Below are 144,179 nucleotides of genomic sequence, written 5' to 3' on the forward strand. Positions count from 1 at the left end.
CTAGCTCTTGGAAGAGTGGAAGAGGGAAGAATATAAAACTGTATTAGATACAACGTAATATTACACAAAAGCATGAGTTTAAAATTTAAAATCTATAGCCATTTCGATCTTATCATCCTAGGCTTATAATTTTGACTTTCTCCATCTCATGACTGGGTTCCATGGTTTATTTGTAAATTGATAGTCCAGATCACATGGGGAGAGAAATTATGTGTGAATCAAAGTGTGTTTCTTCTTTTCTTTTTAAGTATTTATGTCCCTTCTGGCATTCTCCTTTCTAGTCGTAGGCACTGCATTAGCAAGCCTAGATTTGTTTTCCAGTCAAGGACTACATACCAAAACACAAATACCTTTGAGAATCTGCATCTTGGAAATTGACCGGTACTTAATTCTGGAGTAAGCACTTTCAATAGATCACAAATTAATCACAGCCATTAGTGCTCTTTACAGAGGAGACTGTGTGGTTGCTCCTGCGAAATGTTCTGTTCCGCAGGATGATAGTTAATTCATCTGGAACAATGTTAGTTCATCAAGGTTTGTGGTTTATATAAAGATCAAATTCCTGTAATTTTGTATGCCATCTGATTTAATGTCCACTTAGTTTAGCAGTTAGACAGCCATTGGCAGGCACAACACAGGAATCCAATATCAAAAACTGGAGAAAAGGCCAGTTTAATTCTTAAATGTTTAATTCAGGCTTTGGTAGACTAAGATTAAATGACTGCTTTTCTTTCTCCTGGGGAAATATATATCTAGATAATGCCAAATCTTATTAAGAAGAGCCTAAATAGTATAAAACATTGTATGTAAATATGCCCATGGTAAAATCTGTGCTTTAGAAGGGCTTATAATGGAAGAGGATAGGAAGGTGTGGGTTGATTTTGAAAGGAAATTATACACGTTTCTTTGGAAGGTTCTCATACCAGATACTCAAGTAAAATTACAACAGTTCACAGGCAAAGGATCAGTTGGAGAGAGTTTACTGATAACCTCCTTTCTCTGTGAGTTTGATAGACCTTCCAAATGCTTTCAAGCTGAATGAAAAGCTGAGGCTTGATTTTGTCTCTCTTTATCCAGCACTATTTTTGAGTAACGTTTTTGGTTAAGACTGAAAACAATTAATAGAAAAATATTTGGGGAATACTTAGCAGTTTTTACTAGTATCAGCTTTGCTGAAACAGATGCAACATAATAAAAAGCTTTATTTCCAAAATTGTTCCCCTTAGGTGTTCAGTGGAAGGGAAAAGGGGCTTTCATACATGTTTAACTATCTTTATTGATGCTCTATTAAACAAGCCAAAATAGGTTTCTTCACTGAAGGACTTCTTAGACTTCTAGAGTCTTAGAGCATTTACCACATTAATGTTTATTGTGAAGCTCCAAGATGGAGCTATCTTTACCTCATTTGACCATGGAACACATTTTCAGAGAATACCTGGTAACAAGTCACTGATGAGAAAATGGCGGTGTAAAGTGCATTTCTTGCCATCAAACAACTTATAGGTAGATCAGCAGATGACAGAAACATCCCCAATGACCCTAAATATGATGACTGACAAGTGAATGTTTTTAATAATGAGCACTGTAAGAATTTCAAGGAAAGGAGCCTGGAGAGCTGTGTATGAGCTTGATAGATAGAACTCTGACTTCTCCTCCTTGAGCTTTTGTTTCATCTCCTGAATGCGCTGAGTATCAGAGATAAGTAAAGCAAAGGGCCTGCTTGAACACAGTTAAAGGGCCAAGAGCTTCTACTCATCTCCCTAGTTAACCAGAACTTAGATTTGTTTAGAGGGAAGAATCAGACCATGGGCGTGGAAAGATAAATTTGACATCCACTTATAGAGAAGATTGCATTTTGAATTAGGAGCTTTATTTTCTAGCAAATTAGGGACAATTAGGGTTTTTATTAGTGTGGTTTTTCTTTTTTAGCTTTTGTTTTCAAGTAAAGCAAAACATTGTCATAACTTTGTTACTCAGGAAGACTAATTTTTCGTGTAAAGATGCCACAGAATTCAGGCCTAAAATGACAAGGGCCTGCATCAGGCCAGTGCCAGTGGGAAGGTGAGGGCCCTAAAGAAACAATGTAACAGCCAATGACTGCTCACTGGGCATAAGGAAAAGGGAGGCATCCCAGATATTGTCTTGGGTTGGTACCCAGGTAAAGGGCCAACTCAGATAGTTGGTATAGAAACACAAGTATGGGTGCATGGGGGGGAGCAATAAAGTGCTACTCCTGGGAAGCAGCAGTGGTAGAAATTTCTATCTCTAGATTCCCTAAAAGAGAATTACCAGTGCATCAATTGATTCCCATGGGGGAACAGTGGTAAACAGTCCAGTTTCCTTAGATATTAAATATAACAATTCCTGATACAGTTGGCCATAATTAATTGATTCTTGCAGCGCAGTTCAAAGGTAGTTTAGCCTATTCTGAAAAGATGCTATTCAAGATGTGAATATGAATCAAACTTGATTCCATCCTTAAGAATTTTACAACAACCCTTTAAGGAGGACCACTGACAATTTTAATAATGCATACTGAAGAGCATTACAGATACAACTGTAACGTAAGGTAGAACTGACTATCAACCAGGAGATGATTTGGGATAAAAGATGAAAAGGTCAAACCTGGTAGTTAGGGACCAGTGGTCATAGAAAAAGAGGTGGCTTTGAAGGATAGATAAGATTTCATCCAAGATAATGAAGGCAAAATAAATTATAGGCTGAGGAACAATAATGATTAAAATTATAATTATATTAGCAATACCAATAATAATAATAGCTATTTTTTCATTGACCATATGCTAGGTGTCATGCATGAGTCTAAGTAATTTACATACATTACCTCATTTCATTTTCAAAAACTACAATGAGTTTATACTGAATTGTTAGGCAACTGGAACCCACTGAAGAATTTTGACCAGGGGAGTGAGTAACAACAGCTGATGCTTGGGAAGATGAACAGTGTTGAGCATAAACTAGTGGGTGGGTGAGTGATGGTCAGAATAGGAAGTCATTGTGATAATTCAGACTAGAGGTAACAAGCGTCCAAGCTAAGCATCCAAACTACATAGGAATGAAAATCAAGGAAGGACCCAATACATTTTTTTCAACAAACCCCTACTGAATACCTATTCCATGTCTGACGTTATGTTAGGATCTGGGCAATAGAGGCAAATGAGAGAAACCCAGTTCCTAACGTACTGACACTTCAAGTCCACCAGAGGACGTTGCAGAGAATACATTTCTGGACCCTGATAATGAATATTGACCGAAAACTAGTCTGGATGTGTGTGTGTGTGTGTGTGTGTGTGTGTGTGTGTACATGGCCTCCTACCCTGGTTTTTAGGGCTCTTGGATCTCAGTGGTATTTCACCTCTGTCTCCGAATTCTCCCACTTACTGATTGGCAGAGAACACAGTGGGTGGGACAGAGCAAACTCAGCTGCAAGCCAGGCAAAGACGGACATCTTCGGGGATAGCACAGCTTGAGAGAAAAAAAACATTTTTCTTAAAATTCTTCTCTTCTATAGGTCAGGGTAAGGATTAGGGCAACTGACACTGGAATGGAAGAAAGAGGATAGAAAAATACTTATACTTTGCTGTTCCCTAAAGTACAACCCAGACTATCTTCCTCATTGTGTGTGTATGTAAGTCTAGTCTAACCCATTATACAAACACAAAAACTGTGAAACTTGGTGTTTTGACCTGTTCCCACGAACTCAGAGCAGTTCACACTCATATTACCCAATTTATTTTCCCAACACTCCTATTAGGCTGATATTGTGAAACTTTCATAGAAAGCGACTCAAAGGTTAAGTGACTTACCCAAAGGCAAACAGGTAGGAGAAGAGATGGGAGCAGAGAAAGGTCTTCCAACTCACTTCTTCCACAAGATTACACATCTAAAAGCACTCTGAAATGGTGTTCCTAAAGCCTCAGGAAAGAAGCTGACTGTGGATTTATTACATAATGTGCTAAATGCTGTCTTGAAAAATTGACTTAATTTAAATTGATAAAATAATAAAAAATTAATTCCTAGCAGTTGAGGTTAATTCCTAAAGCCTTAATTTAGGACCTTAATTCTTTGATCTAAAGTTAGGAAGAATGAGAGATTTGGCTTTTTGGGACAACTTATAATCAAGATCCAAGTTATCTTTTATAAAATAAAAAAGATTATAGTAATTTTTGTTCAGTGATCTGAAAATGCTTACTGTCTGAACAACCAGGTTGATGTGTTATGTGTTTTTTTATGAATATTTATCTCAGTTTTGTGGATATTTATTTCCTCATCATTTTTTTCTTGAATGTATCTTTTAAGGCATATGCATCATTGTATTAAACATCTATACTTTTGAGGGATAAGGAAGAGAAAAATAATGATATTTTGACTCTTTTTTCTACCAAATTTTACTACGACATATTTTATTAAAGTTTTTATTTTATCACAGTGTATTCATTTAAACTTGGTATAAATTTGTTTTGTTGTTGTGCTTTAGCCACAAAATAACCACTCAGCATAATGGCTTAGGACTGAAATACATCAAAATAGCCCAACAAAAAATATTTTAAATATGGCAGCCTTAATTGGAGCTTTGGAAATAAATCTTTGAGTATAATAATTTATTCACTAGAGCTGTTGTCTCAACAAAGTATTTCATCTTAGTTTCCAAAGAGCTGCTATCATTACTAAATATATTTAAAGTCGAAGCAAAAAAAAAAAGGATCACGTTTATTCTGGGCAAATATACTATAAAATACTCATCTGTTAAGAAAGTCATCTGCATTTTTTAAAAAAGATCAGATAGGTGATTATGTTCGCATAGTTAATTAATAAAAAGGGAAGTAGGTAATGATTCACTAGGGAAACTTTTCTATCACAGTATCTGTTAGGAGGGATCCCATGCTGGAGGGACAATAACGGGGTGCTAATTCTGAACGCACACAAGGCTGTCCTACAAAGACATCAAGATTTGTAGGAAATCAACCCTCCAGCAGTCCTGGCAAGCCAGACTGACCCCAGCAAATGAAAATAATCAAAAGTAATTAGAAGCGTGCTGGACTACTCCTCGGAGAGCCAGGCGGGAGAGTAAACATGCCTGAATCCTCGAGCCACTGCGAAGGCCCATGTCTGAGCTGTTAGGTGCCCTGACCTTGTCCACATAAAGATGTGATTTATGAAGTGCAGGGCACAGCAGCAGGGCTTCTGTCTTCTCCTGGAGAACCAAATTACTGAGGTGGAGATTAACATGCTTTCAGTCGGGCCCATTTCCAGACCAAGGGAAATTTTTTATTTACATTTTTTTTTACCTTTAATTTCCTCTTTTCTTTCTTTCTTTTTTTTAACAGTTCCCCCACCCCCATAGAGTTAAAAAAAAAAAAAAAAGACAAAGTCCATCAAAAGAGACCAGAAATATCTCTCCTGAGCAGTGGTAATAATGTATGTTGGTGACCGGACATCCAAAGCACTTTTTATTTGTAAACTCTTATTGTGCATGACCGGTTTTTTTTGCTGGGTCTACCTACCCAACATGACAGGATTCATCTTTAAGTTTAGGGAGCCAAGCTTGTGGAATACTCCCCTGACTAAAACATATAAATTAAACAAAATATTACCTTTGATTCCGTGGCTTCCCAATCTAGTTTATCTTGCCTAAATGTGATTCTTCATTACAAGGCTTACCTATTAAGTAAAAAGATTTGACAGAAGGAATTGTAGGTGGTCAAGAATTTGGAGGGAAGGAAAGAGGAGAGACAAATTGGAGTTTCTGTATTGGGAGAAATATTTATATGCGAATCAGTGGGAAATCTCTTGAGTCCTAAAGATGTACTTATATTTTTTTCTTAGCTTTGTATCTGTTAAGTTAGGTAAGATTTTACAAAATCCGATTCTGATGTGGAAAAGGAAGCATTGATTTTCTTTTTAAACACACATCAATATCCATACATGAAGCTAATTTAATTAGCAAGCAGTTATTGTTCAGCCAAATGTCAATTTCTCAGATTATTTCATGCTTCTTGACGTGAGCTGTATGCAACAGGATTTAACAGGATCTCTGTGAATGAAACTGAACTTGAGAAATGTAAAAATGCACTTGTATGTTCTTGAAAAGCTACAAAAAACAAAACAAACAAACAAGTTAAAAAAACCCCACCAAAACCCCCAAAAAAACCCCAAAACAAAACAGTGTTAAAACAAAAATGTCAGGCTTGGAGCTCAGTGTATATTTAGCGTCCTCAAGAAACCCAAATCTACAGAATTAAGGGAACTCTACTTAGGCTGAGGTTATAAAGTGCCTTCCTCTATAAACTAAAAACATAATGTCAGGGTGAATGGGAACATACTTTATTAACCTTATGGTATTGAAAACTGCCAGCAAGTTGTCTTGTTTTTAAATATTGTCCTCTGTAGAGTGTTACAGGGTTGTTTGTCCACAGGAAGCCTATTAAAAGTGGACAGTGCAGTCATTTCATCTGGCTTTGGCTGGACTGCTTTTCTTTCCTTTAATGATGTGCTGGAATGTACCATGCCCATAGGGTCTCCATTAGCAGAACTTTTACTTCTGGGACAACCATGAAGTTTAAGGCTTAAAAGAGGCATCAGCTTACAGTCTTGTGGGAATCACTTGAATACTGGAGTACTAACTTCTTACTGCTTTAACTAATATATTGACTTATTTTAAATAAACAGTTACACAATGAAGGCAGAGCCAGTGGCCTTATTGGAAATCTTTGAGCCTTTTAAAGATTCTGCAATCCACGCAGATGGGGGAGGAAGGAAGGGGCCTGAGGAGGGTTTATGCCCTTTTCAGACCAGGAAGAAAACACATTAACCTCTCCCACCCCAGCCCTGCCATCAGCCAAAGGGGGATCTTTACAGCTCCCAGAAAATCTATCAAGTCACACTCAAACCTCATATTTTCCAATGCCTTTTTCCTGGTAAACAACAATTAACAGAACAGGGCAGAAAAAACAATCATTCCTTCTGGAAAAATGTTTTTAAAGTATGATTCTTTTTAAAAAACATTGCCACCAAATCACTCTATGTTCTGCTTTTAAACTGTACATTTGTTGTTGTACGTTCTCCTATTCCGTTCCCTTAATACTTAGATCATCTGTGCTGATACATGTTTGCAAATTAAAGCTGGTTTGAGATTATAGTAAAACCATTATTTTTAATAGCCCATTTCAAGGGCAGCGCTAAACACTGCAGAACACGCATGTTACTGATTACTGCTGAGCAGACAGCAGCTTTTGCAGACTAATTTGTAACTGGGAACTACTGTAAACAGATTTCACCAGAAATCCCAAGGAATAAAGGGAATTGGTGGTGGTATTTGTCTCCTTGTATTTGTTTATTGTTTTAGAGACCTCCTGATGTTGAGCCAGTTAACCGGGGAGCAAAGCAAGCCCCCCACTGCAAAAACCTTTTCCTCCAGCCCTCCGGCTCCTCTTTCGTGTCACTTTTGATCAGGGGAGGCAGGTTAGGGTCTTGTCCTAAAGGGTTATTATTGAAATAGCCAGAGGCTCCTTTCATGAGAATCAAGGCCCTTCTAGCTACTCTGGGATTACAGGACCCCATTTTTAAACTTCAAGTTGCGTCGTCAGGAAAAAGCGAGGTCCGTGAAGTTATCACAGTGTAGTCAAAGAGGGGAGGGGGCGGGGGTGGGGGAACGAGAGGGAGAGGAGAGAGGGAGAGGAGAGAGAGAGGAGAAATACTGAGATCTGATGTTTGCCGAGGTCCTTTAGTCTTTCTCACAAGTTATTCAGTGGAGAACCAGACTGAGGATGATGACATTAATAAAATAATAATGATAAGGCTAAATAATCCCCTGTCTCTCTAGATCAGTCTTCCAAGGACTTAGAAAGAAAGTGTTAACTCTTGGCTCTATCTGAGGAAGAGAATTTCATGCGTAGCAATAGCCTTAGCTCAGGTCCGTGTCTGCGGATCTGGACTGCAGGGTGCACCCATCGGTCTTGAGGCTCCGGAAGGCGCAGGATGGCGCGGGAGGCGGAGGGCAGAGCTCGGCTGCCGGCACCCGGCGGGCGGCAGCGGGTTCACCTGGGTGGCTGGAGCCGCCAGCGCCGCTACTTAATTCGGGGCGCAACGCCATCTACCGGCCTCCTGACGCACCTGCAAATGCCCAGACCTTGAAAGTCGCCCCGCCTCCCCCACCCGAACCCAATATAAGGGAAAAAACTCCGAGGCCCTTTCCACGATTCCTAATTTAGCCAGGACCTGCCACTGATTCCATACGAACTTTTGTTTATCCACCGACGTTTCCTCCTTTTCAGAGCAGCTTTGTAAAGGGCAAGGAGGTGGGGGCCAGAGACTAGGGCGGGGAATTGGGGCGTTGAGCTCTCAGACCCGCTGATCAGGCCGCACTGTCTGAAGCAATCGGTTCCCCAGATTACTTGTATTTAACACACAATGCATCATAAAACAAATCCCTCATCCTGACAGGAAGAAAATAGAACAGCTCATAGCTCGAACCGGTCTAATTTATGGCTAAATTAAAAAAAAAAAAAAAGGGTTGGGGGAGCTCCTACAATGGGCAAGTTGAGGAAGGGCAGGAAATCAATGGCAGCAGCAAGCCCGGAGCTGGTAAAGGTTCTCAAGCGCCGAACTCTATGGGAATATCTGACCGGGTTTTAGGTTATTTACAAAGGATTTTTCCTGTCCTACCTACCATTGCTGTGCGATTTTCCCGCAAACAATGGCCATTATCTGAAATAACAGTTCAATGTCACAGATAACAGGCCACCAAAACGAATTAGTCACCACCTCTTGTCATTTTCTTCCCCCCATCCCTCCCTTTTGTTACTATTTTTGTTTTTAAATCAGCATTTTGGGGAAATACAGATCTACTAGATTTACACGTCTATTTGCACTTGGAGAAAACAAAAAGGGACTTGTACCGTCTCCGTTTGCAGATGAAGTTTAACATAAACGCGCTTTCCCTCCCGTCTCTCTTCACCCCTCCCCCTCAAGTGTCCCTTGACTCGCTTACTTTGCTTAACTTTCCATTGTTGAGCTGAGAAGTTGGATTTTGTCCATTTGCTTTTATGAATGGAGTTTTGTGATAAAAAGCGTTTATTTCCATTTAACCGATGGATTTTACTAAAATTTCCAAGCTTGGCTGGAGTAAATCCGTAGACAATTTTATTTTGCCACGCATTCCCTATATTCTTTATTCCAATGTTGTTTCTGGAATGTGTTGATAAAAGCTGACCATATATATTAGAAAATTATTAATCACCATATAGTACTGATTCCCCCAAAACAACACTTATGATGTTAAAAGTTTAAAAATAATCTGAGTTATCAATTCCACTTTGGGGCATACATGATGTTTTAGTTAATGTATCAGAGAATATAGCAAAAACTCACCAGACAATCGTCTACCTCTCTAAGCCCCTAATACGCTATTTGGGCAGGTTATATGCAAATAATGTTTCAGATTTTTAAATTCCTTCTTCTAAGAAAAATATGATTTAAAAAGCATGCTCTTCTGCTGACCTAACTATGATAATGGAGGGAAAAATCAAAGTACGAATTTCAATAATAATAATAAATACTTAACAGAAAACTGGAAATGTCCTTTTCAACTTTTTAGGCTACTGTTTTCGGAGAATTTCTAAAGTAATTATGGTTAGCGTGAGCCAGCGTCTCTTCACCCTAAACCTCCTCCTCGCCCCCTCCAGCGCCTCACCCCCAGCCTCGTGCACACACCCTCACACCCCGAAAGCCCTTCTCCACCCCATTACTCCCATCCCCCAACACATACACACACACACACACACACACACACACACACACACACACACACACACACTTGTGCTTTCAGGACACCGAAACAGAGGATATTTCCCTGGGGAAAGAAATCCTGCCTGGCGAGATCTCCCCATTGGTTGTTTACCCAGAGAAATCTACATGTTTAAGGGGGATGGTGCATCCGTAATCAGTCTGTCCCTATAGGACTGAGTCTTGGCGACCTTTTTGTGACCTCTCTCGCCAGAGGAGGCTGCTGTCACTTTAAAAATTTACTGAAAGAGGAGCCTGTCTGGCTTCCGATCACTCTGGGCGGCGGGAGATAGCTCCCTTTCTCCCTCGCCCCGGGTTCTTTCTGGATGGCCGAGCAGATCCTCTTTAAAGAGACAGTTCATGAAATAGAAACCCAGCGTCTGAGCTACGAGTTGCGAAAGGGGACGATCCCGTGAGGGTCTAGGACCGGGGAAGGCGCAGCGGAGGATCAGAAAGGGGGCTAGAGCTCCCCTCGCCTCCCCAGGCCCCCCACCTTTTCAAACTCTCCTCCTCCTGCTTGTATCTCCCCCCCCCCCCGCACCACCACCACCACCTTGGAACTGGGAGAGAGAAGTGGAAGAAGTTTTAGTGGGTTTCAGATAACTTTCATTACACATCGGGCTGATAAGAGCAAGAGAAAGTGAGAAAAGAGGGAGGTGATGTGAACCAGAAGGAATAGCTCGGAACTCATTTAGGAAGGGGGAAAAAAGCCAAAACACACCAAACTCGGGTCACCCAGACGAGAGGAGACTTCATTTCTGGTCTTAAAAATACACTGTTGGCGGACAATAAATCTGAAACGCGTGGTCCTGGCGAGCAGATCCTAGAGACGGACAAAGTTATCAGAGACCATTCGGAAATCGAGACGCGAGGCTTTTTTTTTTTAACATCTCGAAATGTGGCTCGGGATCGTATGAAAGGATTTTCGTGCAGGAAACCTGGGGGCGGCTGATTATTTTATTTTGTTTGTTTTAATTCTTCTGTGATTGCCTTTTATTGCTGAGTTGAGGCCATAGAAATCTTAAGGTAAGAGAACTCACTTTAAAAAAAGAAGTCCTGGCGATGTGCACAGTTTGTTACTTGGGACAGTTTCCTGCCTTGGCACCCCTTCTCCGGGGCGCCCCCCGCCCCCCAGCCTTCTTTTCCTACTTGCCCGCAGTCTCGCGGAGCCCTGTGCTTATCTACGTTGCCGGGACTGGCGATTTCCTTGTTCCTCCTGTGCAACGGTGTGGTCTGGACGCGTCTCCGGGGTGGGTCGTCCGGCCTTCGGTGGGTCTCTCTCCCGGCTGTCGGCCTCCTTTCCTCGCGCTCTTCTCCTCCTTCCCCTCCCTCCGTGTGTCTGTCCGTCGGTATCAGGGACTCAGAAGGTGGGGTTGCCAAAATCTGAATTCCTGGCACCGGCCACGCGACTTTGGAGCCGCTTTCGGCCGAGTTCCACCTTGCCAAGTAACAGCTTTGCTGTCCAACATCGTGTGCTGTTCGCGAGAAAGTCAAATTCGTACCCTTTGGCTAGATTGTGGGGATTTTTTTTTTTTCCTTTCGCTGTTGGATTTTTGAAAGGGCCTTTCTCTAAAGTCCACCTAAAGGGAATTTTTTTTTTAAACTATCTTTGGAACTTGACAGCTTTTAAAAACACAGGAGTGTGTTCGATGAAATGACAGAAGATGTGTTGTTACTTTATTTTATTCGAGATTTCCGAGACGATTAAGACATTTGGGAGACAAATGCAGTTGTGTTAGCAAATCAGAAGCGAATAATTCACCCGGGGGGAAAGGTTTCTGGAGAAAGTTAAGCTTTTGTCTTGGGGCAAGAATACGGAGAGTAAGAAAGTTAATACTTTGGTGAAATATTTGAATAATCATATTACATGTATGTAAAAAGACATTCTTTGGAAATGAACCTGTTTTTAAATTAATTTCACTGTTGACAGTGGCAATGGCAATAATGTTAACACGGAGTAAACTTACACCTAGAATTTTTATGTGCATATGCAGTACTTACCCTCGCAAAAAGGGAATGCTAGAAAGCTAAGGGGATAAATGATTTTTGATTTGAAATTAATAAGTTTCCCACGTCTTTCTGCAAATATGAAATGGAATTGGTGTTGCATTTCACTGCCTTCACCCTGTTTCCTTCATTAAATATTTCTCTAGTGTGTTAGTAGAACTACCTTTTTTGGGGGGGGAGGGGGGCTAGTCAAGAAAACAAACAGCAAATATCAACCAGAAATCAAACAAACCAAAAAATAAAACAACAATCCCAACCTTTTACTGTTTTAAAGTTGTATTGCAGATGTTATTTATGTTTCCAGACGTGAGGAGGGGGGTAATCTCAAGTTGCCATTTAAGCTGCTCAGCATTGAAAGTTGAAGAAAACAACTTAAAGTTTGTAATTTTATAAATGAGAAATTGTTAAAATCTGTTCTTCTCACTAGAGAGGATATTTAAAATAGACTTTTTGTTGGTGGTGGTGCGAACAGGCCTCCTTGAAAAAGACTTGATTGTGTGTGTGTGTGTGTGTGTGTGTGTGTGGTGTGTGTCAATTATTATTCCTATCTTATGTTTCAATTTTTCTTTTTAAAATTGTGGGACTACTTATTGCCCTTTAATTGCCTCATGGCCAAAGGCTTATTCATAATGCCTCTTGACTAGAGCCCTCAGAGTCCTGGGCTTCTTCTTGAAGTTTGTGGTGAGTTAATGACTTGAATCTGCAACTGGGTGATTACCTGAATTCTGTGCAAAATTACTTTTGGTCTATGCACCCGAGTGTTTAGTTTTAACTTTTATAGGTATAGATACAGCAGAGTTCTGGGGGGAGGGCGGGGAGGGGGTTATTTAATTCATCAATTAATGTTCTAGACTATATTGTTTAGTCTTTGATAGGAAACTTCCTCAAGTTTGCGCTAACTGATTGACATTAACATTACCAGACTTTCTAGTTATTTACCATCAGGTCAACAACTATGCAGCTTTTAATATTGATGTATAAAACATTATTGCTACTATTGAATCCGAATAGCCTCCTTTCGATAGACAAGACCTTAAAAATGGACACTTCCCATCTTAATTTTTGTTTAATAGGTATCCTGAGTAGTGATTAATATTTAGCATAGGCCAAACATAAAATCTCATGAAAAATAACAACACTAACATACACAACCATATATAATGATGGCAATTTATGTCAATATTCTTACATATTTTTTACTTGTTCACAAGCCAGTTTTGGTATTTTACTTATGAAACATAAAATTGAAATGTGCATTGGCATGTGTTACCTAAAACTTTAGGTTGACATATTTTGCACAAGTGTTTACCAATTCTTTATTTTCATTTGTTTTTCCTCAGTTTGGTGGGAAGCATCAGTGAGACAAATCTTATTATCTTCTCCAATTACGGGTGTGATTTGTTTCACGGTAGTGCAGTGCAAACTGAAAAGGAATTTGACAATATTTAGATTAAAGTTTTTAAACTGCACTAATATAAAGTGCAAAAAATGTGAAAGTATACACTTACAAGGGAAGATTATCTGAACCTAAAATATTGACTTGTATAGTTTAGAAATATTATGTTAATGTATGCTGTTCAATATTATTTTTCATAAAAATCACATTGGATAAAATTAAGGCAATAGCACTCATTCATTCATAACAAGGAATCGAGCATTTTTAAAACCAACTAATCATTTTTTGTAATAATTTACAATTGCTTTGTTCCTTTAAAGGCAGTACATTGCCACTTCTAAGATAACTTATTATTATTCCTTCTTTATTAATATGCATGCTGTCTGACTTTTTTTCTCTTAAGGATTCAAAGGAGGAAACATACATTTGAATAAAATATTTTCAAGCAATTAACCATTCTAATGAATGAACTGATAATGGAAATTGATTGTTCTCGTCTTCTTCCTTCTAGATCTTAGATGAGTTTTGCAATGTGAAGTTCTGCATAGATGCTAGTCAACCAGATGTAGGAAGCTGGCTCAAGTACATCAGGTTCGCTGGCTGTTATGATCAGCACAACCTCGTTGCATGCCAGATAAATGATCAGGTATGTTGTAAAGATTTTCTTGTCTTTCTTGGAGAGCACTAAAGTATCAGTGAAGCCTGAAGAATAAAAATAACAGTGAGCTTCAGTAGACCCTTGTGGCCTGTTTGTCGATATGGTGAAAGGTAATGCCCAAATATAAGATGCAGAGTAAAGTCATTTTCAGTACTCCTTTTTTGGGTAGTTTTTTCATTTTGTGCTAGTAAACTTCATAAATGCTCTAGTTTTCTGGGAATGACTGAATGACTTAAAAACTGAATACTACTTATTAGTAGCTGTTCTTTACCTTTTTTTTCCTTTGCTATCATAATAAGGAGACATTCATAGAAAGTACTGAACTAATCAAGAACATTGAATTTCTGCAGAAATTGGAAGTGATACACTTGAAATATTATATAGATTTTATTTTAAATAATAGGTAGTGGTATATGTATGATCTACGTGTGAACTTGTCTGATTATGCATTTGATTTGCCTAATTATAAACGAGAAACCCTTTTAGATTAATCAAATAACATTTTTTGTTGTTGTTTATGTGAAATGTTTAAAAGTATCACTGCTGGAAATTGCTTTATGGAGGCTCATGCAGTGAGGTTAACTTTAATAACAATAACTATGAAACAAGATCATGAAAATATCAAGAAACATATTTTGCGCCCAATAAAGTGAGGTTATGAATCTTGTAACTTAGTATGACAATACTTAAAACAACAAGAACTTCAACCTGCTAAGTTTTGTTTTATAAACATCGTTGAGTTAGAATATAGTTATGTTATCATCATTTATTTCTTTTAAACCGATGGTTGTGTAAATCAAATATGTTTCAAAGACCATATTAAAATGGTTACTTGGCAAATCTACTATGAAAATCACCACCAAGAAAAAGAAAAGTTTAAATTAGATGTTTCCATTTGAAAGTTGGTAAGTAATGCTAGCGTCATATGGTCTAAGACTTTGTTTCAATCATTGTTATGAGATTATTCTTTGGCATTTTACCAGCTACTAGATAATTTTTACTGACTAAACTGTATAAGAGGTAGTAAATTATAAAATTAGGTTTAAATGGGAATCATTTAAAAATCTTCAACATATATCAAAAATAATAAACCAATCAACTGTTTTTTCCCTTTGTTGTAAGAAAACAAGAGACATTATTGACAAAGGAAAACATTATTAAATTAGCTATTGATCGTAAGCAGAAAATATCCCAAGTCTGTCATATGAGTTACTGTCACCATCAACAACAAACATTTCTGAGCACTGACTATATGTAGGTGTGGGAATTACATAGGTGTTGTAAATGAGTGAATTGTGCGTGTGATGCTTCCTAAAAAAGGAACTGGAAGACCTCAAAAGGCAGCTGTAAGATGAAATAATGTAATTATATCATAATAATTATTTGCTATCCATATTTACTGACAACAGGAGCTATTTCCTTAGACAGATAAAACTGTTGTAGGATCAGTGAAAAGATGGTTGAAGAATGAGACTTGTGGCCAATACATTTTTTCATTTAATAGTTATGGGTCTCATATTTTTTAATAAATATACTCTTGTCCTTGGGAATTGTGATCTCATTAAAAAAGGAAACTATTTTGCTGTTCTTAAGTATGAATTAGATTGCTTATTAGAGTAGGCATTTATAATTTTCACATGGTTACTTTTGAGATACACATTGTAAAATGCATTGCTTTCGAAAGAAAATATTATGGTTTTGTATCTTAATGAAGAGCATGTTTACATATTTTAACTGAAGAATCAGGGAAAATAGTTAATCAGGAAAACCATAAAAGGCCAATATTAGACATACACTATTATTTCTGTAAGTTCTCATTTTCAACTTATGTATTATGCTGGCAGAACTCAAAGATGGTAAGAGAGTACATATCAAATAACATAGTTGTGAAATTGACATTAGATGGTCAAGTAAGTTCACCCATAAACGACGAGAGGAAAGTCAGAGGTAAAAGTCAGATTTGTGTGATAGACATATATGCATACAATCACACTCAACCCAGTTGACAAGACAAACGAGAGCAGACATCAAAATCGTGTATGCATATATTGTAAACACACTCATCTATAAGCATGTGTGCATCTTTTCTAAAAGCCAATTAAGACTAGCAATTCCAGGCAGCTTTGAAATGTGAATGTTGGACTAGGTGCAATGATAAAGGAGCTGACTAAAGAGATTCTCTAGGTCTATTTTTTCACTCTGTTTTCTGTGAGGAATATAGGAGCTGCCAAATGGTGAATAAGCACAACTCATCTCATAATGAACGCTCCCACTGTGTGACATATTATTTAATACCCAGATATAAAGAGACACCCTGGATCAGGAGTAATTATTAAACATTAACAACATCAACTCACCTGCACACACAAAAGCAAATTAAGCATGCGACAAAAAACTGTAAAAAATGTTCCTCTTTGCTCTGATTCTCAGATAGAGCTCAAGTTTATAAAATGAATTTTAAATAAGTCCTGGGCTTTAAAAATGAAGAATTTCAGGGGAATCTTTCAACTGCAAGCTAGTCATTGTAATAATTAGGGCATCCAACAAAGAAGGGAAAAGATGACCTAAAACAAAAAGGAGGGTATAAATTATAGTTTACTTTTGCAAAGATATGTATTTTTAAAAATTCTAATATTAAAGATCAAGTTTAGTCAATTTGGATCAGTTTTATAATGATGTGAAGGAGTTCTACAAAAGAGAATTAATGTGTCTGCTAAAGGTGATAATACAGTTTGATCATAGTGGGACGGTCAAAACACGTTGTCTTGGGTAAAACTTGTATTTGATTTGTTTGGGGTGATGAGGTACTTAGAAACAGCCTAGGTTTAGATTTTCAGGTAAAGCTGATAAAGCGTGCAATCTGTTTTGTATCATAAAGGCAAAGGCTATTCACGAACATTTTCCTAATACCTCTCTACAAGCATTTTATCTGAGGGGATTTTTCAGAGTTTAAATCTTCCAATAGATTTCTGCAAGTTATTTTATTGCAGATTTCTTTTTTTCAGGCCAGAGTGAGCTTTGTGGCAGCTTTTTTCTTGACAGTGCTGCCTAGAAGACTCGAGTTTATTGTTTTTAGATGTCTTTTTCATTTCATGTTTTCAAAATTATTGCAGGGATGTTTTTGGAGATAGAAATCCTGAAAACACTGGCATACTTGCTAAACCATAATTTCTAAGCGGCTGCAGCTTCTGACTGATATCCTTATCCCCCCCTGAAAATATTGTATTAACTACAGTAATTTATCTTTGTAAAAGAAGGCCGCACCAAAGACACTAGTAAATTAAGTCACACTCCAGTCATAAAATAGTAGATCCACTAAAAACACCCAAGGCTCTTTATCCTTGAAGTCCTAATTATTTTTCCCCTTATTCCTTAAAGTTTTTGTACAGTGTTACATAGCTATACTGCTGCGGCACAGCCTTTAGCTGGAAATTTTTACTGAGACAGACAATGCGTCAATATCTTTACATTTTAATGGTGAGAATTATGCCTGGTTGAGGATCCAGAACTGGCACTGGGAGGTAGATCAGAGCAGAAGCAAAATTAGAGAATTGGATAATGAAAGTTCTTTCCAGAATAGGGCCTCAAGAGGACCAAATATGTAGAGGAAGCATGAAAATGGTTTATTAATTATTCAGAGATTTCATTACATCTGGAAGCACCCATGTGTTTAACGTCAAGTGGGCCAAACACCTAGATGATTTACTGAGTGTTTGTTTCTAAATCTGGATATTTTGATGTCCTTTTCTTTGTTGTCTTGTAGATATCTTACTTTTACACCCGTTTTGATGGGTGGATGGAGCATGTTGCATTAGATTTGCTCTCACCCTGCTCCCGCCTTTCCCTCCATCCTTTGATGAGTTTCCTCAGACCTCCACATTGCTATACCCTTCACCTAGATCAAAGGCAAGTGGACCCACAGACCCCTAGGTACCTCACATCAGGCCAGTTCTTATCTAGGATATGTTCACAAGTTTAGTGTACTTACGAAGTAGCTCTCTGGACACAAGTTTTCCTCTAATACTTCTTCATGGTGAAACCATTTTGGTTGTAATCAGACAGGTCACTATGGCCCAATTCGTGTAAGTGAACTTTTTCGACTTACACAAGACCTACCTTTCCACTCATGATAATAAGAAAGATCTGGGCATGTGATTTGGGATAACATTTTATAGGTGTGCATCACAGAAAGGAACGCAATTTCATTCAAGCTCTTGGCCTGCCCTAACATGGTCTACAAGTGGAATAAAGTTCTCAGAAACCCAAGACATTATTAATCTTGTCATTTACACAAGGTGATAAGTCCTTTCATTTTTAAACAGGCCCTTGACAGCTGGTATTTAGTAAGTAGACTAAGAGAAGTCTGCTGTTCCCTCTGAAGAAAACAAAATGTGTCGATAAGAGATTATCTAATGCCTGATGTATAGTTTGAAGAAATAAGATCACTCCTTCTTAGAAGAAGGAGTGCCCTTCAGAGAATACAAGGTCAGAATCCACTTAGGGGATTCTGCCAGCTCCCTTGTCGTTGAGGAACAGCAGCAAGATTCTACAGTGTTTTCAGTTGGATCAGGCATTGTTCTCGTTTGTGCTTTACCTTATAAAGTTTTAACTGCTTCCAGGACCATCATGGCTGAACTGGCACACCCACTTTCCCTCTCCCTGGGTCCACGTCAGCGGTGCTATCAGGCTGCTGTGACACTATAACAGTATTATTATTGCAGGCTTATTATGGACTCAGTTATCAAGTTATTTTCTTTGGCTTTTTACTGAAAAAAAAATGTATGCCTACATCATTCAATTAATGCAATTTGTGCAAAAAAGCAAAATGTAGTATCTTAGCCTCTCTCTACTTTTTCAACATGTTTGCGTCAACTGTCAGGTAATTTGTTAATTTGCTCTTCCTTTACAAGGATTTCTGTCCACATTTTCTATGACCTCTTTTGATGTTAAAATTATTATTGGCTTTGGCCATTTTCTTTGCTTTGCTTTTAAGTCAAGTTCCACTTTTATACCAAAGTTATGCTCTGCTGTTTTAAGATGAATGCCAGCTGGCAATACCCAGAGACTGGCTTTGTGAACGGTGCCTAAGCTGACTTTGGGGGGATGCTGTCTGGCTGATAAGTTACTTCCTTCACCAGAAGATGAAACTGTCTCAGACATAGTCTGTCATTTGATATTTACATGATAAAACAAATAGCATCCCCTCCCCACAGAAAAGTTTCCCTCATGTAATTATGCCCAGCACACAGCCCTTCCATAGCACTACACAGACTAGGAATTTTTACCAAGACCCACAAACCACGTAAATTGAAAAAAGATGATCTGCACATTCTAAGTAATTAATATTTGCATGTACACAACACTTTTCATTCAGGAAGATCTAAAAGCATCACAACCATACCAGACTCCAGCTATTTCTGGAATGGTACCAAAAAGATAGTTGTCAGAATTCATTACAAGCCAGTCGTCAAGGAGGAAAACATGTTGGTCAAGAACACAAGAAACACCTCCAGTCTAGTAAAAAACCCAAAGAGGATCTTTAGCTTCCTGACTTTCCAAGCATTCTGAAACCATTCAGAATGATCAATTTTCATAGAGTCAGACAAAATGGCCACATTAAAGACAGGTGGCTAATGAATATTTCTTGTGGGGTCTGTAGAGAGATCCTTAGAGGTTATTTAACAGGACAACTTGCAAGGCTTCCAGGCTGGGTACCCTGTAGGCTCCAGGTGTAATAATGTGTATCTTTATCACTTGCCCTGTTCTTGCAAACTAGAGTCAACAGTCAATCCTTTCTGTTTTGTTTCATCCAATAAATTACACTTGGCTTTCTCTTCATGTTCTTAATGAAGAGATAAAAATGTGTGGGGCAGAACTTCTCCTTCATTAGTAGTTTTGTTCTGAAAATAGCCAGTGGATACATATAATTTTGTTTTGGAAGCAGATACAGCAAGACAGTACCTGACATTTCTCAGTTAATATTTTATAGTCTTTAGACTGTTACCTTAAAGACAAATTCGGGATACTATGTCTTTGGAGGAACTAAGGAAACTAAGGATGGTTTGCTTTAGCGAAGCTTGGCCACGATAATGCTTACATTCTGTTGGACAAATATCTTTACATTCTGTCATCATTCTCTGCCTGCTGAAGACACTTTTAGTTATCTCTTACTAATCAGGATTAGAATGTGTAATAGGGTCCTTCTTTCAGAGGTTAAAAACTTGTCACTCCTGCCCTCCTGAGTAGGGGTTTCCCATGTTGCTATGGAAAGATCAGGGGTCCAGAGCAAGTTTCCTAAAGCCAGCACATATGCACACGTTGTCTCTGTGGACTTGATGTTACCTCTGCAGCACCAAGACTGACAGATGTGTTCATATCAAATATTGACTTTGTTCAGACATGCAAATGGTCACTTATCTCCCCTTCTATACACACTCTAAACATTAAAGTTCCATTCAGCTTTTCCTAGCCTTCGGACTGGTAAATTGAATGAAGCTATAGAAAATAAAGCATTCAGGCTGATTGTTGGGAGGTGGGAAGGAAGAAATCAACTGTCTACTTCAAAGTGAAAAGACGGCAATAGTCTGAAAAAGTTGTCTCTCGGTACAGGTTTTGCAGGGAGTACATTTCTCTATTATTTCAATTATTACAACTTCCTGAATAGGTTGAAGGTCACTCATAATTCACACTTCTGCCATTTTCAGACATGCCAAATGCAGTCTATTAAGCATAAATAAAACTTCCAGTGCTTGACCAGGAAAAATAAATGGGAATTCATAACAATGAGTCCTTATTCATCTTTTTAAAAGTAAATGATGTTTCTTTCTTTCTTGTTTTCCCTCTGTGCACTGAATTTTTCTTCTGTCTCAGTAATACAAGCATAATACTTTGAATCGATCCAAGCATAGCAAACTAGACAGCAAGTCTGGTCTGACAGATTCTAGATTTTTCTACTTTATAGGATAATAAACAAGAACCCACAGTATTGCCATCTATAAATACAAATGGTAGTATCATCAATTTGATGGAGGAATCGGTTGAACACAGGCTGTGACAGTACAAAACAGAATTAATCTGAAAGTCTTTTATAGCCTATTACTTTTGCTATCAGAATGCTTATAACTGTCCATACTCTCTTTAGTGGCTGTCCTCTTGGGCTTAAATGACAAAAGAAAATGAATATTTAATAAAGTGTGATTAATTTCAGTTCCAACTGTATATAATAAATAGTTATCTATAACATATATTACATATAATATGCAATTTATAAAATATATAATTGTATATAACTTATATGATATATAATAGAATTAATCATATGCCATTAAATATTAATTTATATTAATATGTAAAATATGAGATTACTAATATCTTGTGCAGATTTAAAAATGTCCCTAAAATGTATACTTTGCCACATTTATAAATCATATATAAAATATATAATGTATCCAAGCACCTATATACTTATATATAATGTTGTATGAAAATATACATTTTGGCAGTCTAAAATTTGCTAAATCAAATCCACATCACCACTGCCTTTTACCTTTAGCTTAGCCTTATGAATATTAACTGAACAGATATCCTTTTGACATTTGGAACCATTTCAAGGTTTGATTAAAATAAATTAAGAATAATAATTATTTTTTAGAGTAATTCCTATATACATGCATAATATATACTTATGCCTTAAATTGTGAATTTCACTAGTAGTAAAAGTGAACAATTTGAGGGATTTCTAGTTTTATCTTCAAATATCTGAGTGCTTTAGAATTTTTTTTAAAATATTAAGAAATTTCACTAGCGTGATATTTTGGCAAATTTTAAAATAAAAGAATATAGAAAGATCTATTAAACCATTTACTATAATATTTATTCTTATAAATTAAAGTATTCAGGGATTTAGATATAATATCCATACTTACAAGGACAGAGATAAAGTTTTCTGGAAAAATTAAAAAGAGTCCAGCAAGATATTGGAAAAATTAAACTTTTCTATGATAAAATGAAAAGACCACCTCAACTTTCAAAAGTTTCCGATATATGGAGAGTTAGGTCATGTTCATAACATGTTGTGTTTCTGGAATTTGGTATTAGCTACCAAATAGAAAACTCTAAAGGAGTTAACACAGTTTTTAAATATTTATCATGACTTTTAAAAAATGGAATTCTCATATAATCCTATTTTCTTATACTAAAAGGCCCCATTCCTCTAATTTTTCACCTTATATTGGGAGAGATTGTCTTCTCCCTTCTAGTAGAGCATTCTGAGAGACACACAGCAAAATAATAAATCAACAACCCTTTTGTATCCATTCTAACTTTTTCTAAGTGAGATTTTGAGGCCCTCTTTAAATACTTGAGTTGAATTCATCACAAAATCCCAGATCCAGGACATTTTTATTTTGGTTCCAGATAACTTTTTCCATAAAACTCCCTGATGGAAGAGACCTGTTAACTCTTTTATGGAATTTAACAGAGGAATTGATTCCCTTCCATTTTTATCTAACACAAAACCCGGAGAGGTTAGATTAGTCATGTCGCTGCTTTGGGTACATAACTCAGATGACATGTAATTCATAGGACTGCAATATGTAGCCGAAATTTTGAGAATACACTGATTTTAAAGATGTTATGATTACATTTTTATAATCATGGTCAAGCATACTTAATAGACAAACCTGTGGGAGAAGCTACATAAATCACTTCCGTTCTTTATTATATTTTTATTTGCTGAAAGACCCATTTTCTAACATAAAAGCATAGATGTGATAACTTTTCTGAAAGGCTTGATTTCTCCAACATTACATTCCATCTTTCCCCCACATAATTGTTTTGAGGCAACAAATTGTCATTATGTTTTCATTTAAACTACTTCTCTCACTTCTCAAACGCCTGCTGGTGTATTGTTATTGCTATAACATAAACCAGCTTTGTATGTAGACATCTCTGGATTCAAGCATTCAAATTACACTTTGGGACCATTGTAATTATAAGAGCAAAGACATAATTTTGCTTAAGTCTCTGTAAAATCCAAAGAGTTGAGATATAATGAAATGGCAAGTGGTAACAACACCTTGAAAAAAGCACTGGATTTCTAAGGGCGGTAGATGGGGCTTCAAGGCACATTCTTACCGCGATATGAGGAAGCATGCCCAGAATCTGCCCTCATTACTTCGGGCTCTTGCCAGTTCTTTTCAAACCTCAGTTTCATGAGCACCATAAAAATTCACTTAAAATCGAAAAGAACACCCTGAAGTTAAAACCCACTCTGCTTTGCCTTGCCTTTCGTGGCCTGGAATGTCACCTTTTACCTCCAGTAAATAAAGCCAACATCAATGCTCTTCCGTGTCTTTTATTTTTTATGCACTCAGTATTCTTCACATGACAATCTGGACACTTAAAGGGAAATTACAGTAGTGATCTATGTCCCAGCAAAGAGAATTATCTTTCTAATGTATAGTTACAGTGTATCTATCACTTTCTTTTGTTTCTTGGACTGTTCACACTGGATTGAGTAAATCTAAAATGGAATTAAAAAAGACATGATTAATAGTGAACTCTATTATTCAAAAGAAAATAATGATATCATAATACTTTCTTCCAGTGATCTGGCATGTGTGTCTCTGCAGCATTCCCCAAAAGCGACAATTGTACTGTTTTACGGTCTTTCGGGATATTGTCTCTTTAACATCACTGTTTCCGAGAAGCCACTGAAAAGTTCTAATATGTCACAATTCAAATATCAACATGTTGTTGGAAAGGAAGCTAATAAGTTAAACCTTTGAGAGATGCCAAAAGAAGAGGTGATTCAAACTGTTGAGAGAAGTCTATTGTTTTCTAAGGGGAAATAGAACTCTAGAATGAAACAGGGCACTAATAAGCATTTAACTGCAAAGTTTAGGGGGAAAAAGCAAACGCACACTTTTTTTTTTTTTTTTAATCTGGTAACTTTTTGAGCAGAATTATTCCTCTGAGTGTACTTCCAGAGAAGGGAAGATGTGAATGTTAGGGTTAATAAGATACAAACTGTAAATTCTCTGGTTTTTATACAATCAGCACATAACAAAGAGTAATTTTCCTAAGATAGTCTGGATTTTATCTAAGGATAGAGATAAAGAATCTTAGGTTATATTATATTAGGGCAACATTTTATGTTTGGCATTATTTTTTATAAAGCAACTTCATGTGGTTAAATTACTGTTGCATGAAAAAAATGATTTTATTTTGACAGGAAAGAAACTAAGCAGAAAATACTCCTCATTGAGTTATTTTTTGAATTTAGCACAGTTTTGTGCTCTGGTCTTTTTAAAGAAAAATAAACAATTGGAGTTTAGAGCCACCTACTGGAATGAAGAGGCACGTACTTATGTTTAATGTCCTGCTTTTCAAGAGATAAACAGATAAATATAATTAAAGTTATACACATTTCTGTTGATCTTATAAAACGTTAAATTACTCAACTTTTCTCAGTTTGAAATAAGTGGTCCTGTAAGAAACCACAGGTAGAGCAATGTCTTCTCAAAATAGATCCTTCCCATTTCTTAGTAGGGTGTGCCAATTTGTGTTATGTGGTTTTTCTCCCCATTGCATCGAGACTGAGCAGAATTGAATCCCTAGTTTTATTGTTGTCATTGTTGCTTTTGGTGGTATTTGTGTGTGTGTGTGTGTGTGAGTGTGTGTGAATGTAATTGTTCTCATTTTCACCAGTTAACTGCATAACTTTATTCTTTCTTTCGTAACCCCTATCTGGTTACGGAATCGTTGTTTAATAAATAATCCTAGAATAGAATTAAAAACTAAGAACATATTATGTTAAAAAGAAAAGCCACCTTAAATATTTTCATGATTAAATCCTTTTTATATTGAGATATAATTGACATATAACATTATATTAGTTTCAGGTGTACAACATAATGATTCGATGTTTGTATATGTTGCAAATCAGAATTAAATGCTTTTATAAATGAAGAAACCCGGAATCCTAGACAAGGTGATTGGGCAATGACCTACCTAGGGTAACCACGCTGGTCGGGGAAAGGTAGGCAGCTCTTGGAAATTATAAGTCAGGGTTTTTTCCACACTTGCCCCACTGCTTTTTAGTCAGTTATTAATGGATTTCTTAAATCCTTCCTCTCATCAGCATTTTGCTAGAAAGTAAGAGGAATAAGCACCACCCCCAAACCCTGGTAAAGGAATCAATTGAAGGCATAATGCCTGCTTTCAAAGAGTGGGATCAGTATCTGGGTCATGATGGCAGGTCCTGGACCTGTGAGTCGCACTTTTTTTTTGCGGTACGTGGGCCTCTCACTGTTGTGGCCTCTTCCGTTGCGGAGCACAGGCTCCGGACGCGCATGCTCAGCGGCCATGGCTCACGGGCCCAGCCGCTCCGCGGCATGTGGGATCTTCCCAGACCGGGGCACGAACCCGTGTCCCCTGCATCGGCAGGCAGACTCTCAACCACTGCGCCACCAGGGAAGCCCGTGAGTGGCACTTTTGATTGGTAAAAGAGGGATTCAGTTTTTAAAAAACCAAATGCTCTCCTTTGACTATGTTCTCCACAGATCTTGTTGTCATGATTCTTTATGTTGTGTCCCTCCAGCCTATTACCTTCAAAGCTCCTTGCTGAGAAGGTGCTACTTTTGAGAACATGCTCGAGGGGAGTAATTGTGCCCCTGCCAGTCTTCGCTAGGCCACTGCTGGATAACGCAAGACACATTCAACCCTCTGAGTATGTGTGTGGCTCCCTAGAGTAAGGAATTCAGAGAAGGGATTGTTCTTTGTTAAACAGTACACAGGGTGTATGTGACACAGCAAGGCTCGCATTAAGAAAATTTGATTTGTGAAGTGGGAGCTGGAAAAGATTTATGAATTGGCATGAGAGTCACAGCTTTCCATTTGTCATCAGAGGGCTAGTTCTCAGTGTATAAAACAGGAAAGCTAGTTCTTTTGATGAAAATAAAAAGGAATATTTTTGTTAAGGTGCGGGAAAATGTACAGTTATCTTAGTGTATATCTTGCCCTTTCTTAATATTCACTTCTCTTTCTCTCCCCCCCACCCCTTCATTGTCTCTTGAAGATATTTTATAGAGTAGTTGCAGACATTGCACCAGGAGAGGAGCTCCTGCTGTTCATGAAGAGTGAAGACTATCCCCATGACACTATGGCACCGGATATCCACGGTTAGTACCACTCATGCCACCATCTGCGCCACCCTCATTTGCAGATTGTGATGGAGCATGCCAAAGGGTCCGTCACACTTGGTACTTGTTAGTTTCCCTGGGTAGTCAATGTCAGGTTTAAGAAATTCCTTCTCATAGAGTAGCTATTTTCTTGGTATAACATCTGGCTAATATTACGGTGAAGCTAAAGGAAGCAGAGGTCTTCTCTGAAATGGAGGTCAGAGGAATTTTGAATATTTGGACTGAGACATCACATAGGTCAACCTTTTGTCAATGCCTTAGACTATAGTGAGAGTCCTTTCACTGTACAAAAGTCATTTCAGGGAGCTTGGTCTTGGGCTTTTGTATATCTAGCAGTTGTTTCTCCCATGTAATGTTCTATTACCGGGAAAAGTATTTCTACTTGAGTAAAATCCTAGCCAGCGTGACCATATGGGAGAGGGCTGGAGGCATGAGGATTGGGAGAAAAGTACAGATGAGGAAATTTTAGAGCCAGAGGAATTTGTATTTGTCAGAGACCTATTCTAAATTAAAGAAGGGGGGATCAAAAAGAATTATAATTTAAAAAAAGAATTATAATTACTAGTGATGTATATTTAGGTAAGAGTGAAAGGAAATTTTATTTGTATTGATTTGTATCATTGGGATGAGCGTTTAAGACTTTTCTTTCTTTTTCCTGTTTCTCTCCCCTCATATAATGTGATTTGATTTAGCATAATCTAGTGGTGTCTCTAGAGTGTTTTTATAGTTGGAAGGACCACTGGGAAGGGTTACCAGTGAGAGGTGAGGATGGCTCCACTTCCCATCTCTCTGGCCTTCCAAACAGGAGAACCTCAGCCTCTGCATCTGTAGCTCCTGCAAAGAAAGCTACCACTGTTGGCTGGCTCTTTACTTGAACATTTTTCTCCTTTGGCTGAGCTGCATTCTGCCTCTTTGTAGATTATACCAGTTGTATTTTGAGGAGCCTTTTGGAACTTGTTTTCTTCTTAGAAACTGTGACAAGTCAATGGCCTCAGAAACCCAGACTTGTTAACTAGCCTGGTAGAATTTGAGCCTGAATGGGGAGCCTGACCCAGTGGGAAAGGGCTCTTTGACAGCAGGGAGTGTTCAGACGATATAAAAAATAATAATAATTTGGGCTGTCTCTGGTACAAGGCATCTTTCATCAGTGAATGTTTGCTCTAAAAAGGTTTTCAAACAATTATTTTTTTTAAATATAAATGGTTACTGTACTATTCTAAAAAGCCTAAATGGAGGTGACTATTTTTCTTTTAGGGCTACCATTCATAAATTACCTGCCTTTACAACACTCTGGAACCCATCGGTTGCTTTTCATTTTCAATGTGTCATACCCATATCCATACATATACCCGATATGTTAAATATAATGTTTATGATGTTTACATGGTGATTTGTATTTCATACTTCTAGGATTTAATGTTTCTTAGAAAAGAGAAAATAAAACACATGCATTGTACACCTACTGTATGCTAGATATTTTATGCTCTCCATTTAGTGTCTCATTTAGTCTTTTAGACATAGATCAAACCTGTAAGAAAGGAATTATTTCCATTATACAGGTAGGAAAATGAGGCCATATAAGGCTAAGTAAATTGGCCAAGACCACATGGCTAGAAAGTGGTAGCATTCAAACCGAGGTCTTGCTGTCTCTAAAGCCTATGCCTTCTCATAGGCCTGGAGGTTGTTTGTTTTCAGACTGCTGGCTGAGATCCTAAATTTAGATCTTAAACATGTGAATAGTGTCACAAACTATAGGAAACGTTTCCATTACCTAGTTTATGTTATTGAGAAACCTGTCTTACAGCTGAGGTGATTTATTTTAAAATAGCTCCCTCTTCTTTAACCAAGTCCAAAGGTGACAAACCCTACTGAATCTACATACTAATTTCTTTACTTTTCTGGCCCCTTTGTTATTGGTTTAGTTTAAACGGAACCAGTATCGTATATGGATCACAGCAACAGCGACCCGTTTGACCTCTCTGCTTGGGTTCTCAAGCTGCAATGGGGCATTCCAACTTTCAGTGGCTTCCTGTACCCTTCTTAGCATGGACCTAAAAAGCCCCTCGTGACCTGCGACCCTCTCTAACTTCATTGCCCACTCCTCCCCTACATGCACCCTATAAACCTGTCACACTTTACTATAGCTTTGCCTTTCCACGAGCCTGCCCTGCTCTATCTTGCCTTCGTCATTGGTCCATGGTATTCCCACCGCCTGCAATGTCTTCCCTCATCCTGCTTCACCTGGCTGATTCTTCCTCATTACAAAATCTTTGCTGAACCCTCTCTTCCTCAGGATAGATGGATTTGGTATATTCCTCTGGGCTCCTAATTTAAGCCTGTGCATGCACCTGTCATAAGATGTATCACACTAGTTGTTCACATGTGTATCCCCTTGGGTTTCTTATGTATCCATTCCCTAGCAAAATGCCTCACATTCAGTAGGTGACTAAAATATTCCCTCAAAAGCATTCGGTCAATGAATAACTGGATATAGGTCCTGGCTGCAGGTCTGTAACACAGGGATGATGTATCGTGTTGCTGTCCTCTGTGACTTTCAGCATTGTGAGCTGTTCGCAGGACTTCTGTGATGATATCTGTGTGATCAGTGCATAGTATGGCCTCATGAGTGGGCTGAAAGCTATTCCAATAAAAAGAATAGAAGCAATGGCGTCACTACCTGACACTCCATAGCATTTTATCTCTGGTCCCCACTATTACCATTTATTTATCTTAGTGATTTAAAGTGCAAATGCATGATATGCTGGCTGTTTAACAAAGCCATGCCAATTAGCACTGGCCCTGAGGGAACATAAATGAGCCTAGAAAAGTGCTAAAATCATGCTGTGTCACATTATAAGTAATGACGAATGTTAAAGCATTTCCAAGTTTACTGATATCAGCCAGGTTTAAGTACGGCTCAGATAGGGACTCTGTCCCATGTCCCGTCTAGGTAACATGGCACAGCGAGAAGGGTATGGAACAGAGGTGTGTGTTCAAAGTCTGACATAACCATTTAGCTCTATGATCCCTGACTGGTTACTGAACTTCTCTGAGCATCCATACCCTCATCTAAAAATTGGGATACAAATCTGACATATAATTCCTCACGGTCAGGTTTTAGGAATATCAATAATCCATGTACAGGGTTGAGGACATAATGATGCTCAGTAAGTGGTCATTATGACTTTTAATATCCTGTGAATATTAAACCCTGGAAGGGTTTCGTCATAAAGTTTTATCTGATAAGAAAGCTATACGGGAGCCACAGCAATCACTTCTGTTATTGTTGTAGACTTTGTCCTGGCTTCTTTACATTTAATTTTTTTTTCTTTTCTTTTTTTTTGCCACACTGCATGGTATTCGGGATCTTAGTTCCCCGACTAGGGATCAAACCCATGCCCTCTGAGGTGGAAGTGCGGAGTCTTAACCACTGGACCGCCAGGGAAGTCCCTACATTTACTATTTCTAATCCATGTTAAAATGGAAGTGGTGGAAAGGACAACCAAATAATTTCTATTATGTCTTCCATAATTCGATAAGAACTGCCAGTGTGTGGTGGCACTTCCTGATCACCTAGTTCTGATAACACCTGAATTATTTTCACAGAAGAACGGCAATACCGCTGTGAGGACTGTGACCAGCTCTTTGAGTCCAAGGCTGAACTAGCGGATCACCAGAAGTTCCCATGCAGCACACCCCACTCGGCATTCTCCATGGTAGAGGAGGACTTTCAACAAAAACTCGAGAGTGAAAATGATCTCCGAGAGATACATGCAATTCAGGAGTGTAAGGAATGTGACCAAGTGTTTCCCGATTTGCAAAGGTTAGACATGGCATGTTGCACTACAAAAACGTGTTTATTTACTCTACAGTAAAATGTTTATGCTGAATTTTCAGAATTGATGCAAATGGGAAATTTGGAACAGCAATGAGCTGGACAAATGTGTTAGTCACACGTTCAGAAATCATTTTCCCCTGGAAATTCTCACCTGTCAAATATTTGCAGTGAAGTTAGAATTAGTTATTTTGATGCCAGATAGAAAACAATACTTTTATTATTTAAGGAGGGTTATTGCCAATTGAAAGTTTAACATTATAGTAAAACGTAACTTAGAAGAGGTATCAAGAGTAGAGGAGGCAACAATGATGCTAATTAATCTAATTATACACCAAACAGAAAAGCGACCCTCTAGAAACATTTAGACGATAAAAAAGAGACTGTGCTGGTACTTACTTAATGAAGATAGGTAGTCTTTTGATAGATCAGTGTAATCTATGGATTTAATTTCAACTATTTATCTAAACCGCACATATATAAGAGAATAAGAGAAGCATGTTCAGTGAAGAAAATATTGAATTTTCAAAAAGGGAAAAAGTAAACATGATCTAAATGAAGTAATTCTATAATACTCATTTTTAACAAAATGAAAACATATTTCAGTGATAATATTAACTTTTCATAGCCCTTTGAATTTAATTCAAGAACATTTTTAAAATTTCTGTTAAAGAAAACAACAACCCTGGAACCTATGTTTTGAAAACTGTATTGATAATTATGCTACAAAATGGTCTTTCAGATCAGAAAGGTGTTTAACCAGCTAATAAGTTTTTTGTTTGTTTGTGTGTTTGTTTTTTCTACCTAATGGTTTTTGCCTTGGTCCACAAACAATTTTAATAATTGTATTCATTACTTTGCTTTTCAATCTGGAACCTATAATCAGAATTTCAACTGAACATAAAAACACTGTTTAAATGGGCATGGGAGTATATCAGCCGGCCTTAGTCAAGGATGTGAATTACTCACAGTTTGTCTTGGACACCTCACCTCTTTTAATTTACCTTTTTGTTTCCTTTCTTTCCTTAGCGCCTCCTCTTCCTCTTTCTCCTTTCACCTCTGTTGATTGCCCCGCATCTCTCTTCTCGTAGGAAAGGGTTTCATTCCATTTTAATGCATAGATGACCAAAAAGGCATCAAGTATAACGCATTCCTTGAGGAGACTGAGTCAAAAGAATGAATCTGTCTAGCTTTGAAAATTCAGGCTTAATCTAGCTATTAGAGAGAAAACATTTTGGGGGCTGAGAGGGTTTTCCCAGTACCCTTTAAACTTATCTTTACTACTTAATAAAAACCCACATAGAGAATAAATCTGTTATGTATGTTTGGTAAAACATGGATTTGTAATCAAAAACCGTCACAGTATGTCTCCTAAATACATTGTGTCCAAATTAAAAACCAAAATGAAAATACTTTCCTTACCTGCTACTAAATACCAGCAGGTAAGAAAAGTACTTATACTGTAAAGCCATATCTCTGATGCCAGAGAGTAAGTATATTTCCTTCTATTTTGTTATAAAAAATAATGGACAGCATATTATAAAACAAAAATGGACAGACTGAACGCTAAAATGTTGTGTATAGCAATACTTCTTAGGTGGAGAAAGCTTCTTACTCTGACTAGGTATAAGATTAAGCCTGAGTCAGTGCTACTTAATGCCAAAACCAACTGTCGATTTAGCTCCTTCAGTCAAACATTCAATAGAAAACAATAAGGAAACCTAATTATCTGGCATTGGATGAACCCTCAAAACTCACTTTTCAGTAGCTCAGCCAGATGGATATATCATGTCACTATGCGACCTGATATCAGTCATCCAGGTGATATTTTGGGTTATATAATTTAGCCAGTGCAGCACCTATGTGCCCTGAATATTTTCCACTTTATTGAAACCGATATTGTTTTATATGTTAAACACATGAGAATTCCTTTCGTGACATGATATATTATTCTGTTCTGTATCTTTTGTGTAAAATATTAAGAAAAGAATACCACCCTCCAAAAAAAAAGGGGGGCGAGAAACAAAGGTTGAACCCAGAAGGCTAAGCAAAGCTCTATAAATTGGGATAAAATCCTATGAAAAGTGAAGTTTCATTAATGACTGACTAGAAACTTCTGTGTTTATGAAAGCAATGAACATTTGCTTTTGCAAGAACCACTTGCCTTTTTATTTTCTATCACTGATTAGCTGACAGCTGATCATTCCATGGAACAATATGGGTTTTATGCTGGATTAGAAGAAGCAAAAAAAGAGAAAGTTTCCTTTACTTTGCTATCTTTTTCCCCCTTTTGTGGTATGTACTATACTCTTAAAACAATATCACACCCTTGGAGTTAGGAGGCAAGAAAAAGTCTCAATGTATAGGACAGTCTTTTACCACTAGGTTTCAGAGTTTATGATTTGAGATGCATATTGGAATATAATATATGTCATAAAATGGCATGCCTTGATAGTTTGCTAAAGACAGTAGTATGAATAGCAATGTGTACAACGATTTTGGAAGATGTCCCTGACTCAGTTCAATGTTAACTGCCATTGTTGATATCTTTCTCTTAACTCTCTGGTTAACATTTCAACCTGTGTAACAAACAGAGGGTTACATATTGTAGATAGAGATAGGGACATTCTTGTGACTCCACACACCTGTACTCTCCTGGTACCTTTTGTTCACAGAGATATCGCCACTGGTGCTCAAATAGAATAGCATTACCAAGTTGACTGACTCATAGGGCAGGAAAAATAAGTTCATGTGCCAATATGAATAGAAGTGGAAGGAGGAAACTGAGGAGGAGAAAAATATGGAAAGGTGTTTCTAATTTATCAAGATATGAGAAAGGGCATATCATTTTTTCACACACACTCCCACGCACATGGTGTGTACAAACACTGGATAACATATTCTAGGTACACAGAGGTCTTACTTGATTCTCAAACTTAGAGTGTTCATTTCACAGAAAAATAAAATATAGGGAAGAAACAGTGCTCACATGCTTGGTAGTCAGTTTTTTTTTCTTTAATACCTTTTTATTATGGAAGATTTCAAATACACACAAAACTAGAGAGGGCGGTGTAATAACACCCATACACTCAGGTTCAGTAATTATCACACGAGGCCTATCTTGTCTCAGCTATACTCATTTTGGATTATTTGAAACAAATCCTGGACATTATGTCATTTTATTCATAAATAGCTCAGTATGTGTCTGTAGAAAGTAAGGACTATAAAACATAAGCTCATTTTAAAAATAATGGTTCCTTAATACTATCAAATATTCAGTCGGTGTTCAAATTCCCCCCAGTCATTTCATTATTTTTAGAGTTTTCTGGTTTGAATTAAGATCAAAATAAGGTCCATCATGGCAATTGGTTGACGTCCCTCTTATATTTCTTAATTTATAGGTTCCCCCAGTCAAAGCCAGTAAGTCTGTCTCCCTCTTTCTCATTACAGTTTATATGCAGAAGGTAACGAGTGTTTTTTCCTGTAGCATTTCCTCCAGTGTGTATTCTGCTGATTATATCCCCTTGGTATTGTTTAACGTCTTTCTCCATCTCCTCTGTTTCCTGTATACTCATGGTTACATCCCAAGCTGTGATCAGATTTAGGCTCAGTATTTTAGGAAGAATACCTCATTGATGGTATCATTTATTTCCACCAGGAGGCATATAATGGATTGCCTAGATTCATTCATTCTTTAGGGGCTGCAAAATGAATGTATTCTAATTCCCCCCGTTCTTTCATTATTTATTATCTGGATTAATTCTATGTAGAGAAACTTCCCCTCACTGTTTATTTGCTCACCCTGAAGGACAGTTCGTATAGGAAAGGCAGGATATGTACATGAGTTTTTTCCCTTATTTACTAGTTTTCAGAATAATGACTTGGCTTCTCAGCATTTCCTGGGGTAACTGGTGAGGTTCCATTTGTTTCTGAGTATCATTATCGTTAAAAGATGAGATTATTACTCTTACTGATGCTTAAATTTCCCCATCTTTAGTCAGTGGGTGTCTCTTCAGGTTGGCACCCTAATTTTTTTGACACGATCTATAACTCTCTTGCTTTTTGCCATAACAAGATGTTCAAGGCCCATCTTGTGTATTTCATGCTTCACATTTGAAACAGGCTATTTCTCTGAGGAGCTCTGGTTACTTTATTTGGGAGTAGTATCCTAATGTGTTATGTGTGTGTGTTTAATTAACAAAAATGTTGCAGACATCTTCTGAATATCACAGTAATCCATTATCTATAATATTTACTTTTCATTCTATTCACGCAGATTTCATATTCAAATTTTAGAGAGGGAAGGAAACATTGGAGAAGGTAAAATAGTCTAAGCTTTAAAACATAGAGAAGCTATGCTTGTGAGAAAATTCTAACCCTGTTTTTCTTTTGAGGGGCTTTACTAGTGCATCCGCTTATAATATGATATACTTTTCTTTCCTCCCTAATTCATAGGTTGTATATATATAATCTTAGGTTATAGTATATATACTTATATATTTTTTTCTAGATAATGTTTCTATCTATATCTACTTCTGTATCTGTATGCATACATGTTCATTCATCGGTCCATCTGTCTGACCATCCATTATATTGGTTGTATTGGGAAGTTGCTTGTTGAATAGTTAGCTTACAGCTCACTTTCCCATATGGTGATTTGAGTAGGAATAAAAGTGCTTTGTTGAGTGTAAGCGTTATATACAGTAGATAGAATAGCTTCCTGCATGTTCTTAAGCGCTCTCTTAATGTTTTCTATTTGAGTGTTTGTGACTGAATTAAGTGGGTAACAGCAATACATGTTGCGGCTAGAACTGTGTAACAAATCCAGAACTGGACAAATCGCTAGTTGTTTATCATTCCCCTAAATTGGCACCTAAACTCTGCTAGCTGAATCAGATTTATTTCCCAACAACAGGGGTACTTCTCTGGATTGCTGAGAGACACAGTCTAGGGAACATAAAACGTACTTTTGTCTGTTGCAAGCCTGTGTCCTCTCTTTCCTTCTCCGACTCAACTCCTTTCCCTCTTCTTTCTTTAATTGCCAGTTGGATTAGTAATAAAATGACGTTCTGTTTATGAATGTGTTCTTGGTCACCATGTCCTATTAAATCAATTGTTCTCTTAACAGCCTGGAGAAACACATGTTGTCACATACTGAAGAGAGGGAATACAAGTGTGATCAGTGTCCTAAGGCATTTAACTGGAAGTCCAATTTAATCCGCCACCAGATGTCACATGACAGTGGAAAGCACTATGAATGTGAGAACTGTGCCAAGGTACAGTGAATTTGTAGACTACTTGGCCCCTCTGTGTCATCCTGCTCTCTCTTAATCCATCATTTGCCACGGTATATAAAAACAAGCCTTGAGAGGGGAAACTATAAATATCCTGAGAAAAGTAGACGGAGTGTTGTGTGCTACAAGGCATTAGTACAGTGTATAGAAACACTTAGTGGGTATCCTTTTATTTTTGTAAGGGAGGAAACAAGGTTTGATGGTGAGTTCCAGAACTAAGTGTCACACATCCTTGGTAAATTCCTGGTTCCGCTACTGGCTTTCCAGCGTGGGGTTGTTTTATAGCCTTAATGGAGAATGAAAATTGTATCCAATGCACATTACTAATTTCTTTTAAGATCAGTTTGTGAGGAAATCCCATAAAGTTTCTGAATGCCTATTCAGAAAGAATGGGAGACTCCTACATTTGCAGGTTTTTCCACCGAAGTCCCCACCGTAAATTATGACTCGGTTCTAATTAAAAGTGTAGTGCCTTAGTGGCCAGGGCTGAACAACGTTAAGAGTGAAACGAAAGCCCTTCACCTTGACCGTAACTCTGAACTACGGGAACGGCAATTCACATCATTGAATTTTCATGTTTCTCAATTAACTAAAAGATGTCCTGGTGTCATGAAAATTGAGTTCTCTTTCCAAAAACTTTTCATAACATTTGAATATCTTTTCTCATGCCAGTGGAAATTGGGACATTCGACTTTATCTTTAGAGATGTTTTGCTCCCTGATGTGTGGGTAGCTTTTTCTTTTTCCTATTTCTTTTTTTGTTTGTTTGTTGTTTGTTTGTTTGGTTTTCTTAGTACCATGTCCGAAGGAATGATTTTAGCTTAATGGTAACTTAATGAAACACTGTGTTAGAATTTATACCCTAGGGGAACTCCTTGAATAGATTTGGGATACTTTAGTCAAAATCCCCCCAATTTTGTACATAGTGTGTCTTTGTTTAAAGGGTGTAAATAGCACACCAGTTTTTAATAATGTCAGGGCCTGCATTTTTATTATCCAACTCCATTCACTCTAAATAGAATCAAAAAGCCCTTAAATGTGCTCTAATAATGCCATTAATTATTTTGTTCAACTGATACCAGCGGGTACTTTGTGCTAAGTATACAAAACTGAATAATTTGTAAGTCCTGACCCTAGAGAGGCTGACACTTTGGAAATACGACTTTCTTTCGGTCTTTGGGTAAACAAATAAAAACAAAACAAATACACAAAATTCCTTCTTGAGTTATTCCTGGTCTTCTTTCTTGTGTCCTAGAATTAAGTTTCTTGATTAATCAGTACTCATTTCCTAGCAGGTTTTCACGGACCCTAGCAACCTTCAGCGGCACATCCGCTCTCAGCATGTTGGTGCCCGGGCCCACGCGTGCCCGGAGTGTGGCAAAACGTTTGCCACTTCGTCGGGCCTCAAACAACACAAGCACATCCACAGCAGTGTGAAGCCCTTTATCTGTAAGTGTTTCACACTCCAGCCCTCCTTCCTGCAACTGTCTCTTATCCAAAAGGCACTGTGATCAGGAGGGTGGGCCATGCATGGCCATGAGGGGGCCCTCTGAATTAGCGATTTATGGTCTCATCCAGTTGGGCTATTTTCTATTACAAGAAAATCTTTTATAACCAGATCTATGGTGTTTTGTCTATGATGCCTGGGGTGTTTTCGTTTAGATGGAATCAATAGCAGGTAGAGAAGTCGTTAAATAATGTAAAGGAAGCCTCCCCAGGTTGTGGGATTTAATAGAGACAACGAGATTTGTCTCATACTGAAAATGTGTGTGGCTTTGTAAAACAGCAAATCGCAGATACCACTAAACAAGATGAAGTGAGAAAAACCTGTTCTGGATCAGAAAGAGCTAGAAGAACCCCACCTGGCAAGGAGGCTTATTAGGACTCTGTGTGTGTGTGTGTGTGTGTGTGTGTGTGTGTGTGTGTGTGTGTATGTTGTGGGTGGGATAAAATGCCCTTTAATCTACCCTTTGTTGCTGATCACAGGTTGCAGATCGGTAGTTCTCAGTTACTTGAAAAGCAGAACATTTTCACTTTGATGCTGGACATGCTGCTTCTATAACCCACTGCACTAAGGCAGATTTACGGGCAGTGTATTTCCAGGGGACAGCCAATCTGACCACCTACTTAGAATATCCTTGTACAGAGCACTTTAGTACAAGTACAGCTCAGCCCTCATTTGCCTCTCTTGTCCACCCACCCCTCTTCTCTGTATTGTGCTGAAATGTTTCATATGGAAAATCAGTTGTTCTTAGTCCATCTGGGCAACGACTCTGGACTTCTTTTCATCTATTGCTCGGCTGGGCATATAAACACAGTGACTCACTGAGCTGTGTTACAAAATTTAAGACAGATTTTGGATCCAGATAAGCATAGAACTGGATGAAACATACTCAGGAGTTGGCAAAACCTCTGACTTGGGAACCCTTGCAAAACAGTTTCTCTGACAAATATTCGATGGTTTGTAGTAGGTATATGAGACACTACTACAGGACCCGATGGAAAAAAAACTAATTTTCAGTGCCAACATGGAGATGCCAGAGACTAACGCTCCTCCTTTTTGCCTTTACACAGCCCTCTTTTGTGTTTCCAAGCACCAAGAGAGCTTTTCTTTCCCTTTCCAGCTTACCCGAGCATCCTGTTTTGCTCATATGTTCTTCTGTTCCCTGGTGGAGTAAAGAGGACTAGCAGAGAAACAAAAGGGTGCTCTCTAGTCTCCCTTGAGGAAGCTCTGTTGAAAGTCATGGGAAATAAAGTATACAATGGAAATTTTAGACTTCTTGTCTCAAAAAGACATTCCTGACTCTAGGTCATAATGCCCTAAAATGTACTTGCAAGTGCTACAGACATATACATAGTTCATTTATTTCTGATTTTTCAGAAATGAATTTTGATAAATTTCTCGTGTTTTGGTGGAAAATAGGGAGGAATTGACCACAGTGAATTATGATCACCCATTTAATGCTTTCTTTATTATTTAAAGTAAAAGTCAGAAAATAGAAATTCCTATCATCTAAAATTCTGGGATCTGGAATTTTAATTGTGTTGAAATCAAGTGTTTTGCTTTAAAGCACTATAGGGTGTCCCTTTCCAATCAGATTGTGCAGACTATTTCCCATGAATGTATTTTCAGCAATTATTGGTAAATTTAAATAGCAGATGGCATTCTTCAAATATAAAATCTGACAGAGGACCATGGGGTAATTGTGAATAATAGCCGTGTAATTTCAGAACAAAAGAGGAGTTGGTGTGGAGACTTTGGAGTGGAGGAGGTTCACCTAGAGTTGATATCTGTTTCTCACCAGAAGGCCACACACCACGATTTAGCCCCCCTGGTGTGTTTATGGCAACTGTCTCTTATTACAGTGTGCCACCAAGCTTGAGCCCAGAGTCATCAGTGCTAAGGCAATTACTCACTGCCTTTACAGAAACCTCCAGCCTTCCCAAATAGAAACCACATGCTCTAATAGGCTGAATATATTCAAAATACCTCTTAATTTGTTTAATAAGTAGAAAAATGCAATGTTAACTGCTGGCTAATTCCTTATTACTGAGAAGATTACAGTAGAGTATAGACTGCAGCATCAATTGAGCCACTTACCTGGAGGCCTGGTGGTTTGTGGTGGGCCAGGCCAGATCTTCAAGTGAGAAAAAACAAAGCCTCTGCCTAAGGAGACATCCCGGATTCTGTGTTCTTGGGACCTGATACAAACACCATTTGTTGGTGTAACAGAGCCTACAGTCAGGAAAGTCAGATGCACCTCTGTTACTCTTGATTTTCTTAAATCTATCCAGCTATTAGAAAGAAGTGTAGAGAGCAACATTTCTTTGGTAAAACATTGCTAACCTTTCAAAAACTTAGACCTTGTTTGAATACCCATCAAGATCTTTTCTCAACGCCTTTTAATGCCCAGAGGAGAGGTGTCACTTTCTTAATGAGTGCACATTTATAATTCCGTCAATATTTTATTTACTATTTCTTGTTATTGCTCATAGCTGAATTAGTATAACTAGCGAAAGTCTCATGTTTCTACCCTCTACTTCATATGGTTTTAATTAGTGTATCAAAGAATTTAAACAGTATGTGTATTTATTGTATATGGTTAACTAGTATATATTTTTAAAGCAGACTCTGGTCCATATTCCAGTAGAATAACTTGAAAAGAAATCACTCACATCTTCTCTTCCCATTAAAATGCATGTTATAGTCTCTACAATGTCATAAATCATTCCACAGTTGAAAGCGCCTTTAATATTACTAAGCACATTGATATGTGTAGCAATGCATTTTAATTGTTAGTAGTAAAAGAAATAGAGAGAATCACTTGGTACTTCCTGTTTGGTTGTGTGTGGGATAATCCAAGTTCTGGATGAGTTTTGTATAACTGAAGGTCTATAAAGTCTTCTTTGAATTTTCTTTTTAAATTGTTATTGTTTTGACTTAGGAGCTTAATTTAAAGGCAGTCGTCACATGAAAGAAATAAGTGTTGCATTTTGTCTTCAATTTAATTTCTTATATAAATTGGTTTCAACAATTACCAACAAGGCATATCATGTTTCTGCATGTATTAAAACGTGCACAGAAGCATGAAAGTAAGCTCACACATGAAGGGAGCTCATCTTTATTAAAGTAACGTAAAAGGTGTGATGCTTGGGAAATGGATACTATAATCCTGCCAGGCCGTGTATTGAGTAAGATTCCTACCTAGCAAAGGAATTATTAAGGGTTACGGAGTTCCGTCTTAAAATGTACTTAGATCTATTCACACATATATGAGGAAGAAGATGTTTTACTTTTCTGGCAAATTCTCGGGGACGAGAGTTATTTCCCAGCTGCACCCACTGCTGTGTTCTTACTGGATTATAGCATTCAGCGCGCTCTCCCCTGCTTACTGTAGTTGGCTGTACCACATAGAAGTCAAGCCCGGAGATAACCCGTGAAGATATGACGACAAGTGGACATGTTTCCCAAGGACGGGGTTTCATAAATGCAGGAAGGTTAGCACAACCACTGGTGTGAGGGGAAGTCAGAGGACGTGATCATAGTTCATGGGAACCAGCAATGCAGGATGGGCTACATTCAATTTAGTTTCCTTTGCAGGCTTAAAATAGCGCCATTGTAAATTATGTCAGTCTTTCTCAAATCATGAAAATGACTGTTAAAAATGTCTCAGAATACACAATGTACATTGTTGTGTGGCTTTGATGTGTGAATGATGAGAGCGTATGATATAATACAAATTAAATAATGGTAGAGCAGTCACAGGCTTTTTCCCCAAGGGGAGCGGGAATAAAGGTGAAGTTTCTGGTCGAGGGAAAGGCTGTTTTATTTTGTGTTGATGCCTACAATATAGAATCCTTTAAATGGTCTAAAATTTTAAAGGGGTTCCTGTTCTGTGTAATGTTTAGTACGTCTTAAGAATTTAATCGTAAAGATTCTGTTAGTGTAGTAATTGGGTGGGAAATCAATGCATGCTGGAATTTGACTTTTTAATAAATATTTAAATACACAAATATGATACAAAATATTATGCAATGGGGATGACAGAATATTTATATATATATGAAATATTTGTGCTGTCTCAAGACATTTGTCAGGTTGGATGCCTTGCTTTGGAATCTAGTGAAACGGGGTTTTCTGTGTTTGGAGCACCCACTTTGGTGCCTCCGACGTCTTTTCCTGGCTTCCTAATTGAAATCTGGGGTAAACCAAATGTGATACTTGCTAAATTCAGAAGCAATTGCTATAAAGCCTGAGATTCTTTTTTGTTGTTTGCACACAGGTGAGGTCTGCCATAAATCCTATACTCAGTTTTCAAACCTTTGTCGTCATAAGCGCATGCATGCTGATTGCAGAACCCAAATCAAGTGCAAAGACTGTGGACAAATGTTCAGCACTACGTCTTCCTTAAATAAACACAGGAGGTTTTGTGAGGGCAAGAACCATTTTGCGGCAGGTGGATTTTTTGGCCAAGGCATTTCACTTCCTGGAACCCCAGCTATGGATAAAACGTCCATGGTTAATATGAGTCATGCCAACCCGGGCCTTGCTGACTATTTTGGCGCCAATAGGCATCCCGCTGGTCTTACCTTTCCAACAGCTCCTGGATTTTCTTTTAGCTTCCCTGGTCTGTTTCCTTCCGGCTTGTACCACAGGCCTCCTTTGATACCTGCTAGTTCTCCTGTTAAAGGACTGTCAAGTACTGAACAGACAAACAAAAGTCAAAGTCCCCTCATGACACATCCTCAGATACTGCCAGCTACACAGGATATTTTGAAGGCACTATCTAAACACCCACCTGTAGGGGACGATAAGCCAGTGGAGTTCCAGCCCGAGAGGTCCTCTGAAGAGAGGCCCCTTGAGAAAATCAGTGACCAGTCAGAGAGTAGTGACCTTGATGATGTCAGTACACCAAGTGGCAGTGACCTGGAAACCACCTCGGGCTCTGACCTGGAAAGTGACATTGAAAGTGATAAAGAGAAATTTAAAGAAAATGGTAAAATGTTCAAAGACAAAGTAAGCCCTCTTCCGAATCTGGCTTCAATACATAATAAGAAAGAACACAGCAATCATTCCATTTTCTCACCATCTTTAGAGGAGCAGACTGCGGTGTCAGGAGCTGTGAATGATTCTATAAAGGCTATCGCTTCTATTGCTGAGAAATACTTTGGTTCAGCAGGACTGGTGGGGCTGCAAGACAAAAAAGTTGGAGCTTTACCTTACCCTTCCATGTTTCCCCTCCCGTTTTTTCCAGCATTCTCTCAATCAATGTACCCATTTCCTGATAGAGACTTGAGATCGTTACCTTTGAAAATGGAACCCCAGTCACCAAGTGAAGTAAAGAAACTGCAGAAGGGCAGCTCCGAGTCTCCCTTTGATCTCACCACTAAACGCAAGGACGAGAAGCCCTTGACCTCAGTACCCGCCAAGCCTCCAGTGACGCCGGCCACAAGCCAAGACCAACCCCTGGATCTAAGTATGGGCAGTAGGAGTAGAGCCAGTGGGACCAAGCTGACAGAGCCTCGTAAAAACCACGTGTTTGGGGAAAAGAAAGGAGGCAACGGTGAACCAAGACCAGCATCTGATGGTTCCTTACAGCACGCTAGACCCACTCCTTTCTTCATGGACCCTATTTACAGGTAAGGGTGGATGGGAGACCGCTCAATGTGGACAGAAGAATGAAAGGCAGTTTTCACACTATAAAGTTACGGCTTTTAACAAACCTTTTTTTATTATTCTTATAAAGCAGAAAGTAAAGTTGTTTGATCTGGTGAGTTCACTTTTTATTCGGAAAGTCAACTCATTAGGTTTGGACTTATTTTTGGATGTCTCCGAATTTGGGGTTTTGGAATAGGCCCACAGAGTTCTTTCCCTTGACAATAAATTTATTTTTAAACACATTTTTTTAAGTGGAAAATATGGGAAAGCCGTATTTAAAGCAAGTTGTCAAGTGGCGGAAGAATGAGGCTCCTGAAGGATTAATGCAAATATGTGTGGGTACTTAAACGGGTCAGGTTATTTGGAATGAGATGGGACATAGCAAGAGTTTACTCTTTGTTAACCTACGAACACATCCTTAATAAGTACTGGTCCTATTCTGTTTCTAAATAAATCTCTTAGGAGCCCCATGTAACTGAAATATTAATCACAAAAACGCTTTGTATATAATGTGAGTGGTCGGCTTAAAAAACACATCTCTGTTTAATGCCTTCATTATCCAGTTTCCTTTGATGCATCCAAAAATTTTTTGGGGGGAATATATGCTAATAAAAAGCCTCTTAGACAGTACTCTGTAACACGCGACCATTCAGAAAGATTTCGTTTTTAAAAACTAGTCTTCTTCAAAGTGTATGAATAACAATAATTAATTTGTGATGTATTTTAAATATTACCACAAATTTTCACATTTACTTTCTCATTCAAGTTGTGAACGTTGTCAAGAGTTAATGGAAAATGTGGATAATTTTTTATTGGACTTATTTAAGCTGGGAGAATTTGAGATTTTTGCCTGATTCTTTTTTTTAATCTAGAGACAGTTTTGTTCAATTCCTTCATTCAACAATATTTTTTTTGAGTGCCTATGACTTAATAGGTACCACAGCTGCAAACTCTTTTCCCTTCAAACTCTTTTTCTACCTGTATTATCTTCAATGCATTAACCAAGAAACATTGCCAGTGTGTTACTTGAACATGACAAGGGGCATAGAAAAGGACAGTACAAAAATGTCTCAGAGCCATCATTACCATGCTTGGGCACTTTTTTTTTTTTTTTTTTAACAATTATTATATTTTCATTTCTGTGGCAGAGAAAGAAAAAGAAGGAAAAACAGATCTTCCATATTTTGTGTGTAGCTTGTATGTTACACATGGCCAGTAAGGTTGTATTTCCAACTCAGCGATATGTCTGAGCCCTTCGTGAAGATAAGTTCTCAGACTCTCTTTCTTAGACCCTCCCAAGGGCAATGGGCTTCCAGTTCCTTCATACACCCATTCCACTCTTCTCCATCACCTCCTAACCTCCCTCCTGCTGACTCTAATCTCAGTCTTTTCTCTGGTACATCAGTGTCAATTGAGGCTTTAGGCATGTCATTTTACCAAACTCAGGAAAGACCTAAACTTACCAGTTTTAGTGTAAGACCTGGGTTGAAATCTCCGCTTTCCCATGTCTTAAACTTTTAATCCATACAGTGGGTATAAGAGCACCTATTTCAGTAAGCGAAATAGTGTATGTAAAACATAGCATACATACAATTTCAAGAAGTGGGAGCTGTTTTTATTCGTTTTGATTCTATTTTAAAGGATACTTATTTAACGGTTTTTAAAAGGAAATCACCAACGGTTCATGAAGGAAATTAATTCAGTCCACGATGTCATTTCCTACATGCTTAATAGAAAATAGAATGACAAACATTTCTAGAGCAGAAGGGCTATATTGATAAGTTTGATAATGTCTCTCCCTGTCTTCAAAAAGTTCCTCATCCTTTCCCTACCACCCCCCTTTCACCTACTCTGTTTATCAGCAGTAACATCCAAAAGAAGCTGCCTATGCCTGAGAGCGGCTAGCAGGGTGTGTAGTATGCTTAGAAACTCTCCTGCTGACATTCACAAATGTAGAAGAAATATGATGACGATTTGAGGAAGCACCTTCTTGATAGAAAATGACTTTAATTTTTAAAATGAGCCCTGTTCTTATGCTTTTGAAATCACCAAGCCTTTTCGTGTACATTTCAAATGGAAAGGTACAAATTTGTGACCAAATCCTCTGATTTCATGACTTCATTTTTTACATTTCCTCATTATTATTATTACTAGTCATTCAATAGGATTTTTCCATTATAAAAAGGACCTTCTTTCTCTGAGCGCCTAGAAGTGCCAGGAGTATTCTTCAAGAACTGAACAGATGTCTTTATATCTTTATTAGTGTGCTTCCCAGCAACCTACCATTTGCTTTATTGTTAGCTGTTTAAATGTCGGCGAGTACGCGGGGATTGATATATGAGACTGATTCATCTCCAAAATCTAATTTTAACCTTTCAGAGTAGAGAAAAGAAAACTAACTGACCCACTTGAAGCTTTAAAAGAGAAATACTTGAGACCTTCTCCAGGATTCTTATTTCACCCGCAAGTAAGTATTTTGAATTTGAGACTTCAAGCTTGTAAACTAACTTGTTGATCCTGAAAAGCAGGTGCAATGAAATGAAAGAAATCTTGAGAACACTAGGATTTCCTATGACGCTGGTGTGGAAGAACACAGGAAATTCTAGCAGAATTAAAACCCAAGCTCTTTAAAGAAAAAGTAGTTAATATGTGTGAAAAAACAACATGGTTTTGCTGTTAAATTATTCTCTGTTAACGACTTACTGAGCCAAAGTGTATTTTAGAGTGAGCAGAATTCAGTTAAGAAATTAAATATTGAAGTTGCCTTTCATGTTAAAACATTTGTGATAGTAAGAAATGGATCATAGTGTGACTTGTCCCAAACTCATGACGGTCATTCATGTTCTTTCAGTGCTTAGATAAAAACAGGAAATGAGTCTACCTGACAAGTTGTTACCATAGAGGGTGAAGGAATTTATCTAGAGACCACTGGGCATTCCAGCAAAATTCTGTAATTGCACAAGAATTCACCACAATACACAGAGCTATTTGCTGGATGGAGTTGTGTCCATTTATCAAAATATGTACAGTTTCTCACTGCAAGGAAAATACAAAGCAGCGTTATCTAATTGGTTCATCTTTATGTCCCTACATATTTGGTCATTTTTTAAAAAGCTGACTTACGTATCAATAAAAATGCGGGGAATTGTATTGAAAGAAGAAATATGTAAGCATCTTGAGTCTGGTTTCTTAATGATATTTTATTTTTTGTTTACTTATTATTAAGGATATAAGCTTTGGTCTATAGATAGTAAGCAAAATTTTTATGAAAATGCGTGAAAACAGAGTTAACTGATTTGTTCTGTTTCAATATATTCAAACCAAAAATTACGCTCCTCTAATAAAATTGGTGGAATTCTATGCAAGCTGTCTTACAGAACGTTGTGAGCTAATTAAATTAAATCATGGGATATGACTCTTCCCTCCATCTTTCATGCCCCTGCCACCACCTCTTCTTTCTTCATTTTTTAAAGTACTTTCCTAAATTTTGAACATCAAAGTATGAGAGCTGAAATGCCATATTCTGGGTTAGCTGGAGAAATCTATCATTGCTCAAAAATTCTCTCTATTTTAAACTGCAAACATATATGATTTAGTATTAAAGGGGTTAGAAATATTCCAGTTAGTATTCATTTTGTGTAGGAAGACTAAGGAATGATATATTTATTAAATTATTTTATGGAAAAGAAGCAAGTTTTAAAATAGTAAATGTTTATCGGGTGCTTATTTTCCACATTTAGGTTGACCTAAATTGCACTTGCCAGCCTCATGAGCTAAAAAAACTGAACATAATGTGCGTTTTGTGTCAGATATTACACAAAAGTATGTCTCTCTTGATAACTTCCTAACTAAATGCTTATAAGGATATTATAGTTATCTACATTTAATCACAATAAATCAAGTGGTTTTCATATTCTAATTATCTTTAAAATCTAGTCATTAATCATTTCAAAATTAAATGCTGTGAGTACATGGTATAAGGGAGGGGGGAAAAAAGCCACTGGGATTCAGTGTCTTTGAGTGACTCAGTCTATTGGCTCTTAGTTTCCTTACCTGTCAGATGAGGGAGTTGGGTGTAAGGTCCCTATCCTCTCTGAAGTTCAGATTTCTAGCAAGCTAAGGTAAATTTACTGGTTCAGAAGATGGGCAGTTTTATCTATCAATATCTTTACATGTGCATGCAGCTGTTGTAAATATAGTATATACATGTATGGAGGTTCCTTAAAAAACTAAAAATAGAACTACCATACGACCCAGCAATCCCACTACTGGGCATATACCCTGAGAAAACCATAATTCAAAAAGAGTCATGTACCACAATGTTCACTGCAGCTCTATTTACAATAGCCAGGACATGGAAGCAACCTAAGTGTCCATCAACAGATGAATGGATAAAGAAGATGTGGCACATATGTACAATGGAATATTACTCAGCCATAAAAGGAAACGAAAGTGAGTTATTTGTAGTGAGGTGGATGGACCTAGAGACTATCATACAGAGTCAATAAGTCAGAAAGAGAAAAACAAATACCACATGCTAACACATGTACATATAGAATCAAAAAAAAATGGTTCTGAAGAACGTAGGGGCAGGACAGGAATAAAGACGCAGACATAGATATTAGACTTGAGGACAAAGGGAGGGGGAAGGGTAAGCTGGGACGAAGTGAGAGAGTGGCATGGACATATATACACTACCAAATGTAAAATAGATAGCTAGTGGGGAAGCAGCCACATAGCACAGGGAGATCAGCTCGGTGCTTTGTGACCACCTAGAGGGGTGGGATAGGAGGGTGGGAGGGAGACACAAGAGGGAGGAGATATGGGGATATATGTATATGTACAGCTGGCTCACTTTGTTATAAAGCAGAAACTAGCACACCATTTTAAAGCAATTATACTCCAATAAAGATGTTAAAAAATGAATTTAAAATATAGTATATACATGTTTTTAATCAAATAATATTAATATAAGAAAATCTGCTATGTTTTAAGATTCCCAAAGTTAACGAAGGACCACAAAATATGAGGCGCATGTACAGTGCTTGGAGTACAGCAATCACCCACTCAGACCATTGAAAATATGCCTGTGGGAGTCACAGCGGCAGAGAGTTTTCTTCCCACACCAGAATGTCGCGTCTTGGTATAAGGAACTGCCCACTGCTGCGTGTTGCTATAAGAACAGGACCTAACAGTGATATTCAGCTATTTAACACATCATATGTGATGAATACCGATCAATCAGAATGGACTCCTGCCATTCTGGAACCGGGTCCTGGAAGCCCTTGCTGCACCAACTGTTCATGCTTTAGTTGCTGGCCAGTGGGCTGTCTGAAGGGTCTTTTGGGAGGAGGCCAGGGCTGCAGGAGGACATTCAGGGTAGTTGGGGCAGAGGCTATTTACCAAAGACTACAGAAATATTTCATTATTTTGATAACCATGGTGGCTATTTTCCTGTGTTAGGGCTGTGTATCAGTGGGATACAGGTGGCATAAAAAGCGTAGCCTGAGAGAAGCTTGGGTCACTCAGTTTTCACCAACTGTTCAGACCAGCCTGTTCTTTCAGAAAATCTGCCTCAAATGTTCTGAAGTTTCAGCAGAACGTTTTCGTTCTTTCTAGTCCTCTATCAATTCTGTCCTAGCCTCAAGATCTACTTTCCTACAAACAAACAAATGAAAACAAAGAGAAACTGCCCAGGATTTGGGGCCAGAAATAACCGCTTTAGAACTGGCTTTCCTACTTATTCACAAAAATGCTTCGGTTTTGAGCAATGTAATTCATCTCTCCGAGCCTTCTCTATCAGTGTAATGGGAACACCCCTCCAGCCTTACCAGGGGAGCTGCAAGGATTAGTGATCACGTACATAATGTGTTTAGCATTGTGCTTGGCATATGGAAGGACCTAGATGAGGAAAAGCTCTTATTATTATTGGTTGCAGAAGTATTCCATTTTGAATATAAAAGGGTGTCAGCAAAATACCCTCCTGCCATCCCCTGAGCCCAGTCTCTTTGGTGGGGCTATACCAAGTATCTAGAAGTCCTTGGAAAGATGCTTACTGTGTTCTTCGTGCTGCCTTGTTGGGCAGCAATCAGGGTGGCACAGAGCAAGAAGCCAAAATGGAAGGACTTGCCTCTGCTCCCAGGGCTTGCCATGATTTTGTAGCTAGATAAGTGCTTGGTTAAGACCATTCGCTGCTTCATTTTTCATTTAAAGTATATTGGAGCAAATCACATGGTCCCTCTGGGCCTTCTGTAACTTCATCTTCAGAATGAGAATAATACCTACCCTATCTAATTCTCAGTGTTATTATAATAATAAAGAGGAGACCACATGTTCTTGATGCTTCAGGGAAAAGCTATATGTAGATAGATATGTAAATGCTTGGTAGTGGTATTCTCTGGGCAATTTTTTGTATGTCTTTGTATTCTGGCCTCCTCCTTCCCCAGTGCACAGTGCCTAATCAATGATTTTACAATTTTTTGTATGTCTTTGTATTCTGGCCTCCTCCTTCCCCAGTGCACAGTGCCTAATCAATGAAAGTCAAACACCTCAGTGGATATTTATTAAATGTTATTGAAAGATTATTAGTCCATCTTACTGCTTTTTGGAATAATGTATATTTTTCAAATCCTTGTCAAAAATACCCCAAACATATAGGAACACATACATCAAAATCAAAAGGTAAATGCTGGTTTTATCATTCTTAGGGTCTAAATTCTTCTCAGTTCAGTTCTTAAAGAAGTATGTTTGCTCTGTCGGGCCACTGGAGGACTATTTAGCTTTCTATTTTTCTCTTATAAATAAGTTAGTTTAATATAGGGGTGAAACAAACACTACAGAGGTTCTTCCTAAATATGTGGTTGAAAATTACTTGTGGAGTCTCAGATTATAATTTTGAAAAGAAGATGACAGCCACAGGAGGTGAGATGGAGGAAATGATATTACCATGTTGGTCTTTGGAATGTCCATTTCATTGGGTGCTTTGCATTTTGGGTACTTTGCATTCACTTCGATAGCTCATTTGAATGGCCGTAGATATCACTTGGCAATTATACTATTATAAAAGTGGCTATTATTCCTTTGTTTGATTTTCCTATACGTTAAATATTATTTTTGGTTATTTATATATTTCATTTTCAGATGTTTGGCTTTGTGTTGATCTGCAACAGAGACTCTATTTTACTTCCATTTCTGTCCTTTTTACATTCGTTTTTTGAATTTTCTTCCTTTAAAATGTCTACTTGCTACTGTATCCCAAGGAACTGGGAAAAAGACTAAGGTCTTTTCCCAAGTTATCATTTATATATGGGTGTGAAAATCACTTAAGTCTTTTGCCTTTCATCTTCTTTCGTGCTTTCAACAAGTGTTTCTTGTGTTAGATTTCTTCTGTGATAAACCTTTCATCATTAAAAACTGTGCGTCTTCCTTACTGAAGATACCATAATCTAAGAAAGCAAGATATATCCCCTTTAACCAACCAAAATGATATTTTTTGTGTGTGTTTTTGTTTTTGTTTTTGTTTTTTTGCTGTATGCGGGCCTCTCACTGTTGTGGCCTCTCCCGTTGCGGAGCACAGGCTCCGGACACACAGGCCCAGCGGCCATGGCTCACGGGCCCAGCCGCTCCGCGGCATGTGGGATCCTCCCAGACCGGGGCACGAACCCGCATCCCCTGCATCGGCAGGCGGACTCCCAACCACTGCGCCACCAGGGAAGCCACAAAATGATATTTTTAAAGATGTAACATTTGTGTTTTCTGATAGAGCTTCTAACTCACTGAAGTTTTCTCCATTGATTCTTGTCATAAATTGTCATAAATAACTTGACATTTGTAGTTCTTTTCATTAATATCCTTCGGTGTTTGGCCTACTGATGGTCTCAGTCCCATCCTAGTAGAAGTCAAGCAGTTTTTTTCCAAGGACATTACTTTTTTGTTACTCAGTGATTCACATTTGAGTAAATATCTTATTTTCTTTGTTACTAACATTGTAAAAATGCAAGAGACTATATCTTTTTTGCAGGAAATTGCTTAATTTTTCGTTATTAAAGTAAAATTTAGGAATCTTGTTTTGCAATGAGTACAAACAGGTAAAAAGGAAGTATCTACTTTGCTATTTAAGATTTGATAGTAAGTAGTATTTAGCTTTCTTGGAAATAAGCACATTCTGGTTTATAACCATGATTCTAAAATTTAATTTAGGTAAATAGAGGAAACTCAGCAGTGTTATAAAATTATTAATTTTCATTTCCAAAGCTTTTACTCAAGATATTGTTACATGATAAGCAAAAATTACTTAGTATAAATGTTAATTTCTCAAAGGATAGATTGCAATAAAGATACTGATACAGAAGTAATTTTTTGTTTTTTGTTTCAATTTTGCTCCCAGTTCCAACTGCCTGATCAGAGAACTTGGGTAAGTTTCCTACTTATATTTTTGACTAAAATAACGTAGAATTAAAAGGAAAACAACTTACAAGTTGCCATACAGACAAAGAATTCTGAGCCCTTTCCATAAAATGATATGGCTTTAGCAGATAGATTTCCAGCTTTGTCAAGCTGCAGAATACTTTCAGTTATAATTGGGCATTTAGTGTGCTATAAATTGTTTACAGAAAGAAGTTTATTCTCTAAATCTGACCCATTCCATGTAATTATACCTTGATGTAGAACTCTTTCTGGGCACTTTGGAGCATGTTGTTAAAAGGGACTTCAAGATGGGTCACTAAGTGGAAACAACCATTATTTGGGGGAGCCTGACCAGCATGTTAAAGATGCTTATGATAAAGCCTTCAAAAGGATAAAACCTGAACTTATGTGTAGACACAAGATGACATTGGAATTCACATTCATATAACCTGGGGCAGAACTTGGTTCTGGCTATGTGGAGTCCTAAGACTAAATGTTTAAAAATCTTTATCTAACTAGTGAATGTATCCTTTAGCATTGGGTCCATTTCCTCAACTTTCTTTTTTTTTTAAAGTTTAAAAAAATTTTATTGGAGTATAGTTGAATTACAATGTTGTGTTAGTTTCAAGTGTACAGCAAAGTGAATCAGTTATACATATACATATATCCATGCTTTTTAAAGATGATTTTTCCATATAGGCCATTACAGAATATTGAGTAGAGTTCCCTGTGCTATACAGTAGGTTCTTATTAGTTACCTATTTTATATATAGTAGTGTGTATATGTCAATCCCAATCTCCCAATTTATCCCTCCCCCTCAACCTTCAATTAACGTTTCCAGATACAGTCAGTTGACATCAGTAGGGGAAAACTTTATTTTTTATTCAAGATACAAAGAATACTATTTATTTACTTTTCACTACCAAATAAACCTTGAGTCAATGGAAATATATGTAAATAACATATATTACAAAATCTCCTCTAAGTGTATGTGCTTTTACTCCTTCATTCTCCTCTTCACTCAAAATTATCCTGATTCTGAAGTATGGGCAGAATCTTGGAATGTAGTTAAATTTTCCTTTAGTCACCATATAATTATATATAAATTATTTTAAGTTAGAGCACTTTGGCAGTCACCTATTTCCTCTATCTGATGTTAGTTTTCCTTTTAGAACAGAAGTTCTTCTATTTTATTTCTTCTGTGGAACATGTGATGAATTGTGATTTTTCTCATCCTATCAACTTTTAAGGATTAAGTTCATTTATTTCCAAAGTAGAAGAGTAGAGAGACAGAAACTTCCTTATTAGGCAAAGCTGTGCTGTAGACAGCGTTGTTCTTTCATTATCCTGGCTTATATTTCCAGTGTTTCTTGTCTGCCTCTCCTGGCAAAGGCCTGTCCAGAATATCGTACGTCATCGTCCTCATTATTTCTAACGTAGAGTATTACTTGCTAGTAGCTTTGCTGTTAGGCGCTTCAAGCATAAGGTGCTGTCTCCTACACAAATGGCCAGTGCTTCTACCAACTTACAAAGCCAGTTCAGATTTTAAGTTAGACACCCTTCCCTGATAGTACAATGGTATAGCAACGGCCATTGCAATGCTTTGGAAACACTCCCACTCTTTGACTCATAGGTTTTTCAAAGCAATAATTTATATTTGTACTATAAAATATAGATATTAGTGGAAAGTAGTAAAATATTAAAGTTTATAATTTTGAGTGGTTAAAAAACCCTATAATTTTATAATCATGACTGCAGAATGTGATATGTGGGATGAGACAACCATAAAATATGAATATGTATTTCTCCCCCAAATGGCCATGATTTTAAGATTTCTCTAGATTATCAAGTGAATAAATATAGAAAACTACCAAATCTACAAACTTTCCCATCATAAGTTATTTATGAAAAGTTAGTTATTTTATGATAAAGCCATGTGTAATCTAATTTGTGAAACGTTAGGTCACATAATTCATGGTGCCATTGGACATATCATTTTGTATAATCAGATTGTCACTTTAATAGTTTTAATGAGAAACTTCTTTATGTCATCAATTATTGGCTGCCAGATAAAAAATGTTAAGCTAAGTGCTTCAGACCCAGTTGATGATATCTTGCCTGCTGAAATGTTTTTACAAATACTAACTTTATTTGACGAGAGAGATAGCTACATTTTTTGGTAGGAGCTAGGGAATTGTGTCTAAATATTAGTTTGCGTCAGTATAAAGTTAATAGCCCCTTGGGGACTGGAAGGGGGTGAAATGACTTCCTTTTCCAGACATCTGGCTGCAGATACCATCAACAACTACAATATATGTAAATAAAAATTACTGTTCCATAGGAAAAAAGCTGTCATTTACTGATCGGAGATTAGCCTACGACATTAATAGGACAGAGGGCAATACATTTTTAAAATATATGATGTGATTTTTCCTCCTTTTTTCCCCCATTCTCAGCAAATGTCCTCTTCATTGTAGTACACATTGTTCCCCCTTCATTGGTTTCTTCATAGTTGAAAAGTATATCTAGCTAGATTCTGTTTCATTTATCCCAATTCATCTTGGTTTTTAAAATACCAAGTCAGACTTTAAAATGAATGTCAAAACTTACCACTTCTACAAAATGCATGTTATTCCAAGAGGAGTATCGCATGAGTCAGCCCAGATAGCTAGAGAAAGTTGAGGTTTGGACCCATACATTAGATAAAACTCATCTTAATCCAACACCTTAATCCAAGATATGGACCAGGGCTGATTGTTGGTCACAGAATGGCTAAACTACCCCAACTAGCAGATGTCTAAGTCACTTTTTTTAAAAATTAATTTTTATTGGAGTCTAGTTGATTTATAATGCTGTATTAGTTTCAGGTGTACAGCAAAGTGGATCAGTTATACATATACATATGTCCACTCTTTTTCAGATTCTTTTCCCATATAGGTCATTACAGAGTATTGAGTAGAGTTCCCTGTGCAATACAGTAGGTTCTTGTTAATCTATTTTATACATAGTAGTGTCTATATGTCAATCTAAGTCACTTCTATCTGTCCTAATGGAGAAACTTACTCTTTTCAGCTGATGTCAAGTGCTGTGAGAGCAAATCTTTGGAAGATGAGAGGAAGGATTCAGTGATGGCTTTTATGTTGTTTCGGTGGTTGCTAGCCGGAAAGAAAGTGGAGAGGGGGTGTGTGTCTGCATATGTGGTGTTAATAGCTACCCTCAGCTCACTTCCCATCTTTCTTCTCTCCCTCTTCCCCACTCTGACTTAATCCTCTTTTCATTTGACACCCCAAGCCAAAGGTGTGGGGTGGCTTATAAGAGAGGCGCTTGGGTAACCCCTATTCTTTTTCTTATTATCTTTAAGAATGTTGTTACTTAGTCATCAAGTCCATACTATATTTCGTTATTTCTTAATGCTTTTCCCAAATTGAAACAGTTTGAGGTGAAGTAATCACAGTGATCTTCCTTTAAAAGGAGCTATTAGCAGCTACTAAAGCAAGACACATTTCTCAACAGCCAATTGCTCTTAAATAACTTGAAGGACTTGTAGTTCATATGTGCTGGAGATGAAAGCCGAGAATAATGATAGTCATGAGTAAGCTATTTTCCATATAAAAGGAAAGTGTTTCTACAAGATGTATTGCCCCAGGAATCTGAGTGTGTCGGCAGGGCGGACACTCAAATGATTTAAAACCACTAGATAATGAAACTTTACTCAAATATTAAATGTACATAAATAAAACATTTATAATCATCACCCATGCACTTATTACTTTTCCCAACAAATATATGCGGCCATGCCCCTTACCCCTGCTTGTTAGTGCTAATCAGCTTGAAGGCCAGAGGTCATTTTTCACTCAGACAATTTATTCCATGGAGGGTGGAATATCAGAATGATTTTCTGCAAGCAACAATTAGAAGGAATAAATGCAAATAAAATAGTATCATAAAATATTTCTGGATTGATTTTTAATAAATAAAATCCAAAGTAATATGAAAATGCTAATGCTCTGGTTAGAGGGGGATAATGACCATATTCAGCAGGGACAGAGTTTCCTTCAACCTCTATGAGCAGCAGCATCATTTTATATCTCTGCCCTGTGATCAGTATGTGTCAAAATCCTTCATAGTGACAAATGTGCTGTCTGCTTGCATCTGTGGAGAATGTTTTAGCAGCTGAGTGATTATGAATCAAACCCCTGAGCTTATAGCCCCTTCCGCCTCCCAGTGCGTTCACATTTGTCGTCTGACAAGTAAATGTATCTTGACTTTCCTCTGAGATTTTTTTGCACCGTGTTTGATGAAAGACATTTGGCAAATTGGCAGTGGTACCCTGTACATTGCAATTTGTAGCTAGCATTAGGAGTCTGGGCATGAAATGAGAGGGCAGGCTCCAGGATAAAGGGAAAAGAAAGAAAGCTAACTACAACATGAATAGTCATTTGAAGAATCAAGCATACAATATTCCCTTTGTAAGAAGAGAATCATGTTTAGGCCATTCGGTTAAGATTTTGCTCCAGTTTAAGAAGTCAGTGGTATTCTGTCCGGCTGTGTGTCCGCGGAGTATAAATTTTGTTAATTTTCTTTTTGAGTATGAAGTGTTGCCTTTTATTTTTAACCTGGACTCATAATAAATTGGAACTCCAGCTCTGTCTTACCATCTTATCAGCAAAAGAATCTTTTTCTTGGGTTGATCGGTTGCTTGAATGTATAGTTGTTAACGTTTTTAATCCTTGCATGGGGTCTTCTGGTCTACCGCCCCAGCCTTTTGAGAAACAGAGTGCAAACACCTTTTAAACAGCTTTGTGAGTCCTCCAGTGGCATAGTGCCCTGAGAGCCAAATAAACAATGGGTGAGTTGATTTTACAAGATGGCCTGAGAGTTTGCTTTTTCTTCTTAAAAATTCAATAGTAAGCAGCTTCCAAATAAAACGTGAGCATGGGGGAAACAACATTTTGGGAGGGTTGAAGGAAAGGTGAGAGAGTCTGTCTAACTATAGACAGTAAGGATCAAGCTTCCTTTGAAAGTAAATGCCATCCTCTGTTTATGACTGTCAAATATGTGTGCAGGTAGACAAAAAGTTGAAGATTATAAGCAAAATAAATTAGGTTATTTGAGGGGAAGAACCAGGCAGGATAGTTTTTCTTCAAGAATACTGCTCTAAGAGTTTGGTCATACTTACAATGCCCGTGCCAGGTTATGTGAAGTTATGATAATATATCATGAACTGTCATTTCAACTTAATCTTTGTCCAGGACAAATGAATATTTCACCAAAATTCTTTGTACATAATCACACTTAAAAATCTAGTATATCCAGATATTAATTTAACGTAAAGCACTGTTTACACATTTAATTTTTTCTTTCTGCATTGCATACATTTGGCTAAAGCTATAACTTTGGAACACCTGATGTTTTTCATGCTGTGAGTTCTTTTCATGGGACTCCCTACTTCCTATGGTTTTTATTACCTAGACAAGGCATACAGGATCTCTTGCTATAATTTCCAGTTTACTATTTTTTTTACTGTTTATTCGGAAATCTCACAGACTGAGAAGATGGTGGACTTGTGTCCCAAAGAACCATCTTGCCAGAGTTAGATTCAAGCTTCTTTTATACTAAAAATGGAAGGAGTAAAGTCAAACATTTCCTGGTTCCAGTCAGCCTCTGGAGGGGATGTATTAATTTCTTCCTTCTTGCAGTCATTCACAGGTGGGCCTGGTGATTGTTGGTAGCATGATACTAATGCTGTCTCTTAATTTAATAAAAAATCTAACGGTTTTATTCTCTCTCATGTATTTCATTGCTCAATTTTATATCAAATTATTACAAAATGGTCTAACTAAGGGCTTATGGAAAAGTTCACTTGGCATTTTGTAAGCTTGATTCTACCTTTGTTATCTTTAAGATCAATGAATTCTCTCATTTGTTTAATATTGGGACACTACAATCTCTTTCTACAGCCCCTTGCATTCAGCAGATTTGATGCTTCCCTCTTATTAATCTGTTCTTGGTTTGCTAGAGATAATTAGAGAAGGAAGGATGTCTGCCCCATCCTTCATGGTCTTGTGCTTTTGCCTTTCAGATGTCAGCTATTGAAAACATGGCGGAGAAGCTGGAGAGCTTCAGTGCCCTGAAACCTGAGGCCAGTGAACTTCTACAGTCGGTTCCCTCCATGTTCAACTTCAGAGCTCCTCCCAACGCCCTGCCAGAGAACCTCCTGCGGAAAGGAAAGGAACGCTATACCTGCAGGTAACTGCAAAGTTAATCATGGCCTGCTTTCCAAAAATCTCCCCTCTGATTTCAAAAGGCCCTGCTGTTTGTTTTGGAAATTATTCTTGATTGGATGATTAATAGCAACCATGATAGATCTGAAGCACTTCAAAGTACTCTTTATTTAGTGGGATATAAAAATAGTGGTTTAAAAAAATTATTATTAAATGAAAATTTTAACACAGGCCATTTGGTTGTGATAAATGAGGTTGGAAATGGTCCAAATGCTATCTACTTGTTTCACTTTGATATTTATGAATTTCTTTCACAGTTAATTATTTTCATCCAAAGGTATAATACTACTGTCCTCAAGCGTATATTTATTAATTGTCATGGCATTGAAGAATAAGGCTATTAATGAAGGACAAATAAGGTCGATAAGTGAAGAAAACTAGTTAATAAGTTTCTTGTTACTCATCAGTAGTACAGTAAAGCTCTTTTTTGGTTTCTGTTTTCTTTTTTAATAAATCATACTTACAATTTCTGAATTGTCTTCAGAAATTTGTGGCATCTGACTCAGGCATATCAATTTATCTGCTGTTTGGAAAATGTGTCACTTTCTTTCCAGAAAAGCTTTTATAGGAACCTACCTTGATGGATGAGGTCTTAGAATCTTGTCTGATCTGATACCACTCAATGTACAGAGAGTTGTCACTGTGCCTAACATGTAAAATGAGTTGAAACATATGAAACCTGTTTACATCAACCCAGAATCACAGGCTCTTGTCATTTTTTTAATCCCCTTGTCTGGTTCAGTTTTGTGAATGTAAAGATACAGAGTTAATAAAAGAGGAGCATGGGGGTCATCAAAACTCAAATCTGTTTTCATAAACTGCTTGCTTATGCATGAGCAAATTCAACCGGATCTCATAACGCAGTCTTTATTTGTAGAGTTATTTATATCTGTAGAATGGCTTTGTTGCAAATTTTAAATACCAAAGACATGCGAGTTCCATGCAAGATTAATTAATTCAGGAATAAGCATCTGGCTTCTATGCAGCTTGAGTGGAATACAGTCAATTGTGCTGACTTTCTCTTATAAACATCTTTTCATAATAGATACTGTGGCAAGATTTTTCCAAGATCTGCGAACCTGACACGGCACTTGAGAACCCACACAGGAGAGCAGCCTTACAGGTTTGACAATGATTTTTACTAAATGTCTTGATAAATATTGTAATAAAGTAGGCTCATTGCCACAATTTTAAAAGAGGCTATTTTTGTGAATGTCTGTCTGTTCAATTTTGAGTCAAAGAAGAATTAACTAATGGCTGGGGTTAAAATTTAGAAAAGTCCTAATTTCTCGAATCGTCTTCTTATATCTCAGTTTAAAAGTTCTAGCAGTGTCTAGTATAGAATAAGCGTTTAAGAACTGTTATACATTTTTAAAATTAAGTGCTCTCTCTCCTCAGTGATTCATGCCATTTTAATTGACAATAATCATAATCTTGCAGCCTCCCTCTTCCAAGCCTTAAATCTCTGCTAGGAATTAACAACCCGGATATATCTTTGTTTTCCCAGTACAGCTAAGTCAATGTCTACAGGTCCCATTAGGAGGTTTAAAGAATAAATTTTAAACCTGGAGAGGAGCAAGAAAAGGGAGCTAGGGGTAGAACAGATAAAATAGAATATATTATAGGAAGGGAGCAATTCTGTCTACAGTTTCTCAAGTGCTTCTTAGCTTATTCTCTTAAGTGTCAAAATTAGCCATATGACACATGGCACCTGTGTTTAATTTTAATATTATTGTTTACTAACAAACGAAACTAGCCACCATTCTCCATTCCAGTTTTAAAATATCACCTACATTGTTGAATGTGTATGCCTTGCACACAGTATTAGGTACTCATGAATATTTCTTCAAAGAATGAATGTTATTTATCTTAATATCATAATTTTATTCTGCTTTGAAATTCTTATGCATTGCATATGTGTAAAATTATTTTTGTCTGAATGCTTTTGTCATTAAAATAAATGAATTATCAGCTTTCAAAGACTTTTTTACATACGAGGATAAGAAAATGGGCAGACCAATGTTCATTTGAAGATTGTTCAAATTTTAGGAGAAATTTTAGGAGAAAACTGGAGGGACTTAAACTCAGAAAATAATAAAGTATTTTCTTAAATTCGTTGCTTTCCTACATGTTTTGTAAATCAGTAATCATAAGTGATATTTATAAATGACTTTATATGTGATAGAATGTACTTGATATAGTAGGTCTCAGAGAGATATAAAAATGGGAAGTGTTAGATGATTTCCCTTTTTTGAGAAAATGTCACATCCAAGGAATTCTGCTTAAGTGGAGGAAAGATTTCCACACTTACATTTTGTTATGGCCAAGGGTCTGGTATGCGATTATGATACCATGCTCATTTTACTCTTTTTTTGTACCTGAATTCAGTGGTTTCATTCTACCCTGTAAACGGTGCTATTATTGTACGTATATTTTTAAAAACGCAAACCAGAATTTTTCACAGCTGAAGACCTTAAACAGTTATTTGTCCAGCTCTTCTGTTTTACAAGTAAAAAAATTTAGATCCAGAGATGCTAATTGCCTTCTGTAAGGTCTGGTATTAATAGACCCAAAACTAAAACCCAGTTCTGGAACTCTCAAGTCAGCGTTTTTAATCTCATACCATGATCTGAAAGGCTCCCTTGACCCCTGTGTTTACATCCAGTAACCAGGAAGGCTTAATCGTGTATGCTCACGCGTGTGTTATGTATTCCTCTTTAGAATTTCTGAAACTTAGGCTCTGAATTGAGCTGTTTCTTGACCACCAACTAATTTACTGGAATAGAATGGAATGATTATTATCTAGGAGCACTCAGACATTTGGCCAAGATATTAGCAGAGGAAAGATACAAAGTAACAGATGGTTTTTGGTTAAAACTTCCTTATTGACTGATTCTATTAGAGTGGATGATATTTATTGGATTTACAGCTTCTGTGCCTATAAGCAGACAGTTGGAAGCGTGTCAAAGTCAAAATCTCTCTTCCTCATGATTTGTGCAGAAAATATTTGGAGTGAAAATTTTTCTGAAAAGTTTGATAGGAGTTTAAGTTTTCTCTCTCAGTGTTTCCTAGATTATTCTGCTTAGGACAGCACACCTGTGCTAACTGTACCATGGTTCTCATTGCAGTGGGCCTTGGAAGTTCAAAGAAAGCCAAGAGTCCATATATATATTTTTTCAAAAACAGAGGCTTAAATATTACAACTACCATCAATGTGGGATTTTACCCATTTTAAAATTAATATTATTAATTTAAATTTGAGGAACCTCATGATGCCAGAATGGTTTTTTAGGAGGGAAATTAAATCAGCCCTTGAGTAGGTTTACTGATACTACGACAATGTAACTAGTTTAACAGATTTATTTCCCCACCGAACTAACTGGATATCTGGCATCATGTAGAGACAGCCATAAAGCCCAAACACTTTGAATGGAGTGGGGCAGTTTCTGATGTAGAGTCCCTCGAACTGCTGAGTCTGCATTCAGAAGTGGGAGAAGGGCCCTTCACACACGGAAGAATGAGTTTCGGATTTTTTGGATGCTAAGTTAGAAATTTTCACTTGAAAGTTATCTAGAGAAAGTTGATTTTTCCTTTTACGCAACACACGTACCAAAAAATCATATAAACAGACAATGCACCCTTTAAAATGCCAGAGGAGAAAATCTTGTCATTTATCACTTTTCTTCCTCACCATAAGAGCTGGTGGGAAGGGGAGAGGGTGGGAGGTTACATTTTTATTTTGTGACTGAAGGAGAACTTCAGTAATTTATGATTTTTTATCTTAAATATCATGGAAGGCAGAAACAATTAGCCAGGCAATAATATGTACTTTCCTGAAAAAACTGACCTGGTTCAGAACTGCCACAGACTCTAGGAAAAATAAAAGTGGAAAACTGGGGGGAATCCAGAGAGAGGGGGTTAGCAAAGACCTTGTGTTTTTATCCAAAAAGAAGAATTTAGTGGTACTCTTTCTTTTGTGACGGTTTAAACGTTAACACAATAAAGGCTTTGGGGGCCCCTAATAACTATAGATTATGAAAATCAGTATCTTTGGTATCAGACTAAACTTACATTGCCCCAGTTTTAAGAGTTTGGAATCTTTATTGTTATTTTGGAGAAGATAACAGAATTTCTCCTTCAGGATTAGCAATTGAGAAAATGAATTTACTAAGAAATTATTTAATCAGGCTCAGAAGTTTCGAATTAAAAAATGATCTTTTTACTTTATTTGAACAATATGTGAGTCTGTTTCATGTTTGTTTATAGAAGATTTAATTGTATTGTCCTAAGCAGAAGGTAAAACAAAACTACTATTTCTTAATATTTTTAATTTTGTGAGCTTTACTTGAAGTATTAGAACTGATTACCTTCATAAACTTGTGATTTTATTATGGTGTTTTATGAAGTATTTTATTATGGTTTTTTATGAAGTCATGAAAATCTTTAATGCAATCAAAGTCTATTTATTGGAATTGAAATCTTGGCTGTGTGGATAGTAATCTTCTCTACAGTGATAATTTTGGAGATCTGGTTTGCTTGTCTTGAGAACTCTCTTTTGATTTGCTTGCGAATATTTGTTCTGTGTTTGTTTTTCAGATGCAAGTACTGTGACAGGTCATTCAGCATATCTTCTAACCTGCAGCGGCATGTTCGCAACATCCACAATAAAGAGAAGCCCTTTAAGTGTCACTTATGTGATAGGTGTTTTGGTCAACAAACCAACTTAGACAGACACCTAAAGAAGCACGAGAATGGGAACATGTCTGGTAGGTCATCAATTGTGTTTTGAGGAGGAGATGGTAGCTTATTTTTCTTATTTTAAAAGACAGCTGTGATCATTCTCCCGTTCCGCTTTGACACGAGAATCAGATCCTGTTGTGCAAATTTGCAGCACGTTTCCCTTGAGATTTTTGAATGAAGTGAATGATGTGATCGTTGAATAATATACAACTCAGAGCTTTATGTGGATGATTTTATTTTCTCCTGGATTCATCTCAGTGGGCAGTCTCAAGCGAAGAGAACCATGACCCGAACTCACCGGAGACTCATGAACCAAGATTTCCTAAATTGCAGAGAACGATCTTTCCATCTATTGGCACAGAACGTGGCCCCCAGCCTGGCAGGATGACCACAGTGGAGCCCCAGGATGCCACGCTCTTGAGTATTAACCTAGAAACCATGGCTGCTTTTGCAGAAGGCCTGCAGTTCAGAGGACCTCTCCAGGGGACCTTGTTTAGAGATGAGTGATTGACGACTGTCAACATGATCAGAGTAACCCGTAGCGAATGATAGTGGTGTGTGGTTTTGGTCACAAATTCCAATGTAGAATTAAGTTAAAAGTGGCAAAAAACTAGGCTTCCCTTAACCCAGACGTACCAGCGCATAGTTAGCAGAAGACATGGTAGGTTTTCTTGCCTTTGGCTTCTAATGCTTAGATGATAAACGATTAACGAATGCTTAGCAGCTGGCATGTGTGTGTGAAACCAACTTATGTAGCCATAATTTGTTTCTAGAGAATTAAGGAAATGACTTAGAAGTGAGGAGAGGGGTTGTGCATGCAGCTCCTGAAAAGGATTTTAAGAACAGAGAAAAGTTGGGTTTATACAAAGTAGTAATCTTTACTGAAGGAAATTATTTTATTATTAATCCGTCCTCTATTGTACGGGAACATTGCTTATGATTTTGAATGAACTATATACTCTTCGTTTCCCTTAAAGCCAAAAATCTAATGATCATGGTTTTAAAATATTGGACTTTAGAGGCAGAAGGCTAATCCAATACACAAAAGTGGCTACACTTTCTTACAATATACCACTATAATTTTTCTAGTCAAAACTATTTCAGAAAATAAATAAGTTAAAGATATAATGTGTCAAACTTGAATACTTGTTTTTTGGTCCAGGTTATAACTTTGTTAAGCTGAGGGGTGTTCTAACCTCTTATTTTTGTCATCTAGACTATTGTGATGAACTATTAAACTGTAGATGTTTTGTGGGCATGCTAAACAGCACGAAGCAAATGTTACTATAAAGTTTGACCACATGTTATACAGTGTTTATAATTTGTAAATTTATGGAAACTTTAGAATAATCTGTGATACAGGTATTTTGACTCTAATTTTATAGGTAAGGAAGCTGACAATCATTCTGTAATCCACAGACTCAATATTGTCCTCTTAATACTATACCACAACTGTCTCTCGACTGGTGTGTTCTGAGTCTACCCACGGCTTAATCCACCAAATCAAAATGCAGCATTTCCAGCATGTGTTCAGTCTTTATTTGATAACATACTTTAGCACAGGGGCAATAAATACATATTGACTGCAACCAGGTATACAGTTTCTTCTGCAGAATGTATGTAAGACCTCTCTATAATTTGCCTCACCCCATATTCTCATTCTACAAATTAAAATGTTCCCATGTCACAGTGGGAAAAGGAGGAAGCTAGTGGGAGAAACGGCATCTTTGGGTGACTGTATCTCACTATTTCAATGGTTCAAAATAGTCCCCATTCCTCGCTGGCATGGGTACTGTGGTAAAATTGGGAAGACCTTGACCTCCTAAAGTTATCATTATTAATATTCGAAAAAGCCTGTTTTAGGAAACAACACTGATCAAATGAAGAAGGTATGAGATTCAAAATAAGTTGCCCTATAAATAATAGTCTTTTTCACAAAAGGCTCTCTCTCCCCTCAGGTACGGCCACATCGTCGCCTCATTCTGAACTGGAAAGTACAGGTGCGATTCTCGATGACAAGGAAGATGCTTACTTCACAGAAATTCGAAATTTCATCGGGAATAGCAACCATAGCAGCCAGTCTCCCAGGAACACAGAAGAGAGGTAAAGCTTGTTTTTTCCTCTTTAAAGTCGATGATTTCGCAAATGAACGTTTTCAAATACATTTGCAGTGCTCACTCTTGTGACACGACTTTACTCCTGCCACCAATGGCTGGTATTTATTTAGTGCAGATTAAATACCAAATGGTCTTCTAAGCACTTTATATTATTAGTTAACTTAATTACCCTAATAACCCTATGAGATAGCGACTACTGTTATATAATTTTATCAGTGCAGGAATGGAGACATCAAAGGTTAAATAATTTGCCCAAGGTCACCTAAGTAATAAATGGGATTCAACTGGGCTCTGTGGTTCCAGAGCGCAGGCTTTTACCACCGTTCTGTTCTGCCTCTCTTGATAGCTAATTAGAATATTTTATCAAAACTTTCCAACTAGAAGGGAAAGCCACCACAGGGGTTCAGTCGAATCACTGGCTAACAGCGGTTACTATTATAGATCATATGATATATCATGTATACAGAGAGTATATGACTATATATATTATATGACTATATATATATATGTATGTATATGTATCTGTATATATTTATACATACTGTAGATATTTACATATAAAATACTTATTGAATGTCATCCAAATATCTTTTTAGAAACCGTTTGTGACTTCTGAATAAGATTCTATCCCTTCCTTATATGCTCGCAGGTGCATCCTCATTTAATTCTGGCATGTTTGTTTCAGTGGGTATAATCACCCTTGTTTTTAAGGTGCACTGGCTCCCTCTTGTCATTATCAACATCAAGCACATATGGCTTAATTCATATAGAAAAACTTTTAATGATGCTGATAATGAATACTTATCTAGTATTTTACATTTTATGTGATGTAAATGAAACATTATTTTACCCAAACTACTGGGTTTAATTTTTCTTACCTATAAGTTACAATTAAATATCTGATATTGAGAACTATGTTGTTCTGAATATAACTATCCAATGGCCTATTAAATTAGGATGCTGCAATGTACATTTTAATGTAACAGGAAATTAATGAAAGTTCCATGACTTTTTATCATGCAAGTGTTATTGTTAGTGTTCTCTATCTTTAATGCTATTAAAAGTCAAAGTTAATTGTTTTAGATACTTTTTTCCATTAAGGCAAGTATCAAATAAACATTATTTTCCAAGATAACATAAAAATATATGACCACTCTGTTCTTCAACTTGTATAAAATTGTTTCTAAGGGAACAAGGAGAGAATATCTGCTATTGCATGACTCTTCCCAGCCTCTCAGAAGTCTGATAAAACTATAACTTTGTGCAGTTGGATGTCTTTCCCTCTGCTTGCCCGTGTGTGTGTGTGTGTGTGTGTGTGTGTGTGTGAGAGAGAGAGAGAGAGAGAGAGAGAGAGAGGTGAGGCAGATATCAGAAGTACAAAGTACTAAGGACAAGTAAGAAAGACAGTCATGATCTTTTGATAATTTTGACATTTTGTTAATGATAGTTACATGATACAAATAAGAAATAGCAAACAAAAAGCACCATTTGTGTTCTGAGACTCCTATTCAGATTTCGAGCCCTTAGCCGGAGATTTGTGAACCATAAAGCTGCAACATCTGGCTTCAACATGTCTAAACAGCATAGAAGTAAGAAGACTGAGTCATCCAACTTTTCTCCCCTCAACTCCTATCAGACTACTTTTGATGAATAATTTAACCCCCATAAATTGCCACATTTGAAAGCATAATTAACAAATAGGTTTTCTTAATCACGTTGGCTTTGTTACTTTTGGTTTTCATCCATGCACTCTTTTGTTCTTTTACTTTTTCTTTCATTTCTTTAAAACAACAATTTCGATCCATTCAAGCTAGCAAGTTGGCAGTGTAACTGGAAACTAATAATTTATGTCTGTGCAAAACATGTTTTCATCATTCTTTGATAAAAGAGGTTAAGAGACGGATTGTATAAAAAAACTTAATGATGATATGACTTTTTCTGGTCAAATGAATTTTTACTGTGTGCATCTGTCACATCCACAATTGTTTTATTTATGTATTTTTTTTGCTCTGAGAAATCTAAGTATTAAATTATACTCATTTTTTTAAATGTGGGAAAGTGATGGGGGTCTATCGCTGATACCTGATTTTCCATAATCTGAAAAATAGTTACATTAAATGTGAAAATTGTACATGACTGTAACAATAATTTAGCAGTCTCAGCAAGTTTTCTGAATTAGTAAATAGGTAAAGGAGCAAGACAAAATTGAAAGATTCTGAATGGCCCAGGAATCAGGACACCTGGATGCCTAGGATGATTTAATTTCTATCAAGCTTTCTGTACTTGGGCAACTGCCTTAACTTCCCTGATCATATATCTTTAAAAGGAGGAAGTTAGGAAGAGAGATTTAAAACATTTATAATTGTTTTATAACAGTTTCAACTTTAAAACCTTACAGCGAAACTTAAATTCAAGTTACACATATTTTAATGTTTACTTTAAAGCCTGAAAAGCTTATCCTAGTTTCATAAATGCCCTCAAAAGTTTTAAACGGGGACTTCTGTGTTATTAAGTTTCTTTTATAATTAAACTTTCGAATCATGTATTGCAATCCTTGCCACCACAGACTAAAATATTACAGATGGCTTTTTAAATATAATAGTCTTCTTTTGCATCATTATGTTATACACACTTGCTAAGTAAGCTTCAAAAGATATTTGTACAATTACATTTTTATATCATTTCCCACCCCAATGTTATCCTGGGAAACAAGGAATTTTTTTACATTTAGATCATCCAGGATAATTTGAGCAAAGTACGAATAAATGAGCACTCAAACACTTTCAAGTCTCAGTAGAGTGTTTAAGTGCCGTATACCCACCAATATCACCTAGAAATAGCAAATACTGGTTAGTCCTTGGCGGCTATTTTAACATTTTCTTTGAACTCTTAGATTCACTTGAAGCATGTGTATTGAAGCTTTGGCAGTGTTGCTCAGGGGTATGAGTTTTCCAGAAATCTATTCTTTTAAATGGTGCATACTTATATGGTAATTAGGTAATTTTACTTAGAGAAAACCTTTGTGTGCTTTTTATATCCTATATAACAATATCATTTATCAAGCAAAGGCCTGATAAGAAATAGGAGACCGAGATTATTTTCCCAGTTCGACCAGAGGCTCTATTTATAATCTGAATAATCACACAATTATTTTTTTTCTTCATTTTCTCATTTGTGAGGTTACATTGTTTTCCCATGGTTGCCATAAAGCCTAAACAATAAAAAATTTGCTCTACAAATGTTGAAAATTAAATTGTTGCTAGGAAGACGTGATAATAGAGCTAACTGCACGTTTACAAATGATACCAGTAATTGAACCTCTTTCTTTTTTATGCTTTTGAAAGAATGAATGGCAGTCACTTTAAAGATGAAAAGGCTTTGGTGACCAGTCAAAATTCAGACTTACTGGATGATGAAGAGGTGGAAGACGAGGTGTTGTTAGATGAGGAGGATGAAGACAATGATATTACTGGGAAAACAGGAAAGGAACCAGGGACAAGTACTTTACATGAAGGAAACCATGAGGATGACTATGAAGACACCAGCGCCCTGGAGATGAGTTGCAAGGCGTCCCCAATGAGGTGAGAAGCAAAAGTAGATCCACATAGGGTTACAATTCCTGCTGCTGTGTTCTTCCATTAGTGCACTATTCCAGGTGCTAAGCAATTTGCGAGCAATAAATTATAAAAACTAAACTTGAATTAGCAAGGCATACACAGTGGATTAATTTTTAAAAGATGGAAACAAAGTGGCCATCAACATAATCCGCAAGCATAAAAATACATCAGTATTTGTGAAACTCTGATTAACCTGAGGAAGGAAGGGTAAAATGAGAGCTACACAAGTACACAATCACTTATTTAGACTCTACCTATTTCTACTCAAAGAAAAATAGAGATTTCAACATTATCTAATTTATTCAATTTATCTGGTGTGTTATTATTCAAATATTATTGAGATAAATTTCACTTTACTTGATATATTTGGAATCTATATAGATGATAGATATTTAAATGGAAAAAATTAGCCCAATAGTTAAATTGATGGGAATATTATATTTTCATAGGGATAATTGGTGCCAAACGAGTATAATCGTAACTGGCTTTATTTTAAATGGAAATTATAAACATATGAACTCTGTCTCCACTGCATTGCTGACTTCCCATGTCATTGACTTTAATTCTTTATCTCAAATATGCTCTTGCTTTAGTCATGAAAAATCTGAAAAGAAATATATTTATAAGATAGAATATTTGTAAGCTTTTTAAAGAACCCAAGAATTGATGCAGGCTACTTTCTACTGCAAATATAATATGTTTGACAAGTGTATAGACTCAAATGAAAAGTGATTTGGTTGGATATCAAACTGAAAAAGAAAAAAAAACCCTCTGTGCTTTCCCATTGGTTCATTTTAGGTATAAAGAGGAAGAATATAAAACTGGACTTTCTGCTCTAGATCATATAAGGCACTTCACAGATAGCCTCAAAATGAGGAAAATGGAAGATAATCAATATACTGAAGCTGAGGTGTCTTCTTTCAGTGCTTCCCATGTGCCAGAGGAACTTAAACAGCCGTTACACAGAAAGTCCAAATCACAGGTACATACTCTCCTACAGTATAGCATCCTGATGACATTGTGCCTTTGACACCAAAGGCAGATACTCTTTGCAATGTTCTAGAATCTGAGCAGGCTCAGATGCTTTACTCAAAACGTTCAAATCTTTGTCTATGACCGAATCCAAAATAGTCAACCCCTACAGCAATTAATATGACTGGGTTCTGCACAGAAATTTCTGTGTCAAACCCTGACCTCCAATAATCTTCCCTTTCCTTTGCAATTACATTGCCTTTGTATAGATGGTCCATAATGTTCACTTGCACCTATTTGTATATTACTTCAGAGTTATTTTCTAATGCTTTGTGTCTATAATTTTTGTCAACCTAATTGCATTTTGAGATTTTTGGAAAGTGAATTCTGTCCTCTATTTTTGTATCTTACTGTACATAATTAATAAACAACTCATCTAATGATAGAATTTAGGAGTAAACAGAGGGTCAGAGATGAAATGAATTGCCAAAAGTCTGTAGCAACTTAATGGCAAACCTGGAGATAAACCCTATCGATTTTTATTGAATGAATGAATGAATGAATGAATGAGTGGTACCCAAGTTCATTGAGGTCTATAGCAATCTATCAGCACTATGGTGACCAAAATAAATCCATTTAAGGATCTATAAATACCACTGAACATAGCCTCAGTTCTTTTTTCACAAAAAAGGGAAGTCAGTCCTTTCTACTTGACATCTGCACTCAACCAGGTTGTTTATTCAGGTCCATTTCTTTCTTTAGAAAGAAAAAAGAAACTTTCTGTTGTTATATCTGTTGGTCACTTTGGTCTAATTGTTTGATCCAGAGTTCATTTTAGAGGTGGCCTGACATATCAAACCATGTGACCATATTAACTCCTACATCTGGAAATTTCTTATGTGGATGAGATGTTTTGCACTGGTCTTAACAGCAAATGTGGTCATATCGCAACTAAAGTGGGGAAAACACTCCAGTGGGATAATACAAGTTTGAAAGTATCAGTAAAGTCAATAAAAAGTCTTAAGATATCATGTATGGTAATAGGCAACATAAACGTTCTTTCTGAATTGAAGTGAAAGCACCCAGCCTCAACTCTGGAGTTGCCTAGCTTCATGAGCTTGAGAACATCACTTCACAACTATGGGTATCATTTCCTCATTGTAAAGTGGGGTGAGTGGAGAAGATGTCTAATATCCCTTCCTGCTCTATCATTGAATGAGGATAAAAATCAATTTTTCATTTTCTAACATTAAAAGTAAACCAGAGGCTTCCCTGGTGGCGCAGTGGTTGGGAGTCCGCCTGCCGATGCAGGGGACGCGGGTTCGTGCCCCGGCCTGGGAAGATCCCACATGCTGCGGAGTGGCTGGGCCCGTGAGCCATGGCCGCTGAGCCTGCGCGTCCGGAGCCTGTGCTCCGCAACGCGAGAGGCCACAACAGTGAGAGGCCCGCGTACCGCAAAAAAAAAAAAAAAAAAAAAAAAAAAAAGTAAACCAGCCAGAGTAGACATCTCATTCTCACATGGAGACAGCCGTAAGAAGTGTCTAATGTATTTTTTTAACTCTTGATTTCCCGTTCTTCCTTGCTAGTGGATCAGAGAAACTGGGGGAGCCAGCTTTTCTTTCTTTTTCTAAAATTTCTTTTAATTATTCCACCCCAAATTATGACATTATAAGGCACAATACCTGAAAATTCCTGAAACTGTCACAGTGATAGAAAGCAAAGGGTCCTGGGAACTTAAAGATAATGGAAATGATGTGTTTCAGTACCAGCATTTTGATATATAAAGTCCCGGCCCAGCTGGGCTAACAATAACCTTCACAAGAAATACTTGCATTTTGCAATTTTAGCTCATATTTTTATTATTACTTGATAATGTCATATATATATCAATCTGAAGATGGTCATGCCTTTTTGCAAACTGACTTTGTTTCATGAGACTTTATTCATTCATTCAGTTGTCATTAAGTGTCAGTTATGTGCTCAGCACTGATCCTCGTGCATGAAAATGTTTATTTCCTTTGATTACCAAAAGGCAGACATTCCATATTTATCATTTTCTAGAATCTGAATAGATTCAGATGCTTTACTCAAAACTCATATATTTACTCTGTGATTTTTATAGTGATTGAATCCAAAATAGTGACTAATACAACAGTGGCTGCCTTCTGTATAGAGTTTTCCCTGAAAAACTCTATCCTACAAAAATTCGTTTCATGATAACAGGTACTATTTACATCAGGGACACTAAGCTAAGCACTTTATGTAAGTTAGTGCTGTGGTTCCTCCACAACGATTGGAGCTAAGTTTTTGTTATTATTATCCACATCTCATATGAGGGAAGTAGCCTTGAAAGATTAAGCAACTTGCCCAAGGTCACGCAGCTAGCTGAATAGAGGCAGGTTAAAAGCCAGGATTAAAACTCAGGATTTCGGGACTTCCCTGGTGGCACACTGGTTAAGAGTCCTCCTGCCAATGTAGGGGACACGGGTTCAAGCCCTGGTCTGGGAAGATCCCACATGCCCCGGAGCAACTAAGCCCGCCAGCCACAGCTACTGAAGCCCATGCGCCTAGAGCCCGTGCTCCGCAAAAAGAGAAACCACTACAATGAGAAGCCCGCGCACCGCAAGGAACAGTAGCCCCTGCTCGCCGCAACTAGAGAAAGCCCACGCGCCACAATGAGGACCCAACGCAGGCAAAAATAAATTTAAAAAAACAAAAACAACCTCAGGATTTCAAATTTTTCTCTTGTAATCCCTTTTATTTTTCCACATATCAGAATGAGTTAAAAAAAAAAGAATGAGTTTTGTTAAAACCACTTCAGAATAGTGTTCATCTTGATCTCTAAATGTGGGTATGTAATTGGAATAAAGTTCAATGCTCACTTCACCCACACTTTAAACCCTACAAAGGACAAAGACTCTATGTTATTTATCCTTGATTCCCTGGGACCTAGCACAGTGCCTGGCATAGAGTAGATGCTTAAGAAATATTTGTAACATGTCTGCGGAGATTTTGTAGAGGTCTGGAAGGCAAATAGCATACGTAAAAGTCAAATGTGTACATTGAGAGCAATGACCCAGCAAATCAAAATCAGTCTGCGAGAGCAGATTTTCTAACTGAATGCCATGATTACGGAAGAAACCACAGACCGGCCACATGTCTCAGCACGACTCCCAGAGATGAAATTCTGCTTAACAACGGAGGCATTTTGTCTTTGTTTACCGACGGTGGAATGTCTTTGGCAGGACTTTAATGATTCCTCTTCAGCAGCATTTTGACAAGCAAGTTTAGCAGTGGATGAGACCAACAAATCAACAGTGAAAAGTTCACTCCTAAGTCAAGACCAAACATTTCATTTGAATATTTTACTTGGCAGCAAATGGGGAGATTCTCTGAATAGCTATTTGGACTTTGACGTGATAATAAGGAAGAAAGAGCACTTCTTCACAGAGCACCCCCGTGCACCTTCTGCTGGCAGATACTGGCGCACAGGGTTAGAACTTTGTTGGGTCTTTTGTGTTGTTTCATTTTTTGGTAGAACCGACTTGATTTACCTCGACTTTCAAGGTCTTTGAGTGTCAGCATTGAATACTTCAAGCGTGGAGGGGAAGTGGGCAAAGCATTCAAAGCTGGGCAGAAATAAGTTTTACTTATGCCTCCTTCCCTCTAGGTGAGTGACTTTGGGCGAGTCATTTCACCTTCAGTGCTCTCAGTTATCCAGTGCAGGAGTCCGTGGGACTGTTTCCTCTGGACCACAGTACTGTCAAGGCAGGCCTGTCTCTTATCTGTATTTGCAGTTTCAGTTGTAAGCATTCAGTAATATTTGGGGTGAGTTGAACATGTGCATAAACAGTGGATGGATGGTTATTATAGTTATGGTCGGGGAGGGGGATGGCTCCTGTTTCTTAATGGGGGTGCTATTGTCATTCTAGGTTGGGTCATTAATGTTTTGTTCTGCAGATCGTGTCACTATTGTGGCCCCGAGGCAATGAAGGTCAGCAGTAACTCCATGTCGTTATAGCACAAGAAAATGTCCCACACTCTTCCAAACACACCCATGAGGGATGCTCCTTCTCAGGGTCCCTTCTCTTTGTAACATTCACCAAAGATATCCTTCGAATGAAAAGTGATGTTTTTCAAATGCCATTTACCGAGTCTCTCCTTTTTACCTCAGGCATATGCTATGATGTTGTCATTGTCCGACAAGGAGTCCCTCCATTCTTCATCCCACAATTCTTCCAACGTGTGGCACAGTATGGCCAGGGCTGCGGCGGAATCCAGTGCTATCCAGTCCATAAGCCACGTATGACATTCCCAAGGTCGACCAGAATGGGACCAAGTCCAACGGTAGCATGGCTTTTTCACATAGGACTATTTAAAAGACTGCTGAGCAGAATGCCTTATAAACCTGAAGGGTCACTCATGTAAAGTCTGGGGACCTTAAACTGAATGATTAAAAAAAAAAAAGAAAGAAAGAAAAAGAAACTATTTATTCTCGATATTTTGTTTTGCACAGCAAAGGCAGCTGCTGACTTCTGGAGGATCAATGCGACTTAAAATGATTCAGTAAAAATGAAAAACTTGCTGGGCAGAAGGCGTCTTCCCGTTCACCTTGCCCCTGGGAGTGGGTGGGTGAGAGGAGTAGTTAAGATGGCAGCATTGATACGAATGAACACTCCATAGAAACTGAATTCTTTTTTGTACAAGATCACCTGACACATGATTGGGAACAGTTGCTTTTAATTACAGATTTAATTTTCTTGCTTTGTTAAAGTTTTATGTAATTTAACCCTTCGAAGACAGAAGTAGTTGGATGAAATGCACACTTGATTATTATAGAAACTGATAACAGGGAGTATTTTTTTCCCCATTAACTTTTGCCTTCTTTAAGTACATTGTTTAAAACGAGGGAACAAGGGTATGTGTATATTGTAAACTATGGATGTTCAATGCTCAAAGAGGTTAAGTCAGTGAAGCAACCTGTTCATCACCAGTACCGCTGTACCACTACGCTAATAGAAGGTTTGCCAAATCCTTGTAATAACATCTTAATTTTAGACAATCATGTCACTGTTTTTTAATGTTTAATTTTTTGTGTGTGTTGCGTGTATCATGTATTTATTTGTTGGCAAACTATTGTTTGTTGATTAAAATAGCACTGTTCCAGTCAGCCACTACTTTCTGACGTCCGAGGCACACCCCTTTTTGAATTTCAAGGACCAAGGTGACTCGACCTGTGTATGGGAGTGCCAAATGGTGTTTGGCTTTTCTTAACATTCCTTTTTTTGTTGTTGTTTTGTTTTCCTTCTTAATGAGCTAAATACGAATAGATGCAACTTAGTTTTTGTAATACCGAAATTGATTCAATTGTATAAACGATTATAATTTCTTTCATGAAAGCATGATTCTCCTGATTAAAAACTGTACCCCATATTTTATGCTGGTTGTCTGCAAGCTTGTGCGTTGTTATGTTCATGTTAATCCTATTTGTAAAATGAAGTGTTCCAGACCTTATGTTAAAAGAGAGACGTAAATAACAGACTGTATTCAGTTATTTTGCCCTTTATCGAGGAACCAGATTTGTTTTCTTTTTGTTTGTAATCTCATTTTGAAATAATCGGCAAGTTGAGGTACTTTCTTCCAATGCTTTGTACAATATAAACTGTTATGCCTTTCAGTGCATTACTATGGGAGGAGCAACTAAAAAATAAAGACTTACAAAAATGGTTATTTTTTTCCCACAGCGTGGTATTTTCCCTTCTCATGCAATTTTGGTTTCCCTTTGGGATCCAGTGATTTAAAGATATGCTGTCTGGGACTTTGATGCCCTAATAGATACATGGAATGTAGAGCATGTGTGTATAGTTTTGAGATGACATGAAGGATAGCCCTTGGCCCAGAGGGACTTGGACTATCTCCCACTCATTGCTCTGGACTTTCTCCATGCGGTACAAAGTCAGGGCTCAGGTGCAACACCACATGGTCCTTGGGATCACCCCATGTCTGCAGTACCCGTTTTAGTTAGGACAGAGCAACCTACAGTTTTTCTTTTCGATTTTACCTAGTGCCTGCCAAAAGGTGTTCTGTTTCTTATTTTTGTTGTTAATTACCCAAATACTGTTGATTGATTCCCAAAGGGGTGGTGGGACCCTTTAACTTTTCTATGATCATTTTAAGTCTTTGCCCACATGTAAAATATCATATTTTCATGGTTAGAATCAGAGGGTAGATTTGATTTCGAGTTTTCTTCCTCTACCAAAAAAACCCACAAAAACTGCATATTGCTACAAATTCTTCAAAATAATCATTTAGCAGTTGCTCCGTATTCCATCAGGTTTGATCTACTATGATGTCTTTAACCATTCAGATTTTGTTGAAAATTTATGTTTTCTGCTTTTCACTAGTGTAAGCAATGGTATTTTAATTTTTATGCACGTAATTGCTTCTGTGTGTTCATATATGTACACACGGAGTTGGAATGTGAGGAGTGGTATTTCCATACAATAAATTCGCTGGTGGGGGAGCCATTATGAGTATTTTTTTGCACCTTAAATATAATGCCAACTGTTTTAGAAGATGGTTATTTCAACTTGGCCAGCTGTAGAGGTTTGAACAAGGTCTGCGTATTAAATAAGTATGACACGTGGAAGTAGATCCAGACTAATTTCTCTGTTTGTTTATTTATTCATTCTTAGCCAAAATGCCAGATACAGGGAAACCTCCTCACATCCTTTCTAAATGTCAATAGTATAAGAATTAAATATGTGGGGTATAAATATTGATTTTTTAAATAGAAAGTGTGCACAGGAAGTACTGAGAAAATATACTAAAGCTATAAATCTGGTATATACAGAAGGAGAAGAAGAATCTAGTGTTTGAGACATAGAGCAACACATTCGAGAAAGTGGAGACTGGGAATGTGTTGTGCATTTTCCTTTGTTTTAAAGAAAATACCTATAAATTCTGAAGCCATTCTAATACTCCCATCGCTACTGAATTCTTGTTAGACTCTCTGAGCATGACATTTCAGTAGTTTGCTAATGCTTAGTGCTTCCAAATTCCAAAGAGGCTTTCAAGCCTTACATTTCTGCTTTCTTTTGCATTCATCTCTCCAGCAGTCCACCGCACGGCCCTGTGGGGAGGCCGTGAGATGTGGTAGAGACAATATTGGATTTGGAAGCTGAAGGCCTGGGTTTGAATTGTGGCTCCATTACTTTAGCGGCTTTGAGGTCTCGGGCAAGTCACATACCTTTCAAAATCTCATCTGTGAAACCAGGGTAATAATACCTGCTTCTTCTGCTACTGAACTGGGTTTCTGGGGATGTTGAAAATCGAAGTACATTTTTAGAAATATTTGGCAAAAGTTCTACACATGCAGGCGCTTCATAATTTTTATGGTGGTAGTTAAGAGAATAGAATGTGTGTGTGTGTGTGTATACACATGTACACAAACACTGTGCTAAGAAGAAATTTTTAGACTATAACAGAAATCTGTTCCAGAGTGTATAAAAGTGGATATGGACCTTTTTTGGGAAAAGATGTTAGAGATGTTTCTTTTTAAATTTTTTTTATTGAAGTATAGTTGATTTACACTGTGTTAATTTCAAGTGTTCAGCAAAGAGATTCAGTTATACGTGTGTGTGTGTGTGTGTGTGTGTGTGTGTATATATTCTTTTTCAGATTCTTTTCCCTTATAGGTTATTACAAAATATTGAGTATAGTTCTCTGTGCTATACTAGGTCCTTGTTTGTTATCTACTTTATATATAGCAGTGTATATTGTTAACGCCAAACTCCTAATTATGTTTCTTGAACAAATATGTAGCTTTGAAAAATAAAGAAAACTCAGCCCTTTGAAAACATGAGTCATGGAGTCTGATCGTTGAGAGCTCTCCAAAAATTCAAGGACAGTTAAGAAAACACATTCAAAGAATACGCACACTCACACTTTTATTTTCAGATAATGACCATCAACCAGTCTTTTTTTTCTGCACAGAATAAATAAAATGAGTTATTCGTTTTTTAAACTGCCTGTTACGCCAGTGTCGTGCTGGGCATGTGTATATCCATTAGCTTCATTAATCATCACAGTAAGCCTGCATGCAGGAAGTATTATTCCTGTTTCACAGATGAGGAAACTGAAACTCAGAGAGTTTAAGAACCTACTTCAAAGTCACCCTGCTAGGAACTGGCTGGCTGAGAATCCAGGAGTGCCTGCCTCCTTAGCCCACACTGAGGCAAGCGTCTCAGAACTCCTGGTTCAGGCACAGCTAAAGAACTCCAAAAAGGACTGTTCCAAACCAACGTGCCCACAGAGAGTAAGGCTGTTGGACATGCAAATGTGCCCCGGAGACATTTAGGCATCTGAGTCTTGGCTGTGAAGAGTTTGAAAGGTGAGCGCCAAGCACTGGTTCCCGGGCTTTTTCTATTCAGGTTATCTCAAGTCAGAACCAATGAAACTAGTGCTTTTAAAAGATCCTAAATGCTTCCTTAATAAAAGAAGGGCCTGAGTCATCTTGTTTGCAAATTTTGAGCAGGTATCTTGAGTTTCCTCCTAATCCTTTTTGAAAAAAAACTTTTGAAATTAGTAACATGGCATGAGTTAAGCCCTTTTTAGATGGTTAGCGGCCTCATCATGAGAGAAATCAAATGTGAAAGCAAGTATAGCTAAAATGTGTACTCATTTCATTTTCCCCAGGTTCAAAGAATTCTTAATGGAAGGATTGTGGAGAGAAGTGGGAAGAGTAAAATGAAAAAAACTAATAGACTGGGTCCAGGAGCCCCAAAGAGAGTTTAGAGAGCCAGCCAGCTCTTCCCCCAAGTGACTTAGGTTAGAATTTAATTGTTTATTATAAGCTGCATAACTCATTTCTGAATACAGGAGACTGTCCTTGGTGCAACATTTAGAAAGTGTTTAAAATATTTAGAAGAAGGATGTAGGGTGGCAACTATAAAAAAAAAAAATCCAGAAATTAACAAGTGCTGACAAGAGTGTGAAGAAATTGGAACTTTTGTGCACTGTTGGTGGGAAAGTAAAATGGTGCAGCCACTATGGAAAACAGTATGGCAGTTCCTGAAAATATTAAAAGTAGAATTATCATATGATCTAGCAATTCCACTTCTGGGTATACATCCAAGAGGAATTGAAAGCAGGATCTCAAAGAAATTTTGTACACTCATGTTCATAGCAACATTATTCACAATAGCCAAGAAGTAAAAGCAACTCAAGTATCCATCGATGAATGAATTAGATAAACAAAATGTGTAATATACAAACAATGGAGTATTGTTCAGTCTTAAAAAGGAAGAAAATTCTGACACATGCTACAACATCGATAAACTTTGAGGGCATTATGCTAAGTGAAATAAACTAGTCACGAAAAGACAAATACTGTGATTCCACTCATTTGAGGCTCCTGGAGTAGTCAGATTCATAGAGCTAAAAGTAGAATGGTGGTTGCCAGTGTCTGGGGGCAGGAAGGAATAGGGAGCTGCTGTTTAATGGGTACAGAGTTTCAGTTTTGCAAGATGAAAAGAGTTCTGGAGATCGGTTGCACAACAATGCTACCACTACTGAATTGTACACTTAATATGGTTAAGATGATAAATTTTATGTTACGTATATTTTTACTCCAATTAAAAGGAAAAGAAATAATACAATCTCTCTCTGTACGGTTCTTTAAGGTGAAAGAACATAATTCTATTCAACTCAAACAGAAGCAAATTAAGAGAGCTCTTAATTGGTGCGTATAAGAGAGCTCATAACAATTGAAGGGAAAGCCGGGGACACAGACCTACAGCATAACACAGAACCAGTGGGTAGGCGAAGCTGGAACCCACCTCTTAGGCTGTTATCATCAAGATGAATCAACTACCATTATGTTCAGCTTTTTTTTTTTTTGTCAGTCTGGGTCTAGATTAAAATTCTAGAGATAGAGCATGAAAATGGCTCTACTTAAAATCCTACTTGATCAAGAGAACCATTAAACTCATCTAAAGGTACGGGGCAGGAAAGGCCAGTCCCCATATAGCCAAAATGAGAGAATCCTCCCAAATAAGTGGGAATAAATTATGGATGTCAAAAACAACGAATACCCACACCATCTGATTGATAGGAAAACAAACAAATATGCGAGGGCCAGTATTTTCATGGCAGGACACAGGGTTTGGTAATGTCAAGGGCAATCAGAGGCATAACATGATAGCACATGCAAAACAAGAACTGTTCCAGAAAACATAGGACTTAACCATCCTCAAAGGAATAATTGCTTCAATGAATTCTTGAAGTTAGGATTATTGTTATATTTTTTTAAAGTGCTTCAACTATGACTCCTACTAATGACTGTAGCAGGACTGGCAATAAAACTGTAGCCAAGTAGCCACGTGTTACTGAGAATTAAAGCGAATTGATTCATAAAAGTATTTTGCAGACTTCTTTGGGGCACATGCAGTAATCATGGTGAGTAAGTAACTAAAGCATTTGTCTCAATAAAAAAACATTCAGTAAGCCAGTGTCTAGAAAGGAAACCAGAAGCTACTCTAAATATTTTAAGCAGAGAGGGATTGAATGCAAAGGGTTGCATACAAAAGCATTGGAAGGGCTTTGACATACATACATTACTATGTATAAAATACATAACTAATGAGAATCTACTGTATAGCACAGGGAACTCTACTTAATGCTCTGTGGTGACCTAAATGGGAAGGCAATCCAAAAAAGAGGGGATCTATGTATACGTATGGCTGATTCACTTTGCTGTACAGAAGAAGCTAACACAACATTGAAAGCTTTGGAAGGGTTGAAAGAGCAAAAGGAAGAAAAGGATGTAAATCAGACTAGGAAGTGGCCTGTGACCCTCATCACGGAGTTGTGGAGCCAGGGCTGCTGCTGCTGGAATCTCCCTTCCTGCTGCCTTCTAACCTCCCACCAGTGCCTTCCATTGCACGTCACTGGAAACCAACTGGCAAGGGAGTCTGAGGAGTGAGGTTTTCAAGCATCCAGGCTCCTGTGATAAAGATGAATACTGGGAAAGGTGCTGAGTGCCAACAGACCGTATCTGGCACGGGACCACCGAAACTAGATATACATACTAGTTTAATAGGAAAACCCTCCAATAACTTCCCACTGTTTTTAGAATGGATATCAACACATCATGGCCTGCAGGGCCCTCCATGACCCAGTTTTTGCCTACCTCTCTAGTCTGTTCCCACTTGCTTGTCTCACATGTGTTCTTTACTTTCAGTCACCAAGTTCAACTCCACTTGCAAGGACTTTGCACATTGTATGCTGTGAACTTGGAATGATCCCCCTTGTCTTCTTCTCAGTTCAGAACCCCTCTCCCCCAGCTTCTCCCTGTTGCCACGTTCTTGGTTGGCTAAATTAACTTACTCTTCAGATTTTAACTTATCTCTTACTTCTTCAGAGAAACTTTCCCTGATAACTCCTCACTCTTCTCCACCTATTAATGTAAATTAAGTAGTCCTGTTGTAGTCTCTCATCAAAGCATTTACTACGTGTTCAGTGCACCCATTACAATTTGTAATTGTATATATATTTGTAGGTGATTTAAGATCTCCACTCCTAAATTCTTAAGCTTCATGAGTCATGAGTGCACTAACTGTGTGTACTGTTTTTTTTCTTTTTTTTTGCGGTACGCGGGCCTCTCACTGTTGTGGCCTCTCCCGTTGCGGCGCACAGGCTCCGGATGCGCAGGATCAGCGGCCACGGCTCACGGGCCCAGCCGCTCCGCGGCATGTGGGATCTTCCCGGACAGGGACACGAACCCGTGTCCTCTGCATCGGCAGGCGGACTCTCAACCACTGCGCCACCAGGGAAGCCCCACTATGTGTACTTTGATCAATGTTTTGTCCCCAGTGACTAGTACGGAATATGGCACACTGTGGTTATTCTGTAAATTTCATTAAATCAATGGATGGACTCCAAACCATTCTCAGTGGTTACCTCCAGGAGTGGAGTGGAGAGAGTAACTTTTTACAGTGTACACTTTTATTTTAATGCTTTCAACGAGAATGAATTACTCTTGTGTTCAAAAAAACCATGTATTTCTTTTTATGAGCATACCTCATGAGCATGAGACTCTCAATTCCAAGAATTCATCCTAAGATATTAATTAGCATTACACACTAATATCTGCATCCATGGATGTTCATTAAGCATTAATAACAATAAAAAGTTTTATCAGCATAGAAGTCAAACAAAAGAGACTTGGTGAAATAAACTGTGCTATGTCTGCATGACCATGGTTAAGTACATGGACAGATAATCTCAATGTATTATTAACCGAACAATCATGTTACAAATGACTGGAAGTTATATACTGTAACATTTTACTGGTTAGTAGGATTCTGCGTGAATTTCACTTGTTTTCTTCTTTTTGCTTATTTACATTTTTACTTTATCTAAAAATAAACGTGCATTAATTTTTAAATAAGAAAAACATTATAAAAACAAACAAAAAGCTTCTTCTAAATTATTAAGCAGGACAAAAGAGAACAAAAAGGAGGTTTTGTCTGAGGAAGTGATGTATATGCTTCAGATCATCAACTATGAGTGTTGGATGAGGCCAAACTGCTCACTCTGTAAGTGACAACAGTGAGATCTAGAAAGAACAGCGATGGTTTGGTCCAAGGTCCAAGGTCACAGAGCTGACGTGGAGTCCAAACTCAAGTTTCTGCTTTCTGGACCACTTCCCTGTGAACCATTCTCAGGGTGAGGAGTGGGGTATGAGTGGAGTGGGGTGCAATTCTAGTGTTCCGTGAGAGAGCTGGGGTCAAGGGTTTCTATAGTGAGTTCAGGGGTTAGAGTACCTCTGAATGTGCCTAAATCAACACCAACGACATAAGTGCTAGACCATGTTTTTATGTTCAACATATAGAAAAGGAAACATGTCTTTAATGCAACACACTTATTGTACATGTTATAACAATAGAGTTACGGTAGCCACTTCTCGCATGTAGGTTCGTGTCGATTTCATTTCAGTTTCGAGTTCTGACTGCTGGTCAGAAATGGGGCTCATTTGACTAACTAGCTGAATGGTATTGAGCTCATATAATCAAGAAAGAAGTGGTCAAAGGCATCTTGTTTAAAAACCCTGCCCCAATTTGACATCTCAGAAGGCAAAGCTGACTTTTAATACTTCTTCTGCATTATCTCTCTGCAGGATAAAATTTTGGCTTTTTCCAATCATCTCTTTTAGGCAGCAGCATCTCTAAAACAGGATAAATAAATCAGGAGAACAAAGAATCAGAGAGTCCCCCAAAGAAGCAGAGTTAACAAAGATAGCAGGAGGCCAGTTAGTGTCATGACCTTGTCAGAAAAGATCTCCTCACCACCAGCACTGAAGTCATCCTGGTCTGTGACAGTCACATTCTCCTCACTTAAAATAATAATGGATTATCCTAGGAGGGGTGACATATTAAGTGATTTCAGTCAGCATTGTTTTGAATTAGTGAATCCGATCGGCCTTTTCTCTGTGGTAGCAAGGGGAGGCCATATTTTTTGAAGAGGTCAGAGTGGGGTGAAGATGGACAGTGAGGAGACAGATTTGAAGTACTCTCTGAATGGGCAAGACTGGGGCTTATGAAGCAGAAGATGGTAGCTGCAATCCAGATCTGGTTCTGTTGACCTGGCATGGGAAAATGTGTTGTAACAAGGAGAAATGAGTGCAGATTTTTTTTGTTTTGCTTTGCTTTGCTTTGTTTTTGTCAAGGACCGATTCTTTCATCAAAATTCATTTGCTAAAGACAAAAGTAAGGATTAAGGTCTTCAACTGACAGACTTAAAAACTAACAGGAGGATAAATTGGAAATCTCAGTGAAGAATTTTTGATAAGCAAATCTATGTGACAGTATAAATAGGGAGATTCATTTAGCTCTGTGGCTTTGTAAACCTCTTGAGAAAAATATAGGGGCCAAAAGATAAAGATTTAAATTGTTTAGCTCTGAATTTTTTTAATATGGTCTTTACTAATTTAGTGTCTACTGTTATTTAAACTAGTAAATGGGTGACTTTTTTTTTACTGTTCTTTCATTACTCAAAATCAATAATTTCCTCTCCATATTCTTCCAATAAGTCCAAAAAAATTTTAAATTGACTAAAAAGCAGTTTGCCCTTCATTTTTTTTCTTAAAATGCCATCCAAAGATATACATATATATATATGAAGAATAATTAGAGAAAGTAGAATTTCTCTCTTTAATATGTTCACATTTGGAAGAGATTTAGGATTATCACATAGGCTTGATTGTCTGCCGCAGTTCTCGGAAAAGCAACAGCAATTATGGGAGGGCATGGAGTTAGAGTCAGAGACCTGGAATTCTATCATTTTTGTCACAAACTAGCTGTGTGACCTTATGCAAGAACAGCTATTCCCAATTTTAACAATTTAACTATCACCACAATTTTTGCTGTATCTGTGTACCGTTTGAGTCATTGCTTAGTTTAACTTTCTTTTTCTTGATTTATTTTTTTATACATTGATAATTTTCTCTTAAAAGAACATATACATAGAAACCTACTTTTCATAAATATCACTTAGTAATAAAAATAAATACAATGAAAAACTACAGCAATATTACTAGATTCTAGGGAGATGCTTGTAGTCAACGTTACTACTCTCTGGGTGTATTGAAAAGCACGTGTTCCGGTTAGGGAGGTCCATGTGACTAGTTCTGTCCGAAAGACTGCAAGGTGAAGTGACACGTGGCACTCTTGGGCCAAATAATTTAATTGACACTACACAGTTCTCTTCATTCCCTTCCTCTGATGTGACAAGGAAGAAAGCTGCAGGTCCCAGATGATGCAGCTATAAGATGATACCCTCAGCCCTGTCATCTGAGTGGTGACGGCATAGACTTGCTTCCACCCTGAACACCAACCCATTGAGATATGAACGGTGAATAAGAAATACACTTTTGTTCAGTTCAGGCACTGAGACTTTGAGTGTGTTTTCACCCACAGCAAAACCTGACCTATACTGATCAGTACAACACTGTTGCCCACTTAAGACTGTGGTCTCTTTGTCTACTTGTGCTTTATTGGAAAAGGGGGATATTAGGAAGTGTTAGAATGATGTTAGAGAAATCTTAGCTCTAATTTGAGACTTTCTTCTTGATTATGATGAAAAAGTTAAGAATCATTAAAAGAGAACAATTTCTTAAAATATACTGGAAAAAATATGAGAATTATTTGATCCTTTGTTCCTTTCTCAAAAAAATGATAGAAAATACTTGGCTCTATGATGATGAGAGAAAAACATGTGAAGATGGCAATTGCTCAGCATACAATCAAAACATTTTAGTGGGTCTTATTTTAAAGCTGTATGATATTATGCAATGTAGCACAAGGGTATTTTGAAGGGCAAATATTCCTTTAACAATATACAAAACAAAGTGGTACTTGGTTGAGGCAAGCCTGTCTTGGTAGGGTGACATCCCCATAGAGACCTCGTGTTGGAAAGAGGTCCTCCATGAATAGTCTGGGTGAACTGTGTAGAAGGGAGAGGGAGAAGTGTGTTAATATCCTCAGACACCCTGAGATATGTGGTGAAAGAATGGAATAGGGGAGATCAGATAACCCAGGGAACCAGTGGCAGAGGAGGTGAAAAAGTGTCTCATTTGGGTCAGGTTGTAGAGGGAGAGCCAATAATGACTTACTGATGGCTTGGCTTGTGGGATATTCAAATAGTACCTAAACAATAATTATTATTGATTGAATCCTTAGAATGTATCTAGCACTGAAGATAATGCTTTTATTTCTTTTGTTACAACGATCCTACCAATGAGTTAATATTATTATTCCCATTTTATCATCTGGAAAACTGAAGCTAAAGCAGTTAAGAAACTTACCCAAGATTGCACAACAGGTTAATAAAAGAGCTGTGAATGCACCCAGCTGTATCTGTCTCCAAAGGCTCTGAACTCAATCACTCTTTTATCCTGGTGGCAAGGGATGCTATTTTACCTTCCCATTGATTAACCAGCAATTACATTTTTTTACAAGCACTTTATCCTTCTCCTTTTCTTTTGAATATTTGGAATCTGATCATGAAGACAACCTAAGATATATCCATGTGCTTAGAATTTTGCCTGTGTAAACAGAACAGTTTGCAGAGGAATGCAAAGGTTGAGGGTTGCATGAACAGTCCAGCTATGCAGAGTAGGATGGATGCCACTTAGCTTTGACCAATTATTCACATATGTCTTGAGCATGAAAACTATTTGTTGGTTTCCTACAATTATCCATGGAACAGTGTAAGGTTCTGGGTCACCTCACGGTAGGTGGTTGCTTTCCAAATAAAATCATTTCTGTATGTACACGAGTTGAGTTTGTGTGAGCGTGAGGGGGCAGAGAGGGAATTCAGAGGGGCAAGTGAAAAGATGGATGGATTAGAAGTTGACTAGTGGGATATGGCACCATCAAGTTGGCTTTAAAGAGAATCCCAGTAAAATATGTCATAGCAAGAGAAAGCACAGTGGAAAAAGTTCATGGTTGGAACCAGACACACTGGGATAAGGATTACAGCTTTGTTATTAATGCAGGACCATGGGGGAATAGTAATAACTACCACATAGGGGGGAAGAAGGTTGCAAATATTGTTACACATGAAGCTTTTGGTGCATAATTCATGTGCTATTATAATCCTTTCTGGTTTTTTTCTTTTTACTTTTTATTGTTATTTTATTCATCTTTTGCATAGGCAATATCTGCTCTTGGTAAAAATTTTTAAATTATAAAAGGGAGCAAAGTAAAAAATAAATTTTCTTTCTTCCCTTATACCCCAGCAACCGGGTTCTGCTTCACAAGTGCAAATCCTGTTGTACGATTCTTGTATATCTCTCCAGAAGACGTGCATATTAGTCCTTTTATTTCATAGATGGTAGAACACTATATGGATTTTTTAACTTAATTTTTCTTAAAAATCATTGCATCTAAATTCAAATAAAGTTATCTTCTTCTTTTCCTCATTCTCCCCTCCTGCCTTCTCTTCTCCTTTTTCAAGTACATAATATTCCACTGTACCATAATTTGACTACCTAGTCACCTACCAATGACCATTTAGGGGTGTTTCCAATATTTTACTACTGGAAACAATACTTTAATGAATATCCTGGTAAGGAGTCATAGAAATGCAAGGTCAAAAAGTGTGGGCATTAAATTAATCTCTAAAGAGGTGTCATCATCGTTGTGTGAGAGTGTTTCTGTATATCAAAGTAACAAATAATCTGATAGCTTTGTCAATCTAAAGTGATAAAACATAGTGTATTTCTTTACTATGAGTGAGGCTGTGTGAATCTTTCCATATGTTTAAAGACCATTAGTTTTTTTTATATTTTATGTAAGTTATCTGTTTAGTTATCTGTTCCTATCCTTTGCCTGTATTTCTCTAGATTTATTGGTTTTGGATTCCAAGGAGCTCTTTATTTAAGTAAACAGCCTTTCATTTGTGATATTAATTATAATTTTTAACTTACCTTTTGCAAAGATTATTTTTGCAGTGGAATTCATCAACCTTTTCTTTCTTTTATGGTTTGCTTTTATGTAGAGAGAAGTTTCCCATTCTGATTATTTTTAAATTATATTTTGTTTTGCCTCAAGTTTGTTTTGTTGTATGATAAGGTAGAGATTATATTTAGTTTCCTAAACATCATTTAATAATAATTGATCTTTTTACAGCTGATTTGAAATGTCACCTTTTTGTATACTAGATTTCTATATGAATTTTGCTTTATTTTGGGAGATCAGTCTACCTATTGAGTGGCCAATAATACTGTTTTAATCAATATAGATTTTTAGAAGGTTTTATGGTAGGGTCAAAGCTGTTCTGTACAACCATGTAGGTTGCACATAACTCCTTTTCAGGACCATTTTTTACATAAATTATAGGGTTAATGATGCCCACCACCCTACCCCATGCCAGAATTGTTCAGTGCACAGCCTACACAGCTAATGGGTCGATCCCATGCAATCATTTAACTTCTTCAGAATTTGCTAACCATTACTGGTTGTTTTTGTTTTTTTTTTTTTAAGGAATTTTAGAATTAACTTATTAGTTTTAAAAAGTCCTATTGACTTGTTATTTTGCAACTGGGACTCATTCAGTTCACAAATTGATTCAGGGAGAATTGACACTTACCTCACACCATACCAAAAAATAAAATTATTTCCAGCAGAATTGTATGTCTAAAAGTAAAAGCTAAACAACAAAAATTAGACATGACATACAGTAAGGCTATCTTCATGAACTTAATGTAGAACATCTTTCTTAAACGGGATGCAAAAATTCTAACCAAAAGTATCATTGGTTAGAACATTTTGTCTTCCAAATATATGATGAATTCATACTAATCAATACACAATGAACTCCTCCTAATCAATGAGAAAAAGATAGATAATCTCAATAGAAAAATAGGCAAGAGACTTAGATACTTCACAAAAGATGGTATCTAAATATTCAACTTCATCAATAATCAAGGAGTACCAATTAAAGAAAGCCTTAATGTGATACCCTTTCCCACACTTTAGACTTACTAAAATTAAAAAGACTGACAATACCAAGTGTTGGTAAGACATAGAGCAATGGTAACTCTCACACATTGCTAGTTGGAGCATAAATTGGTACAACTACTTTGGAAAATTGTTTAAACCTCACCTATGAAAAGTGAATATATGCTATGCCATAAGATCCAGCTACTCAACAGAAATATGTACACGTCTGCACCATAATTCATGTACCAATGTGTTCACAGAAGCATCATTCGTAGTAACCCCAAACTGTAAATTATTCAAGTATTGATCAGAAGTAGAATAGATAAATATACCAATGACTCTGTTATTTGTATACAGGAAAATACTACATAGCATTAAAAATGAAAGAGTTCAGCTACATGAAACAACATGGATGAATTTCACTAAACATAATTTTAAGCAAAAAAAGCTTCTTTTACTTCAAGAGGCAAAAGAATACATACTGTGTTATTTAATTTATATAAAGTTAAAAAAACTAGGTAGTACTATTCTATGAATTAAGTAGTCAGGATAGTGAATCACTATAGGAGGAAAGGGTGAATGATGTGGTGAGCGTAAAAAGGAACTTTGGGGTACTAATATGTTCTATTTCTTAACCTGGGTGATGGTTACATGGAAGTGTTCACTTTATCATAATTCATTGAGGTAGAACTTATGATTTGTCCCCTTTTATAATTGTGCATTAAAATATATATGTATACCTATGTATACATATAGATATAGGCTTTTACCTTAATCAGCTTATTATTTAATTATTATCAAGTTGAAAAATCAAATTATTACCTACCTTATAATAAATATTTTTAAAAATCCTTTGGCCTCCTGTCTGATTCCCTTTTCCTTCTTTCACATGCACATAATTTCAAGCCTTTTAGGTATTTAAATACTCATCTATAAATAACATTCTTATATTGCAATAAGAATTTATTATATTCGATGCTAATATATAATATTCTTATATTTATATATTTATTATATTTAGATGTGATAAATTATAGTTATCCATTGGTTTCAGTTTTAGATACTATCCTCAGATTCCTGCTATAGAAAATAAGAATTTAACTGTCTCACATAATCCCTCCATACTCCTTCCTCACATCTCCCCAGCATGGTTATATAACAATTAATAAATAGCTCAAAAAATTGTGTTTAAAAATTATGATAATGAATATATTTTATATTGGTTATATCAATATTACTCATAGCTGACCCATGCATGACATTTTATTTTGTATTAACTCATTTTCCTGGAAGTAAGACTTGCCCTAAAATCTCTAAATTATATCTAAACTTTTGAAATCTGATAGTTCTTGCCATTGAAACTTCTAATTTAATATATCCACTCTATACATTTCCTCTAATTTATTTTCCATAATTTATTAAACTCTGAATCCTTCAACTATTGTCTGTATGTTGAAGGCTCATCAAATGCTTCTATTTGTGCCAACTCCTCACTGTCCTCTGCAAAACTTCCCTCCAGGGTGTTTCCTCTGTGTTCTGGTTCAGAGCATCACCTAATAGAAACACTTGCCTCCACCTGATCTGCCACATGGGATCTTTCACCAAGGCCCAGCAGTTCCTCTTCACTAAGTTCTCTTGTATCTGTTCCATGCCTTCTTTCTCCTTTTTTTCTCATTGGCTCTGCGTTATTTTAGCCCTCTTCATCTCTCGTCTCTTGCCTAGCTGATCGAGTAGACTTCTGACTGATTTCCCTGGTTCTAGTCTGTTCATACTCCCATCAGCCCTTCATACCATCAGCAACTTTATTTTTCAAATCACTAGCCTGATAATATATTTTAAAGATATTTATAATGCCGTGCTAAAAAAGAAAAAGATAACACGGAAAAATTCTTATGATACCATGATAAAGTCAAATGACAAAAACAGAACTGTGTATGATGTAATTAAAATTTTGTAAAAGTTAGCATATACATTGGAAGAAAATACATCATAATGTTAATTTGTATGTGGAGCATGGAAGGATCTTTGAGTCTCCCTGCCCTGCACTGAGGAAAAAATTTGGAACTTTTGCTGACTACCATGAAACCATCTGTGGGTATACACGCAGAATTCTTCCCAAGGAAGTCTCGGGATGCTTCACGGATACCAGTAGCATGAAGCATACATGGTATGTATTGTAGTTTAGCGAGGAAGACAATGGAGGGAACCACATTCTGGATAAAAGAAGCAGCAGTATAAGAGCCCAGAGCCACAAGAAAGAATGCTGGGTTCAAGGAATTGCAGAGAACTGTTTGGATAGGGATGCATATGGGGAGGGAGTAGCAGATGAAGCTGGAGAATCCAGATGACTAAACATCCCTAGAGCTACATGATGACCTTGGATTTACACTACAGGTGACCATGAGAAGCCACTGACGAGTTTAGCCAGAATGTGATCAAATTTAGAACATAGAAAGCTCACCTTAGGGGAAAAGACTGCAACGGGCAAGACTGGAAACTGAGAGAATAATTGGTTCAATTGTTCTCAAACTTTTGCAACTGTTACCCATAGTACAATCATAATTTTTAATTTGCAATCTAAGTGTGGTATTGCAATTCATAATAAGAAATATATGTTTGGTCTTCATCTCCAATTCTGACACAGAGCTTTAAAAACTCTTGGCATTTCCTAAGTGATGAGAGCCAATAAATGTATGTTGTTATGTTCATGAGGTGACTAAGTTTGGACCACACCTGAGGATGGAGGCTGGTTGCTATTGGAGCCAACCATGTGATTAAAGGGTTGGAAATTTTAGTCCCACCCCTGTCTTCTGAGGATGGGAGAAGGGCTGGAGTTTGAAGCAATCAGCAGTGGCCAATGATTTAATCAATCATGCCTAAGGAAAGAAGCCTCCCTAAAACCCCCAAAGGACAGCGTTTGGAAAGCTTCCGAGCTGGTGAACACAGCACGTGGGGATTTGAGAAGAGTGGCTAGCTCGAAGAGGACATGGGAGCTCCGTGCCCTTTCACCATCCTTTACCTTATGCATCTCTTCCATCTGGCTGTTCCGGAGTTCTATCCTTTTGTAATAAAACAGTGATCTAGTAAACAAAATGTTCCTCTGAGTTCTGTGAGAAGCTCTAGCAAATTAATGGAACCTGAGGAGGGGTGGTTAGAATCTCTGATGTGTAGTCAGTTGATCAGAAGCACAGGAAACAACCTGAAGTGGGGTTAGGGAGCACTCCTTTTGGACTGCACTTTTTTTTTTTTTTTGCGGTACGCGGGCCTCTCACTGTTGTGGCCTCTCCCGTTCCGGAGTACAGGCTCCGGACGCGCAGGCTCAGCGGCCATGGCTCACGGGCCCAGCCGCTCCGCGGCATGTGGGATCTTCCCGGACCGGGGCACGAACCTGTGTCCCCTGCATCGGCAGGCGGACTCTCAACCACTGCGCCACAAGGGAAGCCCTGGACTGAACTTTTAACCTGTGGAACCTGATGCTAACTCTGGGTCAGAATTAAGTTGAACTTTAGGACACCCAGCTGGTGTTAGATTGGTGTTGGTTGCTTGGATGTGTAGGAAAACCTCTCCCCGCCCCCAAACACACACCCTGGAACTGCTGTCAGAATCCATACTAGGTAATACATACAATACATATATCTATACTTATGAATGCATATATGCATAAATATAAATGAATCAAAAGTTTCAATAAACAGCCCTTGCCTTTAACTCATGCACTTCACTCTGATAGTTTTTCTTCTCTTCTCTTCTCTTCTATTTATTCCATTTTTTAAAAAGTGCTGGTCATGATCCATTGCAAGGATTTCATAACCACTAATGGATCTCATCCTATAACACGATAAAGACTGAATTTGGGGGGTGTTATAATAATCTATGGGAGAAATTGTGGATGTGTATTAAAAACTAAACGTCTTAAGAACTGTCTGGAAGAATGAAGGGGAGGGACTGGAAGTCAGTTGGGATTTAAGAAGTCGTGTCAATAGCAGCTGGTGAAGGACTAGATATGAGATAGAAGGAAAATCATACTCAAGAGTAAGTTCCAGATTTTTGTTTGGGGAACTAGGGAGAAGGTAGGGCCATTTGTAGAAGTGAAGAATGTAATAGGAGGAACGTGTGTCGGGGGGGGGTGCAGAGTGAATAACTAGTTTAATTTTGGCCATTTTGAGCCTGCAGTGCATGTAGACAGTAAGATGGTATTGCCCAATGAATTGTCTGGATATAGGAAAATGGGTCTTGGCTGAGATCAGTTGAGGTAAATTATGGATTTGGTAGTAAAAATCTATAAACGATAGGAGAGAATGTAGAATAAGAAGGAGATAAGGACAGAATTCTGGGAAATATTACTATTTAGACGATTGATGACTATTGACTAAGCGCCCATGAAAGACCAGTAAGAAAGGGCAGAGAGGAAGGAGGAGAACTGGGAGAACTGGGAGACAACTGTGGTATTCTAAGGGAGGACAGTCTGGAGGAGTGATTGGCCAATAGTGTCAAATGGAAAGAACCGGAAAAGGATCATTGATGACTTTAACAGTAAGTGTTTCTAGAGAACGGTAAATACCGGAAGCCAGCTTACAGTAGCTTGAGGCAGGACACCCTTTATATTAATAGGGTCCAGGCAAGAGTATCAGTGGAGGCAAACATACTGTATGTCTAATATCTACCTGTGAACCAATAGAACAAAACTGTTAAAGATGTTCTACCGTTCTAACTTGACAAATATACCATATAACCATCTGGAAGGTCAGGTTTGACTTTTTTTTTTTTTTTTTTTTTTGCGGTACGCGGGCCTCTCACTGCTGTGGCCTCTCCTGTTGCGGAGCACAGGCTCCGGACGCGCAGGCTCAGCGGCCATGGCTCACGGGCCCAGCCGCTCCACGGCATGTGGGATCTTCCCGGACCGGGGCACGAACCCGTGTCCCCTGCATCGGCAGGCGGACTCTCAACCACTACGCCACCAGGGAAGCCCAGGTTTGAATTTTGAGCTCTTTGATTCCTCAGAGTTCTGCTCTGGATTGTGGTAGCTTGGAGAGGTCAACCTCAGCCTGCAAGAGCCCTTTTTTGCTCCCACCCCATAACCTCCATACGGTGAGGAATCCTGCATACATAACCTATGTGTGGCCCCAGCCTGCAAGTCCAAATTCCATCCATACCTCTTTCCCTACCACCATCCCCATTATGGCTACCCGTTGGTCCTTGGGGTGTGCCCAACAACAGGGGTGGTCTGCCTTCTAGAGAGCTGACTGGAGAAGCACTCCCCAAAATAATGGGTGAGCAAAAGCATATTTGCATGCTTGCAGGGGAAGAAACTAACCTTGAGGGAATAGTTGAGAGCTTGAAGAGACTGAGTGACTGACAGGGCAAGTCCCTGCAGGAGATAATAGGGGTCAGGATGTAGCACAGAGCAGGGACCAAAGGAGGGCCTTGGCCTCCACAGGAAGAGAGAGAAATTATGGATCCAGGGTAATTTGTAGGTGGAGAGGGAGTTTGAGAGTGCTCATGCTTTATGCTTTCATTTTCTCTGCGAACTGGGAGCCCGTCTCTGTGGAGAAAAGGTAGTTGAGGTTGAGAGGGCGCTGAAGAGAGAAACCCTGATGAATACGGTTGCTTTTCTTAGAAAAATCTCCATTGCAGTAGCAGGGAGAGGTGCTCAGAGAGGAGTGAAAGACCACCAAGTGGCCATCAAGACCGAGCTAAGTTTGGGAAAAAAAAAAAATTCCAGGTTGCTACAAACTGCATGACTATATAGGATTTGGATTTTTCTTGGCTCTAAAGGAACAGGAGACATAATGTTCAGTACAAGGTAAATGCAGGACCTTGCTCAGAGGTGGTTTGGTGAACATTTAATGGGTTATTACATGATTATTTCTGAGGTTTTTCCTTAATATCAGGTCACAGAAAATGGAAACGGAAAGGATCTCCTTCCTCTCCCCGAAGCAAAACGGCTTACTATAAGGGACTCATTTCCAAAGTCCAACATAAGGAAGAGGTCTCCACTTCCCTTAGGAATTATTTCATAGCCTAACAGTTATTGTAGCCAGGAAACTGATTTTTTTCTCCTCTTGATATTTAGTCCAAATTATATTCTTCTTGATTTCAACCTATTATTGTTAGTCATTTCCTCATGGTTAACTTAGGAATCTCTATCCCTTCCTGGTATTTGCACCTTCCAAATATTATGTCAACTTATCACCTGACCTGGCGATAACTGTTTAAAAATATACATTTTTGGTTTATATATATAGGATGATGGTTTTCCATCCTATAAACACACTATACATGGATGTCTAGGGACTCGAGAAAATACACTTTTGTGTGAGTGAAAATATGTAGGCCATATATACCTGATACATGTAATTACAATCTTCATAATCATTCATTTTAGATTTTCCAACTTGCACATGTGGAAATGTTCAATTTGTAATGTGATTATAACACAAAAACAAAGCATGTTTGATACCTGTGGCTTGGTCGTTTCATGGTAAGTGCAGAAAATTCAAAAAACCGTGTTACATTTCATACTCCTGGCCAAGTCAAACTCTGAAAGTAGCTCTATAATTCTTGGGGAATCTCTTTAAGCAGACTTGTGTCAAGGTCAATTAGAATCCAAACAGCCTTTTTCTAATTGGGGTGAGGTATGCAGCTGAACAATTCTGTCATTAAGCAAACCCCTTATAAAGGTTACAACTCCAAGGCAAACCTCAGCCCCAGGGCTGAATAAACACAGGAGGGTGGGAGTGCAGCATTCCAGGACTGGCACTTTTGCCCCAGAAGCCCTGGAGAGGGGCGTCTGGGATTTCTTTTTATGCTGTTGCCATCCACTTCTCCCTCCACCCCTGTCTTTTCTCATACTGGGAAAAGATATAACAGAATTAAGGGGGTAAACATAAATTTTCCATTCGCTTTTGCCTTGTCAAGAAGCCATATTGCTTTTTCTTCGGGGAGATGAGAGTATCATTTGAGAATTTTACAGAATTGTTTCAATTTTTGGGTAAGCCCATGTCTGCTGTGGAATTCTTGGCTTATCCCAACTTGAACTCTTCTTTTTTGGATTTATTTCCTCCTATCTCTCCTCATGTCCCCAACCACCAGCCACCATTCACTACTACCTTTAATGAAATACTCTGTACAATTCATCTATATCTAGCTGCCTATCTATCTATCTATCTAATTCATCATCTACCTATCTATATCTTTGTTCATGCGATTGCCTCTGACAACAATAGTCAGCCATTCATAATACTTTGCACAGGCTTGAGAAGTTTGCTGACCTGGTTCAGACCCTGACTCCACCAGTTATAGGTGGTGTGATATTGGCTGAGGTATTTAACTTCTCTAAATCTCACCTTCCTCAACTGTAATGGGATATAAACCTTACGAATTTGGGGCGGGGAGGGAAATTAAATTAACTTATACTAAGTGCCTAATAATAATAATTAATACCTCATCCTGTGGTATAGGTTGGGATATTGAGAAAGACTTTGGAATGGAGATTTGTGTGCAGGAAATTTATTAGGGAATGTATTTGGAATCAATACCATTGGGAGTGAAGGAGGTAGGACTGGAGAGGGGAGAGAGAAGTGGAACTGTGATGCAGTTACAATGAAGATCTCAGCCCACTTTGTGGAGTGCTTTGGAGCTGAGATGGCCTTTAGAGTTGTCCCAAATTGTGGTCCTATATATCCAGCATCAACAAGTCATTGGAGGAGGGCTGGTCCTGGGAAGGGAACATGGTCTTGGATAAGGTGACTCCTCTCATCTGAGGGCAATTTTCAGTAGCTGACAGGCTGAATGATTAACATTGAAGCGGAAAAGAAAATATGCATAGCACATCCCAGCATCCATAGAGACCACTCTTGGCATAGCTCAGATCTACTTTCTGGGAGATGATTCTGATGGACGTATTTTCATGGAGAAACGTAAAAGAAAAATGTTAGCAAGATGGACTGCAGCCGCTACTGCTATAGCTGGTATTGAGGTTGCAACAGATATTCATTATCTCCCACCTCTATCACTCATTTTAAAATTCCCTTGGTTAGTCTATATGCTGGTCTAGGCGACTTACCTTGTGAGGGTGATCCAGACTCTCATCTCTCAGTGGTCTGATCACATGGTCACCATGACTTTCTCTGTCTGTGCTACTTCACTTCTCCATTTACCATCAAAATTGGTGAAGAAGTATCAAGAGACACCCAGGTAGATCACATGAGTACCAAACATATTCTTCCCTGCCTCCTTTGTGTGATGGCAACTCTCCCTCCCCTGTTGATCAGGATTAATTATCCCTGCTAGCATAGTCATCTCTTTCCTTGCTGCTGGCCTCTTGACATGATAAGCGCAAAGTGAGCAGGCAGCAGCTGTGGCTTAAAGTTTAATATAACGTTCCCTGGTAAAAGCACTTCTAAAGTTTAATATAATATTCCCTGGTAAAAGCACTTCCCTCTGGGAATCAGGGCCTCTAAACCTGCACGTATGGAAAGTACAAATTCCCCAAGTCAATGAGAATCATGGTAGTGGGACCACTCTTATTTCTACTCCTTGGATCTTGGACTCAGGTATTCTATGCATTGAATGTATCATTTCCAAGCTGGCCCCTCAACTACTCTTCCATCATCCTATCAGGCCAGCTAGGTGGTGTGTCATGAGACATACCCAATGGATCCCATTGTCTTGTGCCCAGCGCTGCACTTCTTTTGCTGTAGAGGATCCCTTGGTCTTGTGCAGTGTTGTGTAGGATCCTGTGCTAGTAGTGAAACTCTGCACAACCTCAGCTAATGGTGCTAGTTGAGGGCCTCAAGCAAAAAAGGCAAATCCATACTCGGAATATATGTTGAATATAGGTAGAAGTGGTCCAATACTATCATCAACTTCTCCAAAATTGTTCTCCTTGAAATATGGTACCATATAGAGCAGAGGTCCCCAACCTTTTTGGCACCAGGGACCAGTTTCATGGAAGACAATTCTTCCATGGACTGGGGGTGGGGGATGGCTCAGGTGGTAATGCTGAGCGATGCGGAGCGGCAGATGAAGCTTTGCTCACTCGCCCACCACTCACCTCCTGCTGTGCGGCCTGGTTCCTAACAGGCCATGGACCAGTAAGTGCCCGTGGCCCGGGGGTTGGGGATCGCTGATATAGAGGACTCAATATTATTCTCCAGTGATGACTGTTTGGACATTTGGCAGCATGTGTAGCTAGATCAGCTTCAGTGAGGGAGAACTTGTGCTTTTGGTCTTGTGCAGAATCTCCATTCCTCCCATTCTTGCATGTACTGTGCAAGAATGGAGGCTGCCAGTGACAGGAAGGGTGATGTCAAATAACTGAGTCATTTTTTCTATTTTGTTGTTTAAGGCCTCTTCTCTGGCAGCTGCTGTCTTGTGAGAGACATTATGTGATACAAAGATCTTCATACTTCATGACCACTCACATTAATCTATCCATATTCCTTTTTCCTAAACTTCCCTGTCCCTCACCTGCCAATCTTTCTCCATCAGGGTTCAGAATAACCAGTCAAATTAGTTACAAGGCTGTATACATTCTAACCTGAACTACTTATTTTTTTATACAAAGTGGGTGACCTGGTGAACAGGATAACTGAGTTTACGCCCAGTTCTCATTAAAAGAATTTCCTATCACCACTCCTTTTCAGTACTACCTATTAGTGAGGCAGTAGAACAGTTGTCATTTATGTTTGGCTTGCATAAACAGTCTGAGGTAACCCATCCATAATCCACCTGATGGGAAGTTCTGATGTGTCCCAGATCACTGCACCTCAAAGATCTTCACTGACTGGCCAGTCTCCTAATTTTTGTTGGGTTAATTTCTAACCTGGAATGCGTGTGTCTTATCAAGATCTCCAATACACTTGCCACTTCTTGATCATTCTGTCTAATTAACATGACATCATCAACATGCTGTACCAATGTGATTTTCTGCAGAATATCTATATGGTGAAGGTTTTTGGATGATCCTCTGACAGCGGGTACGAGTTAACCCCGAGGACAAAATAACACACATACACTGTTGTCTGTCTCAAGTGAATATGAACTGTTCCTGATCTTCCATTCTGATACAATTAGAAAAGAATGCACTTCACCAGATCAGTGGCCATATTCAATGTACCTGAGGCCTTATTAATCTGCTCTAGCAAAGATACCATATCAGGCATAGCAGCTACAAGTAAGGCTACTACTTGGTTGAGCTTTTAATTGTCCATCCTCCTCCTCCAGGATCCATGCTTTGCCCAGTTTCTAGACCTGTGCTTCCAACATTCACTTGCAAAAGGTCAAAAGAAAGCATTTCGATAACTATTAGGTGCTCTCTCACCTGCCTCACCAACCTTGGTGCTCATTATAAAAATTGTTCCCAACTTGCTTCTGTTATTATTTTGGTTTCTATCACTGACACTGTTATCAGGAAGCACAGTTCCAAGGTCACTACCAGTGAACATTTTAACGATTGCACCAGGACTACAAGTCAAGTATCACTGGTGCTCTCTTTATCATCCTTGATGGGGTTTTCAATGCTGACTCGTGATCTAGCACCAAGATTCTATTTGTGAGCCTGAGTAGATGATAGATAGATGATAGATAGATAGATAGATAGATGATGGATAGATAGTGTCACCTCTCCCTCTCCCTCTCCCTCTCCTCTCCCTCTCTCTCTTTCTCCAGAATTTGACTACTTTCACCACCTCCTATTACTCTTCTCCAAGCCACCACTATATCCTGTCATGGTCCATAGTGCCCTCATTATCTGGACCCCAGCTCCCTCTCCACACTCCCCTCTGGACAGGCTTCTCCTGACTCACTCCTCTCTAGCATAAATGTCACCTTAACAGACAAGTCATATCTGCCCAACTTATCCTAAAGACCACTTCCCAGTATTCTCAATCTCCTCACATTGTTGTTACTTTTTCTTTCATAGCACTGTCCCTATCTGACACGATACTAGACATGTATTTATTTGCTCTATGTTTATCTTCCACACTAGATTGTACTCTGTGTAAGAGCAGAATTTGTTTTATTCCATTCTTTATCCTTAGTGTCTAAAACTGTACCTGATATACAGTAGGCTTCAATACATATTTGTCGGACTTCCCTGGTGGCGCAGTGGTTAAGAATCTGCCTGCCAATGCAGGGGACACGGGTTTGAGCCCTGGCCCGGGAAGATCCCACATGTCGCAGAGCAACTAAGTCCGTGCGCCAAAACTACTGACCCCGTGCCCTGGAGCCCACGAGCCACAACTACTGAGTCCACGTACCACAACTACTGAAGCCCACGTGCCTAGAGCCCATGCTTCGCGACAAGAGAAACCACCGCAAAGAGAAGCCCACGCACCGCAACAAAGAGTAGCCCCTGCTTGCCGCAACTAGAGAAAACCCTCGCACAGCAACAAAGACCCAATGCAGCTAAAAATAAACAAATAAATTTATTTTAAAAATACATATTTGTCAAATGAATGAGTGAATGAATTATTGACTTCTTAGTGTTATCAGATATTGCACTGATGATCTCTGTTGGACATATTTGTGGGTTCTGTGTAAACCAATGACAGAAGGCACAGACGTTTATTAAATTCAGAATTGTCTTCTCTGAGTTAAATTTGGCTTGGATTTTAAGACGAAAGGCAACATTCTGTTTTCTAAGTGCCCCAATTTCCTTTTGCATTGACATCCCTTTTGGAGCACCTATTGTACTGTGAACTCTGCTCTTACAGAGTCTATTGTTTGCCTTGCAACCAACATAGAATCCCTTGGAATTAAAACAAAAGGGATTAAAAGACATATGTATCAACTCTTTTTCCAAGGTTTCTTTTCAACTCTTGGCATCTAGATTCTCACGTATCCCCATGACCAATCTGATCTAGAGACTGTTAGGCATCTTGTTCTCTCCATAATCTCTCTGCTACCCAGCTGGGTGTTAGAGGAAATGAAGAGGGGCAGCGTCACTAAAATTAACTTATTCTTTGTAAACATTTTGGATAGAATTACTTAGTGTGTGATGCATGAGGATCTTAGCATTTTTGTTGCTTTGAGATGTTTGTTATCCAAATTCAAATAATATTTACATAATTTATTTAGACATAGATCTCTCTGAATTGGCAAATCTACAAAGAAGTTACATCTACCTGTGCTTCAACATTTATTTAAAGTCTTTTCCTTGTGTCTCTATGCAATATCTAGAAGATTCCCTAGGAGATTAATGGATAGGAGAGAAAACATTAATGTTTCATAGGTCAACTTTAGAAATATTTAAGTTTTAAAATTTTGATCAAGTCTGGGTGAACACCTCATTGTTTTCTTTTTCTTTCCTATTTTTCTATATTTGATTAACAATGCTATTCTACCAGAATATAAACTCCCTGAGGGCAAGAATTATCTTCTATTTTTTTCACCCTGTATCTAAAATATCTAGAATAGTTCCTGGCATATATTAGGTACTTGATATACAAATTTCCTGAAAGAATTAAAATCTGTTATTTTTCCTGCTTGTCTGACATGTCTTTATACCAATGTTTAGTTATACCGAACATAACCTACATAAAATTTTTATTGCTTTTCATCCTTGGAGAAATAACCTAACACTTTTTAAAGTACACTTTTGATTTTAGAAGTTTTCATAAAGGGTCTTGCTTTCTCTAATTATGTTTTGGGTTTTTAAGACATGTGAAGTTTTCATCATCTCTGAAAATGTAAGGAAATTAGAATTTCACATCTTCAGAATGCCTGGTATTAGATCTAAATCTTTCCAATAATTCATTTTCTCTATAATATATATTGAGTTATATTTTATGTCAAGCACTGTCCTCATTTGACATTAGTAGGTGTCCTCATTGATTTTATATTCTGGTGGGAAAGACAGAAATTGAACTAATGAATTCAACTGAGTTGAAAGTTGCAAGAGTGATAACTGCATGCCATGGGAGCAAACATTCATGGGGTGGGGGGAGGGGGGATGACCTCCCTGAAAACATAATACTTAATTTGAAATGTAAAGGCTAAGCTGAAGTTATCTAGCCTAAGGGTGGTAGAACAAAAGTGTTCCTGGTACAGGAAGTAGCAAGTACATAAGTCCTGAGGGGATAGAAAACTTGGTAAATTTCCATTTTTGGAGGTAAACTCTGTGGTTGGAGCACTGAGAGCAAGGAGCAAAGTGGTATATGATGAGGCCAGAGAGGTTGCCAAACCCAGACTGTGTGGATTCTTGAAGGATATTTGAATTTGAACTTAGAGCCTGATAAGTCTTGTTTTAAACATGGTGACATGATCAGAACTGGTTGGAAAAATTGCTCTAGCTGCAATGTGGAAAATGGGGTTAGAATGACCTTGGAATGAAATTTGGGAGACATTTGAAATATTTCAGGCGAGAGACAATGGTGACTTGGACTAAGGTGACATTAATAGTGGACATACTAGTGGACTAAGGTGACATTAATACCAAGGAATGATTCTTCAGTCTCTGCTCCACTTCCAGCAGGAGGGTATTCACTCTCATGTTCTAGAGATGCTAGTGACTGTCTGCCTTATACTCTCTTCTAAAAGAATCTGCCCATTGTCCCAGTACTTGGCCAAAGGTCTTGGTAACTGGAACAAACCCACTTAGCACAACAAATTGAATCAGTTGTGGGAAACTGGACTCAAGGGCAACCAACAAAATCCTGTTGGAAAAATTTGAATCATAAAACCCAGAAATGGCAGAGAGATGCTCTTGGGTCCTAGAATGTTGTTGGGTAACAGAGTTGTTGCTATGGCCAACCAGAGCCACATGCCTGTTGAAATTATGGAGGCACAGAAGCCAGAAATTTCTGAAGATCAATTCATCCTGCAGAGAGAAGAATGTAGTAGATTTAAAGAGAGAAAGAGAAAGATGAGTCTGTGTGGTTCCCAAGAGGAAGAGATGGGGAGAGGAGACCTGACACTCTTTTGGTTTTTAGGAAGCCTGCCTGTACTGTCTGCAGTTGAGTCCTATAAGTGTCTCCTTACTCTTGTTTTCGCTCAATAATCTACTTAGAAAATTATTCTACAGTAAAATTTTGTTAATTGCAGCCATTTAATACCTATCTCGGGTATTTTCATAAAGAAGATTCTCATTTTTACCAGATCTATTCGGTACATTTTTCTGCTATACATTGAGCTGCATTTTTCTTCCTGTAGCTTGTGGGGTTCTCAGGAACCATGCTGAAGAAGTTTAACTCCTCTGCTATATCACTGTCCACTAAAGATCATGGGCCCATCATGTCTCCAAGCCTTCTCTTCTCTACACAACACATCCATAGTTACTTTAATTGCTCTTAACATGATTCGATTTTCAGACCTCTTCCCTTTTCTGTCATACTTATCTAAATACCTTATGATTTGTCAATCCTTTTAGAATAAGGAGTCCAGAATTAAATGAAACACATCACATACGATTTGACAAGCTCAGAGAAGCATAAGGCTATCACTATCCACTGTAACTTTGCAGTTAATTAAAATTTCTTTCCAGAAAATTTCTGTGTTTGAGATATTTTTTAACATAAATAAGTTTCTATAAAATGTACCCTGAAGAAAACAATTCCCTTGGATTAAGACACTGTCAACTGACAACATGAAAATGCTCTTTTCCAACATTAAGTTGTCACCAGCTACTCCAGCCTCAGCTTACATTCTTTCTAATGGGTCAGCTGATATTTCTCTCTCAAAATGAATTGTGAAACATACATTTTGAGAGAGGAAAGGGGAGTCCTGAGCCAGAATCCAAGCAGCACTTCATGGAAGTTGGGTGGGTACTAAACTTCTAAGTCAATGAGAACACTGGGTGGATTGGGTGCATTTGAAAGAGGGATCAACATAGGTAAGGACAATAAATGAGAGGTGGAAAGATTTAAAAACAATTCATTTCTAGGTAGCAGTTCTCTGCTAACAAGCCACTCGCCAAGATTACTTTGAGATGGCTGCCTTCCTAAGAGCCTGGGGAAAGGAGAGTAAAGTGTATGCAATTTCTGTACTCGTGGTCATAGGGGATTGCCCATAACCAATGAGAATGATAAAAATGTAACAAAAATCTTTACAATGCCAGTGACTGGATGTAGATCTATTAGTCTCTAGAGCCAGGCCTCACAAACTGGTATACCACCTTCAACGTATTAGACTAGGTGATACGTTAATATCTGACCTCACAGATACTTATAGAGGAAGGTCAGTGATCAATTGTTAAATTTCATTTTCTTTGTGTGTGTGTGTGAAACAGGCAAGTGTGAGAAGACGTTTTCCACAGTTACAGATGACTCCAGGGGCAGAGCCAGGAATAGACACCTGTTTTTCATCCATATTTCAATTTCCAGCCATGCCGAGCCCTGCCAATTGGAAACTGAGCTGGTGTGTGCTGGCGATCTGTCCGTGCTCACAAAGTGAGCATGAACTACACTTTCTGCAGCGAGGTACTATCATCCACGTCTGACAAGGTTGCCTGTGTGGGTAGAAGGGCTGCTAGACTGTGGCTGAAGTGAAAGAAGACATAGGGTTTCTCACTATCCTTCTGGGTATGCTTAGGGAGAGAAGTGCTTTGTCAAAATAAGAGATGAAAGTAAAACTTCTTATACCTTCTCATGTCTGTCTTGGAGACACTCTGTAGCTGAAGGTTTCATTTAGCTTTCATAAGGTTACAATGCTTAATCTCAGTAGGGTTATCAGTTCTGTCATGTATTATAAACCCTCCAATCAAGGCAGTGGGAAACAGTGTTTCTATTTAATACCCGGAGAAATGGTGGAAGTCAGCGATTGATACCAACACAATGATGGGAAAAAGTGTCCAGAGGTGCTACTCACATAATCTCATTTTACAACATCTTGAAAATTCAATAGAAAGGACTCCGCTAACAATACCATTACACACCACTGATCATTGTTCTCAAATGTTCCTAAAGCTCTAAAAGCATAACCTAACAATAAAAATGCGCTATAAATACATCCCAACAATGTACTTAACTCTATTTTTTCTTTTAAAAACAAAAGCACACAGTGTTAGTCACAAGTCGTATAATTTCACTTAAGTAATTTCTTGACTAAAATTACATTATCGTTTCTTAAACGTTATATAAATATAAATAAATGAACTATTCCTTGACACTGGAAAGTATTTCCAAATAATTAGGAAAGGTGGGGAATATTGCACTTTGGGTTAACTACCTACTTAATATGTGATCTTTTTTGCAAGATACATCTTGTTTATCATGAGCTCTATGTTATTTGAAAAGGCATTTGGGGAAAAAAAAATTTCCTTGCAAAAAAACCCATAAGAATATAAGTTTTCAAATTTCCTACTATAAATGTGTCAGTGATTCTTGGTTTTATCTTTTGCCATTAAGACTTTTTGAATAAGTATATTTTTCAAATGGGTTAAAATTGTAGGAAGTTACTGCTATATCCTGTCTAAAAAACAAACAAACAGCTGAGAGCCGTACATGCAAAGTATACTCCAGTTCTTAAAAAAAGATTTCAAACTAGTTTAGAAAAATATATTTTGTGCTTCCCATTTGTGTTCACACCATGGAATAAGGAGAGAGTACATACCAGTCTACATTATTGAGAGAAAAAGATCAATATTATTTCCCTAACAATATTATATTATTTCATTCTGTAATGGAAAGAACTAAGAAATAAATATTTTTTTTACAAATAAATATTTTTGACTTAATAACATTAAAATATATAACTGTTAATTTTTTAGTTTAACAAATTTCAATTTAAATTATTTTAATACTATTGACAATATGGAACACTAAAGTTAAAACTATTCTTAAGACGATTTTCAAAGCCATTGGAAAAGTCTGTGTCCTTTAAAAAAATTCATATTTATATCAACACTCATTTTCAAGTGTCTTATGGAACTTCTTAAAATTAGTTGACTTAAAAATGTAATGCAAATTAAAATTTAATGGTAATTTGAAAATGAAATCTACATATATTATTTTTAATAATGTCCTGAAATATTTTATATTATTACATTGTATTAATTTCTGTTGTCAAAGAATCTGGTGTATTATTAAAATATGTATCTAGACTATCTTTTCCATAGCTTGACTATCAAGGCAAATTTCCAAAACCTGTTTTCTACTAAGGATATGCAATATTACCACCTTAAAATTCTTTTGAAAATGATTACTTTAGGCTATATTCTTAGATGGTAATTTTGTGTATTCAGTCAGATTTGTTTACAGTTTTTATAAACAACATTTACTGGAGAATGCAAGAAGCACCAGAAGAGAAAGTTTTCACTCCCTCAAACATAATAAAATGATCAAACGTTTGGAATAGAAGCAAATTGTAAAAACGTGTCTTAAGTGAGCAGTTTTGCCCTAAGGAACCAACACTTTGTGTTTGATGATTCTTCCGTAAACCTGAGTTTATTTCTAAAAATTGATCCTTTTAATGTAAGAAAGCTGATGGAGAAAGAATTCCACTTACGAGTTTTTCCACTAGACACTATAAAACACCATCATAGCACCTTGCATTTTTGGCCTCTGCAGTTGAACCCCACAGTCGAATGTTGCCAGATCTTATTTTGAAAAATGTTGTTGTGTCTATAGGACGTAAATCATTTGGATGAAAATTCAGGTCAAATAGAAAAACCTGCTTGGTCCTAGATGCTCCATTTGAGTTGAGCAGTGAGAAGGCCAAAACTTCAATGGAACATAAAGAAAAGAGAGGGGAAAAGGGAAAAGGCAAGAGTAAAAAGAGAAAGCAAAGAAAGCTAGGTTTGATTTGGAAAGACAGATTCCACTATAGACTTTAGTGCCGTTCCACCCAAATGATGTTGGCTTCCCCCCAACTACAAGGATGGCTGGTCTGCAACGTACCCTGTATGTGATCACCCTGTTGCAAGTATCTGACAGTTAGTTGAGTAATTTTAAAATTTTTCCTTTAGATAGCAAGTGTTTATGACTTTTTCTTTGCTGAAGAAATTAAGACTGCCGCCTATCAATAAAGAATACTTTTCTGAACTAGGTGTTTGGATATTTTTTAAAAGGATACGAGAATAAAACTTTTATTAACTTGAAAAATATGGGCAGGAAAATTTTTAGAGAGCTCAGTCATCCTTGATGGCTCATAATTTGATAAAAGCTGGAGACTTTTCTGTTTCCAGATACAATTCTCATAATGCAAAATTATTCTTTACTGTTTTCCATTATATTTGCAGATTCTGTGCCTACCTAAACTCTCATTTTACATTGGTTTATATTAAAACTCTAATGAACGATGTATTCACTTTGCTGAACAACAAAGTCAATCCGGAATGTAAAAGCACTTATGGAGAACTCTTTTTACATAAATAGGGGGCTCGTGTGGAATTCAGCCTTATATGTGCTTTATCTTTCTAAGGACAACAGTTCAAAACCAGTGTTAAAATCGGCAGGAGAGTTACAAACTCAGAAATTCTAAATATTTTATGGATGTGCATGGAAATAATGCTTTAAAACTGGAGTCAGAAGCAGCTGCTGGAGGAAAAATGTTTTTTTTGAGTCACAGTCAACAGCAGTCATATTATGTCAGGTTAGCTCACACCATTGTGTGCATTTACAATGCAACGTTTGTATGCTTCCATTGGTTTGGGAAAGAAAATTTAGAAGACTTAAAACACACAAACAGCAAATATAAAGAATCCTTTCTAGTTCTCGCAGACAGTATGACTCAGTAGTAAGAAACACCGTTCTGCTTGCAGAATCTACACTAAAACATGATTCTATACTTTTAAAAGTAAATCCAAACCATGAGTCTTAAGCCAGAGAGTCCCCCATCCATAAAATAAGTACAAAAAATAAGACAAGTTATAGTTTTCTGTTTTTTCCCTTTGCTTATTTCACAAATGTCCCTTACTACTTACATAGGTTTAGGATAAATTCCACTGGAGATCCTTAACAAATGAATAACCACTCATTATTCAGGTAGGTCATTCACAATTCTAAAATTGAACAATGGCATAGAAGCAGATTATTTATTTTTCGTAATCTCTGGATTAGACGTGTGAATGTAGTAATTGAAAAAGGAAAGTAATCAAAACTGAAGATAAATATTCAGGTAAAATAGGATATTCTTCAAGATCTCATTTGGAAAAGAGATAACTGATAATTATTTAAGTGGGACCACTCCTCTTCAATTCATTTAAATTGGTTTTTACGTCAGCACCCTTTTCATGGTAAGAACTGTTGTTCTAGCTCCCTGGACTGACATAAAAATAATACTTATCAATATATTTATTGGATTTGGGTATTAGATGAGTCTAAATTACCCTAAAGTCTCAAATAAAATAATGAACCATATTATTCATGCTTTAAGAAATAACTCAGTAATATCACAACCAATACAGTCTGGAAATTAGCTTTTATATTAATATTTTAAAGTTATTTATACTAAATAGTTTCCTCGAGTGTTGGTGATGTTGACCCAGTAATTAATTGGGAAAAAAACCATATTGTTCATCTTTAACATTCAGGAGAGAACTAGCTTCTTATTTCATATAACTCAATGAAAATTTCCAAATTTGTAAGTCAGTCTCTCTTCCTACCAGAGTGTATGTTTGACCTTATTAAGCCATGAGGCTTTAAACAGTATATTTTGAGTGTTTTTAAAGATACTGAACAGACTAAAATAATTTATATTGTTGAATGCTAAATGAAATGATTATATTTTAAGTATTAATTATCTCTAACCAAGGTTTAGATTTCTTAATTCACATCATTAGTTAACACTCCAATATTGGCTTTATTTTATCCTGGATCTATGGTCAAGCAGTGTCTGAGTCTGAAGTGACTCTTTAAATGCACACCTGAAGTTGCAATTTTCTTTCTTTTCCTTTTAATTATTAAAGGTGCTGTTTCCTGCTTTTACTTGTTATTAGTTCTGATACCCAAAAGGAGCCTCTGTGCAGTGGGTTCAAATCAAAGCCAAACATTTCATCTGGTCTGTGACTTCCCTTAATCAGCTGTCCCATAAAATTACAATTTAAAACAACGCCAGCCCCCATTGCCCCCTGCAAGTTGTAGTTCACATTAAAGCCATAATATACCACATAACTTGGCAGTAGAAACATGGTGAGTTGGGGGGATATGGAGTTTGATGCTGACTTCACTGACGCTCTGCATTTCCATTTTGACCATCTTGTTATTGACTTACTCTGTATCCATCAGCCTATTTGGATAATAAAACATGAAACAAATGCTCTACCTTTACATCTCTCTCTCTCTCTCTCTCTCTCTCTCTCTCTTTTTTATAAAAAAAAACATGTCCAGGTTGTCTGAAGTCCTGGAGATTTTCCCTCAGGTCTTTCTTTGGCAGTTTATTAAGAAAGTGTTTCTCGTATGTTTATATGAGAAAACTCACTTCCATTTGCACAGAGCTCAGGAAGAGCAAGGAGGTTTCATCTCCTTACTAGCTTTCATGTCTCTGCAGCAGCTCTGTGGTGAGGTCTCAGGCAGGCTCAGAGAGAAAGTATGCCATGATCAAAGTGGAGATGTCAACTCTTGGTTGCAAAAGTGAAAAGTCTGCCATCCAGATATATGTGCAAAGATCACAAATGACCAGCCATGCATTGCCAAAAATCAGAAAAAGATTTTGAGTTATTTATATGCTAACTTCAACTTGTCTCTGGCTTGGTCTGAGAAAAAGAAATATGTAAAAATAGACAATGTAAAAATACATGTATAAATTTTAAAAATGAATATTGATTTTTCTATTAGCACTTTTTAAAACATTCATTGATGACAGGTGATGCCTTTAGCTTGGACTCAGTTCTGCAGGGAGCATGGTCTGCGTTTGGAGGACTCTATAGACAGAAGAGTGAGGGTGAGGTGGGAACAAAAAAAAAAAATGGGATTGGAGGAAGATGGTGGAAGAGTAAGACACGGAGATCATCTTCCTCCCCACAGATACATCAGAAATACATCTACACGTGGAACTGCTCCTATAGAACACCTACTGAACGCTGGCAGAAGACCTCAGACCTCCCAAAAGGCAAAAAAAAAAATGGTTACTCAGTCAAACATTTGGCTTCAAAAAGAATCATCTAGTGGTCTAACACAAATGTGAAAGCATTTCAAGGAAACATCAAAACATTCTAAAATTATGATTTTATTCTGTGAGATTGAAGACTTTTTTAATTTTAATTTTCATTCTGGTTAGGGTTCAAATGGGGTAACTATCAATTGTCTCAGTCTGAGAAGTAGACTTACCTACTTTTCTCTCCTAAGGTAAGAAATAATTCAAATATTCTGATTATATTTAATGCTTAGAAAGCTTTCCATTCCAGATCTGATTGGTCTTAAACTGTTGTATTGCTTTTTCCTTGGAGGCATAGCTAATGAATAGTTATTACAGGTTTTTTAAATTATTATTTCTATTTTCTAGTTGTGTTCATGAAGCAAAGAAGAGAAAGGCCCTCCTTTCCCCTTAAGGAAGATGTAAATATTGAAATATGTTTTTATTAAGTCTCTCACAAGTATACGGTCACTATTTCTCATAAATAGCATATGTACAGATACAACAGCCCACAAATGTGTCTGATTATTGGGCCATCAATTTCACTCTTATCAACTAAAGTAGTTTGACTTTATTATTTACATGATTCTTAAAATATGCAGGCCACTGACCACACAAATAAACATGTGCTTTTGGATCAGTAGAAAGCCTGGTGTTTATGAACAGGGTTCTTTGTATTTTTAACAATATCTGGCACATTTAAGCAAAACTCTTTACTGAAACATGGAGCCTGGATGATTGTGTGCTTCTTGATCTATGCTGGGCAGGGGCCCCAACCTCTGCTCTTTAGGCAGACAGAAGTACAAAAATCTGTTATTGCAGTTTGACATTTTCTTTGCATGATTAGGTCAGTTGGTAAGTCTCCACTTTGCAGTTCTTAGAAGCCCAGATTTCCTGTTACAAAGCAATGTGGTTCTGATTACAGCCTTACTGAAGTCCAGACATAGTACCTACGTTCTGCTAGCAGTTCTACTTCTCATTTTCCATGTTAACACCAGCAACTTATGGCCTTACCTTCCTCTTCTTTGCCTGCCACGGTTGGGGAGATTGAGAATCCAAGGGGCCGTAGTGAAGGAGGTGAACACAGAGTAAGTATTATCCACATTATCAGTTCTGGTAAAAATGCTTTTAAGTTGGAGAAGAGAATCGTAATGAATCGAACTCAAAGAGAAAGTGATTGTCTAGTGCAGAGCTGTAGTGCATCCCTTTTGTGTTTTAATTCTGTCACCACCAAGTTCATTTGGTGAGACAGTTGTCATTATCTTTCAAAGGAACATTGCCATAGACTTCTAGATGCACCATAAAAAGCCCCAGTCCTACCCAATATTAACATGGTGAATCTGGTCCATGGCACCATCTTTGCTCACCTGAATTACACAGCTTCTTATATAAATTAATATAAGCTTCTTCATAAGCTTATATAGACCTGCAAGCTCACTGATAAAGCTTCCTAACTTGTCTCCCTCCTTTCATTCTTACTCTCTTACAATCCATTCCTCACAGAGGACCCTGAATTTTCTTTAAAAAATGAATGTAAATAAGATCTTTTCTTTCTCCTGCTAGAATCCTTCCTCCAATGACTTTCCATTGCACGCTGATCAACATCTAAACTCCTTTCTGTGACATCAAAAACCTGCTAGAATCTAGGCCGTACCATTTCCCTGACCTCAGTTCCTATCACTTCCTCTTTGCACACTGTATTTTATGCACAATGACTTTCTTCCTGGCTCTTCCTTGAAGACTATCTACTGGTTGTTCCTTCTTTTTGAAAGACTTTTTCTCACTCATCACAGTTCTGACTTCTCAGCCGTCGTTTAGGTCTCAGCTGACTCGTCATATCACCAATGCTAACAGTTCTTTCCAGGGCCACCTTATCTAAAGAATCTTCTGAGGGTTTCTCCTTCAACTACCTTATTTTATTTCCTTCACAGCACTCATTACTCTCTAGTATTATCTAGTTACTTCACTGGCTTACTTATTTTTTGTCTCCTTATACAGGAATGTGTACTTCCTGAGGAAGGGGACTTTATCTTATTTTTGGTGGGCCATTGCCTGGCCTGGTAGAGCCACTCAATACATTTTTTGTTGGATGGATGGATGAATGACCAAATCACTGAATTTATTTAAGCCCACTGGCCAGAAAAAGTCCAGGACTGGTCTTACTTAATCTACTACAACTAAATCAGGGCCCATTAACTTTCATCCCCTAGTTTCTATAGTTACCTTAATTCTTGCCAGAGCCCTACATTCATTTAATTTCTATTAGTGCCTAAAGAGAGAACCCAGCACAAGCTAGGTACCTCATGAATGTTAGTGGAATTGGAATCTGACATTTTATTTTAATTAAGTTGAGCAACCTCATACTTGCCATGTAATGTATTAGCTCTACTAAAAAAGCCAAGTTTCCAAAAAATTACTGACCACACTCCCCTTGTTTTAATGTCAGCAAGGTACCTTGCCATGATTTCCAAAATGTAAAGGCTAAGCAAGCTGAGAGATAAAGAGAATAATTGGAGTTTTTATGGGAACATTTTTCAAAGAGGTTTTATATATTACTGTATCTGCTCACATAGAATTCCTTTAAGGAAGTATTCTTACATCCCCTTTGCCAGACAAGATTACTGTCAGGTGACTCACCCAAGCCTGGTGAGCTGGTAGGAAAGGAAGTACCGTGTTTCTAATCTCCTGCCCCACTCACAGCCCTTCCCTTCATCTCCTCTATCTCTGCCTTCCTGCCCATTTGCTGTTTGAATGTCTTTGCTCTGTTTGGTTCCCTTTAGATTTTTTTAAAGTTCAAACTTATTTTCTTGTTTTCAGCATATTGTTTAAAAGCATACATGAACAAAAGACCTGGGAGTGGGAAGAGAGTGGCCTTCGGGAAATAGGGAAGAAAGGGGATGGGGAGATACTGGTAAGAATCAAGAGATCCTCTGAAGTTCAAGAAACCTCTTTACCAAAGAGGACAAAGGTCAGGGTATGGTGAAGTAATTCCTTTTCAAAGGTAGCCAGAAGGGAGACTGGAAATGACTAGTGCATTTACTCATCACTGATGGCAATGCTCTCTGCATTGTGCGGCCCAGACTTTAACGTCCTGCTTCAAAGCCATCCTGTGAGCCATCCAGTTGAGGATATTAAAAAGCGCTGGCTATTAAACACAATTTGATTGGCAGCTAAAGACATTTTCAGATGTGATGGAGGAAACAGAGGCACTTATTTTCTGATTTCACATCTCCATGACACATTCTTTAAATTTTTCTAAGGAGGATAAAATCCATTTTTAAGAGGGGTGGAGTTGTAACTGACCCACGAGTGTGGCAACAACATGTGTTCTGATTTTGTAGACGGGGAACCATGGAGTACAACAAGGGGGCGATTACCTCAGGGTGATTCAGGCCATCGGTAGCGGGTGGGGAAGGGGGCTCCCGACTGGCCCACTGGGCTGCTTTGCCTTGCACCCAACCTTACAGCCCAGCTCTAAATTTCCATGAGCATAGGCAGGAAGACAATTACAAAACTTTGAAACGCTGTTCATAAAAGGCATCTCATAGACCTTTTTCGGGGGCATCTGGAAGGGTTCGGGGTAGGAGGAAAATGGGCCTCAAATGGCGGAGGAAATGCTATGAGGAAAAAAGTGTGCAGCTGGGGGGGAAAAAGCCTCTACCATGTTAAACAAAAGAAAAATGCAAAGCTATGGGGGCCGAAAGAGTGTAGAGGTTACCCCTGTCCTTCCACTGTACCATTTAGCCAGTCACAGGCGATGTACTGAGCCTGTTCACCATCCCAGATTGAAGCTAATACTTGTCTTGCAGCTTGTCTTGAGGTCTAAACTGGTACTAGATTCACAGGAGATAGTCAGTAGTTGATAGTTTCAGAAATCATAAGATAATTTGAACTGTGTTAAAAATGAAGGATTGCTAGTAGTTTATAATAGGAAAACCTCAGATTCCTTTCCAAATCTACAGCAATTGAAAGTTATCCTTATATAGGAGATCTTCAGCCACACAGAAGCTGAATTCAGTAAAAGCCCTTTCAAAAGATATTTCATTATTTTACTTGTAGGTTGAACATGGGCCTGAAAATCAATGAGAATATGACCATTTAGAACATCTGGAAAAAAATGAAATCGGTTGGATATCAGGTCACTGGATTGTTCCGGGGTAAAAGAGGTGAGGAAGATTTTCTTTTCCTCTTAAAAAGCAATGTTATTTACCTTATGAAGTAAATCAACCATGTGAATGTTTGTTTTTAATTTTCATCTACTTATATTAGCAGCATATAGACACAAGCTGCATATAACCTGGTAACTTGTTGCTATGTTGTTTTCTTTCATATAACTGTACTAAAAATATAGATAACCACAGATCATAGTTATTAATCTGTGTTTTCATAGAAAACTTCCTAGATGAAGATTAAACTTCAAACTTCTTATAAATTCTCCTAGCCAACTTATAAGTTTCTCTAAGGATGTTTTCAAGTGTAGAAGTAGCTTTTTGTGTGTTTATGAATTTTATAAGTAACTTGTATAATTGATTAAAAACAAACAAACACAAATGCAGACTATACAAGAAGTTCTGTAGAAGAAAGAAAAAAATCTCCCGAGTCCATTACCTACAGATAATTGTTATTTGGTATATACCATCCAGACATTTTTCTATGTAGTTAGTCACAGTTTCTTCCTATGTGAAATCACACCGTGCTCTTTTCAATCTCATTTTAACTTAAAATATACCAATGGCTTTCAATACCAATAAATGTATATTTGTAGTATTTTTAATGATTTGCATAATGGTCCATTTGTATGGCTATGTCTTAATTTATTTAACCAATTCTCCTTTTGAGACAATTTAAGTTTTTATTTTCCCAATTATTTTTACTATTAAGACCTATGCTTGTATTTGACTGATTGCTTCTATAGGGTTAATTCCTAACAGCAAAATTGCTAGGTGAAAGAAAATTCACACTTTTAACTTTTTGATAAATATTTCCAAACTGCCCTCAGGAAAGTTGTTCCACCAAATGCCTCAGTGCTTATGAGTGGCTGTTCTCTCTTGTTAACATCGGACATTATAATTCTTTTAAATCTGTGCTTATATAGTAATATAAAAGTACCCCATTTTAATTTGCATTCCTCTGTTTACTGTGAAGCATGAATAATTTTTCCCTATGTTTAGTGACTAACTGAGAGTCTACATTTGTGAATTGCTTGTTCCTGACCTTTGTCTAGTCTTCTACTGGCCATTAATCTTTTTCTGAGACTGATTCTTAACAATGTCTCATATATTGGAGCTATTGCTGGTCATTTTGCAGATTTATAATTTTTCACTTTAGAATTCATGGCATCCAAAATTCCAAGTAAAAAGTGACAAAGTTCGTATGGGCAGCAAAGTGCAAGGGACATATAGAAAAAGGGACGGGCCTTGGGGAAAGATCCGAGGTCTCCCTCCCTTGATATTATTTAAAATATAGCTAAATTACAACATGAGGGAATATAATTATGCATAAAAATATATTTCCTCATAGTTAACATTTTAAAGTGTTGGCTATGTTCTAGAACAGGATGCTGGGATCTTCTGAGGGGCTTTGTAAATGAGTTGCATTACCTTTCTGTCAGGCTTGAATAATCCAAAGGGATGGACCAGATGACTGCTCAAGAGGTCCCTTTGCCCAGAGTAATTATTTTCTTCTATTTTCACACTTGAACTTGAGCTTTTAAAAAGACTTAGCTCAAGATTCTTTTCAGGAAATTTCAGCTAATGCTATCTATATTGTCCTTCTTAAAGGGCTTTAAAAAATTAAGAAATTCTAAACTATATTTCTAAACTTAAGGACAAATAGAAATAGGTCTGTCTTTCAATTCTTCCTGATAGCAGAACACATACATATAAAGTGTGACTATGAGTCATCTTCCTAAGCTTTAATTTCTTACTGCTCTCTTGTGGCCATTCAAATGAACTGTCCAGATACGTGTTATTTTCTTTTTCTCTTTTTTTTTTTAACAGATCTTATTAACAAGAAAATTTTTTTCAAGCACAGTCATCAAATTTTGTTTGTGTAGTAAATTTAGTGTCTCTGACATTTGAACATCAAGGCCACAAAATAATTCTTTATTTTTTTAATGAAGTACTTACTGCAGTAGGGTTGAAGAAGAGGAAAGGCTTGTTTCTCGCTGATTTTTTAGTAAAAACCAACCACTTTGTTATTCATCTATAAAGTCATCAAAAGGCTGAAGTTTGAAATATTTCTGACCGTTCTGAAGGTAAAATAATGCAATTCCCAGCTTGTTCCTTTATTGGGGTTTTGGGAATATCAGTAGGGTCTAAGTTTAGTCATCATAATATAAAAGTTTCTTTTTATGGAAAAAAAAATTCAAAGACTGGCTATGTGTTATAGCACAAATAAGATAAAGTTAAGAAATAAAATCATTCTGTTACATTTTGGCCATGTAATACTGCCCATGAGTAGACAGGACCCAGGAATTGCAGTCTCAGCAGTCTTAAGAAGTCAGAATAAATTGAAATGCTTTACTCTCCCAAGTCTGATTGTCAGTCATGCAAATTATGATGCTGTCTAACAAACCTCTAATTCATTTGACTTCAATTCCTACGACCACATCTATTCAAACACAGCAGGTTTTACGTACAATTAGTAGCTACTCTGCCATAATTAGCATATATATATATTTTATTCATGGGGCTAATTCTTCTGTAAAATGAGGTCCATGCATTCCAGGCATTAAGCTATAGAGATAGAACTGAGCTCAGATTGTCCAGAGTTAAGTTACTGTAAATCTGTACTGGAGCAACATTTTTATGCAGTCCTGGGGATACAACAGTAACCACCCTCCCTCAAGGCATAGCCTCATAGAGTTTACAGTCTAATCTATGAGACAGACGTAAACTGTGAAGGAATGAAACTGTGAAGGAATGTGGAACTACAACCATGATAAATACTAGGAAGAAAAGAAATGTGAGCAATCTATCTGACCAGGAAGGCTAGATGAGGCTTTCCTGATGATGTAATGATACAGCCAAGATGTCAAGAAGGATAGGAACTGAGGAGTCATAGAGTAGAGAGAAAGCAGAAGGACCAGGGTGTGCAAAGGCCCTGCAGTGAGAAGGAGCAAGGAACTTTTAATGAAATGAAAGAAGGGTCAGTGACTTGGTAGTAGGAAAGCAAGAGGAAGCATGAGAAGATTTAAAGCTGTTGAGATATGGTTTTGTGGCTCAGTCAAGGGGTTAGTCTTTATTATAAAAGTATAAGAGGGCTTCTCTGGTGGTGCAGTGGTTGAGAGTCCGCCTGCCGATGCAGGGGACACAGGTTTGTGTCCCGGTCCGGGAAGATCCCCCATGCCGCGGAGCGGCTGGGCCCGTGAGCCATGGCCGCTGAGCCTGCGCGTCCGAGCCTGTGCTCCGCAACGGGAGAGGCCACAGCAGTGAGAGGCCCACGTACCGCAAAAAAAAAAAAAAAAAAAAAAAAAAAAGTATAAGAAAGGCATCAAGATGCTCTAAGCAGATAATGACAGTATCTCCTTGTGTTTGAAAAGACCATTCTGCTTGATGTGTGGGGTCAGAGTGATGAGAAGATGACACTTTGAGAGCTATTGCACTATTCAATAACACAGTGACTGCTGGTTGTATTTACTAAGAGAAATGCCAGAAGGTGACAAGTTTGGGGGAGAAAGATTGGGTTTAAGTTGTATGTGAGATACACAAGTAGAGATATTAAAAAGGAAGGTGGCTATGTCCACCAAGAATATATATATGTCCACGAAAATATATATTTGCATGAACCTGGTATTCTAATGTGTGACTTTTATGAATTGCTGAGGGATAGAAAAATGATACAAATAATCTACCTTGTAAATAAAACAGGAAGAACTTAAACAAAAAAAAAGAGAGAGAGAGAGAGAAAGAGTGTCTGCAAAGAAGAGTGAGAAAAATTATTGGAGCAGATAGAGTAGATTCATGAAAACATGGTGCCACAGAGATCAGTGGAAGACTGTGATTACAGAAGAAAAAAATTGTTGCTGTGCTGAGCAGCTTAGAAAATAATAAATAGTAACAGCCAACACCTGGAGCATTTACTACTATGTGTCAGATATTTTTTCAGGGTTTTACCTATATTAATTCCTTGAAGTTTTCCACCTGTATTATGATACAGATACTGTCATCACCCAGTCCTGTGGGAGAAGAAAGTGAAACATGGAGAGGTTAAGTACCTTTTTTGAGATCACAAACAGAGGAGTTAGGATTCAAAACAAGGCAGTCTGACTGCAGAGTTCTGTGTTTTGTTTACCACTACGTAGTTCTGCCTCTTGACAAGTCAAAGATAGAGAAGAAACTGTGTTTGACTTCAGTGACATGAAGGTCTATCATGACCTTACCACAGACTGTTTGAATGGAAGGACAGGGACAGGCTAACAACCACACTGAGGTGAATTGCAGAGGTGAGAGAGCAGGGGGAGCGGAAGAAGTGGGCACTGCATTTAGACACAGCTAGAAGAGCAGCTGTCCAGAATCATGGCTCTGAGAATTGTATTTTCGTGTGTGTGTGTGTGTGTGTGTGTGTGTGTGTATATGTATTTCATTTCTTTATTTTTTATTTGTTCTTATTTTATTTTATATTAAAAAAATTTTTTTAGAGTATAGTTGATTTACAATATTGTGTTAGTTTCAGCTGTACAGCAAAGTGAATATATGTGTATATACATATATGTATACATATATACATAAAAAGAATATACATACATATGTATATCCATTCTTTTTCCACATAGTTTATTACAGAATACTGAGTAGAGTTCCCTGTGCTATACAGTAGATCCTTGTTAGTTATCTATTTTGTATACAGTAGTATGTATATGCTAATCCCAATCTTCTAATTTATCACTTCCCCCCACGTTTCCCCTTTGGTAACTGTAAGTTTGATTTCGAGATTGAGAAATATAGTTTGAGGCAGTCCCAAGATAGAGTCATGCAAATAGGACTTTTTGAGGCCAGGCAACTATGGAAGATTCCAAAGATTCATATCATCTCTAGCTGGATATGAGGGAGGAGTTCTGAAATGCATCAGGCTCTTAGTTCTGTTTTAAAGTCAGACAAAAATCATTGGATTACCTCTGATATTAAATTCCTGAGGTTAAAAACTATTTTATTCATCTGAGTATCACTCCTATTCTCAAACTCAAACCCTTATTCCAGTGCTTTACATTTAGCATGGAGCAATGGGGTTCTGGGGAAAGTCACTCTGGGGTTAGAGGACTTGAGTGCTTACCCTGCTCTCTATGGGCTGTGACTCTAGACAAATCCAAATCTCCTGGTTCTTCAGTTGTACAAGAGGAAAAAACAGCCCCTTCCCAGTATTGCTGTTAGGGTTAAGAATCAAAATATTTTGTTAGCTACACAATTCTATACGAACATTGGGTGCTAATATAGTAAACTTATTGGAAGAGAGAAAGAAGGAGAGAAGGAGTGAATGACCCTGGTCTGAGAGTTTCATTAGATGAAAAGAAATATAAATCTATTAAAAATGTGGGTACATAGTAGGTGTTCAATAACTATTTTTTGGTGGATTAATTGATTTTTTTTTTCCATTTGGGAAGGGCTAGAAACAACAGCATGCATCCAGTGGGGTCAAAGATCACCCTGACTTTGGCCTGAGCACCATTCACATGAGCACATTGGCCAACAGAGGAGGAGTTTCATGTCAGCAGTAGTGATAGAACAGGCATTTCACATAAATATTTGTTGGTTGATTGAACTGGGCATATCATCAACACTGCAGCGCAAAACATTTCGACAAGTGATCTTGGGAGATTTGCAAGGAACAGGCTTGCCAGCACTTGGGCAGGCAGACATTTCCTGAATAGTCACACTGCAATGCCCCTAATGAATTGCCCACCAGTACCAATTAAATATAGTTGTAGGTAAACCTTCAGCGTGGTAGAAAATGATCTTTAGGACAGCTTCGGATTCACTGGGGAGTAGCCAGTTCTACAATGCTACAGTTTCACCCATAATTTGAGGAAAGAGAGGTGGCGGAAGATGAAGGACAGCTGATTGATGTCTGCATGGACTATAGATTCTTCCTCCAGAGCAAGTCTGAGAATGTATAAATTTTTAGAAAGAGAGAGACTCCTAGCTCTTTCAGATGTTACACAATGTCCTCTGAAATTTTTTCTTCAGGTTTTTAAAAATATCACTTTTTTAAGGTATTGACTTTTCAAATGAATAAAACAAACACACAAGAGCAACAAAAACAATGAACAAAGCAAATGAACAAAAGAGAAGAATAATGAAATTAAGAGTGAGTACCTGTCTATATTTTGGTCTTCAGGACCTGAGAGAGTTAATGTGAAACATGAAAAACTAACAGGAATTTTCTTCATCACACCTCTGGGGGAGATTCCATGGACCCTTCATCTTAGAACATACCCAGCTTTCGCTGACCATATTCCAGATGTCTCCAAGTGCAGAACCACAGGGATGCCTAGTAAGATCAGGCACTAGAACAGGTCAAGGTGAAACGTAGATTTTCTATGTGGTTGCTGATAGGAGTAGCCCAGAGAAAGGTTGTTTCTTTTTACTTTCTCTTAGATGTGCATATGCTGTGTGGGCAGGGGCCCTTGAGATAGTTGCTTTTTGGAGCCTGGTGTCTTACTCCATGCAAATTCCAATTTACAATGAGACTATTTGGACATAAATTGTCCACTAAATTAATTTAACCCTGGAGCTGGGAGACCTTCAAGTAGGCATAGGAGTAAGACATGGAGATTAAACTTCCTTCCCACAAATACATCAGAAATACATCTACATGTGGAACAACTCCTACAGAACACCTACTGAACACTGCCACAGACTCCCAAAAAGGCAAGAAACTCCCCACATACCTGGGTAGGGCAAAAGAAGAAACAGAGACAAAAGAATAAGGATGGGACCTATGCCTCTGTGAGGGAGCTGTGAAGGAGGAAGAGTTTCCACATACTAGGAAGCCCCTTCACTGGCAGGGACAGCGGGTGGGCGGGGGGGGAAGCTTCGGAGCCACGGAGGAGAGCGCAGCAACAGGGGTGCGGGGGGCAAAGCGGAGAGATTCCTGCACAGAGGATCGGTGCCGACCGGCACTCACCAGCCCGAGAGGCTTGTCTGCTCACCCGCCGGGGCGGTGGGTGCTGGGAGCTGAGGCTTGGGCTTCGGAGTTCAGATCCAAGGGAGAGGACTGGGGTTGGCTGCGTGAAGACAGTCTGAAGGGGGTTAGTGCGCTACAGCTAGCCAGGAGGGAGTCCGGGAAAAACTCTGGACCTGCCAGAGAGGCAAGAGACCATTGTCTCAGGGTGCATGAGGAGAGGGGCTTCCTGTTCCGTGTACCCACAGATGACAGCACCGTCTAAGTGAGCTGCAGAGACAGGTGCAAGCTATGGCTATTATCTCCGACACAGAGGTGTGCATGGACCACTACCACTGCCACTGCTGCCACCAAGGATCCTGTGTGCAAGTGCAGGTCACTACCCATACTCTCTCGGGAGCCTATGCAGCTTTTCACTGCCAGGGTCCTGTGATCCAGGGCCAACTTCCCCAGGAGAACACACAGCACGCCTCAGGGTGTTGCAACATCATGCCCTGCATTCCAATTGTGACTACCATACCCGTCCCTCTCCCCAGCCTGAGTGAGCAAGGGAGCCCTAATCAGCCACTGCTTTAACCCCCTTCTGTCTGGGCAGGGAACAGACATCTGAGTGCAGCCTACACACAGAGGCGGGGCCAAAACCAAAGCTGAGCACCAGGAGCTGTGTGAACAAAAAAGAGAAAGGGAAATTTCTCCATGCAGCCTCAGGAGCAGAGGACTAAATCCCCACAATTGGCTTGGTAAACCCTGCATCTGTGGAATACCTGAATAGACAATGAGTGTTCCCAAAATCGAGGTGGTAGACTTTGGGGGCAACTGTGGACTTAGGGTTTGCTTTCTGCATTTGATTTCATTTTGGTTTTATGTTTATCTTAGTTTAGTTTTTAGTGATTGTTTTCATTTGTGGGTTTGTTTATTAGTTTGGTTGCTCTCTTCCCTTTTGTTTTTTCTCTTTTTGTGTGGGTATGTGTGTATGTTTCTTTGTATGATTTTGTCTGTTTAGTTTTGCTTTTACCATTTGTCTTGGGGGTTCTGTCTGCTCATTTTTTTCTTTTGTTTTGTTTTTCTTCCTTTTCTTCCGAGCCTTGCAGCTGGCAGGGACTTGGTGCTCCGGCCAGGCGTTGGGCCTGAGCCTCTGAGATGAGAGAGCTGAGTTCAGGACATTGGACCACCAGAGACCAGCTGGCCCCATGTAATATTAATCAGCGAGAGCTCTCCCAGAGATCACTGTCTCAACACTAAGACCCAGCTCCACCCAATGGCCAGCAAGCTCCAGTGCTGGACGCCCCATGCTAAACAACTAGGAAGATGGGAACACAAACCCACCCATTAGCAGAGAGGCTGCCTAAAGTCATACTAAGTTCACAGACACTCCAAAACCCACCACTGGATGCAGCCCCGCCCACCAGAGGGACAAGATCCAGCTCCACCCACTAGGACACAGACACCAGTCCCCCCTCACTAGGAAGCATACACAAGCCACTGAACCAACCTCACTCACTAGGGGCAGACACCAGAAATAAGAGGAACTACGAACCTGTGGCCTGTGAAAGGGAGACCCCAAACACAGTAAGTCAAACGAAATGAGAAAACAGAGAAATATACAGGAGATGAAGGAGCAAGGTAAAAACTGACCAGACCAAACAAATGAAGAGGAAATAGGCAGTCTACCTGAAAATGACTTCAGAGTAATGAGAGTAAAGATGATCCAAAATCTCGGAAATAGAATGGAGGAAGTACAAGAAATGTTTAACAAGGACCTAGAAGAATTAAACATCAAAGAAATAATGATGAACAACACAATAAATGTAATTAAAAATACTCTAGAAAGAATCACTAGCAGAATAACTAGTGGCAGAAGAACACATAAGTGACCTGGAAGATAGAATAGTGGAAATAAATGATGCAAAGCAGAATAAAGAAAAAAGAATGAAAAGAATTGAGGACAGTCTCAGAGACCTCTGGGACAACATTAAACACACCAACATTCGAATTGTAGGGGTCTCAGAAGAAGAAGAGAAAAAGAAAGGGTCTGAGAAAATATTTGAAGAGATTACAGTCGAAAACGTCCTTAACATGGGAAAGGAAATAGTCAATCAAGTCTAGGAAGCACAGAGAGTCCCATACAGGACAAACCTAAGGAGAAACACACCAAGACACATATTAATCAAACTATCAAAAATTAAATACAAAGAAAAAATATGAAAAACAGCAAATAACATACAAGGGAATCGCCATAAGGTTAACAGCTGATCTTTCAGCAGAAACTCTGCAGGACATATTTAAAGTGATGAAAGGGAAAAACTTAAAACCAAGATTACTTTACACAGCAAGGATCTCATTCAGATTCAATGGAGAAATTAAAACCTTTACAGAGAGGCAAAAGTTAGGAGAATTCATACCACCAAACCAGCTTTACAACAAATGCTAAAGGAACTTCTCTAGGAAACAGAAGAGAAGGAAAAGACCTACAAAAATAAAAACAAAACAATTAAGAAAATGGCAATAGGAACATACGTATCAATAATTACCTTAAAGGTAAGTGGACTAAATGCTCCAACCAAAAGACACAGACTGGCTGAATGGATACAAAAAAAAGACCTGTATATATGCTGTCTACAAGAGCTACACTTGAGACCTAGGGACACGTACTGACTGAAAGTGAGGGGATAGAAAAAGATTTTCCATGCAAATGGAAATCAAAAGAAAGCTGGAGTAGCAATTCTCATATCAGACAAAATAGACTTCAAAATAAAAACTATTACAAGAGACAAAGAAGGACACTACATAATGTTCAAGGGATCAATCCAAGAAGAAGATATAACAATTCTAAATATTTATGCATCCAACCTAGGAACACCTCCATACATAAGGCAAATGCTAACAGCCTTAAAAGGGGAAATCGACAGTAACACAATAATAGTAGGGGACTTTAACACCCCACTTTCACCAATGGACAGATCATCCAAAATGAAAATAAATAAGGAAACACAAGCTTTAAATGACACATTAGACCAGATGGACTTAATTGATATTTATAGGACATTCCATGCAAAAACAACAGAATACACTTTCTTCTCAAGTGCACATGGAACATTCTCCAGGATAGATCATATCTTGGGTCACAAATCAAGCCTTGGTAAATTTAAGAAAATTGAAATTGTATCAAGTATCTTTTCCGACCACAATGCTATGAGAGTAGATATCAATTAAAGGAAAAAACTGTAAAAAATACAAACACATGGAGGCTAAACAATATGCTACTAAATAACCAAGGGATCACTGAAGAAATCAAAAAATACCTAGGAATAAATGGCAATGAAAACACGATGGCCCAAAACCTATGGGATGCAGCAAAAGCAGTTCTAAGAGGGAAGTTTATAGCAATACAACCCTACCTCAAGAAACAAGAAAAATCTCAGGTAAACAACCTAACGTTACACCTAAAGCAGGTAGAGAAAGAAGAACAAAAAAACCCCAAAGTTAGCAGAAGGAAAGAAATCATAAAGATCAGACCAGAAATAAATGAAAAAGAAATGAAGGAAACAGTAGCGAAGATCAAGAAAACTAAAAGCTGGTTCTTTGAGAAGATAAACAAAATTGATAAACCATTAGCCAGACTCATCAAGAAAAGAAGGGAGTAGACTCAGATCAACAGAATTAGGAATGAAAGAGGATAATTAACAACTGACACTGCAGAAATACAAAGGATCATGAGAGACTACTACAAGCAACTATATTCCAATAAAATGGACAACCTGGAAGAAATGGAGAGATTAGAAAGGTACAAGCTTCTAAGACGGAACAAGGAAGAAATAGAAAATATGAACAGATCAATCACAAGCACTGAAATTGAAACTGTGATTAAAAATCTTCCAACAATAGCTGATTCACTTTGTTATAAAGCAGAAACTAACATGCCAGAGTAAAGCAACTATAATCCAATAAAGACGTTAAAAAAAAAATCTTCCAACAAACAAAAACTCAGGACCAGATGGCTTCACAGGTGAATTCTATCAAACATTTAGAGATGAGCTAACACCTATCCTCCTCAAACTCTTCCAAAACATAGCAGAGGGAAGAACACTGCCCAACTCATTCTGAGGCCACCATCACCCTGATACCAACACAAGACAAAGATGTCACAAAAAAGAAAACTACAGGCCAATACCACTGATGAACAAGATGCAAAAATCCTCAACAAAATACTAGCAAACAGAATCCAACAGCACATTAAAAGGATCATACACCATGATCAAGTGGGGTTTATCCCAGGAATGCAAGGATTTTTCAATATATGCAAATCAATCAATGTGATATACCATATTAACAAATTGAAAGATAAAAACCAGATGATAATCTCAATAGATGCAGAAAAAGCTTTTGACAAAATTCAACACCCATTTATGATAAAAACTCTCCAGAAAGTGGGCATAAGGAACCTACCTCAACATAATAAAGGCCATATATGTCAAAGCCACTGCCAACATCATTCTCAATGGTGAAAAACTGAAAGCATTTCCTCTAGATCAGGAACATGACAAGGGTGCCCAATCTCACCACTATTATTCAACAAAGTATTGGAAGTTTTAGCCATGTCAATCAGAGAAGAAAAAGAAATGAAAGGAAACCAAATTGGAAAAGAAGAATTAAAACAGTCACTGTTTGCAGATGACATGATACTATACATAGAAAATCCTAAAGATGCTACCAGAAAACTACTAGAGCTAATCAATGAATTTGGTAAAGTAGCAGGATACAAAATTAATGCAATGAAATCTCTTGCATTCCTATACACTAACAATGAAAAATCTGAAAGAGAAATTAAGGAAACACTCCCATTTACCATTGCAACAAAAAGAAAAAAATACCTAGGAATAAACCTACCTAAGGAGACAAAAGACCTGTAGGTAGAAAACTATAAGTCACTGATGAAAGAAATCAAAAATGATACAAACAGATGGAGAGATATACCATGTTCTTGGATTGGAAGAATCCACATTGTGAAAATGACTCTACTACCCAAAGCAATCTACAGATTCAATGCAATCCTTATCAAACTACCAAGGGCATTTTTCATAGAACTAGAACAAAAAATTTTACAATTGGTATGGAAACACAAAAGACCCTGAATAGCCAAAGCAATCTTGAGAAAGAAAGAAATGAAGAAATGGAGCTGGAGGAATCAGGCTCCCTGACTTCAGACTATACTACAAAGCTACAGTACTCAAGGCAGTATGGTACTGGCACAAAAACAGAAATACAGATCAATGAAACAGGATAGGAAGCCCAGAGTAAACCCACGCACATATGGTCACCTTATCTTTGATAAAGGAGGCAAGGATATGCAATGGAGAAAAGACAGCCTCTTCAATAAGTGGTGCTGGGAAAACTGGAGAGCTACATGTAAAAGAATGAAATTAGAAAAATTCCTAATACCATGCATAAAAACAAAGTCAAAATGGATTAAGAACCTAAATGTAAGGCCAGACACTGTAAAATTCTTAGAGGATGACATAGGCAGAACACTCTATGACATAAATCACAGCAAGATCCTTTGTGACCCACCTCCTAGAGAAATGGAAATAAAAACATAAATAAACAAATGGGACATAAGGAAAGTTAAAACCTTTTGCACAACAAAGGAAACCATGAACAAAACAAAAGGACAACCCTCAGAATGGGAGAAAATGTTTGCAAATGAAGCAACTGATAAAGGATTAATCTCCAAAATATACAAGCAGCTCATGCAGCTCAATATCAAAAAAACAACCCAATCCAAAAATGGGCAGAAGACCTTAATAGACATTTCTCCAAGGAAGATATACAGATTGCCAACAAACACATGAAAGAATGCTCAACATCACTAATCATTAGAGAAATGCAAATCAAAACTACAATGAGGTATCACCTCACACCAGTCAGAATGGCCATCATCAAAAAATCTACAAACAGTAAATGCTGGAGAGTGTGTGGAGAAAAGGGAACGCTCATACACTGGTGGGAATGTAAATTGATACAGCACTATGGAGAACAGTACGGAGGTTCCTTAAAAATCTAAAAATAGAACTACCATATGACCCAGCAATCCAACTCCTAGGCATATACCCTGAGAAAATCATAATTCAAAAAGAGACATGTACCACAATGTTCATTGCTATTTACAATAGCCAGGACATGGAAGCAACCCAAGTGTCCATCGACAGAGGAATGGATAAAGAAGATGTGGCACATATACACAATGGAATATTACTCAGCCATAAAATCAACGAAATAGAGTTATTTGTAGTGAGGTGGTTGGACCTGAAGTCTGTCATACAGAGTGAAGTAAGTCAGAAAGAGAAAAACAAATACTGTATGCTAACACATATATATGGAATCTAAAAGAAAAAAAAGGTTCTGATGAACCTAGGGGCAGTGCAGGAATAAACACGCAGATGTAGAGAATGGGCTTGAGGACACGGGGAGGGGGAAGGGTAAGCTGGGACGAAGTGAGAGAGTAGCATTGACATATACACACTACCAAATGTAAAATAGATAGCTAGTGGGAAGCAGCTGCATAGCACAGGGAGATCAGCTTGTGCTTTGTGACCATCCAGAGGGGTGGGATAGGGAGGGGGTATGGGGATATATGTATTCATATAGATGATTCACTTTGTTATACAACAGAAACTAATGCAACATTGTAAAGAAATTATGCTCCAATAAAGATGTAAAAAGAAAAAAAAAGAAAAAGAAAAAAAAATTAAGCCTGGAGGTCTGAAATTAAAAGCTGGATGCTGCAACATAGCACCAGTTGAATGTAGGACTAAATGTTATATTTGAAATATAACAGTGTGATTAGTTTTAGCAATAACATTTTAAAAGACTAGTTGTTATTAGTGTATGGGCAGTCAGGCCCCTAAATACCCTTGCAAAAATATTCATGATGGGCTTCCCTGGTGGCGCAGTGGTTGAGAGTCCGCCTGCCAATGCAGGGGACATGGGTTCATGCCCCGGTCCGGGAAGATCCCACATGCTGCGGAGCGGCTGGGCCCGTGAGCCATGGCTGCTGAGCCTGCGCGTCCGGAGCCTGCGCTCCGCAACGGAAGAGGCCACAACAGTGAGAGGCCCGTGTACCGCAAAAAAAAAATTCATAATTATACCCGGTTACCTGCATGATGACAGCATCCACATTCCTTCTTGTAGGTAACAGACACTTACCGGGACTTTATACATCTGTTGGAACCCACTGGTGAAATTGCTGCTTCTCCCTAGCTGGGGGAGTTAAACGCAGATGCTTCGGACACACAGGCTTTCAGAAGATGACTCCATCCTCCTCTTTTAGCTGCAACACCCTGCCTTGCTCAGTCCTAAGACTTTTCCTTAGCCTACAGAGTTTTCCTTTTGTCCTCTTCTAATGTGGCAGTGTTAACTTTAGCTTGCTCTTGTTTGACTCATACCTGACAGTTCCGTATTTTCTGTATAAAATTTGCATTAACTTATATGAAAGAGAAAACTGCACTTCCATTTTTAAAACCAGACAACTAGGTGATTTATCACATGCATATCCAGCTATATGGTCATTTTCGGCATAGTTGGTAACATTTCTTTCCCACTCCAGAAAATATCTGAATGAAAAATGGTAAGAATGATGTTATAACAGAGATGACAGTGAATCCGCTTTAATGTAAAAAGAAGACAAATATAAGCCTTGGAATTTTGGTATTAGTAATCACCAGTGACACACGTCACAGTTGGTTGCCACCATAGCTGAGTACTGTTTCCTAGGACAAGTGCCCCAAAGAAAGGTTTGACTCAGAATGAAGAGTCAGACCAGCTAATGGGTTAATGGCTCTGTGCCTACCACCTCCTCATAACTCTCACCTCGTAAGCCTCAAAGACCTGGACTGAGGGGCTAAGGCAAGAGCTCTGTGCATGTGGACTGTATGAGAAGCCTCAGGCAAGGGAAGGAGACCAAAGTCAGGCAGACTCTGACATTTCCATGGCTGTCCTGACAGCGTTCATTCTAGCTCATTACTCTCTAAGTGTTATTAGATTATTTTTCTAAATAAAAGTGTACTTCAGTAAACATTAATCTCTTCATTATAATTGTGTCAAGAACTCTTAATTTCCACTAAATACTTTTTTAGTACTTTTAGCCTCATTTCAAACTATTCATATATCCAAGTATTAAATGAATATTTAATAAATATTTATTGAGCATTTACTACATTCTAAACTCTATGCAATCTCTGCAGATGCAACAATAAACAGAATAATTTCTGTCATCACAGAGTTTACATTCTTAATGGGGAAATAGATAATTAAAAGCAATTATAACACAGTTTTATAAGTGTTATAGAGGGTAAGCACGTGGTACTGTTGGGGCAAATAATAAAAGGCACCTAATCCCATCTGCAAGTAAGAGTCCCCTGACTTCCTGGAAGACATGATAACTCAGCTGTTGTCTGAGGGATGACTAGGCGTTAGTCAGGCTAAAGGATCAGTGTTAAGGAAGTGAGTTCCAGTCAAATGGAATGCCATGTGCAAAGGCCTCAAGACAAGGGAGAGATGGTGCATGCAAGGAGCCACAAGACGTTACCTATGTCTGGAGTCAAAAGTTCAGGATGAGAAGGCGCAAGATTAAGTCGAAATCAGAAAGTGTAAGACCTCTAAGCCATGTTAAGAATTTGGACATGGGCTTCCCTGGTGGTGCAGTGGTTGAGAGTCTGCCTGCCCATGCAGGGGACATGGGTTCGTGCCCCGGCCCGGGAACATCCCACATGCCGCAGAGCGGCTGGGCCCGTGAGCCGTGGCCGCTGAACCTGTGCATCCGGAGCCTGTGCTCCGCAACGGGAGAGGCCGCAATGGTGAGAGGCCTGCGTACCGCCAAAAAAAAAAATAATAATAATTTAAAAAAATTTTTTAAAAAAAGAATTTGGACTTTATTTTAAGGGCAATAGGAAGCCATTGAAAAGTTACATATGTGGTAAGATCAGATTTATATTTTAGGAAGATCACTTGGATATTACTGTAGAGGATACGGGAATCCCTTGTTACCCACATTATCATTAGTGCAGCTTATATTGTCTCAATTCAGGGGTAAGGAGACTCAGATAAATTTTTATATAAATCTGCCACTCTCCAAACCTTTGCAGATCACTATGCCAAATAGATTGAGAACTTAATGTCCTTCTCTATCTGAATTCCTGCTGTGCAAACTGAGGAATCAAACAGATTCAGAAAATGAAGAACATTTGTAAATTTACGTGGGGTAGTAATGGAGGGTAGAGCCTAATCAAGGTAGTAACTTGGCAGTGGCCTGAGGATTTGAGGGGTATTTAGAATAGAGCATCAAGAGGCCATTGTGATAGATTCTATAGAGAGGGAAGATCAAGCATTATGAAGGCAGAGAGTAAAGAATGATGTGAAATTATCTGTTTGGGAGGAGTCTATGGTGTTTCTACTGCTGTGATAGGAAACAAAGGAAGAGGACTCATTTTTGGTGAAGGGAGTATGGGGATCACGGGATACAAAAAAATATAGATTCTATTTGGGACACACTGAATTTAAGGTGTCGGTGGGAGATAAGTGAAACTGTCCAGTAAGCATTTAGATGTTTGAGTCTAAAAGTAAGGAAAGGGATCGGGGCTGAAGATACAGAATTTCTAGCTATTGGCTTATTGTTGTCCACTAAAATCCATCTGCCCCTTCTCTCTAAGGATGTGCCCAACCAAAATCCACATTTTCCAGCTCTCACTGTGGAGTCATGTGGTCATTTGTCCACATTCTGACCAGTGCAATATGAATAGACGTGATGTATGTAACTCCCATGTCGTTGGTTTAAAGAGTAGTCCCTACCCCTGAACTTCCTCTTTTCTTTTTGCCTCCCTCAGGTCCCTGAACCTAACTGAAAGCCAGCTTCAAACAGCAGACAATGGTGATGCAGATGATTCAGGGATGCAGAGCAAAAAGACGAAAGAAGCTGGGTTGCTGAGTGACAGCGTAGAGCAAGGCTGGACCACGTGCAACTTGGCTCTTAGGTGAGAAAGAGATAAACCTCATTATTTAAAACACTCTTCTTTTCATTTTAGCTTAGTCTCCACCCTAAAGAACAGAAATGGTAATCCTATAGGAGTATATTAGATACACCAGGGAAAAGTATGTAAAGTGAGAAAAGAAAAACCCTATAATAGGACCTTGCAAAACAACATTGAAAAAGTAGGCGGACAAGAATCCTGAAAAAGGAGGTGAAAGGTGTAACCTGAAATACAGGAGGAAATCAAGGGGTGTGTCTCTTCATGTAAGCTTAGGGAAGATTGTTTCAGGAAGAAGAGAGTGGTCACTAGTGTCAAATGATGCTAATAGATCAACAAAATAAGAACCAGGGGAAGGGTCAAGGAGGCCATTGGTGACCTCCATAAGAACAGGTTGGGAGTGGTGGTGTGAAGAGATCCAGAGAGGTAAGAAAATGGAGTTTACACAGACAGCATTTTAAAGAAATTTGGTGTGGCAGAAAGGAGAGAGAGGGAGCCAGAATTATGGATGAGAATAGGATCAGCAACTAATAGCTAACATTTTCTGAGTGCTTATGAGGGGCCAGGTCATATTTCAAACACTTTAAGTATGTTTTCCCATTCGATCCTTACAACAGCCCTATTTAGTTGGTTCTACTATGCACATTTTACGGAAAACCAAGGCACAAAGATGTCAAATAAGTTTTGGGGTCATCCTTAATCAGCTTGTGCTATAGCAGCTGGTCAGACAGCTTAGGGAAGTTATATATGCTTGTTCTTTCTATATGCGTAGCATATAGCATGGAATATGCTATATGGAAGCATACTGGAAGCTTCTTTCTTTAACTATTTTTGCTGAATATAAGCTGAAGGTTAAAGTGAGACCCAACAAAATGTTTAACACCAAGGCAAAGCAAATCAGTTGCTCCACCCCAAGCAAGGCCCAGAACCTTTTCTATTTGCCTCAGTCTCTGAGCCCTGATTAGTTAGGGAAGGATGCTTCCAGATGTTCTGCACTGATAATAATCACCATCAACTGTTAGTCACAACATGACTTACAGATTTGATTTGTGGGTCCATTTGGAAATGCTTGCCCTGGATGCCAACATTATTAACCTTGCTGTTTATTTGAAATAAGTACCTGGGGATCTAGAAATACAGCTAGGAAAACATAGAAGAAAGGATTTCTGGGGAGGGGTGAGGGCCCCATTGCTGTTGTGGTGACTATGAATTTATTGTGGTATTTATCTGCACAGTTACATGATTTCCTCCAGGTTGTATTCAGCCACTGAGATGAATATGATGGGAGGGAGGTGGTCAGGGTTCTCTAATCTTGGACTTCTGCCAGTAGGTGATGGAAGAATAATGAGCAAAGTGGTAAGGATATTAAAAACAGAGATGTTGAAATGATGGACTGTGAGACTTAAGCTGTGTAGAAAAGGAAGATATGGTAGACTTGATCAAGAGACTGAAGCAACGTCAGCGATTTTGCAAATAGGTCCATGAGAGCAGGCATCTTTGACTTCCTGATTCACTCCAAGAAATCCAGTGTCTAGAACAATATAAGGTACCAAGTGCGCTCTCAGTACTATTTGTTAAGTGGCATAAAATTGAGATGAAAGACTAAAGTATTGGAAATAATTAAGCAACAAATAATAAGAGTTTTGGGTCAAATCCCTATAGAGTATGAATTTGCAATTTAAGAGCTAGACCAGTTTCAGGTAAAGATTAAGGTCCCAGATTTACAACTTGGTGGTGGGTGCCTGAAGGGCACTGTGCAGGAAAGTAAGTCACTGGAGATGAGGTCAACATTCTGAGGGTTTGTTTGAGGTGAACACACATTTTTCCACGTGCTCAGAATTATAACAGAACCTGTGGAAAGGAGGAGAATTATAAACCCAGGTGCCAAGGCAATCAGTAAGTGAAAAGATATGGTTGGATCCGAAGACAACACACTGAAGGACAGAGGATGGTATAAAAGTCAAAGACAGGGCTTCCCGGGTGGCGCAGTGGTTGGGAGTCCGCCTGCCGATGCAGGGGACGCGGGTTCGTGCCCCGGTCCGGGAGGACCCCGCATGCCGCGGAGCGGCTGGGCCCGTGAGCCATGGCCGCTGAGCCTGCGCGTCCGGAGCCTGTGCTCCGCAACGGGAGCGGTCACGGCAGTGAGAGGCCCTCGTATCGCAGGAAAAAAAAAAGTCAAAGACAAAAATTCCAGCTAGCGTCACTCAATAATAATAATGCTTAATGTGTTCCATTCACCTGGCTAAAGTAGCTGACAATAGATACTTTATAGCCTGATTTACCTGTTTTCATGGTCTAAAATGAAATATTGATTGCCTGTCTGGAAAATTATTCCATTCTGTGCCATATGACAGGAATCTTCCTTCTTTTTTTCCATATGCCAAAATTGGATGAATCTATAAAGGCGAATTTATTTGACAGTAATGATCAATCAATCAAAAAAATTCAAGCCAGTTTCTGAAAATGTATATTGTCTAGTCTTTGAGTTTCTGATATTTGTCTAATAATGTGTTTGCAAATTCTTATTACTATTCTTTCTAGATAATAATTTTCCATTTATTTTTTATTTTCTTTGCAATGGTATGCATAATTTGGAGCTGTATATGTCAGATATCTTTAGTAGGCCGAAGTCTTTCACTTTTTTATTGTTGTATGTTGTTTACTTGTTGATGGAATTTGAAATTAACATTATCCAAACTTGTCAATACAAATATTTCCTTTTTAAATGACCAGTTTTTATTGTGATGATATTGTGTATAGTTCTACTTATTTTGTTGAATGTCTTGCAACTGAAATTTATCTCAGCTTTTTTATGATGCCTAGAAACAAATAAAGGTCATAGGTTCCTTCGTTTGTACACCTGGAAGAGAAAATGGAAAACTGAGGCAATCATATCAATAATTTAAGTATATAAATGACTTGGCTATTTCTTTCAAAAGTGTTTCTTCATCTGTGTTACCTGGATATTTGTTTAATTCTCCTCACTCTTCTATTTCCATAGTGAGACAGTGTCTGAATCAGAAACCAAAGAAGTTTCTAACACTTTGGTTAAAGAATGGGTGAAAATGTTCTGACGACTGTGCTGTAATGTGTAGAACCTGTCACAGCCAAAAAAATATTAACAAAGGATCCTTTACCTTGACTCTAATTAGCTAAAATTTAAGGAACAGAATCCCACCAGTGAGTAGACCATTTCAGAAAGAGTGTTTTCATGCTGAACTCTTGATTCCTTTGTCTTTGTAGAGCTGAAAGTCACCAGACACTGATAGCTTGTTCCACTATTCTCTAGTATTCTTTTCTTTTCATTACTTCAACTATGCCAGTCAAATGAGTTTCCATGGCCCCGTCCTCAAAAGTTGTACAGGGCATGATGGCTTGTTTTGCTTGGCAAAATTCTCTAGAACGTGATTCATTGTCTGCAGGTGATTCATGGTTAGGAAATTAATTCTGAACCTGCCAGTGATTGAGGTTGATTAAAGTCCAGAAGTCCCTGCCGTCTATTCACTAGCACTCTTTGTCAACTGGAATATTTCTATAATAAAAAAAGAGCCGAAAGTAGATGTGCTTGATGCGTGGAATTTACATGCATGTTTGCATCTTTTGAAAGAGCTACTCAAGACTACACAATTTTAACACTTGGCATGAAAATCACTGTAAAAGTGTCTGACTGAATGAATCACATTTTACAAATAAATATCTGTCAAATGGTGCAATTACTTCAGATCCAGTCATTAAGCAATAAAATAAAGCAGTAAATAGGATACATCTGCTGCAAAGTGCTATAGAAATGTGAGTTTCCTTCTCAAGTTACTTGTCTTTTAATATTTTGGCCTAATTGGTGGAATGATTCACTAGAAACATCAACCATTCAACCTAATCATGGTACCAAAAAAGGAGGGGAAAAAGGCTACCTATACCAGTCAATAGGACAAGAAAAAAAAAAAAAAAAGCCCCTTACCCAAGAAAAGAAAGCATAAAACAGGGATGGGGCATAAAGCATGGCTTTTATGTGCCACTAAAAGGAATGCTTTGAGATGAAGGATCATGCATCCTTTGAAAAGCAATAACAGCATCTCAAGGAGTTATCTAGCTTCCTACCATTAAAAAGTACCTAGTTGTGCCCATGCACATAAAAGTAAATTTAAGGAGATAATTACCTTTGTAAACCAACTGAAATTCTTTAAGTGTTTGTTTTTTCTTAAATAAAGTAAATAAACATGGATGATATTATCTTCACAATTCTCTATCACTTTGTCAGTTGTTACAGAGTTTATATTGATAGGGAGGCCAGGCAACACATTAGGTAATTATGATCTCTTGACATATGGATAGACATCATAAAATATTAAGATTTCTTTCTCCAGTTGTCCTCCCTTCTATATGAGTAATTATAAAAAGGACTATAAGAAAGAGGAAACCTGTGGAAATTCAGTTTGGTAAAATATTTAAAATAAGTTTTTGTTGGGATTTGATTATGAAAAGTACATTTTGTTGTTGTTGAAACTTTAGAAAAAATAAGCAGAAGAAATTAAAAAGCACATAATCCTTTCATTCAGGTAACTAATGTGGGTGCCTAGGTGTCTTGTGATTTTTCTACATTTTTCATGGTATATTCTTAAGCCTGGACCAAAACAGGCTTTGTTTTCTGTTTTCTCCCTTGTACCTCTGTCACTATGATAAAAACAGTATGCTCAGACTATCACACTGTTCTGAGGAGGATGAGAAACATGTGGAGCAGAGCTGTTCCAGCCAATCCACATACCAATAGTGATGCACAAATGCATGAGTGATAATAAACAATTGTGGTTTGGGTGATTTGTTATGCAGCAATAGCTAACAGATGCAATGTGCATATAAATATGTGTGTATGAGTATATACATATATGTGAATATATGTATATATACATATATATTTAATAAAATCAAAAGCATAACGTCCTTTAGCCTGTTTTTTCACATAATGTATGTTAATTGAATTAATATAGAATAACTACACTATCTCAAGTATAAATAAATAATTATTTCCATTTTTGTCTTACCGCTAGAGTGTGAGGTCTTTGAAAGCAGACACCACTGGGTGCTAGTGCCCGGCCAGGATCTGTCTAACAGTAAGAACTAAACAAGTATATACAGACTGAGTTAAAATCTTCAGACACTGTTTTAATGGTTGCATTTTTTCCATTGTATATATGCATGCATTGTGATATTTATAACCAGTCTCTTATTTTTATTTTTGTTGAAATTCTTTTCTGTGCACATTTATGATTATTTCCTTAGGAAAAAATCTTAGAAGTAGAATTTGGGGGCCAAAATATATGTAAAGGATAGCTATTTAAATAAAATCCTTTTTATCAGCATCTTTGCAATCACAATTTGGCAAAGGTTTTGTTTTGTTTCTTTTTCTTCTATCTTATTTGATTCATAATGTGGCCCTTCTAGATTAAGGTGAGAAAAAACAGTGGTCTCAGATTGTTCCTCATGCAAGGGAAGGTTAAAAGTGGGTATATTTTCCCCCTTTAAAAAGATAACCTGTAACCTCACCCTATTCTATCATTTTCTCTTTGCTGCCTTTTAGGCTTTCTTTCATGTCCGGTCAATAAAAGCCTATTGAGGTTCTATGTGTGGGGTTCATCTCTCATCAATCTCTTCTCTAAAGGCACTGCCCCTCCTCCTCCATTTCACACCCAAGGGAATGTATACATGGAGGAGCAGAGTGCAGCGACTACTAAAAGTAGGTTGAAAATTCCAAAGATAGGACTTATCAAAGAGAGGAGAGTGGCAATCTTACCGTCTTTGGGCACACTCCTTTTGTCTAGCTTGAGGAGACTTTTCGTTGCCTTTCAGTTTGGACGGGTTTTAGAGCAAAGACCTGGACGTTGACTAGAGGGGCAGAGACCTTATTAGCAACCATAAGTGAGGGTGGGCACGCTACCGCAGAGGAACTTACACCCACACCATTATACTGAGCGGTAGCCTTTCAAATGAGTCCTAATTATGTCTGAACCTCTTCCTTCCTCATCTCTAGGGGTCATTCTACAAGCAGACTTCATGGTAAACAAAGACACTTGCTTTCTCATGGTACCTGTTCAAAGTATAATGGACTTGTCAATCCACGTTAACGTTATTCCCACATTCTGCTAAGCACTATATTTATTACAAAACATAAAAGATGATAGGCTGACAGTTTTTTTTTCTTTTTAGTACAGACACTCGATTTTACTATGCCCAGTCTATTTTAATTGATGTGTATTTCTATAGCTAAAGAAACTTCCATTCATTTTTTCTAAACTATACTAATTTCTATTTTAATGCTGTTATTATGTTCGCTTCAGGGCTGTAGCTAAGGAAATATGATCAGAGAATTTAATTCTACCTTGAAACAGGTATACGGTTAGTAAATGTCAGAAAAAAGAAGAGGGGGTGGGTTTCTTTTAGTTTCAAATAACTGTAATTTTGGTCCACTTTTGATAGCAGAATTGTCTTGGACTAATTTGGATATAAGCCATTTTAACTGAGTTGAAACATTTTCTCCAGGGTCAGAATTTGATTCCGTGCTTAGAATAAAAGCTGAAAGGATTTTGAACTCTGCCCCACCCCCAATAAACACCCACGAAGGCCATGGCTTGTCACTCTTGTATGAAGTTGTGCTTGTAAGCAGTCTATTTCAAACCAAAATTACAGTTGGAAGTACCATATTTCAGTAAAGATTTTCCCATTTATCCACAATCTCCAATTTAATAAAAAAGAAAAAAGCCACTGGATTTTGAAACAAATTAGAAGGGGGAAATGAAAAGTAATACTCTATTTACATTGGAAAGGTTGGAGACATGATTCAGAGCCTACCCTGGTCCCCTCCTCCACAAAAAAGACCAGATTTATACATATATTCAAAATGATATGAATAATTGGACAATTATTCAGATATTTGGCCTGAAATATTCAGACATACTACATAAAAGTGTTTTGGTACTTTTGGGCTTGAATTATGGAGGTAATTGGACCAATCCACTATTTCACTCTGCCTCTGTAAGTATAGCAGTACCTTAACTACAGTCTAATTTCCAGGGTTTCTGTTCCTCCACAGACACTTTAAAAATACTGGATTTCAAATCAGGAGACCTGAGCTTGATTCTCTTTCACTCTTCTTAGCCATGTGATGTTGGACAAGCCACTCTCCTTCGGGGGTGTCTGTTTCTTGATCTAGAACAAGACTATGAAGTTGAGAAAGGTTAAATAACATGACAGGAGGAGCTACCATTTACTGGTCATACACTATTTCATTTAATTTTCACAATTATTGCAACTGTGTAGAAGAATCGATGTTCAGAGAAATAGAGAACGTTGCTAAAGTCAAAGAGCTAGAATTGCCCAGAGCCCAGACTCAAACCCCTGACTTGGATTCTAATGTACATGTTATATGGTCTCTCTAATGAGACAAACTCCTGCACATGCATAAAGGATTATTTTTCATATGATTCTAGTAGGTGCAGGGAACCAGGCAACCTACAATGAGTTGAACACACTGCCATGTTGGGTGGGTATTTAAAATTTATGGATTTTTCACCTTTGTTTTCAGCAAGGATTCTAGGACACTCGAACAAATGACTTTTCACGGTGTCACTGTTGGGGCTGTAGCCATATGTTGATGAAGGACATGTGAAACCTGTTAGCTTTGGCACCATCAGCAATAATAACTTTGCCGTTTCCCCCAGCTTGGGAATCAATCCCTGGGGCTGGATTTGCTAACAGCAGCATGAGGTCCCTTATCAAATCAGAGCTAGACCTAGCCATATTTCAGTGCATTTGACAAGGAATGATGTTAACGGTCTTAGCTGAAAATAAGATATGCATTTGACATTTGAATATCACACAGCAATATGATTGTCAACTAAATTGCCAATAATAGGTTTAGTAAAAGCCTAGTTTAAAATAGGGTAATGGTTTTACTCTAGAGCTTTTTTCCTCTGCTCACCATGTTACTTACCCACACACATGTATATATGTGTTGACACACTTATATATCACTTATCTGTGAAATAATAACGATACGCCTGTGAAAACAAGCAGGTTGTGTCAGTTTTAAATACGGAGAAGCCACTATTTTTCCACACTCAAGATTTTCCCACATACTGTTGAATAAATAAGAAATCTTCCTGTTTGGATTCCAGTGGTGAGAATTTCCCCATATGTTCACCATCTCTTTACCCTTTAGATATTTTTGAAGGTAACAAAATAGTACATTCCATCCTCAGTAAATTTCCACCAAACTTTCTTATCACAGGTGAGGATTTTAAGTTAATTAACCAGAATCCTACACAAAATGTATGCCGAGTAGGCTAATTACCATTTGCATTGCTTAAAAACAAGGAGTATTTGCAATGAATAAAGGGCATATTTGACCTTTCTACAAATAATAGATAAGGTATAATATATAGCATAACTCCATGAAACGTAGAAATGCTACATATAGGCTAATTTTACATTAAGCTATTGCTAGAAAAACTGCAAACGGTGGTCAGTCTTTGACAGATCTAAAAATACAGCCATGTGGATCAAATTTTCCAGTCACAGCTTCATCTCTGTAGATTTTCGTTCATTTGTAAAAATCTTGCTGTTTCTGCAGAGGAACTGATTAGACTGTCCACTTTAGTGCCGAGCAATGTATTTCTGAAAATGAGCTTCAGCCTACAACAATGCAGTCTATTTGCTGTGTGTTTTTTTTTTAATCTGTCCAAGACCAGCTTTTAGGCCTTACATTTCAGATTTGACAATTTGCCTTCGGCATAAGCTCTCTCTTAGTGGCAGCTCCTTGAATTTTCACATAAATAGTTTTCCAGCTGAGAACTGTATCTGTATAGCCATATCATTGGAGCATACACTTTTAAGCCTCCTCTAATGATTAATGTACAGTTCCATGTATTGCTCTCACCGAGTTTTGCCTTTGACCTCAGGATAGGAGAATAATATTATCCATGTTCACTTCAACTTATAAACGAATGCTTCAGAGCAATTGACCTAGAAGAGGAAAAGGTCCTTGGAATATTTTACAAAAATGTCATTCTATCAAGGACTCCATTTTTCTCTAGGACTTCAATCACATCTGAAAGGGCTTTGTTTTCTAGGCCACCTGATTGGTTTAGCAACTTAATGCTCTGTTATTGCTAAGACACCATTGGCAAAAGGCTTTGATTATTTGTTTTGTCCCATATCATTAAACAGTGAAATGCCCCAAAAAAATACATTTTCTAGATAACTGAACCTTATTCCATTAAGTACCCAATGTTTTATGTTTAAAATTTGTTCATAGTTTGGTAGAATTTTCCCTAAAAATTTTTAATTCACCTGAGGGCCAGATTTAATAGATGCTAATTGTGGTGTCTCCCTGGTTTATAATTTGCTTGCCTATAGGACCAATGGCCTTAATATTGAGGTTGGTCCCTCAGAGACCTTTTTGATTTATGTGAACTCCTTCTCATGGACAAAGCTGATTGACTCATTGTTAGATACCTGACCTAAACGAAGTAATAGGGTCTCTATCCATCATTTTCAAATAAAACTAAGCTATATTCCCTGGAATTTACCCGATGGGAGCTCCAAGAGGTAATGCTAAGGTACTCCCGGTGGCCATCATCCACAACATGGAGGAATCCAGTCTGCAGTGGAAGAAGATGACAACGGGAGAGGCCAAGGTGAATAGAAAGACGAAAGAGGGGCTCCTGGGGAAGATTGATTGCTTTGTTCACTTATCTCTGAAGCTTAGTTGTACCTTCCTGAAGTTAGAAACGTAGTCTTCTCATAAGTTTCCCTCATCATGTAAGCTGGTTCCCATTGAATTTCTGGCACTTGAAACCAAACGATCCTGATAACGTCATCACATGCTTGTATTGTCTACAGCTGATTCAGGCAAACTTCTGAACTCCATCACAAAACAGATTAGGTGATTTTTATGCAAACCTCAGTCAATGTAATTTTATGAAGCAATGGAACATTTTACAGAAAATTTTTTTCTTAAAAATGGCAATGGCATTGATCTTCCTAGACATAGCATACCGAATGCACCATTATATTTTCTTGATAATGTGGAGCATGTATATGAAAATAAATTAATTGTTGCGCTCATCAGTGACACATTCAAGAGCTTTTTGAAATAGGAGAGGCTGTTCGTACCCACGCTAAATGGCCCCAGACAGCTGTGGTTTGTAAGATATTGGGTCTGATTTATAAGAAATCTCTCATTCCTTCACTGGCTTTTTGTTGGCTCTCATCTCCTGCCACTAGAAAGAAGTGGTTTGAGAAATAACATGACCATTAGAAGTAGAGAAATCTGGGTTGGTCAGAATGTGTACTCTTTTGCTTACTAGCTGTTTGACCTTGGGTCGGTTATTTCAATGCCTGACCTTATCTCTCTTATTACAAAGTTGGCTTAATAGTAGACTTTTTCTGCTATTAAGAAAGAGTAAATTAAATAATACATGTAAAAAACATATTAGGAGTTCAATAAAAGTTATATAATTTCTGGTAACTACGTCCCCCCAATTTACTACTCCTAAATTGTCCTGGGCTAGGAAAACAAATCTGAAGATATGAAACCTGAAGTTTTATGGTGATTAGAGGTGACGCATTTAAAAAACCACTTTAAAGATCATTTATTTAAAAGCTTACTTAATTAAAATCCGCTTAACCATATTAATTGTTCTATACAAAGTCCCCATCATATGCTTAGACAAATGCTTCCCCACCCTCCCCTGAAGGATGCCTGTTTGTTCATTCCACCCTTGGGCGGCTATGGTTATTAGAAAATTCTAGTTACATTGAGCTCATTGCACCCTGGAATTGGTTCCACCCATCATTGCCATGTAGGTGGAAGTATGCATGTTTCTGATTAATGACTGTTCAGATATTTGAAGGATACTCTCTTGTCTCCAAAACTTGTTTTATCCATGTTAAAAATGGCTACCCATTTTACTTCATCTTCTTTAATCACCTTCTCAATATTACCCAGTTTATCATTTTGAACTATTGTGTAGAGGTGTTATCTGAGTCATTTGGATTAGAATCAGATTTCTCTCAGAGCAGCCCCAGATTTCAAACAGAGATGTTTGTATACTGAATTAGATTATCATTAGTGAACCTAAACTACAGACTAGTGTCCTTCCCAAGAATCAGTTAGGAAAACTCGTTCACTATCAATCAAAGCTAAATCTGATCTCTTTTTACTTTACCATAGATATATATCTATGCACAATTATAAAATTCTTTCCCTTATCCATTTTTGAAACTAGATTTTGCACTTTTCTGTGATTTTCCAAGATGACCACATGGTTCTGTCATCTCAGTTGTAAGTGATTTTAGTACATTGAGCGGGCCTTATTTAGAACATGTAGAATACTAGGTATTCTTATAATCATGATTGTCATTTTGATCTAACTCTAATCAATTCATTAGAGTTAATTAGATTAAAATTCTGGAAAATTTTTACCTTCAGAGAATTACTTTCTCCACGTCATTAACAAAAATTGCTTCAAGTAGAGATACAATATTTTCTTGATGGCTTTTCTCTCTGTATCACTGAAAACTGAAAAACTCTATTTGATACCTTTTCTGTGTGTGTGTGTGTGTGTGTGTGTGTGTGTGTGTGTGTGTTAAGGGGTTAAGGGTCAAGTTATTTAGAATGTTAACCCAAATGACCAGTATGAGAGTTTAAGCCAGCTGAAAAAGTTTAAGGGAAACATAAGAGAGCACCCTCAAATTTAATAATTTGCAAGAAGGGTCTCAGAACTCACTGAAAGTGATTATCTTCATGCTTACAATTTATTACATGGAAAGGATACAGATTTAAAACCAACCAAGGGAAGAAGGGCATAAGTCAGAGTCCAGGAAAAGTATCAAATGTGGAGCTCCCACTGTCTTCTTCTTGTGGAGTCATAGATGTGTTACTTTCCTGACATTGATGTCTGACAGTTCACATGGAATGATAACACATGGAGTATTGCCAACCAGGGAAGCTCATTAGATGCCAGAGCTGCTGGTGTCTTGTTCTTGGACTTTCCAGACTCCAGAACTGTGAGAAATAAATGTTTATCCAGTGTATAACCATCTAGTGTATACCATCTGATATATCAGCTCAAGCTGACTAACACATTTATCATTTTTCTCCACAAAATATGGCACATAATAAGTGTTCTATAAACATTTTTGGAGTAAGTAAATTAATGTATTACAAAACTTCTTTTTTTTTTACTAGGCTCTTACTACTTTCATATGTTTAACTTTCCTAGAGTGCTCCTATCATTTTTCATGTATCCTCAGAAACTCTGAGCCTATTTTATGTAAAACCAGATTTCTATCTTCTCTTGTGAAATCAGGAGCCCAAGCAGAGTCCTAAATAACAACAGTTGTTGAAGCTCATGAGTGTCTATTCCCTTCAGACTGAACAACACCTCCAAGTTCGTCACATTGTATTTTCTGCTATCTATTCCCTTTATGGTAGCCATCTCTTCCTGATAAGAATGGATTAGTGGCCCCCTTATATGAAAATAATTCTGACCTATTTTGAGGTTTCAAAGATAGTCTCACTGGTGTAATTACCAATAATAGTCCATTTAGAATAATAAAATGACAAAAGAAAATACATTTTAAGACAGACATAAAATTACACCTAAGAATAAACTCAGTTAAATTGAGAGTATCTATATGTATAAAATTTTATTGAGAAACATATAATTAGGTTTGATTATATAGAGATGTATGTCATGTTCCTGAATGCAAATATTATAAAGGTGTAAGTTTCCCCAAATAAATGTACAAATTTAAAGCAATTACAATAAAATGGATTCTAAAGCCTCTATGGAAGAATAAATAAGTGAAAATAAGCAAACAAAAAAGGCAATGAAAGAATAAATAATGAGGAGAGCTCTCAAAATTATATATCATGTTATCCAAAGTATAATAATGATTCTGGTGTGGTACTAGTGTAAGGACAGATGAATTAATGGAAGGGAATAGAAAACTGATAAAGTGACCCAAGACACACTCATCATTTTACTCAACCAAATTGTTGCTACTTCGAGAATACCTTGTGACGAAAATTTGAAATTCATGCCATATTTGAACACAAATGTATTACTTTGCATATATAAGTCAAGTAAGAGTGATGAATAAATAGCCCTAGATAACCAGGAAAAGAAAATGTGTTTTCTAATATAATAAAGAATCCATTTTCATTAGTGAGAAAGAATGGCTTAATTAATTGGGAAGAAGGATGGCATAATTTGTTGAATTAATTAGAAATTTTTATCTCATAATATATATATATATATATATATATATATTTTTTCTTTTTTTTTGTGGTACGCGGGCCTTTCACTGCTGTGGCCTCTCCCGTTGCGGAACACAGCCTCCAGATGCTCAGGCTCAAGCGGCCATGGCTCACAGGCCCAGCCGCTCCGTGGCATGTGGGATCCTCCCGGACTGGGGCACGAACCCGTGTCCCCTGCATCGGCAGGTGGACTCTCAACCACTGCGCCACCAGGGAAGCCCACCTCATAATAATTTTAAAAACTGCAGATGGATTAAAATGTTAAAGAGGATATAGTTTTAAATTCATAAAATAATAATGTATAGATGAAGATAAATCTGATTCTTGGTAGATACCCAAAGTAAATAATCAAACATTTAAACGTTAATATATTCAAGTACATAAAAATGAAAAACTGTTTTCATAAAATGTCATAAATAAAGTAATGGTAAACTAGTAAAAATTTAAAAATGAAGTAAAAATAGAGAACTGTTCTTATTTATGAAGAAATTTATAAATTAATAAGGTACATTAATAAGAGGAAAATTGATAAAAGAAAATAACTGGCTACTCACCATACAAGTTATGAACAACACAAGAAAGTGTCTACATCACACACAAAAAATAGAAGAAATGATTTTTCACATGTAACACTGACAAAGGTGAAAAAAATGATCATATTCAGTTTTGGCAAGGGTGGTGGGAAATGAGGACAATTATAAATTAATTTTAGGAATGTAAGATAACAACTTTTTAGAGAGCAATATGGGTATGATATAACAAAAGCCTTAAAAATACACAGTTGAGCCAGCAAGTTCACTTGTAGGAATGTACTCTAAGAAAAAAATTTGGTATATTAAAAAAGATTTATGCTCATTTTGTTCTTTGTAACATTGTTTACGCTGCCATAAAAATATTCAGCAGTAGAAGTATGGTTAAATAAATTATGATCAGTGAATGAATTCGATATAACCATGAGAAAGTGAATTGAAAGAGTATAACCAAAGTTTTATAAATATATGTAATTACACATTTATAAAAATAGAAGAGTTACTAGAAAGAAGAAAATACACAAAGTATTAACAGCACTATGTAGAATTTATTTTTCTACTTTACCATATTTTTTCAAATTTTAAATTTCCTTTTTATTTTACATTTTTAATTATAAAATGATACATAAATACATTCTTACACAAAAAAACAGAAACAAAGTATAACAATGAAATGAAATAACCCTATAGCCTCAGCTATTCCATTCGTTTCTCCAGAAGAAACTATTATTCCTGTGTGAGTATCTCTAAGGACTTTTTTTTTTTTTTTAACTTATATAGAGATTTATTGAGATGGACTTTTTTTTTTTTAACATCTTTATTGGGGTATAATTGCTTTACAATTGTGTGTTAGTTTCTGCTTTATAACAAAGTGAATCAGTTATACATATACATATGTTCCCATATCTCTTCCCTCTATGGACTTTTAAAATATTAGATATGTATTATTATTGTGATCAGAGGTAAAGGCTATTTTAATGAGTGTTGATCCAGACAGAAGAGAGTAATCTTTCTCTTACACCCATAGGTCTAAATATTAAAGGCAGTAACTATGAAAAACCATATAATAATATAGGGAAACCATATAATGGACTGATACCATCTAATGATATTAGAGAAGACGTCTTGCATTATACTCAGATAAATCACTAGCCTTGGTGATTAGAAAAACCTTCTAGCAAAGG

General features: G+C 37.7%; 1 protein-coding gene across 1 annotated transcript; it reads left to right on the forward strand.

The window, feature by feature from the left end:
- Nucleotides 1–13,721: 13,721 nt before the first annotated feature.
- On the forward strand, nucleotides 13,722–74,959 carry MECOM (MDS1 and EVI1 complex locus). The gene is made up of 15 exons (XM_089910920.1): nucleotides 13,722–13,850; nucleotides 25,942–26,044; nucleotides 29,672–29,888; nucleotides 35,029–35,176; nucleotides 36,486–36,642; nucleotides 40,977–42,333; nucleotides 44,732–44,819; nucleotides 50,739–50,765; nucleotides 56,842–57,008; nucleotides 58,089–58,166; nucleotides 61,640–61,809; nucleotides 63,742–63,886; nucleotides 67,245–67,481; nucleotides 68,316–68,499; nucleotides 72,664–74,959. Exons 2-15 carry the CDS (start codon nucleotides 25,996–25,998, stop codon nucleotides 72,796–72,798), a joined length of 3,159 nt encoding a protein of 1,052 aa, XP_089767046.1. The 5' UTR covers nucleotides 13,722–13,850; nucleotides 25,942–25,995; the 3' UTR covers nucleotides 72,799–74,959.
- Nucleotides 74,960–144,179: the final 69,220 nt, after the last annotated feature.

This window comes from Delphinapterus leucas, chromosome 4 (assembly GCF_059928025.1).
Source record: "Delphinapterus leucas isolate spDelLeu-1000000601 "Yukka" chromosome 4, BTC_Dleu_Yukka2, whole genome shotgun sequence".
Lineage (NCBI taxonomy): Eukaryota > Metazoa > Chordata > Mammalia > Artiodactyla > Monodontidae > Delphinapterus > Delphinapterus leucas.

What these genes read in the sequence shown, in the direction of transcription:
- MECOM (XM_089910920.1), top strand. Translation starts at nt 25,996, where the DNA reads ATGAAGAGTGAAGACTATCCCCATGACACTATGGCACCGGATATCCAC. An exon ending in GTGTTTCCCGATTTGCAAAG is followed by an intron (nt 29,889 to 35,028) that starts GTTAGACATGGC and finishes TTCTCTTAACAG; the next exon opens with CCTGGAGAAACACATGTTGT. An exon ending in CGAGAATGGGAACATGTCTG is followed by an intron (nt 61,810 to 63,741) that starts GTAGGTCATCAA and finishes CTCTCCCCTCAG; the next exon opens with GTACGGCCACATCGTCGCCT.